This window comes from Ranitomeya imitator, chromosome 5 (assembly GCF_032444005.1).
Source record: "Ranitomeya imitator isolate aRanImi1 chromosome 5, aRanImi1.pri, whole genome shotgun sequence".
NCBI classification, from domain to species: Eukaryota; Metazoa; Chordata; class Amphibia; order Anura; family Dendrobatidae; genus Ranitomeya; species Ranitomeya imitator.
In genome coordinates this window covers 77,373,915-77,518,093 of record NC_091286.1, presented here as the reverse complement: position 1 = coordinate 77,518,093, position 144,179 = coordinate 77,373,915, and the positions used below count along the sequence as shown (strand labels likewise).

General features: G+C 41.9%; 3 protein-coding genes and 2 long non-coding RNA genes across 5 annotated transcripts; 2 read left to right on the top strand and 3 right to left on the bottom strand.

Annotated features, from left to right (window-relative positions):
• Nucleotides 1-31,421: 31,421 nt before the first annotated feature.
• Nucleotides 31,422-78,207, bottom strand: LOC138681369 (uncharacterized). The gene is made up of 3 exons (XR_011321913.1): nt 78,071-78,207; nt 76,262-76,419; nt 31,422-31,898 (listed from the first exon to the last, which is right to left on the bottom strand). It is a non-coding gene; the product is annotated as an uncharacterized lncRNA (long non-coding RNA).
• On the top strand, nt 78,094-96,420 carry BMP2 (bone morphogenetic protein 2). The gene is made up of 2 exons (XM_069768819.1): nt 78,094-78,445; nt 92,016-96,420. The coding sequence occupies exons 1-2, from the start codon at nt 78,094-78,096 to the stop codon at nt 92,858-92,860; spliced, it is 1,197 nt and encodes a 398-aa protein (XP_069624920.1). The 3' UTR covers nt 92,861-96,420.
• A 19,023-nt stretch (nt 96,421-115,443) lies between these two features.
• On the top strand, nt 115,444-120,255 carry LOC138681367 (uncharacterized). The gene is made up of 2 exons (XM_069768817.1): nt 115,444-115,929; nt 118,844-120,255. The coding sequence occupies exon 2, from the start codon at nt 118,850-118,852 to the stop codon at nt 120,107-120,109; it is 1,260 nt and encodes a 419-aa protein (XP_069624918.1). The 5' UTR covers nt 115,444-115,929; nt 118,844-118,849; the 3' UTR covers nt 120,110-120,255.
• Nucleotides 116,624-117,456, bottom strand: LOC138680540 (uncharacterized). The gene is made up of 3 exons (XR_011321644.1): nt 117,378-117,456; nt 117,227-117,301; nt 116,624-116,834 (listed from the first exon to the last, which is right to left on the bottom strand). It is a non-coding gene; the product is annotated as an uncharacterized lncRNA (long non-coding RNA).
• A 1,020-nt stretch (nt 120,256-121,275) lies between the features above and the next one.
• LOC138680539 (uncharacterized) lies at nt 121,276-122,940 on the bottom strand. Its single transcript, XM_069767902.1, has 2 exons — nt 122,355-122,940; nt 121,276-121,995 (listed from the first exon to the last, which is right to left on the bottom strand). Exons 1-2 carry the CDS (start codon nt 122,763-122,765, stop codon nt 121,465-121,467), a joined length of 942 nt encoding a protein of 313 aa, XP_069624003.1. The 5' UTR covers nt 122,766-122,940; the 3' UTR covers nt 121,276-121,464.
• Nucleotides 122,941-144,179: the final 21,239 nt, after the last annotated feature.

Below are 144,179 nucleotides of genomic sequence, written 5' to 3'. Positions count from 1 at the left end.
TAGCAGCCCCATTCCATCTAAACTTTTTGTTATCAATGTTATATCGTCAGCGTTTTTAAGATTGTTGATGATTCGTGCAGGAATTTTGATTCATTCTTCTTTTTTTCCAAATAGTCCAGCAAAGTCCTGAAAATAGCTTCTGCATATAAATTGAAGAGAAATATGTCAGGATGCAGCCTTGTCTGACTCCTAGCTCTACTGCGAACCATATCATGTTGCTGAGTTCCATTCAGATTGTTGCTTCTTGGTCGATGAAAAGGTTCGTAATGAGGCTGATCAATTGGTTCAGCACAACCATATCCTTCTGGATAGTTTATCCATTTATTTATAGTTTCCTAGGGTTGTACATACTGTATTACTGTTTCAATGCTTTTATCTAAGATGGGGTATGTATACCCACTCATGTAACAAGAGTATTGTGCTCTTATATCTGATTTTTTTGCAATTTGGTGTTAAGTACTTTGCGCTTTGCCTTTTTAAACCTACAAACATCATCAGGCATGTGACTTATTGGTGAACCTTATTGTACCCCATGGTGGTTTGCGATGCTATAGAACAGAGGCTTTTCCAAATTATTTTAAAAAAGAAGAAACACTGCATGTCAAAAATCAGCAATATCCAATGAACGGAAGGACGACCATGATACAGCTGAACGCGTTTCGAACACTAGGTGTTCTTAGTGCACTTGCTGTTTATTTGTCAATAGCTGTACTCCTTTTGCCTTCCGATGTTGTTGATTCATCTTGCGTGATCATTCATCCGAGTAGATTGAAGTTTTTTAGAACTACCAGTTTGTCGCTGTCCATCCACTTGCTGTGGACTAAGAACACCTAGTGTTCGAAACGCGTTCAGCTGTATCATGGTCGTCCTTCCGTTCATTGGCTATTGCTGATTTTTGACATGCAGTGATTCCTCTTTTTTGAAATAATTTGGAATAAAAACTTTTGATTTTATATATTTTCCTGAGCTGGATTCCTCTTTCATTCTTATGGTTTGTGATACCTGGTAAGAAGATTTCCTTTAGTGCCATCAGACATAACATCACTCCCCCCAGAGGAGAATGATATTACTTCAACGACCAGGACCCTGGGGCGCTGCATTAATATGATCACTTTGCCCCTAGATGTATTCAATGAGAAGTTTCGTTTGTAAAATGGAGTTACTTATGGTGGGATTCTGCTGTTCTGGCACCTCAGGGCCTCTCCCAATGGGTCATGGCACCCACAAACCATAGCAGTAAACTCTGCACTATAATATGGCGCTCCTTCCCTTCTGAGCTTGGAACTGTGCCTGAAAAGCAGTTCCTGATTAAATGTAGGGTATTGGCGCAATCAGGAGAAATTGCATACCAAACTGATAGGTCCATTTTTTCCTATTAGCTCTTATAAAATTAAACATTTGGGCTAAAACAACATTTTATAGAGTAAAAATTTAATTATTCTTTCTGTACCGCCCAATAGTATAAATTTCTGTGGGAAAGATGTGATTTTTTTTATTTTCATGACTCTACATTATATACTTCTGTGAAGCACCTCGGGGTTCAAGGTGCTCAGCACACATCTAGATACAGCCTCCCGAGGAAGCAAAAACTGCGAAACGTGTGTCGGGGCCATGGACTCAGCAGACACCATATCCACATGGGTAAGCACTATATGTAGTACCTCTTTAAGCACTGTGCACTTTATTGCAGCATTAACACCTTGTTTGCCTTTTAAATGAAGTAGGTATTTTGTATTGGGACTAGGGTTGAGCGAAACGGATCGGACAAATTCAAAAATCGCCGACTTGTGGGATCAGGGAAGATTAGACCCCGAAAATGCTTGTGCTGTAGCGATTTCCACTATCCAACACCACCATTTATTTGCAGGGACAGTGGAGCCTATATTTTTGTGCATCAGCTCTGTAGCTTATTAGGCTGCCTTATAAGGCTCCCTGATAGCTGCATTGCTGTTTGCACGCCGCTGTGCAAACCAACTGCTTTTTTAAAAGCAAAAATCCTGTTGCTCCTTTCTGCACAGTTATCTTGTTTATTTGTCCACACTTTTGTGTGCAGCAGTCCTTTTTATTGCTGCCATACTTTTCCTGAGATCATTGTAGGGAGATTGAAATTGTACTACAGTCCTTGTATTTTTTCATATATCCTCCAGCCACTTACATTGTGTTGTTTTATCCACTGGGGCTGAGTTTTGGTTCTGTCTCCCCCCAAAAAAGTGAGATTCAAATTCTCACAAAGTGGATATACTGCAGTCCTGTTAGTTTGTCGTATGTCAGCCAGCCACTTTCTGCCACTTACATTGTGTTGCATTACAGGAGCTCGCTTGCCCTGCTGCTAGTGAAATTCTACAGGATGTCAGTTTAGGGGACAATGGCCCCCGGATGAAATAATACAAATCTGCTCCACTGACCATCGCTAAACCCATGGATACGTTTGGGGTAGTCAGGATTTGGACCTACTGGTCCCCTGAGAACCATGGCTACATTTGTGAAAGCCAGGTTTGGGAACCACTGGTCACCTGGCACCATGGAGATGTTCGGAGAAGCCAAGTTGTTACCCTCTGATCACCTGCCTTCATACCTCAATGGACTGTCAGTTTCCTAAGATTGTCATTACCTACTCTCTGTGTGTGCCGTGAGTGGGGGTAATCATCCCTGGAAGCTCTGAAGTCACAGCTGCTCTTATACCAGTGAGTCAGCAGAAGGGTGAGACTATAATTTTGAACCATCTTGGGTATTTTGCTGGGACTGTTTGATGTGTTACTTGCCTGTTTGTAATTCAATAAAGTATTGCCACACTGTTTTATCCTTACCCTGTGTTGTCTGATTACTATCATGGTCATGGCAAAAGGAGCGTTTGGTGGGATGAGCCCTGGTCCATGCGGTTTTGGGCTAACTCCACCTAACTCCACCTTGCATATGCTGGAGTGACTGTGCAAACCACTGGAGAGACTGTGCGAGGAGATTTTTATAAGGTGCAATTGTGCACCTACATATTTGTTGAGTATTATCACCTGGCTCAGAGAAAGATTTGTACATATCAATCCACTGTACTTAAAAGAAGTAAAATGAGTATGAGTGCCATTGGGTTATTGCTATTCCCATTACACTTACATTGGAGGAATTAAAATGGTTACTGTCCAATCTCTGCAGGACTTGTACTGTAAGTTAGTCTTGCAGAGGGTGAATCAGATAAGTCATTAAACTATTTGATAAGAGAGGTAATCTATCTCCATAACTGCCCACTGTGTAAATGTAGTGGAGGTTGGGTCTGAGGCAGAAGGCGTTTTGGTGTCTGTCCTACCACCATTGAGGATTGCTGTGTTTTTGGCATATTTCTCTGTCCATGTTGCTCCTGCTCCTACTCCGCTTCCTCTAACACCTTCTCATTCTGTCAGTGTAATCCCTACAGCACCAACTTCAGTATAGCCAGGGGTAAACTACTGCAGGCTGTTCTGAAACTCATCTGTTTGTGGGGAAAATCCCACAATGCGCAGTGGATGGGGATCAAAGAACATACAGATGTGTGGTTGGTGCTGCTAAACTTCAAGCCCAGCTTGGTTGGGTGCAATAACCGGTGAAATCTCATAGCAGCTCTTGGCCTAGCCGGTTTGATGCACATCCATTGCCTGACGCATGTGCTGAATTTAGTGGTGTAGAGGTTCCTTAGAAATTACACAAATATGTCAGAGCTGCTGCTGAAAGAGTAGGCTAACTGTCTGCACTTTCCCACCCTGATGCTGCTCGCCTTTCTGTGCTGCAGCTCCACTTCTGCCTTCCTCCTCCCTGCCTCATATGTCACATACCCATAAGATGGAACTTCACCTTGCACATGCTGGAGAGACTGTGCAAGCAGCAGCAGTTGATACTGGAGTTTGAGCTGCAGCACACACGAGTGAGTCGCTCTGCGGAACAACACCACATTATGACCAACGAGTGGGCCTCCATGTTATAAGGGTGTGATGTTTTCCGCCGCTTCAAGTACTCCACAAACATGGCAAGTGTTGATGATGCCACCATCTGCATTACTATCCCACTTCTATATCTCAACTTCTGGCAATGATGGAGGAGGTTGTGGCACAGGAGGAAGAGGAGGAGGAACAGGGATCATTCACACCTTTATCAGGGAAGGTGTCTACACATCTTAGATGATGGGTTCCTGTGTAAGCAGCGGCCAGGTATAAAAATGTCCAGCCAGGGGGACTGTTTTGGAGACTAAGGAGGAGAAATAGGCAGAGGAGGATGAAGAATGGGGACACTCAAAGAAACCCATGAGCTGCATTGGAGCATGGCTGGTCCTTACAGATGATACAGAGGACCCAAACGATACACCTCCCACCGATGACATCTTGTTGTTGCTTCTGGGCAGCCAGAACATGAGGCAATATATGCTGCTGTGCTTACGCAACAACTGCCAAGTTGGCAGGATTATTACAAGTGCTTATTACTGTGTGGCCAATCTGCTGGATCCCCACTACAAGCACAATGTGCCATCTTTACTTCCTTCACTAGAGCATGATCGGAAAATGCAGCAATACAAGCAAATGCTGATACATGCACTACGGAAGGTGTCCTCATCTGACAGTGGAGGCTCAGTGGAAGCACAAGGCAGAGGAGAAGCAGGAAGTCGCCAACTCATCTGGGGCACCAGCACCACCAAGGAAGGGAGGGTAAGCATGGCAGAAATGTGTAAAACCTTACACAGCATGTTTCAACATCTAGCAATACCATCTAATACGGTCCGTATTGGCAGGAGGCAGCATTGACGTTATGTCTGGGTAGCAACTCACTCGGGATTAATAAGTTAAACACTAAAAAAACACAACTCAACCTGTCGGTTCCTGTACAAACTAGATATCCTAAAACTGCAATCCCTAGTGGTGCCTGTGGATACAGAGATAGTCCTAATCAAAGTACTATTAGATGGCAATATGGACTAGAACTCCCTAAATGGCGGGGCCATCAAGTTGCTTCACGCTCCTCCTAAAGAAAAGGAGGGCAGAGCAGAGTGTGAATTAACTACAAGAGAAGTGTGCTGAACAAATGAAAGATGCTACAGTGAGTAATGTACATAAAGAAATTCCAAACAAAGAATAAAGCAATTATAATTTTAACAAATATACAGCCTACTGTCACAAATGTGTCATGCCAGCCTTGGAGATCTGAGGGTAGAAGATCACTGCATATTGTTAATCGCGTTTAGCCTGGGTATTTGGATCCCATATTTAATAAATTTGGTTTCCTTTGGTGCTGAAGAGGTTAACGACCCTTTTTTTATGCTAGTCAGAAACACTCAGCTCAATTTCAGCTGCTTCTGATCTGGTCGTTAACTCTTCCTATAAAACCTGGCCAGACCCACTCTGCCTTGACAGTGAAAGCTCTGTTTCCTTGCTCATAGCAGACGCTGTGCTGAATAGGAGTTTCTTGTTGCTATTGGAGATCCATCTTCCTGTGCTGTGTACTTAAGTTACTTAGATTGTTTTGGAGAGAAGTTGCTGTAGAGGTGTTCTGTAGTACGTGTGTGTTTTTCATTTAGTTCATTCCTCCCTGTCCCTATCCTCCTTCCTATTGTTGGTTGGTGCTTTTGTATGTCAGAGGGTTTCTGTTATCCCAGTTTTGTCTTTTGTGTCTTGTTCACATTACATTTCTTTCCCACGCTCCATGAGGTGGGGGAGGGGACGGACCAGAGATTAAGAGGAGCATAGTGAGGTCGAAGACTCGTGCCTCTCTACAACCAAGAGTACCTTCAGGACAGGGATAGATAGGGTCTCAGTTCCAGAGACAGTTTGAGGGCCCCCGTACCTAAGACCAACACAGTGTGACACCTAGTTACTAAAGTTAAACAAACGAGAGGTACAAAGTATAGCAAAGAAACAACAAGGTGAAAATTGTTAGAGCAAAGCTCACAGACTGGCTCCAAACATCAATAGATTTGTCAGAACATCTAAATGACATAGGTGGACAAAGGAAAGCTAGAATGACTTCAGCCACAAAAATGAACCCAAATACTCAGAGAAAAGGTGTGTCTCTTGTGGCTCAGCAGAAAGAGAAGCTGGCCACGAAACACAGGCTCAAGGGATCAAATCTATGAGAATGACAGTTTCGACAACATGGTAGAAGAGTACATGTCCACACTTCTCCACATACTGATTTATGGGTCTCGTCAATTTAACTTCTGGGTCTCCCAACTGGGCAGATGGCCTGAGCTTGCCCTTTACGCCTTGGAGGTGCTAGCCAGCCCTTCAAAAGTGTACTGTCGGAATGTGTGTTTAGCATGGCATGATCACAGAGAGGCACATGCAGCTGTCTACAGCCAATGTTGGCAAGCTCACATTTATTAATATTAACAAGGTGTGGATCCCACAGGACTTATCCGTATGTTTGGCTGAATATGGAAGTATACCAGCCATTGTTAGACTTCACCGCAGTTTGTTTGTTTTACTCTCTTTTCACAATGTTTTGGGGGATTACCCAAATATTTTTTAAAAAGAGGGTGTTTTGCAGAGTACATCCACACAGGCTGTTTTGCAGAGTACCTCCTCAGAGGCTTTTTTCAGAGTACTCCCTCAAAGATGTGCAGAGTACACACTCAGGTTTTTTTGGCACAGTATTCCCACAGACATGTGTGCACAGTATAATTATTTGTTATGCCCACAAGTTGTAGATACACAGTGGTACAGTATAATTGTTTTTAGGTACACTACTCGCCCAGACACAGCTGTAGAGTACACAGGCTTTTTTGAGAGAGAGAGAGTGTTTGTTGGGCTCTCCATGCATGTGTTGTGACAGTGAAACAGCCGATACCCATGCAGCTGCGGCGCCAGACAGCTGATCAGCAGGAGCGATCTAGGAATCCGGGTTTCCCTCAGCAGCTAATTTGTTAAGTGTTATAGCTTGCTGAATAAGCAGGAAGAAAAAAAATTCGCTCATCTCTAGTGCAGTGTACACACAGCGAATTAAAGGACAGTACTCCCACAGACAATAGTGCAGAGAATACACAGCGGTTTAAAGTCCAGTACTCCCACAGGCGGGGGGTGCAGAGTACACACAGCAGATTAAAGGACAGTACTCCTACATGGGGGCCCGAACATCTGTCAGTTTTCACTCTGTCATCTATGTGACAGCACGTGAAACAACAACTAAGATCTACGGTAACCGTACACGTTTTCACCAATCACAGTTCTGCGGTTAACGCTGGTCAAGCATCAGCTGATGAGTACTACTTATCAGAATATGCCTGGTCTCACTGGTAGCAGTGAGGGCAGGCATATGCTGATAAGAGTATTCACCATCCCGTGCCTGTCCATAGTTATAAATATGTCAGTGAGATAATTAGTGCAGTTGGTGTGTATTTTACAGTACATGTATTTAGCTAATAAATAAAAGAAAAAAATGGCATGAGGGCCTGTTTATTTTTACTAAACAGCTGAGGGAAAACGCAAAGTTGGGGGCTTGTGTTATTATTCTGGGAAGTGGACAATAACCATAAAGGTTCCCAGCATATTGATATCAGCTCACAGCTGTCTGCGTAGCCTTTGCTGGTTATTAAAATAATTGGACCCCCCAAAAAATAGCATAAAGTCCCCCTATATTTAATAACCATAAAAGGCTAAACAGATACCTGAGGGCCTATATTAATATACTTTGAAGGGGCCATGGATATTGGCCCCAACCCAGTCTAAAAACATCAGCCCCCAGTCGCCACAGAAATTGTGCATCCATTAGATGCGCCCATTCTGGTTCTTAGCCTCAGCTCTTCCCACTTGCCCTGGTACATTGGCAAGTGAGATAATGGTGCTGGAGTTGATGTCAGCTTTGTAATATCAGCTGACATCAAGCCCAGGGGTTAGTAATGGATAAGACACCCCCATAATCAAAAGTAAGAAAGACACACACAGAAAAAAGTCCTTTTAATTGAACAAAACACACCCTGACAATTACCCTCTTGTACCCATTTCTTAAAGTGAAAATAAAAAAATTAAAATCAAAGTTATACTCACCTATCTGCCAATTATCCATAATGCTGATGTCTCACAACAATCCCCAACTCTGCTACGTCTAGTTGCATTGCTGAGCGGTGACATAAGGAATGTGACCGCTCAGCTCGGAACCAGCTCATACTAAATATTGGTGGACATTTATTTATTTAAATAATTAAAAAAAAAAGATGTGGGAATCATTCTATTTTTGATAACCAGCCAAGATAAAGCTGACAGATGAGGACAAGAATAGGGGAGACCCCACATATTTTTTTTGTCATTTATTTATTTTTTTACATGGTGTGCCAGCCAATCACAGCCATGACAAAAGATGACATGACTGTGATGGGGCCAGAAGTGCCCACACAGGAAAAGCTTGTTGATTGGCTGCACTGCAGCCTTTCAACAAGCTTTGTTTGGGCTGGTGAAACTGAACAGTAACATGAACTTCCAGAAAAGTCCATGTTCAGGGACTGTGCACAGACCCATAGGTGTGGGGGCAGGGAATATTCATTCTCTTTAGTAGCAGATACACATGATCACCCAGCAGCTGTAGGAAGCCGGTGACTGCAGCTAACAGTATGCCTGCTCTTAAAGAGAAATGAATATTCACTGCTCCCCACGCCCATAGTCCCTCCCACCTCTCCGTACAGGCTTCAGTGCATAGAGGTGGGAGGGATTATGGGTGTGGGGAGCAGTTAATATTAATTTATTTTTAACAGTGGGTACAGGGTTTAGCTGCAGCAGCTGGCTCCCCACCCAATTCACAGCCACAGCAGATACATCTGGACTATAAGATGCCCCCCCCAATTTTCTCCACATATTTGGAGAAAAATAGTGTGTCTTAGAATCCCAAAAATATGATAACTACAAGGATCAAGGATGGTCAATATGTGGTTATCTGAAAGTTCTCTCTTTGCTCCTTGGCCAGCAAGGAGGATACACAAAGTACCCATGTTTTTTGTGTGAATGGGACAGCCAGGATAAGACTCATCACTGGAGCCAAAAAAGTTGCCAACGAGAACATTTTTGGAATATAATAATAAGAATTTCATTTATATAGCGCCAACATATTCCGCAGCGCTTTACATTATAGAGGGGACTTGTACAGACAATAGACATTACAGCATAACAAATGTAGTTCAAAACAGATACCAAGAAGAATGAGGGCCCTTGTATCTCCTGTCTAGTTCTTCACTGTTCCTTTATGCCTCTAGTCTGAACTGGTCCCTACCTGTTCCCTTATTCTACATGTACCTGCCTATGTTCCCATCCTACCCGAACCAGTTCCAGTCCTGCTAGCCGTGCCTCCCTGCCTAGAGTGCCAGCCGTGCTTGGACTGATGAAGCAGTTTGTGAAAGCTCTACCAAAGGAAGGAGAGAGTTTTAAGTTCCTGTGCACCAAGTTTCACGGACTGTCTGAAGCAAAACCGAAGGGAGGCATTTTTGTTGGTCCAGATATTTCGAAACTCATGAAGGAAGAGGTGTTCAAAACTGAAATGAAAGCTGCTGAAAAATGGGCTTGGGATTTTTTTTAAAGTGAAGACATTTCTAGGTAACAACAAAGATCCAAAATGTAAGTTCATTGTGGAGAATATACGGAAATGTTTCAAAGCCCCTTGGTTGTCTGATGAATTTGAAGTTACATTTTTTACATTCATATTTGGACTATTTTTCTGAGAACGTTAGTGCTGTTCGTGAAGAGCAAGGAGAAATATTTGATCAGGATATCAAGTACATGGAACAATGATACAAAGGTAGGTGGAATGCAAACATGATGGAGGACTACTGCTGGGTGCTTCCCAGAGAAGATCTGCAGGCCTTCTGTAAGAGAAAAAAGTATCAGGAAAAGCTTTGAAGAGAAAAGGTAAAGGTGCAAGAATTAATTTCCAATAAGGTTGCAGAATGAATGTTATTATTATTATTTATTATTATAGCGCCATTTATTCCATGGCGCTTTACATGTGAGGAGGGGTATACATAATAAAAACAAGTACAATAATCTTGAACAATACAAGTCGCAACTAGTACAGGAGGAGAGAGGACCCTGCCCACGAGGGCTCACAATCTACAAATTAGGTACATTTATATAATATTGTGTACATTTTTGCCTATGATAAAGATTTTTCTTGTTCATCTCGTTTGTATGTAATTTCATGCACATTTTGTGCAAAACCCAAATGTAAGAATCAGTCATGGGGTTTGAAACAATTTTCATAAGCCCAAATTCTTATAAAACCACATGCGAGGAAAAGGTTTCGAACGGGGCAGGGGCTAGAAACAGTTATTCAAACTGGCAACAGCTTTCTTTATTCTTTTCACTTATTTCACACATTGTGAACATCCCCCCCCCCCCAATAAAAAGGTTATAAGATTTCCTTGCACTGCATTTCAACATTTAAATATTTTTCACCTATCTGATGTCCTTGGTTGCTGGGGCTGGCATATCTGTCCCTATCATACCTGCACTACGGAGTTGATTTACTGGGAACTAGAAACTCTTGCTCCCTCCAGACACTGGGTGAAAACAAGACTGCTAGGTCCAGTGGAGGAAGCAATGTTAGTGTTTCCTATGCTATGTACAATGTACATTAAGGGCAGTTTTGAAGTAGTTTAATACCCAATAAATTTACCTAGACACTCTATTGTTATAACCTAATTGTTATAATAAGTGATCTTGTTTAACATATTTGAGTAATCTGGCCAGCAAATTACCTCTTCAGAAGGAAGAGGACTTGAACTCTAGCGCCACCTATTGGATGTCACAATCCTAAAAGTCAATGGCAACCATTTAACAAGCCTTGACACATGTTTGGGGATGTTGCTCCTCCTCGGGTCTCCTCTCAAAGCAGGAGATCTGATTTTCTAGGTGAGAGACCTCTGACTGCTTGAACATTTTTCCAAACCAGGGTAAGGAGAGTTATAGGCAAGGCAATATTCCTCTGGGAATTTAAATATGCAAGTAGGCTCTTCAAAAGGAAGAGGATATTATCTCTGGTGCCACCTATTGGATGTTGTAATCCTAAAAGTCAATACTCTCCATTTAAGGCTTTGGGAAATCTGGCCTATAACTTTAACTATATTCTGGAGACCTCTACTCTATGCGGATCTCTTGCTTAGAGGTCATTTGTCAAATATTTGTATTAGTAGCCTGAGAATGTTACATGTATGAAAGTCCTTCTTTGTCTGTGCAGTGACTTTTAATGCTCTTTGCTCAGTCTAGGTTAATGAGGCACAGTCTGTTTATTCACTGCAGTCAATTGTGCGTGACAGAAAATAAAACACAGAAAATTGTAACCTACTTGTACGGGCAAACAGCAATGCTAAGTACTGCACCGCTAACCTACGACCATACATCGTTTTTCACAGCATCCATGGAGCAAGACTTGTGAAAGAATCAAAATCTACTAGAGTGTGTGAATGTATCCTTCTTCACCTTCCTGGCCTGAACAGAATACTTGTAACTAAATTAATCCTTATTTAACCTATTAACCTTCTTTACAACCACACATTGGTTTTCTGGGAATTGTAGTCTTTTGATTCATTAAGAATCTGAAACCACATAGAATGTAAACACCAGGTGGTATTTCAGATCGTAATTGTGCTCCTTGTCGTATGAAATCCCAGACATGGTTCCAGGGTTAGTAATGAATCTTTTAGAATACCTTCATTATTAGCATTATTGTCACAAACAGATGTGAAAGGTCTGAACCATCTACAATTTATAACCTTTTCCTCCAAAGTAGAAAGACAAACAGTAAAGTAATTGTCTTCATTAATGCTAGTAAACACCTATGTTAAACACCTAACGTAATTGGAAAAGGAACTTCATACATTGGTGTGCTGTGTTAAGTTGGGGAAGTTTCTTTTTCAAGATCTCATCTTTTACCAAGAGCAGAATACAACTACAAAAAAGTATCTCTTGGAGAACCAGCACATCCATAAATTGTAAGAATTAGGCCATGTTCACACGTTCCTGATTTCCCTGCTGTTTTTTCTGCACTAAAAACCGCAGCTCTTGGCAGAAAACGCAGGTGCGTTTTTGGTGCGTTTTTTAATGCGGTTTTTAGTGCGGTTTTTTATGCAGTTTTCTCTGCAGAGTCTGTGTGTTTTCTAGGAAGTTTTTTTAGGGTTAAAATGGCTGAAAATACCCTAACCCTACCCCTACCCCTACCCCTAACCCTAACCCTAACCCTACCCCTACCCCTAACCCTACCCCTAGTTCTAACTGTAGTGGGGGGAAAAAAAATTCTTTATTTTATTATTGTTACTACCTATGGGGGTGATAAAGGGGGGGGGGTCATTTACCTTTTTTTTATTTTGATCACTGTGAGGTTATCACAGTGATCAAAATGTGCCTGGAACGAATCTGCCGGCCGGCAGATTCGGCGGGCGCACTGCGCATGCGCCCGCTATTTTGGAAGATGGCGGCGCCCAGGGAGAAGACGGCTGGACGGACACCGGGAGGCCCGGTAAGTATAAGGGGGGGAGATGAGGGCACGGGGGGGTGTCGGAGCACGGGGGGTGGCATCGGAGCATGGGGGGCTGGGATTGGGGCACGAGGAGGCAGCCACACTCCGCCCACGCACTTCCTGCTGCAGCGGTTCTGCACCACAAACCGCAGAAAACCCGCAGATATTTTTTTCGTCTGCGGGTTTTACTGCGGGATTGACCCTCACAATGGAGGTCTATGGGTGCAGAACCGCTGCAGTTCCGCAAAAAGAAGTGACATGGTACTTCTTTTTTACCACAGCTATTCAGCGCGGCTTTTTTAGTTAATTTCCACATCATGTGCACAGTGGTTCCTGTTTTCCATAGGGTACATTGTACTGTACCCTGCATGGAAAATAGCTGCGGACCCGCAGCGGCAAAATCGCGGCGGTTCCGCAGTTAAAAACGCACTGTGTGAACATGGCCTAAGCCAACTGATTTGCAATGAGCAGAAATGTAAAGCTTTATTTTCTCTGTAGTGGGGCTGTAGAGGAATTAAAGCTGGCTCAGTAGTTGGCTTTATTGCCTTCACTACTGGGATGCATAGTTCAAAGTGAACCAACATCAGCAATCATCAGAGCAATGACAAACAGATTCCCAACTCACTGAAAACTGAAGGTGTCCACAATTTATACACTTCATGACATTTGGGAGATTTGTCATATACATCCTTTTTTTTTTTATCAAAAGACTCTTAGCACCATGGAGAGAGAAACATTTAAAAAAAAAATTTAGTGAATGTTTTTCTAAAAGATGTACCACATACTCTTCCTGAGCATGATGGGCAAGATAGCGTAGTCTGTGTAGGTTAATGTTTTATGAAACAGAGCAAATATAATTAAATAGCCTATTGGTTTCAATCTCTAATCTTTTTTCATAAATCTATCTATCTATCTATCTATCTATCTATCTATATATACATACATAAAATTGAGTGCATGTATGTGTGTGTGTATGTATCAAGCCCACTCCACATAGCAGGCACAGGCCACATCTAGCTCCGTTGTGTCCAGGTTGGAGTTGCTCCTGTGAGGCATGACGTCAAGGGAAAAGAGGAGCCTCCGGGATAGAAATGTGAGAGGGAAAATGAGAGATGTCAGGGGAAAATAAGAGAAGTGAGGTGAAAATGAGAGAAGTGAGGTGAAAATGAGAGGTGTGAGGTGCTACTAAAGTATGAGGATGTGTACAGTGAAAAGTGAGGCGCTGCAGGTGGAGGCTGTGTATAAGGCCACATTCAGACGTTCAGTATTTTGTCAGTATTTTACCTCAGTATTTATAAGCCAAATCCACAAGTGGGTGAAAAATACAGTGGTGACGTGTTTCTAATATACTTTTCCTCTGATTGTTTTACTCCAAGTTTTAGCTTGCAAACTTTAAGGTAAAAATACTGACCAAATAACGTGTGAACGAGGTCTAAAGGAGAAAAGTGTGGTGCTGCAGAAGAAGTAGGCGATGTATACAATACGCTTCAGGCTACTTTCACACTCGGTTTTCTGGGGTCCGTCGTGGTGCAGTAAAAAGACGTATCGATGGACGTCATAAAAATATGTAAAAACGTGTGCGACGGATCCAGTGTAATGACGGATCCGTCGTACAGAAATTCCGGGAATTGCATTGAAAAGTCAAATGGTGCTCCTTCCCTTCCGAGCTTTGCTATGCGCCCAGACAGTGGTTTACCCCCACATATCGGGTATCAGCGTACTCAGGACAAATTGCACAACAACTTTTATGGTCCAGTTTCTTCTTTTACCCTTAAGAAAATAAAAAATTGGAGCGAAAATTATTTTTACGGCTCTACATTATAAACGTCTGTGAAGCACTTGGTGGGTCAAAGTGATCACCACACATCTACATAAGTTCCTTAGGTGGTCTACTTTCCAAAATGGTGTCACTTGTGGGGGGTTTCAATGTATAGGCACATCAGAGGCTCTCCAAACGCGACATGGCGTCCCATCTCAATTCCAGTCAATTTTGCATTGAAAAGTCAAATGGCGCTCCGTCCCTTCCGAGCTCTGTCATGCGTCCAAACAGTGGTTTACCCCCACATATGGGGTCTCAGCGTATGCAGGACAAATTGGACAACAATTTTGGGGTCCAATTTCTCCTGTTACCCTTGGTAAAATAAAACAAATTGGAGCTAAAATATTTTTTTTGTGAAAAAAAAGTGAAATGTTCATTTTTTTAAACATTCCAAAAATTCCTGTGAAACACCTGAAGGGTTAATAAACTTCTTAAATGTGGTTTTGAGCACCTTGAGATGTGCAGTTTTTAGAATGGTGTCACACTTGGGTATTTTCTATCACATAGACCCTTCAAAGTGACTTAAAATGTGATGTGGTCCTAAAAAAAAAAGGTGTTGTAAAAATGAGAAATTGCTAGTCAAATTTTAACCCTTATAACTCCCTAAAAAAAAAATTGGTTCCAAAATTGTGCTGATGTAAAGTAGACATGTGGGAAATGTTATTTATTAAGTAGTTTGTGTGACATATCTCTGTGATTTAAGGGCATAAAAAATCAAAGTTGGAAAAGTGCAACATTTTCAAAATTTTAGCCAAATGTCTGCTTTTTTCACAAGTAAACGCAGGTAATATCAAAGCAATTTTGCCACTATCATGAAGTACAATTTGTCATGAGAAAACAATGTCAGAATCACCGGGATCCTTGAAGCGTTCCAGAGTTATAACCTCATAAAAGGACAGTGGCCAGAATTGTAAAAATTGGCCCGGTCATTAACGTGCAAACCACCCTTGGGGGGTAAAGGGGTTAATCAACCATCTGAAGATGGAGGTTTCTTCTTTTTCTAATGCAGCAAGGCTCGTTCAAGAGGCAATACTGTAGTTACCTCAAATAGGTGGACCTAGAAAGCTAGCGTTCTTATCTTGAGGAGGGGACAATTTGAGTACCTTTTTTTCAACTAGGTATCATTGCCTGGCTTATAATTTTACTTATACCAGTTTGGAACACAGTCTACTCTAGAGGTCTGTCAAAGGTTTCTCACTGACTCAAGCAGTACAATACTCTACTCTGTCAAAGGGCAAAAACACCAAAACATTTGCCTTACAATCGTTTCCTTTTGAGAAAACTTTTGTTTGGTAGCATATCCTAAGTCATGTCGCAAGGCTTATTAAAGAGTTGACATGAACTTATAGTTGGACTACTTTTAATAGGTGGACTTAGCAAACTTTTTTGTCTTGCAGTAGATATAACTTGCATTATCCCCTTTACCCCCAAGAGTGGTTTGCACGTTAATGATTGGGCCAATTTTTACAATTCTGACCATAGTCCATTTATGAGGTTATAAAGGTACCGTCACACTTAGCGACGCTGCAGCGATACCGACAACGATCCGGATCGCTGCAGCGTCGCTGTTTGGTCGCTGGAGAGCTGTCACACAGACAGCTCTCCAGCGACCAACGATGCCGGTAACCAGGGTAAACATCGGGTAACTAAGCGCAGGGCTGCGCTTAAAAACCCGATGTTTACCCTGGTTACCATCCTAAAAGTAAAAAAAACAAACACTACATACTTACCTACAGCCGTCTGTCCTCCAGCGCTGTGCTCTGCACTCCTCCTGTACTGTCTGTGTGAGCACAGCGGCCGGAAAGCAGAGCGGTGACGTCACCGCTCTGCTTTCCGGCTGACCGACGCTCACAGCCAGTGCAGGAGGAGAGCAGAGCACAGCGCTGGAGGACAGACGGCTGTAGGTAAGTATGTAGTGTTTGTTTTTTTTACTTTTAGGATGGTAACCAGGGTAAACATCGGGTTACTAAGCGCGGCCCTGCGCTTAGTTACCCGATGTTTACCCTGGTTACCAGTGAAGACATCGTTGGATCGGTGTCACACACGCCGATCCAGCGATGTCCACGGGAGATCCAGCGACGAAATAAAGTTCTGGACTTTCTTCCCCGACCAGCGACAGCACAGCAGGGGCCTGATCGCTGCTGCCTGTCACACTGGACGATATCGCTAGCGAGGACGCTGCAACGTCACGGATCGCTAGCGATATCGTCTAGTGTGACGGTACCTTAACTCTGGAACGCTTCAACAGATCCTGATAATTCTGGCATTGTTTTGTTGAGACATGTTGTAATTCATGATAGTGGTAAAATTTCTTTGATATTGCCTGCATTTATTTGTGAAAAAAAGCGTAAATTTAGCGAAAATTTTGAAAATTTCGCAATTTTCCAACTTTTAATTTTTATGCCCTTAAATCACAGAGATATGTCACACAAAATACTTAATAAGTAAAATTTGTCACATGTCTACTTTACATCAGCACAATTTTGGAACCAAAATTTTTTTCGTTAGGGAGTTAAAAGGGTTAAAGTTGACCAGCAATTTCTAATTTTTACAACACCATTTTTTTAGGGACCACATCACATTTGAAGTCACTTTGATGGGTCTATATGATAGAAAATACCCAAGTGTGACACCATTCTAAAAACTGCACATCGCAAGGTGCTTAAAACCACATTCAAGAAGTTTATTAACCCTTCAGGTGTTTCACAGGAATTTTTGGAATGTTTAAAAAAAATGAACATTTCACTTTTTTTCACAAAAAATTTAATTCAGCTCCAATTTTTTTTATTTTACCAAGGGTAACAGGAGAAATTGGACCCCAAAAATTGTTGTCCAATTTGTTCTGAGTATGCTGATGCCACATATGTGGGGGTAAACCACTGTTTGGGTGCATGGCAGAGCTTGGAAGGGACGGAGCACCGTTTGACTTTTCAATGCAAAATTGACTGGAATTGAGATAGAACGCCATGTCACGTTTGGAGAGCCCCTGATGTGCCTAAACATTGAAACCCCCCACAAGTGACGCCATTTTGGAAAGTAGACCCCCTAAGGAACTTATCTAGATGTGTGGTGAGCACTGTAACCTACCAAGTGCTTCACAGAAGTTTATAATGCAGAGCCGTAAAATAAAAAAATATTTTTTCACAAAAATGATATTTCGCCAATTTTTTAGTTTCCCAAGGGTAAGAGAAGAAATTGGACCCCAAAAGTTGTTGTACAATTTGTCCACCCCCCACAAGTGACCCCATATTAAAAACTAGACCCCCCAAGGATCTTATCTAGATGTGTTGTGAGAACTTTGAACCCCCAAGTGTTTCAGTACAGTTTATAACGCAGAGCCTTTGTAGAATCTGCTGAGTTTTGGGGTGCCAGTTAATACTAATTAATAAGAACTACTGGATCTTTAAAAGGGGGTTTATTACAAACAAGGTATTTACAATGACATACATAAGGGAAGTCTAACTAAGGGACAAGGGTAAATTAAAGGGAAGCGGTAATGGGAGAGGGCAGAAGAAACTGGGATGTGGGAAAGGAGGAGATACATAACTGATCCTTACATATATATATATATATATATATATATATATATATATTAAACCAATACACATCCACACCCTCATACAAGCCATGACTCCACCCTTGCTTCCGGTATCTTCTGTGGCAAATGTCCAATCGTCTTCTGGCAATGTGAACACTGTCATTGGCTGCAGTAATCATCACATTCCTTTGGATGGCGTCCTTTGATTTAAAATAAAGTTCTGGTATCAAAAGGCTTGAGGGCATTCCGTTTAGGCTGTTGACTAGATCCAACTGAAGAACAATGTCTTGTAATTCACATCCACATAGAATGTGTGTCAAAGATAAGGTGTTCAGTTCAGGAACAATAGCTTATACTCCCAAAACCACAGGGGTAATGTATCCTCCAAGAGGTTGGAGACACAATGTCTATCTACAATGCAGATTCTCTTTATTCTATTAAAAGAACAGAGAACTTCACACCCCAGGAACTTGTGTGATCACCTGTTACAGCTAATGGTCAATTCCTTTGATGTAGGTTTTAGCTGTTATGTAGAGTTAAGGGAATGTTCCTTGCTCTTATGATACATAAACTGTCCATGTTGGCTCCAACAGCCTTGAAAATAAAAAATCTTTTTTTTTTCACAGAAATTATTTTTTAGCCCCCGGTTTTGTATTTTCCCATGGGTAAGAGGAGAAATTGGGCCCCAAAAGTTGTTGTCCAATTTGTCCTGAGTACGCTGATACCCCACAGGTTGGGGTAAACCCCTTTTTAGGCGCGCGGGAGAGCTCGGAAGGGAAGGAGCACTATTTTACTTTTTCAACACAGAATTGGCTGGAATTGAGATCGGATGCCATGTCGCGTTTGGAGAGCCCCTGATGTGCCTAAACAGTGGAAACCCCCCAATTCTAACTGAAACCCTAACCCAAACACACCCCTAACCCTAATCCTAACCATAACCCTAACCCGAACATGCTCCTAACTTTAGCCCCAACCCTAACCCTAACTTTAGCCCTAGCGCTAACCCTAATGGGAGAATGGAAATTAATAAATTTTTTTATCTTATTATTTTTCCCTATCTAAGGTGGTGATGAAGGGGGGTTTAATTTACTATTTAAAGCGGTTTTTTTTAGCAGATTTTTATGATTGGCAGCCGTAACACACTAAAAGATGCTTTTTATTGCAAAAAATAATTTTTGCATCTCCACATTTTGAGATCTATAATTTTTCCATATTTTGGTCCACAGAGTCATGTGAGGTCTTGTTTTTTGCGGGACGAATTGACGTTTTTATTGGTACCACCGTTTATACCGTTCCACATTTGGTAATATTGATAAAGCAGTTTTATTCTTCGGGTCAGTACAATTTCAGCGATACCTCATTTATATCACTTTTTTTGTGTTTTAGCGCTTTTATACGATAAAAACTATTTTATATAAAAAATAATTATTTTTGCATCGCTTTATTCTGAGGACTATAACTTTTTTATTTTTTTGCTGATGATGCTGTATGGAGGCTCGTTTTTGCAGGACAAGATGATATTTTCAACGGTACCATGTTTATTTATAACCGTCTTCTTGATCGCGTGTTATTCCACTTTTTGGTTGGCGGTATGATAATAAAGCGTTGTTTTTTGCCTCTTTTTTTACGGTGTTCGCTGAAGGAGTTAACTGGTGGGACAGTTTTATAGGTCAGGTTGTTACGGACGCAGCAATACTATATATGTGTACTTTTATTGTTGTTTTAATTTAGATAAAGAAATGTATTTATTGGAACAATATTTTTTCTTTCTTTATTTAGGAATTTTTTTTTTTTACATATGTAAATATTTTTTATTTCACTTTATAATATTGTCCCAGTGTGGGACATCACAGTATAAGGTCAGATCGCTGATCTGACACTTTGCAATGCACTGTGTCAGATCAGCGATCACACAGGCAATGAAGGAGGCTTGCAGGTGCCTGCTCCATGCAGGACTGGGTAGGAGCCCTGCGGCCATTTTGGATCCGGGGCCCACAGGGATGAGAAGGTAGGAGACCCTCGGAGCAACGCGATCACATCGCGTTGATCCGAGGGTCTCAGGGAAGCACGCAGGGAGCCCCCTCCCTGCGTGATGCTTCCCTATACCGCCGGAATGCTGCGATCATATTTGATCACAGTGTTCCGGGGGTTAACCCCTTCATGACCCTGGGATTTTTCATTTTTCCGTGTTCATTTTTCACTCCCCTCCTTCCCAGAGCCATAACTTTTTTATTTTTCTGTGAATTTGGCAATGTGAGAGCTTATTTTTTGCGGGACGAGTTGTACTTTTGAACGACATCATTGGTTTTAGCATATCGTGTACTAGAAAACGGGAACAAAATTCCAAGTGCGGTGAAATTGCAAAAAAAGTGCAATCCCACACTTGTTTTTTGTTTGGCTTTTTTGCTAGGTTCACTAAATGCTAAAACTGACCTGCCATTATGATTCTCCAGGTCAGTACGAGTTCATAGACACCTAACATGACTAGGTTATTTTTTATCTAAGTGGTGAAAAAAAATTCCAAACTTTGCTAAAAAAAAAAAAAAAAATTGCGCCATTTTCCGATACTCGTAGCGTCTCCATTTTTCGTGATCTGGGGTCGGTTGAGGGCTTATTTTTTGCGTGCCGAGATGACGTTTTTAATGATAGCATTTTGGTGCAGATGCGTTCTTTTGATCGCCCGTTATTGCATTTTAATGCAATGTCGCGGCGACCTAAAAAACGTAATTCTGGCGTTTCGAATTTTTTTCTCGCTACGCCGTTTAGCAATCAGGTTAATGCTTTTTTTTAATTGATAGATCGGGCGATTCTGAGCGCGGCGATACCAAATATGTGTAGATTTGATTTTTTTTTTATTGATTTATTTTGATTGGGGCGAAAGGGGGGTGATTTAAACTTTTATATTTTTTTTATTTTTTTCACATTTTTTTTTACTTTTTTTTTTTACTTTTGCCATGCTTCAATAGCCTCCATGGGAGGCTAGAAGCAGGCACAACGCGATCGGCTCTGCTACATAGCAGCGATCTGCTGATCGCTGCTCTGTAGCAGAAATGGAGGTGTGCTGTGAGCGCCGACCACAGGGTGGCGCTCACAGCCACCGGTCATCAGTAACCATAGAGGTCTCAAGGACCTCTATGGTTACAATGGAGACGCATCGCCGACCCCCAATCATGTGACGGGGGTCGGCGATGACGTCATTTCCGGCCGCCCGGCCGGATGCGGTAGTTGAATGCCGCTGTCTGCGATTGACAGCGGCATTTAACTAGTTAATAGGTGCGGGCAGATCGCGATTCTGCCCACACCTATTGCGGGCACATGTCAGCTGTTTAAAACAGCTGACATGTCCCGACTTTGATGCGGGCTCACCGCGGAGCCCTGCATCAAAGCAGGGGATCTGACCTCGGACGTACTATCCCGTCCGAGGTCAGATAGGGGTTAATGTGCCTGGAGCAGTCCGTGACCACTCCTGGCACATAGTGCCAGATGTCAGCAGCGATAGTCAGCTGACACCCGGCCGTGAGCGCAGCTGATTGCGTTAGACATACTATCCTGTTTGTGGTCCTACGGGCCCATACCACCTCGACGGGATAGTACGTCTAATGTCAGAAAGGGGTTAAAGGCGTTTTCCAGGTTTATGATATTGGTTACCTATCTTTCAGAACAGGTAATCAATATCAGTTTGGTCGCTGGTTACACCTGAAATGGCAGCCGAAAGTAAACAGTGTATGGGGTTCGAATACCATAGCTCCATATACTGTGTAGTGTATGGAGTGAACAGAGCTGCTGTTCTGGCTTCATACATGCAATACATTTAGCCTTCTCAAAAGCATCAAAGATGTCATTGGTGGATGTGTGAATTGTAAAATCTCTACTATTCTGATCTTGGTGACCTTCAATGTAAACCAGGTCAAAGTGATTTATTAGGAATTCATTAACTATTTCATTTTCTGACATCAATGCCAAATCACAGAACTGATATGTAAGAAAACGATTTGTGTTTACCTTACTAGCAAAGCCAATATTTCTAACAAATTTGGAAAGATATTTCAGAAAAGTAGTGTAGATGCTTTGGGAAACAAAGATTAAATGTTTTGTTCACCAAGCCACTTGAGTAATTACTTCTGCCTTCTTAGATGATACTTAATCATGATGGAAAAAAGCATAAACTAAAATTGTTGAACAATATCAACAAACTCAAGGTTACAAGTCGATCTCCAGAGCTCTTGATGTTCTTTTGTCCACAGTGCGCAACATAATCAAGAAGCTTACAACCCAAGCCACTGAAGCTAATCTCCCTGAATGTGGATGGCACAGAAAAATTGATGAAAGGTTGCAATGCAGATGCGAATGGTGGATAAGCAGCACCTATCAAGTTCTAAATAGATTCAAGCTGTCCTACAGGCTCAGGGTGCATCAGTGTCAGGGCGAAAAATCCATCGGTATTTTTATGAAATTAAATGCCATGGTCATGGAAGGAGATGCAGGAGTACCCCACTGCTGACACAGAGACATAAAAAAGCTTGACTGCTGTTTGCCAAAATGTATTTTGGGAAAGAGTCTTGTGGACACATGAGACCAAGATAGAGCTGTTTGGTAAAGCACATTATTCTACTGTTTACTGAAAATGGAAAGAGGCCTGCAAAGAAAGGAACACAGTCAAATATGGTGGAGGGTCATAGATGTTTTGAAGCTGTTTTGCTGCCTCTGGCACTGGGTGCCTTGGTTGTGTGCAAGACATCATGAAATCTGAAGATGATCAAAGATTTTGGGTCGCAATGTAGTGCCAAGTGTCAGAAAGTTGGGGTTGCATCCTAGAGCATGGGTCTTCCTATTTTTCCTTTTTTTTCTTTTTTTTGTGCTGCTTCAATACATGCAAAGTAAATAAACATGTGAACAAAAAATGTGTAATTGCAATAATTTTCTGGGAGAAATACCTCATTTTCTGGAACAATTTCAAGGGTGCCAACACCTTTGGCCACGAATGTATAGCTAATACACGAGCAACAGGGGTCCTTCAATTTAAGAGCTGGAGTACTTTACAAGTGTACCCTTCCTTATCTTTACTTTTGACTTGGCATAACTCGGTATGCTACATTAACAGCCTTGAAAGGGAACATGTTTTTGCAATATTCTGTCAGGAGATGTTTATGCTACACATGCCTTGTGGTTGTGATGTGAATTGCTGGCATGTTGTAATAATGTATTGAATTTGTACTGTGAGGAATTTAACTCCTTAATCAGCTGCTAGGGCACCGGTTTCATATTTTTGCACCAGTTTTGGTAAATGTTCCAAAACATTTTCCCAAAAAAGCAGACATATATGAACTATTCCATTTATTAAAAATGCAGAGGTGAAGTGATTTATCATTGAGGGAATTTAATAAAAGCACATGTCTAATGGCCTCATTCTAATGAAATGATTCTAATGAAAGTATAATTCAAGTATGAGAATCTATGTTTATTCAGAAGGCACAGTGAAAACATCTATAGAATTGCAATGGGCGATGTTTTATGTCTCCCTAAGTGACTTCCCAGCTGTGTAAATAATTCGCATATAATATTAATAGCTACCATAAAGTTATAGTTACCCATTCAAACAAATACAGACAAGACATATGCTCTCCTAATGTAAATATATTTTCCTTTCATAATTTTCCAAATTCAGTAAATACATCGGGTACTTAAGCGAGGATGAGAAAGTCCGAGGTTTACAAATCATGACATTCCAACGGAGCTGAGGATTAACACTACATAATGGGAGATGACGTGTCCCACTTTAAGATGAGTTGTTGGAGTCGCTCTCATGTCTATTTTGATGTGTCTTCAAAATGTCTTGTTGGGTATGGCTCTGTTACAACTTTGAGGAAACAACGCATCACAGTTCATCCCTTCAATTACATCGACCAAAATAAACTTGGGATCTTCAACAAAGAAGAACAGGTGTTTTATGAGATGACGGTGGTTGTGGGCGTTCTATATTCTGGACTTATGTAAATAGGAACATTACATTTGCAGGCGAGAATTTAAATTTACAGTAAATTTAAAAATCACAAGGTCCTATTTACAAGAAAACATTATTTTGCAGATTGTGTCTGAAATTTTAAATTGTTATACATTTCATAAATCATCACATTGCCTCCTGAGTCCCCCTGTACACCTCAAAGATACCATTTGATTTGGCCCGCGCTGTATTTAAATAAGGCTGGTCCGGTCTGTTGGGCGTTCTCCTTGCGGAGTCTGTTCCTCCTCTCTGCTAGTAAAAGCTGTCCGTCAGCTCTGATCGATGTGGATGACGTGTCCTGCGTCATCCACAAAAGTGAATAATGTCTTGCGCCTGCGCAGTGCCAGCCGCACAGGCTTACTCTGCTCTGCCTTACTGTGGGCAGAGCAAAGGACATCAATGCGCATGCCCACAGTAGGGCAGAGCAAAGTGCACCTGCGCGGCCGGTGAAAATAATATACAGGTGCAAGACTTTGTTTAGTTACGTGGATGACGCAGGACACGTCATCCACATCAATCAGAGCTGGAGGATAGCTAATACTAGCAAAGAGGAAGAACAGACTCTGCAAGGAGGACACCCATGAGACAGGACCAGCCTAATTTAAATACAGTGCTGGCCAAATCAAATGGTATTTTTGAGATGTTCAGGGGAAGTCAAGAGGCAATGTAATCATTTGTGAAATGTAAAACAACAGCAGAAAAAGGTGATGGCCTTTGATGGGATACTAAAAATCTGGTAACAGGTTTCCTTTAATGTGATATTCCTTGCATTACTAGAATAGAACTTGCAAATACTTTCATGTGGTAGTTATACAAACTGGACTTGCTTCATCAGCCATGGAAATATAAACAGTTTTAAATGAAACTTTCAATATTTCCCGATAGGGAAATCTATTTTTTTCTACAATCTGTTCACTTTTCCTGATTGTAGTTTTTTATTCTATTTTCTGTACACAGGGTCAGACTGGCCTGGTGTGGTATCGGGGAAATCCCCGGTGGGCCCTTGGCTGTGGGAAGACGGAGAGGAGGAGACAAACAAGAAAAAAGAAGAAGAAAAAAAAAGCCTGCAGTTTTTAGGGGCACGGGACCTTTAAAAGAGCAGGGAGCGTTCATTACCTGAACCACCGCATCACACGTCCCGATCGATACTGTCAAGTGTGCACCTGTCGTCTCAAGCTTATGACATCAGTGTCATGCGCCGCATGCGGCACGCACACACATTCACCACCAGCCTCTGCTAGGTCGGCGACCATTTTACTATGTGCACACAGAACCTGCAGAGTAAGAGGACGCCGTCTGGCGCAGGGAGTGCAGAAAGGTAAGATGAATCTTTTTTTTTTTCTCTCTCACTGTATGCATGAAGCCAGAACAAGGGCCAGGATGGATATATGGGGTCAGGATGGATATATGGGGTCAGGATGGATATATGGGGGTCAGGACAAAGGACAACGATGGATACATATGGTGGGCCAGGATGGATACATATGGGGCCAGGATGAATACATATGGGGGTCAGGATGGAGACTTATGGGGGGACAGAATGGATACATATGGGGGGGCAGGATGGATGCATATGGGGGCCAGGATGGATACATATGAGGGGACAGGATGGATACATATGGAGAGGCCAGGATGGATATATGGGAGGCCAGGAAAGATATATGGGGGGGGGCAGGACAAAGGACCAGGATTGATACATTTGGGAGGGCCAGGATGGATACATATGGGGGGCCAGGATGGATACATATGGGGGCGGACAACGGACCAGGATGCATATATATGGGGGTCCAGGATGGATATATGGTGGAGAAAGAAGGAAGCAGAAATATGGGGGGCCAAGATGGATATATAGGGGGACAAAACAAGGAACCGGGATGCATATATATGGGGGGCAGGGATGCATAGAAATGGGGGGGCAGGATGCGTATATGTGGGGGACCCAGAATGGATATACAGTGGGGCAAAAAAGTATTTAGTCAGTCAGCAATAGTGTAAGTTCCACCACTTAAAAAGATGAGAGGCGTCTGTAATTTACATCATAGGTAGACCTCAACTATGGGAGACAAACTGAGAAAAAAAAATCCAGAAAATCACATTGTCTGTTTTTTTAACATTTTATTTGCATATTATGGTGGAAAATAAGTATTTGGTCAGAAACAAAATTTCATCTCAATACTTTGTAATATATCCTTTGTTGGCAATGACAAAGGTCAAACGTTTTCTGTTAGTCTTCACAAGGTTGCCACACACTGTTGTTGGTATGTTGGCCCATTCCTCCATGCAGATCTCCTCTAGAGCAGTCATGTTTTTGGCTTTTCGCTTGGCAACACGGACTTTCAACTCCCTCCAAAGGTTTTCTATAGGGTTGAGATCTGGAGACTGGCTAGGCCACTCCAGGACCTTGAAATGCTTCTTACGAAGCCACTCCTTCGTTGCCCTGGCGGTGTGCTTTGGATCATTGTCATGTTGAAAGACCCAGCCACGTTTCATCTTCAATGCCCTTGCTGATGGAAGGAGGTTTGCACTCAAAATCTCACGATACATGGCCCCATTCATTCTTTCATGTACCCGGATCAGTCGTCCTGGCCCCTTTGCAGAGAAACAGCCCCAAAGCATGATGTTTCCACCACCATGCTTTACAGTAGGTATGGTGTTTGATGGATGCAACTCAGTATTCTTTTTCCTCCAAACACGACAAGTTGTGTTTCTACCAAACAGTTCCAGTTTGGTTTCATCAGACCATAGGACATTCTCCCAAAACTCCTCTGGATCATCCAAATGCTCTCTAGCAAACTTCAGACGGGCCCAGACATGTACTGGCTTAAGCAGTGGGACACGTCTGGCACTGCAGGATCTGAGTCCATGGTGGCGTAGTGTGTTACTTATGGTAGGCCTTGTTACATTGGTCCCAGCTCTCTGCAGTTCATTCACTAGGTCCCCCCGCGTGGTTCTGGGATTTTTGCTCACCGTTCTTGTGATCATTCTGACCCCACGGGGTGGGATTTTGCGTGGAGCCCCAGATCGAGGGAGATTATCAGTGGTCTTGTATGTCTTCCATTTTCTAATTATTGCTCCCACTGTTGATTTCTTCACTCCAAGCTGGTTGGCTATTGCAGATTCAGTCTTCCCAGCCTGGTGCAGGGCTACAATTTTGTTTCTGGTGTCCTTTGACAGCTCTTTGGTCTTCACCATAGTGGAGTTTGGAGTCAGACTGTTTGAGGGTGTGCACAGGTGTCTTTTTATACTGATAACAAGTTTAAACAGGTGCCATTACTACAGGTAATGAGTGGAGGAAAGAGGAGACTCTTAAAGAAGAAGTTACAGGTCTGTGAGAGCCAGAAATCTTGATTGTTTGTTTCTGACCAAATACTTATTTTCCACCATAATATGCAAAAAAATGATAAAAAAACAGACAATGTGATTTTCTTGATTTTTTTTCTCAATTTGTCTCCCATAGTTGAGGTCTACCTATGATGTAAATTACAGACGCCTCTCATCTTTTTAAGTGGTGGAACTTGCACTATTGCTGACTGACTAAATACTTTTTTGCCCCACTGTATATGGGTGGCCAGAATGGATATATATGGGGGGGCCAGGATGGATATAGGGGGGACAGAGCAAGGGACCAGGATGCATATATATGGGGGATCTGGCATCTATATATGAGGGGCCAGGATGGATATATATGGGGGGAAGGACAAGGGACCAGGATGGATATATATGGGGAGCCAGGATGGATATATATGGAGGAGCCAGGATGGATATACATTGGGGGGCCAGGATGCATATATATGGGGGAGCCAGCATGCATATATACTTGGTGAGCCAGATTGGTTATATATGGGGGAGAACAAACAAAGACAAAGGCAAAGCCAGCTCACCGACAACCAACGCAAGTGCGTGGATCTTCATATTGATCAGATGTCAATGGAATGTAGGAAAAAAAAGTTTGATCCAGCTCCTTAAAATTCATTCTTGTCTTTATTAATCCATAATAAAACCAGAAAGGTGGTGGGAAGCTCCACATATGATGCCAACACGGAGGAAGAACTATGCTTTTCGATCTGTAACGATATTTAACAAAGCTATATTACTAAAGTAAATTAGCCATTATATAGATGTTATCCACCAGTGTAAAGCTCTCAAAAAGTCACATGACAAATCAAAGGTCCTCAAACATACAAAATACAGATCATAAAATAAAATCAAAATGACATAATAAAATTATCACACATATAAATATACATTTGATATTAATAATGAAACATTAATTTGTTACGTTTTTTAAGACCAGTAGGAAATCTAGTAGATCCAAAATGCTAAAAGGAGCAGGATCAAACTTTTTTTTCTATATATGTGGGGGAGGCAAGATGGATATATTTGAGGGAGCCAGGATGATATATATGGGGGAGCCAGGATGCATATACTGTATATGGGGGGCCAAGATAGATATATCGGGGGGCAGGACAAGGGACCAGGATGCATATATATGGGGGAGCCAGGTTGCATATATATATGGATCCAGGATGGCTATATGAGGGAGCCAGGATGGATTTATTGGCAGGGGGGCAGGACAAGAGACCATGATGGTTATATGGGGGTCCAGGAGAGATACATGGGGGCAGGACAAGGGACATATAGGGGCCAGTATGGATAGCTGGGGGGCAGGATGGATATCTGGGAGCCATCCTGGACAAGGACCATAGGGGGCCAGGCTGGGGCATATTATAAAATGAAGGGGGCCAGGTTTGGCAAGATTATTAAATAAAGAAGGCCAGGATGAGGGAATTAATTACTGTTTGGGGGCCAGAATGAGGGACATGCTATATTAGTTTGTGAAAAGTGGGGAGCATTATTTCTTTAGGGTTCAATTAGGGGCATTATTACTACTGTAATATAATTTACTTTTTAGGAAACGGTTTACCATGGAGGGAACAAAATGGGGGACCTGTTACTGTGCAGGGCAGCACTACGTCACTTTTTTTCTTCATCTGACATAGTGTAGAAGTCAGGGAAAAAGTGGGGACTGTGCTCTGAAAGCAATCAGCTATTGATGACTGTGTGTTATTTTCTGCAGAGAAGAGTCCTGGCAGGAAGAAGTGATGGCGGTCTGTGCTGAATGAAGAAAAAAAGCAAAGACGAAGGACTTCAACTACAGACATCACAGGTGAGTCAGTGTATTACATGTACATGCACACTATACACTGTACTCTATATACAAAGCTGTAAAACAATAACCCTGGCGCTCACCCAACCCCTTACAGTCCTCTGCTGCTGGAATCAATCAGGGTGGTGCCCCCCTGTATCAATATAAACCAGTACAAACAATAGATACCGCGCTAGAGGAAACTGTAAACAAATACCACCTGCGTGAAATCTCTGACGAACAGGGATCCACCAGGACCCTAACTGTATAGCTGATGGCAGAAGAATCACAAAAATGGCACTGCATGCACGCGTAGCCAATATGTCCACTACTGACCGGGCGGGTGGAGGTCTCCGCAGCACGGGTCCACACTCAGCAGCATCTCTCTAGTACAAGGTAAGCGGAGGGACACCGGCATTTTTACGCTACTTGTGTGAGTGTGGGGTAGTGGACACATTGGCTACGCGTGCATGCGGTGCCATTTTTGTGATTCTTCTGCCATCAGCTATACTATATACAAAGCTCCTGTGCATAATGTGTTATGATCAGGTGATCTTGGAGCAGCATGAATAACTTTCACTGGAGTAGGTGGTAACTATACTGACCGCAACCATGATCTTAACACCGCAACTAGAAGTAGCCGTGGGGTGTGCCTAACAAAACCTAGACACCTCGACACAGCCGGAGGACTAAATACCCCTATAGATGGAAATAGGAATTTCTACCTTGCCTCAGAGCAGAACCCCAAAGGATAGGCAGCCCCCCACAAATATTGACTGTGAGTAGTAGAGGAAAAGACACACGCAGGCAGGAAACAGGATTTAGCAAATGAGGCACACACTAGCTATATAGGAAAGGATAGGACAGGATACTAAGTGGTCAGTATTAAAAATCCTTCCAAAAATATCCACAGCAGAAAATACAAAAACTCCACCATCTAACTAAAGATGTGGAGCGTATATCTGCAACTCCAGAGAATCCAACAAGACTGAGAAAACACTGACACAGTCTAAGCTGGACAAGAGAAAAACAAATGAATAGCACAGAATATAAGCACACAGCATGTGTGGCACAGAAACAAAAACCAGACACTTATTTTTGCTGAATTGGCAGCGAAGCAGGAGAAGCCAGAAAGTGATCCAACACTTCACAAGAAACATTGACAACTGGCAAGGGCTAATGAATCCTGCACACTTAAATATCCCAGTCAGAACTGCAGTCAGCAGATACACCTGGCCAGGACTGCGACTTAGAGACAACTGCATTCCCACCTACAACCACTGGAGGGAACCCAAGAGCAGAATTCACAACAATAATGTCACTGGTGATCACTGTATTACTTGCACACTGACACTATATTCAGAGCTCCTGTGTATAATGTCACTGGTGATCCCTGCATTACCTGTACACTGACACTATATACAGATCTCCTGTGTATAATGTCACTGGTGATCACTGTATTACATGTACACTGGCACTATATACAGAGCTCCGGTGTATAATGTCACTGGTGATCACTGTATTACCTATACACTGGCACTATATACAGAGCTCTTGTGTATATTGTCACTGGTAAGCACTGTATTACCTGAACACTGACACTATATACAGAGCTCCTGTGTAGAATGTCACTGGTGATCCCTGTATTATATGTACACTGACACTATATACAGAGCTCTTGTGTATAATGTCACTGGTGGTAATAACTGTTGTTAGTATTGTGGTTTGTATTCATGATCAGTATTGTCGTATTATTTGGTCACTATGTGGTCTGTTCGTGGTGTGGTGGTATTTCTCCATGTATGTGGTATTATTTGGTCATGATATGCGGGTAACGTGGTATTATTCGGTAACTGTGTGGTCTGGTCTTGGTGTGGTGGTATTTCTTCCTGGATGTGGTGTTATTGGTCTTGGTATAGTGGATTGTGCTGTGCATGGTGGTCATTTGTTCTCTCTGATATTAATTAGGAGAAGATTCTTTATTTCCATTAGAGACTAGATATTTTGTACACAGTGGAGAGATGCACTTACAGGGGTTATACTGTGAAGAAAAGTAATCACCTCTCCACAGGATAAGTGATGACATATTGATTGGTGGGGGTCTGACTCCTTGGACCCAATTGGTCGAATGTGGAACTTTTATCCCCATTAGACTGGAGTGGCATGTCCGACTTGACCACTGATCCGTTCTTTCACTGTTTTTTCTGGAAGCCCCAAAGAGAATGAATGGAGCTGCGGTCAGACATCCCACCTGCTGCTGCATTGTAAAATGGGGATAAGTGTCCTATCAGGGATAAAACTTCCTCATTCTTCCGATCAGTACAGTTTCTAATGGTCGGACCTAAGTGATCCCCTATCCTGTTGAGCCCATGGATCGGTGATAAATTGTTTCAACCAAAGATCCCCTTTAAAGTAAACTACAGTAATTATACATCCCAGTTATGGTGGTGCACAGTAGACGTGCGGGAGCAGCCTGTGTTTTACAGTCGATGCTCCACTATAATTGGGATAACGGCTTACAGATATTCGCATATAGTTGTGTAACGAATGGAAACGGAGGCACAGATGTAGATGTTCACATTCGTATTTATTAAGGTTTGATGTGGAACCACTAGACCACAGTCTGGGGGGCTCTGAAGGGGGCATTACTGCGTGAGCCCCAGACACCTGCAGTAAGCCCCCTCGAACAGGGACAGAGTGGAATACCAGGAGACACGGGTGCTTCCTTCAGTTAGACCCCGTACTCGTGGCGGCTGTCCCAGTGGAACAGACGGGCCAGCAAGGTTAGCGGGTATTGCAGAGTTGACTGGAGGATACCGGGTGTAGAAGCAGGTGCCGGTGGTACTGGCGTGGTCCAGAAGTGAGGCTGGCGGACTGGCAGGACTAGATGGGTCCAGTTTAGATACTGTGGATGCAGTCCAGATTAGCCGGGTAACTGGTAGCAGAAGATCTGTGGAAACAGACAGAATAAGCGGAGTTCCTTGCAGATACTTCAGAAACAGAAGCGCAGAATAACAGGAACCGGAAGTTAGCAACAGTAGATACTTGTTGCTCTGGCACCCTCCCTATGGTGGAAGGGCTAGAAATAATAAACAAGCACACGCCATTGGTTAGAGGCAACATTTGGAAAATGCACACTGTCTCTTTAAGAGACCGGGAGCGAGCGCGCGTGTGACCTAAGAACCCTGCCAGGGAACCTGCTGGCCGCACGCCAGGAAGCAGGAGAGGAAGGAGGAGTGGGGGCTGCGTCCAGACAGCGTGAAGCCAGCACAGAGCGAGAGTCCTGACAGAGACCCCCTGGAGGTACAGTAAACAGACTGGCTGTAACAAGTTGTAGGGTTGGCCCCTAGTGTCTATTCCCCCTATGGACCCCAGACACCCCAGTCCAATCCTGTCTGTACATAATGATTGAGACAGTTGTTTTGTCTGAGATGCTGTTAACAGCATTTAGAGATTTGCTTTACAGTAGCTACATGGACCCTAGACAACAAAAGTCCATTGAGTTTTCTGAGATAACCCTACCTGTGCATGGCAGGGAACAAGTGAGCCGTGACCATCATCTATTGTGAATGATCAAATCCAGTGGTGTAACGTGAAGCTCATGGGACACAATGCAAAATCTCTAATGGGGCCACCAATTATTGCAAGTCTCGAAAAGTAATGGTCATGGTAATGGTCATATAGGCCTAAATGACTTTTTGGGCCTCTTAGGCTCCAGGGCCCAGGTGTGATTGCAACCCCTGCATATTTTGCAGTTATGCCCCTGTTTGATCCTATGTTACATATATATAAATAGACTTTATGTTACATTTTCATCCTGCCTAGTTACTCCTGAGTATTACAAATGGATAGGAGATGATACGCAATGCCCAGGAGTGGTTACTAAGCAGTGTGATGGAGATGTAACATCCTACTCTGTACATTTTTAATTATAGTTCAGAAAAAGATTTGCAGGACCCTGGTCCAGTGGCCATATCAGTAGTTTATATGTGCCAGACCAGAACACTGCGAACCTCCTACTGCCTGTGCATCCCCAGGGCCTTTTCTGATTAGTTGGCCTCCACGACGTCCTCCATGCACCATGGTGCAACAGTCGCTTAGTGGTTAGCACTGTAGCTTTGCAGCACTGGGGTCCAGGGTTTAAATTCCACCAAAGACAACATCTGCAAGGAGTTTGTAAATTATTCCCGTCTTCACGAGTTTCTTCTGAGTTCTCCAGTTTTCTCACACACTCCAAAGACATACTGAAAGGTAATTTAGATTGTGAGACCCAGTGAGGACAGTGATGATCATGTCTGTAAAGCTTTGTGGAATTGAATGGCGCTATATAAGTGCGTAAAATAAATAAATATAATATCTTGGCCTATTAATTAGAAGATGCGCTGGGGACATCACGCGGTTCAAATTCTGCAGTGCTCTGATCTGGAAGCCTCTAACTAGTGATTTAGTTGCTTGACCAGGGTCCTGCAAAACTATTAAATCTGGTTGATAGCAGCAGCAGGAAGATGGATGCTATGTGAATAATATTAATGCTTTTTTGGTACTGTAGTTATACTCCTTATATGTGACCCAAAATCACTATCCATAATATGCAATGCTATTCAATCCAGTAAAAAAACATAGAACTGAAGAACTAAAAAATCAAGAGTTCTTACTTTCTCATGGCCCATGTTTTCACAATCAATGGAAAAGAACCCTCTTTGCTTAACCCCTTCACCCCCGGAGCTTTTTCCGCTTTTTCATTTTCGTTTTTTGCTCCCCTCCTTCCCAGAGCCATAACTTTTTTATTTTTCCGTCAATATGGCCATGTGAAGGCTTATTTTTCGTGGGATGAGATGTACTTTTGAATGATACCATTGGTTTTACCATGCCATGTAACAGAAAATGGGAAAAAAAATCCAAGTGTGATGAAATTGCAAAAAAAGTGCAATCTCACACTTGTTTTTTGTTTGGCTTTTTTGCTAAGATCACCAAATGCTAAAGCTAACCTGCCAGTATGATTCTCCAGGTCATTACGAGTTCATAGACACCTAACATGTCTAGGTTATTTTTTATCTAAGTGGTGAAAAAAATTTCCAAAATTTGCTTAAAAAAAAAAAAAATTGTGCGATTTTCCGATACCCGTAGCGTCTCCAATTTTCATGATCTGGGGTCAGGTGAGGGCTTATTTTTTTCGTGCCGAGCTGGCATTTTTAATGATACCGTTTTTAATGATACCGCAATGTCGCAGCGACCAAAAAAACGTAATTTTGGCGTTTTGATTTTTTTTCTCGCTACGGCATTTAGCGGTCAGGTTAATCCTTTGTTTTTATTGATAGACCGGGCGATTCTGAACACGGCGATACCAAATATGTGGATGTTTGATTTTTTTTAATTGTTTTATTTTGATTGGGGCAAAAGGGAGGTGATTTGAACTTTTATATATTTTTTATTTTTTTTATATTTTTAATCACTTTTTTTTTAATTTTGGCATGCTTCAATAGCTTCCATAGGAGGCTAGAAGCATGCACTACACGATCGCCTCTGCTACATAGAGGTGATGCACAGATCACCTCTATGTAGCAGAAATGCAGGGTTGCTTTGAACGCCGACCACTGGGTGGCACTCAAAGCAATCGGCCATCAACAACCATAGAGGTCTCAAGGAGACCTCTGGTTGCTATGGCAATGCACTGCTGACCCCCGATCATGTGACGGGGGTCAGCAGTGCGAGTACTTCCGGCCGCGCGGTCGGGAGCGTTAGTTAAATGCCGCTGTCAGCGCTTGACGGCGGCATTTAACTAGTTAATGGGCGTGGGCGGATGGGGATTCCACTCGCGCTCATTGCGCGCACATGTCAGCTGTACAAAACAGCTGACATGTCGCGGCTTTGAGGTGGGCTCACCGCCGGAGCCCACCTCAAAGTAGGGGATCTGCCAGCTGACGTACTATTCCGTCAGCTGGCAGAAAGGGGTTAATAGTATAATAGTATAATAGTATATAAAGGAATATCTTTATCCAGTTTTGAATTTTGTTATTTCCCAAACTGTAATATTTACATTGTGCTAATATTACCATGTAGGACAAATGTTTTTTTTTAATTGCCATATTGTAAACGTGTGATGGGACACATTTTAGTGTATATAATATGGAAAAACTCAAAACCACTGTTGTTCTGTTGACCCGAACTTAAAGCACTATGGGGTCCTACTGTTACACCCGTAATGTGGCTGCATTGCGGCTCTGTGAAACCAGTCTTCATTAAAGAAAAAAATACAGATGTACAGTAAATTATTGCCAGGGATTTATTTCTAGTGTCTCCTGGAAAGATTTATATAACTTTTCCAGGATGAATATGAATTAGTCACCCTTTTATGTCTAAAATCCTAAGATTTCAAATTTTCTATGAAGAAAAAAAGAAGAGATAAAAAACAAAGTTCATTTGAAAAACTAAATTGTGAAAGAGTTTTGACCTGCTGTCTACCATTATTCTGTTTTTTATTAAATGACAAAAAAGGCAAATAAATCAGGAATATCTGTACTAATTGTACAATATTATTTTATACCTAAAAATATAAGCCAACCTAAAAACTCAAATCTGAACTATGTATTTTGTGTAATTGTGTGCTTTAAATTATATAGTGTTATCAATATTACCAAGTTTTGAAATAAAGCTTTATATTAAAAAATAGTTTTGAGAACTAATGGTATTTTTTTTTTATTTGGCCCCTAAGTCTAACAATAGATCACAAAGAAAGAAAAAACGGCTCTAGAGGTACAACTCTATTTATCACAGACCAGTGTAAAATATTGCTATATATTTATTAATAGATGTAGAAAAACTATCTACCTTATATTAGACTACGAATATAGTTATTAATAAGTTATTTTTCTTCTCTTACAGGTCAGATCTGGTGACAGGTTCCCTTTAACTTAGCAAAACAAAAATAAATAATACGTAATATATTCTCTTAGAGAAAAAAACAAAGGTCTACTTGGGCACTTTTAGGGGAAATTCATTACATTTAGGGACCATCCAAATGCAAGGTACAACTTGTCATGGCTGGATGGCTTTTTCTTTTCTTGAATAAATAATGTTAAAGGGTGTTATGAAACGGTGATTCAGAACCACAATGGACCTAGTGGTTAAGAGCACACTAAGTGACCTGATAGTTACTAACATAGGACGAGCTCTGAGACGTGGGAACTCTGCTGACCGCAATCCCTAATCCTATCATACCGCACTAGAGGTAGCCGTGGAGCGCTCCTGACCAGACCTAGGCGCCTCGGGCACAGCCTGAGAAACTAGCTAGCCCTGAAGATAGAAACAAAAGCCTACCTTGCCTCAGAGAAATTCCCCAAAGGAAAAGGCAGCCCCCCACATATAATGACTGTGAGTAAGATGAAAGTACAAACACAGAGATGAAATAGATTTTAGCAAAGTGAGGCCCGACTTACTGAATAGACCGAGGATAGGAAAGATAGCTTTGCGGTCAGCACAAAAACCTACAAACAACCACGCAGAGGGGGCAAAAAGACCCTCCGTACCGAACTAACGGCACGGAGGTACACCCTTTGCGTCCCAGAGCTTCCAGCAACAAATTAGACAAGCTGGACAGAAAAAATAGCAAACAAATAGCAAAGAAGAACTTAGCTATGCAGAGCAGCAGGCCACAGGAATGATCCAGGGAAAAGCAAGTCCAACACTGGAACATTGACAGGAAGCCAGGATCAAAGCATTAGGTGGAGTTAAGTAGAGAAGCACCTAACGACCTCACCAGATCACCTGAGGGAGGAAACTCAGAAGCCGCAGTACCACTTCCCTCCACCAACAGAAGCTCACAGAGAGAATCAGCCGAAGTACCACTTGTGACCACAGGAGGGAGCTCTGCCACAGAATTCACAACAGTACCCCCCCTTGAGGAGGGGTCACCGAACCCTCACCAGAGCCCCCAGGCCGACCAGGATGAGCCACATGAAAGGCACGAACAAGATCGGGAGCATGGACATCAGAGGCAAAAACCCAGGAATTATCTTCCTGAGCATAACCCTTCCATTTAACCAGATACTGGAGTTTCCGTCTAGAAACACGAGAATCCAAAATCTTCTCCACAATATACTCCAATTCCCCCTCCACCAAAACCGGGGCAGGAGGATCAACAGATGGAACCATAGGTGCCACGTATCTCCGTAACAATGACCTATGGAATACGTTATGTATGGAAAAAGAATCTGGAATGGTCAGTCGAAAAGACACAGGATTAAGCACCTCAGAAATCCTATACGGACCAATGAAACGAGGTTTAAACTTAGGAGAGGAAACCTTCATAGGAATATGACGAGAAGATAACCAAACCAGATCCCCAACACGAAGTCAGGGACCCACACGGCATCTGCGATTAGCGAAACGTTGAGCCTTCTCCTGGGACAAGGTCAAATTGTCCACTACATGAGTCCAAATCTGCTGCAACCTGTCCACCACAGTAGAAACACAGCCCATTCAGACGTCTGTGTTCTTGCCGTTCAACTCTGGTCAAAGTCCTATCGCACTGCATAGGCTCAGGTTTAAGCTCAGGTAATACCGCCAAATGGTGCACAGATTTACGCTCACGCAAGCGTCGACCGATCTGAATGGCCAAAGACATAGACTCATTCAAACCAGCAGGCATAGGAAATCCCACCATAACATCCTTAAGGGCTTCAGAGAGACCCTTTCTGAACATAGCTGCCAGCGCAGATTCATTCCATTGAGTGAGCACGGACCACTTTCTAAATTTCTGACAATATACCTCTATCTCATCCTGACCCTGACAAAGAGCCAGCAAATTTTTCTCTGCCTGATCCACTGAATTAGGTTCATCGTACAGCAATCCGAGCGCCAGGAAAAACGCATCGATATTACTCAATGCAGGATCTCCTGATGCAAGAGAAAATGCCCAGTCCTGAGGGTCGCCACGTAAATAAGAAATAATGATCTTAACTTTTTGAACTGGGTCACCAGAGGAGCGGGGTTTCAAAGCCAGAAACAGTTTACAATTATTCTTAAAACTCAGAAATTTAGCTCTATCTCCAGAAAACAAATCAGGAATAGGAATTCTTGGTTCTAACATAGAATTCTGAACCACAAAGTCTTGAATATTTTGTACTCTTGCAGTGAGATGATCCACACAAGAAGACAGAACTTTAATGTCCATCACTACACCTGTGTCCTGAACCACCCAAATGTCTAGGGGAAAAGAAAGACAAAACACAGTACAGAGAAAAAAAAATGGTCTCAGAACTTCTCTTTTCCCTCTATTGAGAAGCATTAGTACTTTGGGCCTCCAGTACTGTTATGAAACGGTGATTCAGAACCACAATGGACCTAGTGGTTAAGAGCACACTAAGTGACCTGATAGTTACTAACATAGGACGAGCTCTGAGACGTGGGAACTCTGCTGACCGCAATCCCTAATCCTATCATACCACACTAGAGGTAGCCGTGGAGCGCTCCTGACCAGACCTAGGCGCCTCGGGCACAGCCTGAGAAACTAGCTAGCCCTGAAGATAGAAACAAAAGCCTACCTTGCCTCAGAGAAATTCCCCAAAGGAAAAGGCAGCCCCCCACATATAATGACTGTGAGTAAGATGAAAGTACAAACACAGAGATGAAATAGATTTTAGCAAAGTGAGGCCCGACTTACTGAATAGACCGAGGATAGGAAAGATAGCTTTGCGGTCAGCACAAAAACCTACAAACAACCATGCAGAGGGGGCAAAAAGACCCTCCGTACCGAACTAACGGCACGGAGGTACACCCTTTGCGTCCCAGAGCTTCCAGCAACAAATTAGACAAGCTGGACAGAAAAAATAGCAAACAAATAGCAAAGAAGAACTTAGCTATGCAGAGCAGCAGGCCACAGGAATGATCCAGGGAAAAGCAAGTCCAACACTGGAACATTGACAGGAAGCCAGGATCAAAGCATTAGGTGGAGTTAAGTAGAGAAGCACCTAACGACCTCACCAGATCACCTGAGGGAGGAAACTCAGAAGCCGCAGTACCATTTCCCTCCACCAACAGAAGCTCACAGAGAGAATCAGCCGAAGTACCACTTGTGACCACAGGAGGGAGCTCTGCCACAGAATTCACAACAAAAGGGACTCTATCACAGGTTTTTGCTACCTCATCTAAGAGCAGCATTAATTAGGCAAATAGACCCTGATTCCAATGATGTATCAATAACTTTTAGTGGGTGCAGAGGTTGTGATACAATGGCAGTTTTTAGATGTAGCAGAGTACAGAAAGCTGATCCGACCCACACCACAGCTTTCTGTGTACATTGTCTATTGACAGTAAGTTGCGACACAGTGTGGAAGGCGGAGTTAGACCAGGATTCAAATAGGCACCAGTCAGTGATAATATGTGTTAGGACTGGTGGAACGCACCAAATAATATTTAGAGAGGATATGAGGTGCGTTCGCAGTCCGGCGTCCACCGAGCAGAAAGGACACCTGCTGCTCGGTAATGGCAGACTAGATGGCGGTATAATGTGAATACACATGGGTTAGCTTCACCTGGTATGAAGGAAGAAAACCCTGTTGCATCACAGGGCCGCAATACTGCACAGAGAGAGCAAGTAAAGAGTCACAGAACTCTGTCCCAAGACACGGGGAAAGAGTTCCTCTAGACCTCTTACGCTCAACACCGCTACTGTGGTGTCAGGATAGAACTGAACTAATAATTTATCGCACAAGAGTGTGTACAACGCCGCTCTGGCGGACGCCACTAACTACCCTAACCAGGGCCAGGAAAGCGCACTAAGCGCATGGCGCCACACAGAGAGACGCAGAATTGTGTGCTGTATGTGCAGAGTAGCACTGTCTGGCACTAGGTAGCTTCCACTATTCCCGAGCAGGCAACATCACTAGGGACGGGAATGATTCAAAGCTTTCATCCATCGACAGGCATACATCCACACACACACATTAGGAAGTTTACACCAGCGCATGGCCAAGCGGTCATGCGAACCTTTTATAGCAGTAGAGCTCCGGGACCTTCCTGATGGTCCAATAGGAGCTGCAACAGGACCTGAGCATGTGACCCCTGACCTCCAAAGGGAGGTCGTCCCGTGGGCATGCTCAGAATGGGAAAAGCAGGACTTAGTCCCAGAAAGGCCTGCTCACTGCCGATCAGTGCTGGGTACAAAGGCAGAGCCTGGAAAGGCAGCAGTAACCATTCACACAGTATCAGCTTGAGCCAGAAACTGGGACTGACATCTCCGCTGAGCAGGTTCCACCGCGGCTGGATAAGAATGGGAGACCGCAGCGGACATGGTTCGAGATTCCCCCTTTGCAGCTGCGGGAACTCGACACCCAACATTATGCTGCTGAAAAAACACTCATTGTATTGAAACCACAGCACACAGACTAATAAGCGAATTATCGCTGAATTCAGTGTCTCAGCCCCAACCTCATGTTACAGTTGGGAGGGACCTCAAGGGTCATCTTGTCCGATCACCTACTCAATCCAGCGCAGGCTTCACTAAACCATAGCAAAAACCTGCTGAAAAATTCCATTTAACTAAGTACATTTTTATATGTATAGCAACAGTGGAGTTGATGCTTTCATTAATCGCAGTGTACTGATACATATTGTGTAAATGTTTGTATATTGACCACAGCATTATGTACACTTGTATATTAATTTTATACTAAATTATTCGATGTGAATACTTTTCTGCCCAATAATGACAGAAGTATTCTAGGAGTAATACCTTTATTGGCTATCCCGAAAATAATATGTTTGCAAGCTTTCAGAGCACAGTGGCTTCTTCTTCAGGCTGGATTACAAATAGATTAATAAGAAAAAAGCACAACATTTAAAGAATACTACAGTAGGACCTTTGTTAGGGGTGGGAAGTGTGATGAGTCCATAGATAAGCCAAGGTAATCAAATTAGGCATTGTCTTACAAATAGAAAGGTAGTTGGAATAATGTTCTTAGTTATCTGGAGTCTGTCAGGTGGGAGGTGTGAATTGTATCCATATAGTGACTCATAAATCCAGGTGTTAAATTGAGTCTTAAGGCCCCGTCACACATAGCGACGCTTGAGTGATTCCGACAACGATACGACCTGTCAGGGATCGCTCAAGCGTCGCTATGTGGTCGCTGGTGAGATGTCACACAGTGCGATCTCCCCAACGACGCAGCAGCGATGCGGCGAACTGTAGCGACCTGTAGCGACCTGTAGAACGATGCTATTTCATGATGATTCAATGGGACGTCCTGTCAGCGAGGTCGTTGGTAAGGTGTCAAACACAGCGATGTGTGCTACCCAGCGGGACCTCAACGATCAAAAAATGGCCCAGGCCATTCCGACACGACCAGCGATCTCACAGCAGGGGCCTGATCGCTGGTACGTGTCACACATAGCGAGATCGCTACTGAGATCGCTGTTGCGTCACAAAACTTGTGACTCAGCAGCGATCTCGCTAGCGATCTCGCTGTGTGTGACGGGGGGTCTAGTGTCAACGAATTAAACATATTCATTAGTTTGTAATCTGGAACCTATTGTAAAAAAACTACAGCAAATTGTCTCACCACAAGTGAGTCTATGGGACCATTTGCAACTTATATTAGTCTGATTCCATAATGGTAAAATATGGAAAATCATGTTTTATTCATCTTTTGCTGCATTACAGATCTTTTCTACCAGAAGCATGGCTTCTAGAATAGTACACAATGTTAACTCACAGTTGTCAATGTTGTTGCCCCATCTCATCTGAACATTTTTATGTCTGAACATTTTCATACATTGGATTTTCCACATCTGAGACTGATTATTCTTATCCAACTATGATCACAGTATGATCAGAGTGACATCCGATTTATTCTTACGTGGAGAAACTAAAAAGGAAAAAAATCATCATCTTCTCCATTCTGACAGTCTGTGGAAATCGGACTGTACACGGATGTCGATTTTTTTTCCCTGACCCATTGACTTGCATTGTTGATTTTGATCCAAATCTTGGATGAAAATCAGATGTATGTCCATGATTCTACACTGACCTCTTGGTCCAAGGAAATAGTCAGACATGTCCAATAGACTATCACAGGTACGAGTGCTATCTGTGAAAATGGCGGGTAGCACTCGTATGCAGAAATCGGATGTCTGAATGAGCCTTTTTTTCCTTCTTCCTACACCATATGCTATACCAATTCCACAGATGTGATTTCGCTATGATTGTTTTATCACTTTTTTCAAGAAAAATGATCAAAATGGAAAATCACTCAGCTATTAACGTCTTCCATTGACCAGTGCTACAAAATAGTAACGTTTATGGTAGTGAAAGGGTAAAATGTGAAAGTTCTGCTATTTCGAATATAATAATCAGGGTTTTTTAGAGATTCTTTGAGCGCTGAATACTTTCCTATAAATTTCACTTGACCTGCTGCATGGTTTTCGAGTAGGTCAGAGTCTACCAACCTCCTTTGGGCAGAGGTGACATTATAACACCTGCTATGAATCACTGTTTCTGTGATGTATTCTAAAGTTGTTTTAAACTTGGATAAAATTTACTTGACATAAACTTGTACCTCGACCTCTTGTGAAGTCACCCATTACACATAATATATATCTGGAATAAGCATAGGAATAAGGGATGATTACACGGGGGTAAGGAAAGGAAATTCTGAAGTGCAGCATCTCATCCAATACATCTGCTTCCAAGGTAAATAGATATTTATATGTTTAATTACATCAACTTTAACTTTTAAAATGAAGAGGAACTGCTAAATAAAAAGGGATAAATTAATGTAAATTGAATTTTAAGAATAGATTAAATTCAGAATTTAATTTTGGAAGCAGTTCTTTTTCTTCAAATGTTTAACTAGTAGCAAGTTGCGACTGCAAAGTTTTCTTTTTGAGTTAGATGACATTTTTTTAATCCATTGGTAAATACATCATTTGAATTTTTAAATTTGTTAATAAAATTGTACTTTTTATTTTAAGTTTATATTTAATTCCTGGGTTCCTTAACCCCTTAATCCCATATGACGTACTATCCCGTCCAGGTGACCTGGGACTTAATTCCCATGGACGGGATAGTACGTCATATGCGATCGGCCGCGCTCACGGGGGGAGCGCGGCCGATCGCGGCCGGGTGTCAGCTGCCTATCGCAGCTGACATCCGGCACTATGTGCCAGGAGCGGTCACGGACCGCTCCCGGCACATTAACCCCCGGCACACCGCGATCAAAGATGATCGCAGTGTGCCGGCGGTGCAGGGAAGCATCGCGCAGGGAGAGGGCTCCCTGCGGGCTTCCCTGAGACGATCGGTACACGGTGATGTGCTCACCGTGTACCGAGCGTCTTCTCCCTGCAGTCCCCGGATCCAAAATGGCCGCCGGGCTGCATCCGGGTCCTGCAGGGAGCACTTCCGGGTCAGGATCAGGCTGCAGCTGCAGCTCTAATCCTGCCCGGCTGTATGTCAGATCACCGATCTAACAGAGTGCTGTGCACACTGTCAGATCGGTGATCTGTGATGTCCCCCCCTGGGACAAAGTGAAAAAGTAAAAAAAAAAATTTCCACACTTGTAAAAAAAAATAAAAAAAAAATTCCTAAATAAAGCAGAAAAAAAAAAATATTATTCCCATAAATACATTTCTTTACATAAAAAAAAAACAAAAAAAACAATAAAAGTACACATATTTAGTATCGCCGCGTCCGTAACGACCCGACCTATAAAACTGGCCCACTAGTTAACCCCTTCAGTGAACACCGTAAGAAAAAAAAAAAAAAACGAGCCAAAAAAACAACGCTTTATTATCATAACGCTGAACAAAAAGTGGAATAACACGCGATCAAAAAGACGGATATAAATAACCATGGTACCTCTGAAAACGTCATCTTGTCCCGCAAAAAACGAGCCGCCATATAGCATCATAACCAAAAAAATAAAAAAGTTATAGTCCTGAGAATAAAGCGATGCCAAAATAATTATTTTTTCTATAAAATAGCTTTTATCGTATAAAAGCGCCAAAACATAAAAAAAATGATATAAATGAGGTATCGCTGTAATCGTACTGACCCGAAGAATAAAACTGCTTCATCAATTTTACCAAACGCGGAACGGTATAAACGCCTCCCCCAAAAGAAATTCATGAATAGCTGGTTTTTGGTCATTCTGCCTCACAAAAAATCGGAATAAAAAGCGATCAAAAACTGTCACATGTCCGAAAATGTAACCGATAAAAACGTCAACTCGTCCCGCAAAAAACAAGACCTCACATGACTCTGTGGACCAAAATATGGAAAAATTATAGGTCTCAAAATGTGGAGACGCAAAAACTTTTTTGCTATAAAAAGCGTCTTTTAGTGTGTGACGGCTGCCAATCATAAAAATCTGATATAAAAAACTCGCTATAAAAGTAAATCAAACCCCCCTTCATCACCCCCTTAGTTAGGCTAGGTTCACATTGCGTTAATGGGTTAACGCTAACGGACAGCGTTGCACGGCGAAAATGTCACAATTAACGCCGTGCAACGGGTCCGTTAGCACAACCATTGACAGCAATGTGATTTTCGGGTGTAGCGCATCGCTAGAGCGTGCCATTTTCGGCTCGCGCTAGCAAGGTGCCGTTCTTTTGTGGCGCGCCTCAGACGCTGCTTGCAGCGTCCGCGGCGCGCCCGAGGTCCGATCCCCGATCTTCCAGAGCGGGGACGTTAACGCGACCACTAAACACGACACCTAAAAAGACATTGCGTTAGCGCAATCCGCTAGTGCTAAACGGATTTCCCTAATGCAATGTGAACCTAGCCTTAGGGAAAAATAATAAAATTAAAAAAAATGTATTTATTTCCATTTTCCCATTAGGGTTAGGGTTAGGGCTAGGGTTAGGGCTAGGGTTAGGGTTAGGGTTTGTATTACATTTACGGTTGGGATTAGGGTTGGGATTAGAATTAGGGGTGTGTCAGGGTTAGGTGTGTGGTTAGGGTTACAGTTGGGATTAGGGTTAGGGGTGCGTTTGGATTAGGGTTTCAGTTATAATTGGGGGTTTCCACTGTTTAGGCACATCAGGGGCTCTCCAAACGCGACATGGCGTCCGATCTCAATTCCAGCCAATTCTGCATTGAAAAAGTAAAACAGTGCTCCTTCACTTCCGAGCTCTCCCGTGCGCCCAAACAGGGGTTTACCCCAACATATGGGGTATCATCGTACTCGAGACAAATTGGACAACAACTTTTTGGGTCCAAGTTCTCTTGTTATCCTTGGGAAAATAAAAATTTGGGGGGCTAAAAATCATTTTTGTGGGAAAAAAAAGGATTTTTTATTTTCACGGCTCTGCGTTGTAAACTGTAGTGAAACACTTGGGGGTTCAAAGTTTTCACAACACATCTAGATAAGTTCCATGGGAGGTCTAGTTTCAATATGGGGTCACTTGTGGGTGGTTTCTACTGTTTGGGTACATCAGGGGCTCTGCAAATGCAACGTGACGCCTGCAGACCAATCCATCTAAGTCTGCATTCCAAATGGCGCTCCTTCCCTTCCGAGCTCTGCCATGCGCCCAAACAGTGGTTCCCCCCCACATACGGGGTATCAGCGTACTCAGGACAAATTGAACAACAACTTTTGGGGTCCAATTTATTCTGTTACCCTTGTAAAAATACAAAGCTGGGGGCTAAAAAATCATTTTTGTGAAAAAAAAAAAGAATTTTTATTTTCACGGCTCTGCGTTATAAACTGTAGTGAAACACTTAGGGGTTCAAAGTTCTCACAACACATCTAGATAAGTTCCTTGGGAGGTCTAGTTTCTAATATGGGGTCACTTGTGGGGGGTTTGTACTGTTTGGGTACATCAGGGGCTCTGCAAATGCAACGTGACTCCTGCAGACCAATCCATCTAAGTCTGCATTCCAAATGGCGCTCCTTCCCTTCCGAGCTCTGCCATGCGCCCAAACAGTGGTTCCCCCCCACATATGGGGTATCAGCGTACTCAGGACAAATTGGACAACAACTTTTGGGGTCCAATTTATTATGTTACCCTTGTGAAAATACAAAACTGGGGGCTAAAAAATAATTTTTGCGAAAAAAAAAAAAAATTATTTTAACGGCTCTGCGTTATAAACTGTAGTGAAACATTTGGGGGTTCAAAGCTCTCAAAACACATCTAGATAAGTTCCTTATGGGGTCTAGTTTCCAAAATGGTGTCACTTGTGGGGGGTTTTAATGTTTAGGCACATCAGGGGCTCTCCAAACCAACATGGCGTCCCAACTTAATTCCAGTCAATTTTGCATTGAAAAGTCAAATGGCGCTCCTTCCCTTCCGAGCTCTGCTATGCACCCAAAAAGTGGTTTACCCCCACATATGGGGTATCGTCGCACTCAGGACAAATTGCACAACAACTTTTGTGGTCTAATTTCTTCTCTTACCCTTGGGAAAATAAAAAATTGGGGGCGAAAAGATCATTTTTGTGAAAAAATAAGATTTTTTATTTTTACGGCTCTGCATTATAAACTTCTGTGAAGCACTTGTTGGGTCAAAGTGCTCACCACACATCTAGATAAGTTCCTTAAGGGGTCTACTTTTCAAAATGGTGTCACTTGTGAGGGGTTCCAATGTTTAGGCACATCAGGGGCTCTCCAAACGCAACATGGCGTCCCATCTCAATTCCAGTCAATTTTGCATTGAAAAGTCAAATGGCGCTCCTTCCCTTCCGAGCTCTGCCATACGCCCAAACAATGGTTTACACCCATATATGGGGTATCAGCGTACTCAGGACAAATTGGCCAACAATTTTTGAGGTCCAATTTCTTCTCTTACTCTTGGGAAAATAAAAAATTGGGGGCGAAAAGATCATTTTTGTGAAAAAATATGATTTTTTATTTTTACGGCTCTGCATTATAAACTTCTGTGAAGCAATTGGTGGGTCAAAGTGGTCACCACACATCTAGATAAGTTCCTTAGGGTGTCTACTTTCCAAAATGGTGTCACTTGTGGGGGGGTTTCAATGTTTAGGCACATCAGTGGCTCTCCAAACGCAACATGGTGTCCCATCTCAATTCCTGTCAATTTTGCATTTAAAAGTCAAATGGCGCTCCTTCCCTTCCGAGCTCTGCCATGCGCCCAAACAGTGGTTTACTCCCACATATGGGCTATCAGCGTACTCAGTACAGATTGTACAACAATGTTTGGCATCCATTTTATCCTGTTACCCTTGGTAAAATAAAACAAATTGGAGCTGAAATAAATTTTGTGTGAAAAAAAGTTAAATATTCATTCTTATTTAAACATTCCAAAAATTCCTGTGAAACCCCTGAAGGGTTAATAAACTTCTTGAATGTGGTTTTGAGCACCTTGAGGGGTGCAGTTTTTAGAATGGTCTCACACTTGGGTATTTTCTATCATATAGACCCCTCAAAATGACATCAAATGAGATGTGGTCCCTAAAAAAAAATGGTGTTGTAAAAATGAGAAATTGCTGGTCAACTTTTAACCCTTATAACTCCCTAACAAAAAAAAATTTTGGTTCCAAAATTGTGCTGATGTAAAGTAGACATGTGGGAAATGTTACTTATTAAGTATTTTGCGTGAGATATCTCTGTGATTTAAGGGCATAAAAATTTAAAGTTGGAAAATTGCGAAACTTTCTAAATTTTCGCCAAATTTCCGTTTTTTTCACAAATAAACACAAGTTATATCGAATAAATGTTACTACTAAAATGAAGTACAATATGTCACGAGAAAACAATGTCAGAATCGCCAAGATCCGTTGAAGCGTTCCAGAGTTATAACCTCATAAAGGGACAGTGGTCAGAATTGTAAAAATTGGCCCGGTCATTAACGTGCAAACCACCCTCGGGGCTTAAGGGGTTAATTATATTAATGGTGAAATAGTTAATGTTATCTAGAAAAGTCTGAATGCAATTAAATATTCATTTTACATTAAAAAGCAAATAAGAATTAAAGTAAATAATTTATATAATAATACAAATATAAAATTAACTCTATTTTTATAAATAGCTTGTGTGTATGTCTAGATGAGTAAATAGATGTAGTAAACTTTTACCTTTTTTAAACTATATTTTCAATATATCTTTTTCTGGATGTAACAATTTAAATGCTAGTAGAATTCAGAATTTCCATGTTATTAAAAAAAAAAAAGAGTTAAATAATGTGATATAAAATGTATCTAAGTATTTTGGTTTAAAATGTTATAGCATCTATAGAATTATACTGCAGACAGTAGCCAGATGCAGATACAAATGCCACAATCTAATAAAATTGAACTTTAATGTTTGGAAAGTTTAATTACAACTATATAATGAAATTTGGGAAAATAGCTGCTTCGAGGATACTTGGAATGAAAGTAGGTTTTTTTCCGCTTGTCATGCCAAGTGTGAATCCTAGCCTTGTCACATCCCAACTACTAGTAGGTTGAAGTCCTATTTTATAGAAAGCTAGCGGAAAAGACATGAGATTACAGATGGTTACGGATTATGTAGTGCTCACACATGAATTCTTCATTTAGACACTTTTAGTCCAGATTTTTAAAACTTTCAAAAGCTTTAGAGATGGCAAAAAGTATAATAGTCTTTATTTAATGTTTACTCATATGTGATAATGAATTTATTTAATTTGAGACACTGGATTTTATATTTTCCTCGAAGCAAAAAAATGACAACGAATGATTCGTATAAATAATTGTTTGTAGAAACAAATGTTGCAGAAGTACTGACTGTAAAGAAAATGCATGAACTAATGCTACTGGTTTCTGGGATTGTGCAGGATGCATTTATTTGTTGACCTATACTTGCATATGGCAAGGTGGCTAAAATAATTTTAAAAACAATGTAATCAATCTGCCAAGTGGCAAACAAATAGTTTAAATTAATCTTGGAATATTGCTATAAATAATATCATCATTTTCATTTTCAGTACAAAAAATGTATACAAGTGAGTCGGTGTTTTATAGCTGTATATGTAAATCACTACTGTTATGCATATGCCAAATTGTTTCAATCAGAAACATTTATGATGGCTTATTTAAAAACAATGAATCAACAAGCATTCCATGCAAAAATGAAAGTGAGTGTGATAATATATACACTTATTGTTAGGGTTGGCAGATGGCACCAAATAAATATATTGATAAATTGCAATCACAACCCGGGATCCACCATGCAGAGATGTTAAACTGCAGCTAATACGAGCAATGGCGGAACAAGCAGCAAGCGATTGCTTGCAATCACAGAGTGAAATGTCACTCAGAGAACTGCACAAGAAGCTGTGTTACTCACACACAGAAACTGAATAGATGCTCTGCACTAGAGCTGTGTTACTCGCACACAGTAACGAAATAGATGCTCTTCTATAGAGCTGTGTCACTCGCACACAGAAACAGAATAGAAATTACACTAGATATGATCCCTGTTAAGCCTGCTCATGGGGTAAGAAGCAAACAGTGGTCACACAGTCAGCAGAAACACTCAATTCCTCTCCGGAGGTGCCAGAATTCTAATGGCTAGACACCAGCCCTGAATCCATACAAACTCCTCTCCGGAGATGCCAGAGTTCTAACAGCTTTCCGCTGACCCTGAGCACATGCTGACAAAGACCACACTTTTGCAATGTCTCATTCACACATGGAAAGAGGTTGATACTAGTGCACCAGCGTGCGCCATTGAGAACCTTTTATACCTTAAGCTCAAGTCCAGTCAGACAGGACCTTGTCTGTGGACTAATCTGAAACTGCCACATCACCAGAGCAGCTGACGTCTGAGCACCAATGAGAAGGTGCCACATCACGGACTTGCTCAGTAGGGTGAAATCTGGACTTAGGCTCCAGAGCACAACGCTGCACGTGAATACCATTAGTCACCATAGGCTTAGCTATCTATTTTGGCATAAAAAAATTATGGCTTGCCAGTCTCATAATGTAGGAAGCACATTTTCTGTGACACGCAAGCCTTCTTTCCACAATTTTAAATTAGCAGGAAATTATCACTAAGGGGGTTAACATTGCCCTCCTTGTTTGCAATGTATGAAGAATAAAAAAGCCTGTTATTATGGTGCTGCAACTGCACTATATCTCAGATCGCTCATTTCGCAGTCACATTGAGTGACTATACAGGTACAGCGCTTCCCTATATCACTTCAATCTTTGAATTATTATTCACAGACTCAGACTACCACTTCAATTTTCAATGTGATTCGCACTTAATTAGTACACAACAATCAGATTAGGCACTCTCATGTGAACTCTCATTTCCTATACCTATGCTTGAAAAGCCTAAAATGGTGCTGCCTGGCTGACCCCCATCTTTTATTTTGGCTGTAAAAGTCCGCTCTGATTGGTTGGGCTAGACCATGTTATGCAAGGACTTATGTGGAAGCAAATATAGATGATTGAGTTCGGAATCAGGATAAAATGTTTAACTTATTTAAAGGCCATAAAAATCTATGGTGTACAAAGACAAAGAAATTGGGCTACGCATGGCTGCTTACATATTTCAATCTGATTGAAGCTGAGCGATGCCTAGCCCACTTCTTTTGTCTTTATGTACCTTGGATTTTAATGCACTTTAAGTAAACTGAATGTTTTTATCCCAACGTCGGACTTAATCATCTATATTTTCATGCTCACATGAACACTGGCTATGTCCTAAGACAGAGCAAAGATACATTACCACTAGAGATGGGCGAACCCATGGATGTTCAGGTCAATTAGGTTTGGCTGAACAATAAAAAAAGGTTAGGGTTCCAGAACAGTACCTGAACTCAAACCCGAACCTGAACCCCATTCAAAGTAATGGGAGGCCCGATCATCCAATGTTTCCCATGCTGCCATCTGTGTGAGAGCGTGAGAAACATCGACTCTGATCGGTGGTAAGTTCGTTACCGCCAGTCAGAGCACTGTGGTTCCCACGCAGCAGCTGTGACGGGTGGCAGGTCCAGTTTTACACAAAGTGTAGCCCTGGGTAAAAGTTTAAAGTGGGACCCCAAATGCTAACATATTGCACCATGACATAGAAACATGTTTGTTATATTTACATGCACTGAGTTCAGGCTGTTAAACGAGCATGATGAACAATATTGAAATCATTCGAAGCTTGTTTCCTGGACTCTTTTCACTGGCTGAGGAAGAATAATGGGCAAAGAACAATCACCAGTAGATAAATTTGTCCTGTATTGTATCATGTTATCATCTTGTATCTGCAGTTTTTACTGGATGATGTGCTGCTGAGAACAATGATTGACCTTTCTCACAGTCTGAGAATACCAGCCCCCAGCTGTCTGCTGAATATATGAAATATATATATATATATATATATATATATATATATATATATATATATACTGAAAAGTTTACTTACCCCGGCAGAATTTTTGCTTTCTTGGCCTTTTTTCAGAAAATATGAATGATAACACCAAAACTTTTTCTCCGTTCATAGTTAGTGGTTGGGTGAAGCCATTTATTGTCAAACTACAATACAGTCCCTGTAGGGGTGAGAGCAGTGACAAAATGCAAAAGTGACCAAAACAGCAGCCAAAAAGAATGAGAACAGAACCTCATTTATAGGGGTTGCCTTGCTAATTGCCTATCATTTCTACCTGTTGTCTATTCCATTTGCACAACAGCAGGAGAAATTGATTCACAATCAGTGTTGCTTCATAACTGGTGATTGACTTTGAGTTACACTGTGTTGTTTAAGTGTTACCTTTATTTTTTTGAGTAGCATATATACATATGCTATCTGGAGCGCCCCCAGACGCAGGGCCACGGGTTACTCGGTACCGTTCCTCTGTCTCAGTCCTAGGATTGTCACGGTGGCTGGACCCGGTCCGTGACCCTGCTAAGGGGTGCCCAATGAAAGGGTGGTGAAAGTTGTTAGGTGTTTGTGACGCCACCTGTGGTGTTCAGTCAGGGTGACTGACGCTGCTTGGGGTCCGCTGGGGTAATGTAATGGCAGCTAGATGGTATACCTTTCCACAGGTGAAGTAGATCCCCAGGGCTTCCCAGTGGTGTAGGTGGCGATGGTGTGAGGCACAGTTAATAACGAGGACACAGGGTTGCAGTCTCTTTACCTCTTTACTGGTGACTTCAGGATCCGCAATCCGGAGCACTGTTAACAGGGCTGGCTGAGACCGGCCGGTCCGAAGGCACATCCAGAGTTCCCTTTGCAGGTGGAAGTCAGTGCCTACCAACTAGCGCCTGTGTGTTGTAGTCCTTCCCTGCTGAGCATTCAGGATAGTCCTCACAACTGTCGTTTCTATTCTGATGTTCTGCTTCGTCCCCCAGTTTGTTATGGCTACGACGCACCCGTATGACGGGTAGGCTCGGAGCTATTCTGGGACCCTAGAGATGCCCCTCTCCATGCTTGCCCCCTATGTCTTCTTAGGCAATGTATGTTAGACAGCCAACCTATAATCAACTGTCCTGCCTCTGTTTGAAGTATTGCTTGGAGTCAGTTACTTCCTCTGCGTTCTGGCCACCGGCAACGCGCCTCAGTAGGATGTTGCCGATCTCGGGGCACGACTCCTACTGGCTCCCCTTTGTGCTTTGATCTCGTTTCTCACTTCTCCACAATATACTTTGCTTTGTGTCCTTTCTTTAGATGCCGCCGCAAGGTAGTGCAGGCACGGCTCTGTAACGATCTGTCCTTGTCGCTAAGTCACTGCCAGGTTCCCACGCCTGACAGGGACCCCTCTGAATCTTCTCCGCAACATCCCCTGCCACGGGATGTTGCCTGGACAAAACCCAGCCAGCTTCTGTCTAACTTTCTATCCAACCCCCAGTTTTACCAAAGTGTGAGGAGTGGCCTAGTAGATAGAACCTTTTGCTCCCCCTGGTGGCCGGAGTGTGAAATGTAGTGTGTGACTGTGATACCTGGTCAGGTGAACTCCTTTTGTGCCATCAGACGTACCATCACTCCCCTTAGTGGCAGTGCGACATTACTGCAACGACCAGGTCTCTGGGGCCCTGCACTATCTATCTATATAATTGTCTAAGGTCCACTTCTGGCTGTTTGTCTGTTTATCTGTTTTCCACTTCCGCCTGTTTGTCTGTAACGGAAATACCGTGTCGCTGATTGGTCGCGGCCGGCTGGGCGCGACCAATCAGCGACCGGCACTGTCTGGCCGCGAATTGGCCCCTCCCTACGCCCCTCCAGTCAGTGCCCCCTCCATACTCCCCTCCAGTCAGTTCCCCTATAGCATTTCAGAAGTCCGTTAAATGGACTGCGTTACACCGTGGCATAAAGCGGTGTAACGCAGTCCATTAACGATGCCATTAACCCTGTAAGTGTGACCAATGTTTTACTATTGATGCTGCCTATGCAGCATCAATAGTAAAAACATATGTTAAAAATAATTTAAAAAAAATCATTATATTCTCACCTTCCGTCGTCCATGCCAGCCTTTCCCGCTACTTGCGACGCTCCGGACCCAAGAATGCATTGCGGCAACGACCCCTGATGATGTAGTGGTCTCGCAAGACCGCTACATCATCACGGGTTATTGCCGCAAGGCATTACTGGGAACGGAGCATCATGACGAGCATCGCTAAAGGCCTGGGCTGGTTCTGGGGGCCACCGGAAGGTGAATATATAATTAATTTTTATTTTAATTCTTTTTTTAACAGGGATATGGTGCCCACATTGCTATATACTACGTGGGCTGTGTTATATAGTGCATGGGCTGTGTATATATACTACCTCACTGTGCTACATACTACGTGGGCTGTGCTATATCCTATGTGGCTGTGCAATATACTACGGGGCTGTGTTATATACTACATGGCTGTGTTATATACTATGTGGCCTGTGTTATATACTGCGTGGGCTGTGCTATATACTACGTGGGCTGTGGTATATACTATGTGGGCTGTGTTATATACTGCGTGGGCTGTGTTATATACTGCGCGGCCTGTTTTCTATACTACGTGGCTCTGCAATATACTACTTGGGCTGTGCTATATACTACGTGGCTGTGCTATATACTACGTGGCTGTGTTACATACTACGTGGCCTGTGTTATATACTATGTGGGCTGTGTAATATACTGTGTGGGCTGTGTTATATACTGCGTGGGCTGTGCTATATACTATGTGGGCTGTGCTATATACTACATGGCTGTGCTATATACTATGTAGTTGTGCTATATACTATGTGGCCAGTTGTGAACAATCAGCGCAGTCCGGCCACGAATTGCCGCGGGATTTGAACCGTGCTTCGCTAATTGGTCGTGCCCGGTAGGCCGAATCCTGTGTATTCAGTGCATTATTCTGAAATCTTCATAAATAAACCACATACATTTTCTAGAATACCTGATGCGTTAGAATCGGGCCACCATCTAGTATATATATATATATATATATATATATATATACTGTATATAGTATATATGTATATGGATTGCAACACGGTAGTAACCAACAGCCTGATTAATAACACAGTGTACTGACAGACTTTTCATGATTAAAAAGGTTCCATAAATTATCCCTCATTTTCATTTGCAATCTTTCAGATTATTCTCTGTTGAACAGTCACTCAAACCAACAGTGTTGCTTAGAGGTAACATTATCCTGCTGTGAAGTAGATGAGTAATGTGCCATATTCCCTAATGCCTCAAAAAATTTGACTAGCAAAACAGATGTGCAAATTATTTGCGGAATGCTTACTTTGGGAGGTAGACACTTGCAGATAATTGTCTGGACTTTAGGGAAATGTTTTTGCACAATTTTAAAAAGAAAAAAATATCCTCTCTTCTCAAAAGTTACTGCATAAGAAATGTAACAATTTAGTACAGTCACTTGAAACAAGCAAGTGTAGCACGGTATGCTAGCCGGGGGCGAGGCACTCATCTTCTTCGGTCATGCCCTGGCCCGCTACATGAAAGAGTTGGTCTTGGCTAGGTGTTGGCCTGGTGCTGTGAAAGCCTTGACCGTGCAGTCCAAAACCATAGGTTTCAAAGTTCAATAAAGACTCCCGTTCTAAAACACAGTCCTTACTGAATGGTAACTTGGTAAGGATTATATACATAGGGTAGTGGGTACAAAGTCTTATGGACATTTCCATTACAGTTTCCTTCCACTGTAGTCTACTCCAGGGTCGGTGAAGCACACTGCCGGGTCGATGTTGGCCTTGCTCTACCAAGGTCCTCAAACCATCTACAAAGCTTCATTCCGGTAGGGACATTGGGTCATCGAACCCTCATCCTCCAAAATATTGGTCCCTGAGTCAAGGACATCATCCATGAGGATCACAACCCTTTAAATATTTCCTCCCTCATCTGCTTGAATTCAGTCCTCGGCTGAGGGTGGAGGACCCTCCAGTGGCTGCGGCGACTCTGCAATTCAGCTGTGGAATGTGCAATGAGCACAGCACAAACTGGGACGAGGAAAAACTCAACTTTCTGGCTGTCCACGGCCATCACTACAGAGGAGCCTCGAATACGCAGGCTCTAATGGACATCCAACTGCTCCTGATGCTAGGTGCAATGGGCACCACACAACCTTTTCTGGCTCCATCTTATCAGACCCAAGTCTTTCTTCTGGGTCCTGAGTCCTGTACATATATGGCTGAGTGCACATCCTGAGCTAAATACACTGTGCAGGGTTAGTGATCACCTCTGTTGGTCCCATCGATATCTCACTTTTGAACCTCGGTTCTTCAGGGAGCTGCAGGAGTTTGGGACTGCTGACCAGTTAATGCATTTTTTTTCTATCTCGGTCCGATTCATACTACCTTCTGACTGCACCCTAACCTTCTCTCTCCCTCTCAGAATTTCTTAGAAAGGCAATTATTCACCAGTAATTCCAGAGCTATAACAAAGCAACCGTTTTCCCTACTCCTTCCTACCCAAAATAAAAAAAAGTGAAAAAAAAATTAGTACCATGAAGGTTTTCATTGTATATTCCACAGCACTGTAGGACAATTCTTATCTATGTTGCTATGAGTTAAACAACTATCTCTCTACCCACAGCATCTTTAGATAACTTCTAATCTATCTGAATGGCAAAATGTTTTATTCTTTGTTTCTGCCATGATGACCATAAAATAAAGTATAAATGTATTGATACCAGCTTTGTGAAGTAAAATAAGAAAAACATGTAATTTGTACCAATTGCACCGAGGTTGGCAACAAAATAAACAAAATGAGGACAATTCATAATTGCAGTTAAATATATGTATATCAATTGGGCCTGTATGAGACTTTTTTGGCAAATACACGTGTTCATGAAAAGTAGGTTTTCAAATGAGACTACTTTATTAACAGGTTATCACACCACCCTTGTTTTACCTATCATTACACCGTGCAACAAGAGACGCAGGTCACATCTACTACAGCACTACCTCCATGATTCTCTCATAGCTACTCCAGCAATCTACACCATTCTGGTGAAAGTCCGGGTTCAGGGCCAAAACATTAAGTATTTTGGATTAATTTTCTGAATATAATGGATTGCATGAAAAAATATTTTCTTTGATTCACTTTATCCTTTTGAGTTCCGAGATTTCATCCACCTTTTATTACAGATTGGAACCATACTCGGGCTTCACCTCAATGATATGCAGTGATGAATATCATCAACTATTATTTATTTCATAGGTCACTATTATAAAAATTTGGGGATTTTAACACCTGGCAAACCCACAAACCAGCTGTTATTTGCACCAGTGGCAGTTAGAAGTAAACAATTTATGGAGATGGGTTGTCCAGTCTTGTGGTTCAAGTCTGCAGTCATTTTGTGTGACTGCAGTATTGTAGAATCTCGATAGCATGCACTGTCAGAATTTTCCGATGCTGGCGCAAGAAGTAAGTTGGTGCATGAATGCCAGTATGTAATTTACATATATGTGGTCACATTCCGTCTAGTTGGAATGGCACCGGAACAGTGTCAGCACTCACAGTGCACACTATGATGATTTACAAGTCTGTAATCCCATAGAGTGACTGCAGACTAACTCAAAACATGGACAACCCCATTATTCCCAGACAACCCTGAAATTACTGTTCACTGCTTTTGTTGTCTTGTTTCACTATATTTAAATCAAATAATAAAGGATTATCCACATAAGAATAAAAAGGAACAAGTATTGCTTCCAAAAAATTTGACTCTGAAGTATCATTCTTTTGAGGGCAAATATAATGTTATGAATGCTTTAATAGCAATTTTTGGGGGAGGTGCAAAGACTGAAAAAGGCAATTCGGTTTGGATTTTTTTTATGTTTAATTTTTATATCAGGAAAATATACAATTGAGGGAGGGTGATTATTTTTTTAACTCTGCACTTTATCTTTTTATCACCTTTGGACACTTGAATTTGTGACAACTTGTGCAATAAACTGCAATAATTCAATATAAATAAAGTAAAAGTTACAGCTTCCTAGCAAGCCCAGTCTGTGGCTGGTCTTTGCAGAAATATCTTTAGTAAGCCCACAGCCACCAAAACAACCCATCGGCACAGAACATAATCATGTCGCAGGGGAAAGGGGGTGGAGGCGAAATGTGCACCAAAAAAGGGTGTCCCAAAAGAGTTGCCCCACTAAAATGCCACTGTCAGAGATTGATAGCAGTTTTAAGCTCTAATTTTTGCTGAGTCAATTATTTAGTAACATAGTAACATAGTTAGTAAGGCCGAAAAAAGACATTTGTCCATCCAGTTCAGCCTATATTCCATCATAATAAATACCCAGATCTACGTCCTTCTACAGAACCTAATAATTGTATGATACAATATTGTTCTGCTCCAGGAAGACATCCAGGCCTCTCTTGAACCCCTCGACTGAGTTCGCCATCACCACCTCCTCAGGCAAGCAATTCCAGATTCTCACTGCCCTAACAGTAAAGAATCCTCTTCTATGTTGGTGGAAAAACCTTCTCTCCTCCAGACGCAAAGAATGCCCCCTTGTGCCCGTCACCTTCCTTGGTATAAACAGATCCTCAGCGAGATATTTGTATTGTCCCCTTATATACTTATACATGGTTATTAGATCGCCCCTCAGTCGTCTTTTTTCTAGACTAAATAATCCTAATTTCGCTAATCTATCTGGGTATTGTAGTTCTCCCATCCCCTTTATTAATTTTGTTGCCCTCCTTTGTACTCTCTCTAGTTCCATTATTATTTGCTATATAAAACAGCTGGCATCTGCCCTATGTGGAGCGAGCTCAGCGTCCTCTCCATGACAGATAAAAACATCACGAAGGGTGAAGGTTTTAACTGGCAGATAGTTCCTGCACTGAGTCTCTTCCATTTTTTCAATAAGTGCATAACTCAAAATGTAGCAAACTGATATCTATAGGTCATCAGTTAAAAGCGGATGCTATGAACATTAGATTGGAAACAATTACGTATTATATTCCATGTGGCTAATCACATATCAGGTTTTTTTTAAAGGCTTTTGATTTGCTTAAAAAAATGGAAACATTCTACTCTGGTCTGTTTTGTGGACACTGATTGGCAGCTAGGAGAGGCTTGGGAAACCACCAACCGTTTTCTTTGCACACTGGCAACCTAGATGGCACATAAATGGTAAAAATATACATGGGAACCAAAGGACTTTTTTTTGACAGACATAATAATGGGGCTTAAGTAGCTGGCCTCTGGAGGAAGTAGAAGCGTTTGTGGTTTGCTGATACCTGAACCTTAGGTCTTGCTAACCCGAAGCGGGCTGATCACTGCTAATACAAGAACTGTGCCTAGTGCTACCATTTTGTTTTGATTTGTGGTTTTGCCCAGAGGACAGTGTTTACTTTGTGATTCACTTTGGTTTAAGCAGCATTTAATAAACCAAGGACATTCCAAAAGCTACAGTTCTCCCGTGTCTACCTCCGTGAACAGCACAGTAAGACGATCTACCACAGGATATAGATCAGTGACATGTTAATAGAGCCTTAAAATTAGAATCAATTAAGTTTGGAGCAAGAAGGAGCAATCAGAAGTTAAAGCTGGCAAGGATGTAATCTGCGTTCACATTTCTGGTTGGAGCTGGAGCAATTTTGACAAGAATAGTATAATAATGGATGTCAGGTAGAGATGAGTGAATCAAAGATGAGTGAATCAATTAGAGGCAAATCAAATCTGCATTGAATTTTGCAAAAAAAAATTCAGATTCACCAGAATCAGAAGTTTTTGCTATTTTGCTTGATGCAAATGAAGCAAAAGAGTGCCTGACCATCCACCCTTTGGTTCAATTATAGAAGTTTGGAAAAGGTATAAAAAATTCTTATATTCACCTCTCCTCAGCCCACTTTGTACCTGTACAACTGCGTTGGCCCTCTGATGGGCTGTTCTATTGTCCTCCTGGCCAATTCTTTCATTCTCTAAACCCTAGGGTACCGTCACACTAAAACGATGCTGCAGCGATACGACAACGATGTCGATCACTGCAGCGTCGCTGTGTGGTCGCTGGAGATCTGTCACACAGACAGCTCTCCAGCGATCAACGATCCCGAAGTCCCCTGGTAACCAGGGTAAACATGCAGGGCCGCGCTTAGTAACCCGATGTTTACCCTGGTTACCAGCGTAAACGTAAAAAAAACAAACACTACATACTTACATTCCTGTCGCGTTCCTCGGCGCTGTGCTTCTCTGCACTGACAGTGAGCGCCGGACAGCCGGAAAGCACAGCGGTGACGTCACCGCTGTACTTTATGGCCGGCGCTCACCAGCCAGTGCGGGAAGCTGAAGGCGAGGAACATGACCAGACACCGGGAATGTAAGTATGTAGTGTTTTTTTTTTTTACATTTACACTGGTAACCAGGGTAAATATCGGGTTACTAAGCGCGGCCCTGCGCTTAGTAACCCGATGTTTACCCTGGTTACCAGTGAAGACATCGCTGAATCGGCGTCACACATGCCGATTCAGCGATGTCAGCGGGAGATCCAGCGACGAAATAAAGTTTCAAACGATCTGCTACGACATACGATTCTCAGCGGGGTCCCTGATCGCAGTAGCGTGTCAGACACAGCGAGATCGTAAGGATATCTCTGGAATGTCACGGATCGTGCCGTCCTAGCGATCAAAGTGCCACTGTGTGACGGTACCCATATGTCATCATGCAGGATGTAACACATCTTAATGATGTGCGTCATGTCCTAAGTGACTGCAAGTGGCGTTATATCATAGTGCCTAGTGAGTGGCAGACCAGGAAAGAAGGAAGATAGAATATAAAAGATAGGAGATAGACGACAGAAGATATAACAGCTGATCGAAGAATCAGTAGCAGCAGGATGGCTAAGTAGAGGAGAGGATAAGATTATTTTAGTAATTCCAGGCCAATTAACCCTTTTGCACCCAAGCCTGTTTTTGCCTTCATGACCGGGCCAATTTTTACAATTCTGACCACTGTCAATTTATGAGGTGATAACGCTTCAATGGATCCTGATGATTCTGAGATTGTTTTCTCGGGACATACTGTACTTTATAATAGCGGTAAAATTTATTCGATATGACTTGCATTTATTTGTGAAAAAATAGAAATTTGGCAAAAATTTCGCAATTTTCAAAATTTTTATTTTTATGCCCTTAAATCAGAGAGTCATATCGCACAAAATAGTTAATAAATAACAGTTCCCATATGTCTACTTTACACCACCACAATTTTGGAACCAACATTTTTTTTTGTTAAGAAGTTATAAGGGTTAAAAGTTTACCAGCAATTTTTCATTTTTTCAACAAATTTTACAAAACCTTTTTTTTAGGGACCACCTCACACTTGAAGTCACTTTGAGAGGTCTATATGAAAGAAAATACCCCAAAGTGACACCATTCTAAAAACTGCACGCCTTAAGGTACGCAAAACCAAATTCAATAAGTTTATTTACCCTTCAGGTGCTTCACAAGAATTAATGGAATGTGGAAGGAAAAAATTTAAATTTCACTTTTTACCACAAAAATGTTTATTTATCGCCATATTTTCCATTTTCACAAGAAGAAAATGCACCATAAAACTTGTTGTGAGATTTCTCCTGAGTACGCCTGTGATGGTGTGATATGCTATGTGGGTATTATTTTGTGTATATTTATATTTTACTGATTATCACGGTGTTCTCTTGTAGGATGAGTTATTTGCCAATTGATGAATTGCTGTTATTTGCCATCTGGTATCAGCCCCCACATTCCTACTGTTATCTCGCCACAGGGTCAGTGAATAAACCTGTTTGCTAATATGCTAATGATATATTGAACTAGCTTGTTGAAACAATGACCCCCTGTAGGGGGTAATACCCACATAACATATCACACCATCACAATGCCAATACCACATATGTAGAGGGAAACTATTATTTGAGCGCACGCCAGGGCTTGGAAGGGAAGGAGCGCAGTTTGACTTTTGGAACACAAAATTGGCTTGAATCAATAGCTGATGCAATGTAGCGTGTGAAGAGCCCCTAAGGTGCCCAAACAGTAGAAACCCCCCACAAATCACCACATTTTGGAAACTAGACCCCTCAAGGACTTTATCTAGATGTGTGTTGAGCACCTTGAAACCTCAGGGGCTTCACAAAATTTTATAATGTTGAGCAGTGAAAATTAAAAAACACATTTTTTCAACAAAAATGTTATTTTAGCCTCAATTTTTTTATTTTCACAAGGGTAGCAAGAAAAAAATGGTCCCCAAAATTTGTTGTGCAGTTTCTCCTGAGTACGCTGATACCACATATGTGGAGGAAAACTATTGTTTGAGCACACACCAGGGCTTGGAAGAGGAGCGCCATTTGACTTTTGGCTTGAATCAATAGCTGACGCCATGTCGCGTTTGGAGAGCCCCTGAGGTGCCTAAACAGTAGAAACCACACACAAATGATCCCACCTTGAAACCTCAGGGGCTTCACAGAATTTTATAATGTTGAGCCGTAAAAAAACTAAAAAAACACATTTTCTCCACAAAAATGTTATTTTAGCCTCAATTGTTTTAGTTTCACAAGGTCAGAAAGAAAAAAAATAGTCCCCTAAATTTGTTGTGCAATTTCTCTTGATTACATCAATACCCCATAAGTGGTCGAAAACTACTTTTGACGCACAGGGAAAGAACACCATATTACAGTGCAGGTTTTGCTGCATTGGTTTGAGTGGGCCATATCACATTGGCAGAGCCCCTGCTGTGCCAGAACCGCAGAAACCCACATAAGTGACCCCATTTTACAAATTACACCTCTCATTGAGTTCATCTAGGGGAGCAGTGATCACATTGACGCTACAAGTGTGTCCCAGAATTTGATACCATTGGGCAGTGAAGAAAAAATGATTACATTCTAAAAGCAAAAAAATTGTTTTAACCCCAGATTTTTCATTTTCACACTGGGAAATGGGTAACAGTGGTACCAAAATGTGCTACTCAATTTCTTGGCAATACTCCATATGTGGCTGTACAGTACTGCTTAGCCACACAGCAATATCGTATCGATGTATAATCACTGCACTCGTACTCCGAAGTTTGCTTTGATGCAAGTGAAAACAGTTTATTGAAACAATTGTAGCAAAGAGGTAAAGTGGTGTAATGATAGGCATAAACGACGCTTCGGCCAGCTCGTGGCCTTGATCACGTTATCGCTGGAACAAATAATAGAAAAAGACAATAAATAACTATATACAATACAATGGATGACTATCTACAAGATTATATACATATATGGATGACTATCTACAAGATTATATACATATATATATGTATATAATTTTGTAGATAGTCATCCATTGTATTGTATATAGTTATTTATTGTCTTTTTCTTTTATTTGTTCCAGCGATAACGTGATCAAGGCCACGAGCTGGCCGAAACGTCGTTTATGCCTATCGTTACACCACTTTACCTCTTTGCTACAATTGTTTCAATAAACTGTTTTCACTTGCATCAAAACAAACTTCGGAGTACGAGTGCAGTGATTATACATCGATACGTTCATTGGGACTACTGGTTCCGTTCACTAGCACCGTCACATTCATACTAGTCGAGTGCTAGCCTTCGAATTCTCCGCATAGCCACACAGCAAGACTCTGTAGAGACGGAGCGCTATTTGATTCTTGGAGAACAAATTATTATAGAATAGTTTCCAGATTCTATATAAAGAGCCCCTAAATGCCAGAAAAGCAGAATCCCCCTTAAGTGACTCCAGATTGGAAATTATACCCCTTTGGGAATTTGTCTACAGGTATAGTGATGATTTTGACTCCATAAGTGATTTACAGAAACAGGCAGCAGTGGATGTTGCTGAGTGAAAATTGCAAACTGCCACTGTAGTGACCAGAATGCTGTAGTGACCAGTAGGGTTGAGCGAAACGGGTCGAAATTGTTCAAAAGTCGCCGACTTTTGGCAAGGTCGGGTTTCATGAAACCCGACCCGACCCCAGTGGGGGGTCGGCCATGAAGTCGGCGATCTTTTGAATCTGGAATCGGAATTCCGATCCCGATTCCCGATATGTTTAAGATATCGGGAATTGGTATCGGAATTCAGATTAAAGTGTAAAATATAGAATTAAAATAAAAAATATTGCAATACTTACCCTCTGACGCGCCCTGGTACTAACCGGCAGCCTTCCTCCTTCGAATCCGCGCTTCTAGGACCTTGCCGTGACGTCGCGGTGACGTCGCGGCTTGTGATTGGCCGCGCGGCCGCCCATGTGACCGCTCGCGCGGCCAATCACAAGCCGCGACGTCACCCGCGACGTCACCGAAGGTCCTGGAAGGGCTGATTCTTAGGAAGGAAGGCTGTCGGAAGGAAGCAGGGCGCTTCCGAGGGTGAGTATATACCTAATAGGAATATAGGAATAGGAATAGGCTGATTCTAAGGAAGGAAGGTTCCCGGTTAGTACCAGGGCGCATCAGAGGGTAAGTATAAGGATATTTTTTATTTTAATTCTATATTTTACACTTAAATATGGATCCCAGGGCCTGAAGGAGAGTTTCCGCTGCTTCAGACCCTGGGAACCATGGAAACCCAATGCACTGCATTGGGTTTCGAGTTTCGGCCGACCCCGACCCCGACTTTTTTATAGGATCGGCCGATTTCACTCGACCCGACTTTTCCAAAAGTCGGGTTTCGTGAAACCCGACCCGATCCTATAAAAGTGAAGGTCGCTCAACCCTAGTGACCAGTACATTGCAGTCACCAGTAAGTTATGTGAGAAAAAAAAGGAAAAAGTATTCAGCTCACCCAACAGGAGTCCAAATGCAATGGAAAAATCCGAGCAGAGATAAAACGTCCACCCAGCAACGTCATCGATACGAGAAAAACTAGAAAATCCAGCTCCAGGAAAGAGAAATAGTCTGTATATAAAATCCAAAATAGCTTTATTGAAAAGTATAATGTTACAGGGTATATACACTAGATTCCTTGATAGGGCGTTGATCCAGGGAACTAGTCTGACTGCCGTATGTGGAGTCGGGAAGGAATTTTTTTCCCCAATGTGGAGCTTACTCTTTGCCACATGGGTTTTTTTTGCCTTCCTCTAGATCAACATGTTAGGGCATGTTAGGATAGGCTATGGGTTGAACTAGATGGACTTATAGTCTTCCTTCAACCTTAATAACTATATAACTATATATTTATTGAAGTAACAAGATTAAAATTTTAATTTAAATTTTCAGAAAGATCTAAAAGCCAAATTATTTACTTTGGAGGAATCAATAACTCTGGTTAAAAAATGAAAATTTAACAGAGACATTTTTGATTATAAAAATAATCAGGTCTATGAGTGGGGCAGATGGGAGAGATATCCACACACCCCGAAATCAATCTTAAAAAGACGGGAGCGTACCTCCTTTGCCCCACATAGAAACCAAGTAACCTTCTCTTCCTCTGATCCAGAGTCTTCGGATGCTTCCCACAGCTCTGCTAATCAAGATCTTTTTGTTAATCAAGCACCATCTTGTTCCAAATCACAAATGCGTTATTTTTGCAAAAATAAACGCAATAATTATGGCTTTTCAAAAAACGCTCCAAAAAACACACCAGGCAGAGGGGTCGAAGACACCATAAACACACCAATTATTTTTCAGAATCGCCTGAGGAGTCAAAACAAAATACCGCATTAGATGTAGTCAATCTTTCTTCCACAGCTTTTTCGGACATGGACATACAACTTCTTTCCAGAGGACTGAATTTTTCTCCTACCAACGCAGGATTGGATCTATTCTCAACATCAAAAGACATTAATAAATTTATCATAGATCTAACTGTTAAAAAACTTTTTTTTTAAGCCAATAGAGACAATACTCCTGACAAAACAGTGTATGTTGTAAATTAATTTGTGGGGAAAAACTTCATGGAACAAAATGGACTTATGACGTTGATGGATTTGGACACTGAATCGCATTCTTTGACATTAACAGACACCGGACCTATCTTCAAAACCAAGAATCCTTTTTTTTATCCTGTCCAAGCCCGGACTGATACTATGGATCGCTTCCAAGAAATGATAAAAAAAGAAATACATCAGCTCACTTTACAATCAAGTCACCATCAGTGTAATTTCAATTTAGCCAAATCGGAACGTGAATCCATTGAGAACATCAAAAATAACCAAGACATAGTCATCAGAATGTCAGATAAGGGGGGTTCAGTAGTTATCCTGAATAAATCTGATTATTTCAATATCATTAATGAGATGCTTAACAATAATGAAAGTTATATGTTTTTGCAATCCAATCCTACTGCAGAATTTTCTTCCCTGTTGAAAGATATTGTTAATGAAGGTATGTCTTTAGGCATTTTCTCCCAGCAACAAATGGATTATATTTGTGTTGTCTCTCCCAAAATTCCGATATTACATGCTTTACCTAAAACACATAAGGAGATTTCCCCCCCCCCCCCCCCATGCGGCTTATTATTTCTGGTCTGGGTTCTTATTCTGAACATTTGGGAGAATGGGTGGACTCCATGTTACAACCCTTGGTTCAACGGGTACCGGGGTACATTAATGATTCACGGGATATTCTCAGCACTTTTCATGATGTAATCTGGGATTCCAACTGGTCATGGCTGACATGTGATGTTATTGCTTTATATTCATCAATTCCACATAAAGTAGCCTTGCATGCTGTACAATTTCATCTTTTTAAGTACAGCAATTATTCCAGTGATCTTCAGATGTATATAGTTTCAGTTTTGGCCTTTCTAATTTCCCACAATTATTTTTTATTTGCCCAAAAATGTTTTAAACAACTAGGTGGAGTCTCGATGGGTGCAAAATTTTCCCCTTCAGTGGCAAATGTAGTCATGTCATGGTGGGAAGAAAACTATATATTCAATGTAGATAATCCATTTTTCAAACAAATTCAATGGTATTCTAGATTTATTGATGATCTATTTTTAGTTTGGAGGGGAGATATGTCTTCGGTTATTACTTTTATCACCTATATCAACAATAACCCATTTAATTTAAAATTTACATATCATTGGCATTCTCAATATATTAATTTTCTCAATTTAACTCTTTCAGGTATACCACAACAGGTAATTAAAACACAGACTTTTCGCAAATCCACTGCAGGTAACACCATATTACATGCAAAAAGTTTTCATCCTTTTCATACTATCAAATCTGTCCCCGTGGGAGAAGCTATAAGAGCCAGGCGAAACTGCAGTGATGAGATCTCTTTGCAAAAAGAAACAAATGACATCCGACAAAGACTTAGTAAGCGTAAATATCCTGTCTGGGCCATTGATAGAGCTTTTAATTTGGCTAATAAAAAAACCAGCTCAGAACTTGTAGGTTCCCCGGCTTTGAAAACTAATATCTCCGAAAACAACAAACAATCAACCGAAAAAAACACTTATCAGACACAGCCAGTATTAATACTCACCTATAGCGCACATTTTAATTCAATTTCCAACATTGTGCGCCGCAATTTAAACATCCTTCGAGATGATCCCACGATAGATCTTATTTTACAGGAAGACATAAAAATAGTTTCAAGGAAAGCCTCCACCCTAGGCACTTTGCTTGCCCCCAGCTTTATCCAGTCGGAAGTTTCTAAAAATAAAGCCAGTTGGCTATTCACCAAAGGTTTTTTTTAAATGCGGCTCTTTTCCGTGTAAAACGTGTTCATACACAAAAAAAAACGCAACTTTCGTGGGTGCAAATGAACATAAAATATAAAACATAAAGGATTTTATGAATTGTAACTCAGACCATGTAATTTATGTTATAGAATGTGTATCTTGCAATTTGCGTTATGTTGGATCCACCATACGCAGTCTAAAAAATAGATTCCGTGAACATTTATATGATGTTGTGCACCCCACTATAAGACATGTTTCTAGTGCCTCTAACCATTTTATTCAATTTCATGACAGAAATACTTCATTTATCAAAGTTTATGCAATTGAACGCATTCACAGGAACATACGAGGTGGCAACAGAGAAAGAGTCTTACGTGATAGAGAAGCTTACTGGATTTTATACCTTAATACTCGAGCACCTTGCGGTTTGAACCTCAGGAAGGAGATGATGTTGCATTATTAATTTTTATTATCTATTGCATTATATTGGAAATATTATTGTTCTTTATTTCATTGTCTTTCTACATCGTTTTCTTTTTTTTTTGTGTATTTTTTTTCTGTGTATTTTTCATACAGTTCATTGTATTTATGGTATCCTGCTGTATTTTCTCATTTGGTTTGCCTTTTTGGTGTGATCCTCTTTTTTTATTTTTATTTTTCTTATATGTTAATTATTCACCCACCTGTTTTATTCCCTTTATAAAGACTTGTTGAACCTCGCTCTGCATACTGATGACTAAAGGCCCCTTCACATTAAGCGACGCTGCAGCGATACCGACAACGATCCGGATCGCTGCAGCGTCGCTGTTTGGTCGCTGGAGAGCTGTCACACAGACCGCTCTCCAGCGACCAACGATCCCGAGGTCCCCGGTAACCAGGGTAAACATCGGGTAACTAAGCGCAGGGCCGCGCTTGGTAACCCGATGTTTACCCTGGTTACCATGCTAAAAGTAAAAAAAAACAAACACTACATACTTACCTACAGCCGTCTGTCCTCCAGCGCTGTGCTCTGCTTCTCTGCTCTCCTCCTGTACTGTCTGGGAGCCGGAAAGCAGAGCGGTGACGTCACCGCTCTGCTTTCCGGCTCACAGACAGTACAGGAGGAGAGCAGAGCACAGCGCTGGAGGACAGACGGCTGTAGGTAAGTATGTAGTGTTTGTTTTTTTTTACTTTTAGCATGGTAACCAGGGTAAACATCGGGTTACTAAGCGCGGCCCTGCGCTTAGTTACCCGATGTTTACCCTGGTTACCAGTGAAGACATCACTGGATCGGTGTCACACACGCCGATGCAGCGATGTCAGCAGGAGATCCAGCGACGAAATAAAGTTCTGGACTTAATTCAGCGACCAACGATCTCCCAGCAGGGGCCTGATCGTTGGTCGCTGTCACACATAACGATTTCATTAACGATATCGTTGCTACGTCACAAATAGCAACGATATCGTTAACGATATCGTTATGTGTGAAGGTACCTTAAGAACACAGTTGTGTTCGAAATGCGTTCAGTGCGGTGAGAGCTGATATGCGATTCCATTATCAGCCACTTGTTATCGGAGTCCACATTTTTAATCTTGTTACTTCAATAAAGCTATTTTGGATTTTATATACGGACTATTTCTCTGTCCTGGAGCTGGATTTTCTAGTTTTTCCAGTAAGTTATGCCCAGCCCGTGCTTCTGGAGGCATGCACCCATAAATTAGGAGGGCTCTCATCACTACAGAAATGCCAAACATGTGGATGATATGTGGTTTAGGAACACTGTGGGGCTCAGAAGGGAGGGGGGCATTTGAATTTGGGAGCGCAGAATTTCTTTTAGGTGGGGTGAGTAGCCATAATGCTTTTCTAGCGCCTTTGTACTGGCATTAACGTGGAAGTCCCCTATATTTCTGTTAACAGATGACGGACCTGAGTGAGGACTAGCTTTTTTTGTGGAATGAGTTGAAGCTTTTATTTTATATAATGTTTGGGATCACATTTATCTGGAGCTCTACACTGCACACTCACTTTGGGGTTTCTGTTATGATACGGTGGTCTAGGAGCAACATGGAACGAGCTCTGAAAGAAGTGGTAGCTGTACTGACCGCAGTCCCTAAGCTCAACACAACACTAGAAGTAGCCGTGGGATGCTCCTAACTCTCCCTAGGCACCTCGAACACAGCCTAAGAGCTAACTACCCCTAAAGATAGAAGCAGGAAAGCTATCTTGCCTCAGAGAAAATCCCCAAAGGATAGATTAGCCCCCCACAAATAATGACTGTGAGTGGAGAGGGAAAAGACATACACAGAATGAAGCCAGGATGAGCACAGGAGGCCAGTCTAGCTAAATAGATAGGACAGGATGGAATACTGTGCGGTCAGTATAAAACACTACAAAAAATCCACGCAGAGTTTACAAAAAATCTCCACACCTGACTAAAGGTGTGGAGGGTAAATCTGCTTCCCAGAGCTTCCAGCAAGACAGAATTAATTCATACTGATAAGCTGGACAAACATAGAAAGCACAGAACAATTAAGTCCACAATCTGTGGACAGAAAAGAGCAAGCAAAAACTTAGCTTTGCTGAACTGGTCAGGATAACAGGGAAATCCAAAGAGATGTGAATCCAACCAGGAACCATTTACAAGTGGCACTGGCTGAAGAAAGAGCCAGGCATAAATAGCCGAGCAGAAAAGACAATGAGTGGAAGCAGCTGAAGACAGCTAAATCCAAGGAGCAGCCATACCACTAGAAACCACAAGAAGGAGCCCAAGAGCAGAACTCACAAAAGTGCCACTTACAACCACCGGAGGGAGCCCAAGAGCGGAATTCACAACAGGTTACCATCTAAATCTCTGAGTGACGTGACAGATGAAACCCCCAATCCATTCACAATAATGAGGCAGCAGAGTTACGCTGGACTCCGTCTGGCCTCTGCTCAGCGGTGTCCTTCTATTCAGAGATGCACAAAACTGGCTAACTGCGCTTTTTTGTATGACTAAAAAGACGGACACTGCAAGACTATCATGAACAAGTGTTCCAGTATAAATGCACCTTAACATATGAGCCTGTGCATCCCCAAACCACTCTACGGTCACGTGCACACTTTGAGTATTTGGTGAGTTTTTAACCTCAGATTTTGTAAGCCAAAACAAGGAGTAGGTGAAAAAAATTAGAAAGAATGTAGAAGTGGCGCACGTGTTTCTATACTTTTCCTTTGATTGCAATCTAAAACAAGGAGTGGAACAAATACTAATGTAAAATACTCGCAACATACTTAATGTATGCACGTGACTTTAAGTGAGTCTTCACGCAGAATTTGTATCTTCCTTCTGAAGTTTTTGATTTTTTTGGGGGAAAAAACACTGTAGCCAGATGTTAGCTACAAATCAATAGACATACATTAGTGATGAGCGCAAGTGCTCATTACTCGAGTTTACTCGTGTTCTCGAGTAGGCAAAGAGTACCGCGGGAGCTCGAGTGATATGTTTGAGTCCCTGTGGCCACATCTTTTGCAGCTGTTAAAAAGACACAAAACATGAGCAGATTGCCTTACAAACATGGGCAATCCCCGCATGTTTTCTGGTTGTCTAACAGCTGCAAAACATGCGGCAGTGTGGACTCGAATATGTCCCTCGAGCACCAGTGATACTCGATGCATACTCAAGCACAGGGCTGCCACCAGGAAATTCATGGTCCCATACTGGCAAAATTTTCTGGCCCCCTTGAGACTCCACCCAGGCTATACCTCAGCTCCGCCTCTACTCCAGCTCCTCCTCCACCCTTCGAACCTTCCACAGCCCCACTGTCCACTCTTGGAAAAACTCCACTTCTGCCTCACAGCCTCATCAATCATATATTCAGTAGGAATTCGCAGGGTAGCTCCGCGCTGCCGTGGGGATAAATTCCAAGAAATTGTCAAGGATTCAAAGCGGTTTATTCAATGCATTTCGGGGTTCTCATGTCCCCTTCGTCAGGAAATACCACATACAGTACAAACCAAAAGTTTGGATACACCTTCTCATTTAAAGATTTTTCTGTATTTTCATGACTATGAATATTGTACATTCACACTGAAGGCATCAAAACTATGAATTAACACATTTGGAATTATATACTTAACAAAAAAGTGTGCAACAACTGAAATTATGTCTTATAGTCTAGGGTCTTCAAAGTAGCCACCTTTTGCTTTGATGACTGCTTTGCACACTCTTGGCATTCTCTTGATGAGCTTCAAGAGGTAGTCACCGGGAATGGTTTTCACTTCACAGGTGTGCCCTGTCAGGTTTAATAAGTGGGATTTCTTGCCTTATAAATGGGGTTGGGACCATCAGTTGTGTTGAACAGAAGTCTGGTGGATACACAGCTGATAGTCCTATTGAATAGACTGTTAGAAATTGCATTATGGCAAGAAAAAAGCAGCTAAGTAAAGAAAAACGAGTGGCCATCATTACTTTAAGAAATGAAGGTCAGTCAGTCCGAAAAATGGGGAAAACTTTGAAAGTGTCCCCAAGTGCAGTGGCAAAAACCATCAGGCGCTACAAAGAAACTGGCTCACATGAGGGCCGCCCCAGGAAAAGACCAAGAGTCACCTCTGCTTCTGAGGATAAGTTAGTCTGAGTCACCAGCCTCAGAAATTGCAGGTTAACAGCAGCTCAGTTTAGAGACCAGGTCAATGCCACACAGAGTTCTAGCAGCAGACACATCCCTACAACAACTGTTAAGGGGAGACTTTGTGCAGCAGGTCTTCATGGTAAAATAGCTGCTAGGAAAACACTGCTAAGGACAGGCAACAAGCAGAAGAGACTTGTTTGGCCAAAAGAACACAAGCAATGGACATTAGACCAGTGTAAGTCTGTGCTTTGGTCTGATGAGTCCAAATTTGAGATCTTTGGTTCCAACCACCGTGTCTTTGTGCGATGTAGAAAAGGTGAACGGATGGACTCTACATGCTTGGTTCCCACCGTAAAGCATGGAGGAGGAGGTGTGATGGTGTGGGGGTGCTTTGCTGGAGACACTGTTGGGGATTTATTCAAAATTGAAGGCATACTGAACCAGTATGGCTACCACAGCATCTTGCAGCGGCATGCTATTCTATCCATTTTGCGTTTGGTTAGACCATCATTTATTTTTCAACAGGACAATGACCCCAAATGCACCTCCAGGCTGTGTAAGGGCTATTTGACAAAGAAGGAGAGTGATGGGGTGCTACGCCAGATGACCTGGCCTCCACAGTCACAAGACCTGAACCCAATCAAGATGGTTTGGGGTGAGCTGGACCGCAGAGTGAAGGCAAAAGGGCCAACAAATGCTAAGCATCTCTGGGAACTCAAGATTGTTGGAAGACCATTCCCGGTGACTAACTCTTGAAGCTTATCAAGAGAATGCCAAGAGTGTGCAAAGCAGTCATCAAAGGAAAAGGTAGCTATTTTGAACCTACAATATAAGACATAATTTTAGTTGTTTCACACTTTTTTGTTAAGTACATAATTCCACATGTGTTAATTCATAGTTTTGATGCCTTGAGTGTGAATATACAATTTTCATAGTCATGAAAATACAGAAAAATCTTTAAATGAGAAGGTGTGTCCAAACTTTTGGTCTGTATTGTATATGTATATAATTTCACAGATGTTTTATATCTAGTTTCCATAATGGGGTCACTTGTGGATGTTTTCATTGTCTAGGTACACCAGGGGCTCTTCAAACATGACATGGTGTCCTCTAATTTTTACAGTATATTGTTACAGCAAATTTTAAATTCAAGTGGCACTTCTTACCTTGCAAGCCCTGCCTTCCACCTAAACAGTGGTTTTCCCTCACACATGGGGTATCTCCATGATCAGGAGAAATTTCACAACAAATTTTGTGGTCCATTTTTTCCTGTTATCTTTGTTAAAATATAAAAAAAGGGTCTAAAGTAAAAATGTTTTTGAAAAAAAAGTTTTTGACCTCCACATTTCATTACTTTTTGTGAAGCACCTAACGGGTTAATAAACTTCTTGAATTAGCTGCCGTGATCATAGGAAATGAAGAATGCTGGTCCTTGAAGCTCATCAAGAGAATGCCAAGAGTGTGCAAAGCAGTCATCAAAGCAAAAGGTGGCTACTTTGAAGAACCTAGAATATAAGACATAATTTCAGTTGTTTCACACTTATTTGTTAAGTATATAATTCCACATGTGTTAATTCATAGTTTTGATGCCTTCAGTGTGAATGTACAATTTTCATAGTCATGAAAAATCTTTAAATGAGAAGGTGTGTCCAAACTTTTGGTCTGTGCTGTATCATATACAGTTGGAGAAGTTTCACATGGTTTAAATACATGCTGCATTTAAAAAAAACAAGCGCCAATAGATCAGATGACATGATGTCAAAGTTCATTGCTGTCACAGGGTTAATACAGATGACCACCAATCACCAAATCACAGATGACCAAACCAACCACCAGATCCTCACCAATCACACATTAAGGGTATGTTTCCATGGTTAGTAAACGCTGCGGATTGGATGCTGCATAAAGCCGCAGCGACCAATCCGCAGTGGCCAGTTGTTGCAGCATAGTGGATGGGATTTTATGAAATCCCATCTCCACTATGCGTGCAGGGATGCCTCCAGCTTCCCGTCATATATGCACATGCGGCGCGTCTTTCTAGACTCCAACATGTCAGTTTATCTAGCAGAGACACTCTGTCTCCGCAAGATAAATATCACAGTCCAATGTATAAGATGCCGTGATTCTGCATGGTTCAATGAACACATGCGGAATCACCGCGCGTACAAAAGCCAGCAGCGCTTTGGATGGAGAGAACATGTGCTGCATCCAAAGTGTTGCCAATACTGAACATGGAAACATACCCTAACAAATCTCATTGAAAACTATATCACATACATAGCCATCAACTTTTGTTTTGGCAAAAAGATTTTTTTTAAGACTGCCACCACGACAGGGTAGATTCTGTTTGCTGGCTCCTATTCTACTCTAACCTAATAAACACTTCTTAAAATATCCAATACTCTTTTTATGTATATTTTTATCATGACCAGACCAGATACTACCACCACATAGTGACTGAATAATACCACATACAAGAAACAAATACCGCCACACGATGGCAGGACCACATTTTACCACCACATAGTGATCGAATACTACATACAAGGAACAAAAACCTACACACCATGACTTATTACCACACAGCGACCAAATAATACCACATACAAGGAACAAATACCACCAAAACATAGCCGTACCACATATTACCACCACATAATGACTGAATAATACCACATACAAGGAACTATTACCGCCACACCATGACCAGACCAAATATTACCACCCCATAGTGATCGAATAATACCACATGAATTGAACAAATGCCACCACACTGTGACCAGACCACATATTAACACCACATACTGCCCGAATACAATACAATAAAAACCACAATGCTAATATTACCATAAGTGCCATTATACACAGTAGCTAGTGTATAGTGTATAGTGTATAGTGTCAGTGTACAGGAAACACACTCACTCACTGGTGACATCTCTAGTTGAAGTCCTTCATCTTCGCTTTTCTTCTTCATCCAGCACAAACTGCCATCACATCTTCCAGCCAGGATTTGTCTTTGCAGAAAATAATCTTATCTAGAGCACTGCTTCCAGAGCAAATTCCCCATTTTTTCCCCCAACTTCTACACTACACCAGATGAAAAAATAAAGAGACAGTGTCACCCTGCAGAGTAACAGGACCTCCCCGCTCACTGAAAACAGTATCCTCAAAAATAAAATTCATGTCTCTTTCCTGACCCCTTGTGTTCTCCCATTCGTGGCATCTTATGCTCTCCCATTTTTCCGCCATGTGTCTCCATTCTGCCTAATATGTTATCTCCATTCTGCGCCATGTGTCATCTCCATTCTGCCACCATCTGTCTACATTCTGCACCCATGTCTCTGCCCTATATGATCTCCTATCTTACCCCCATAGTGCGGTTTACAAAAAGTAAAAAAAAAAAGTTTCTCCTTACCTGGCTATGGTCCAGCAGTGTCCTATCCCTAATCCATCTGAGGTGTGGATGAAGTCACTGCCATGCGCCGGCGACGTGTGAGCCGACATCAGCTGCCGGCATGGAATTGGCTGGCGGCTGTTAACTATTACCATGTGGGAAACTGTCTGAGGACACACGTTCAGTTACTGAACTGACAGAATCCTGCAGTTGGGGCCCGGTGAGCAGAAGCAGAAGAAGACAGACATTAAATCTTTGTGGGATATTACCTTTGGGTGCATATTTAATTCATTATATTTTTTGGTCAACATGCTGCAGGCTCTATGGTAGCTTTTTTTGCAGGAGTATCTTTCTATATAAGGCTGCATTCCCACGATGAGATTTTGGTGATTTTTTGATGCTGCGCCTATTTTTAAATTTGGCTACTTGCTTTTTTTATTGTGTTTTCCTTACATGCGTTTTTTGTCTCTTCTTGATATGTCATGCTTTAAACAAGGCTTCTTTGTTATGATATTTCCTGGTATTTGGCTTTGACAAACCATTTTTTGATACAGTCATGTGTGGATTAGATGCGTTTCCACAAATGCATTAAAAATGCATGTGTGTTTTTTACCTGTGGATTTTCCGCATCTAATGCAAGTCTATGGAGACAATCCACACAGAAAACTACACCACAGGTCAGTTTACACTAAGTAAAAAAGAAGCTTGGTGGGCAAGAGATTTCTTTAAATCCCATCTCTCTGCGAAAATACACAACGTCAAAAACTCACCAAAAGCTCATTGTGGGCACGCACCCTTAGACACCGCATTTCTGATACAGCAAAAATTCACAGGGTCAAAAACTCACCAAAACTTATCGTGGGCACACAGCCTAAAGAGACAAGAAACAACACTGAAAAATGACCCCAAAAAAGCTTGTAAAAATGCCTAGAATGAATGGATTTTTATACAAGACAAAATCCACCAAAAAGTGTATTAATGGAAGACAAAATGGAATGTTTCCAATAATACTATACAGGGAATTGTACTTAAAATATTATAAGTTTGCTAAGAGCTGAAATTGCACTGAATCATTTATTATCATTCTATTTAGCTGTCATTAGAGGGCCAGTTCACAAAGTCGTCCACTAGGTGGCGCATATCATCTATAAAGATGTAGAGCCCAGCTAAAAACTTAGGAAGAGGAAGGAGGGGTGCCTGGAGTGCAGGGACACTGAGTGCTGCTCTCTTCGCACTGATTTCACCTTCAGCTCTCTGGTGATTGGCAGAGCTCCTGTGACATCAGAGGAGAAACCAAAAAAAAAAAAAAAAAAACCTAAAAGACAAATGCAAGTTGCCAGTGGAGAAAGGAACAAGCTCACCGGTGAGGGATACATGGAGAGTGGCTTCTGCTGCACATGGAACAGAGGAGATACTGGAGGGCATCAGACAGCAGCCCCTGGATATGCTGAGATGACTTTACACCTTCATTGCACCAGTCACATCCACAGCTGCATACAGTCTCTGCTCACATTGTAGCCTGCAAGGAAAAGTGCAAGAATTCGTTGAATTCCCAGAGAAGGAGGAAATCAATTGCATTTATAAAGTATGTTCAAAAAGAGGAGGACTGCGCTCAGGATAAGCCTAGACTTCTGCCCAGCAGCCCCAGGAAGGACACAGTGCAACAGCAAGTGATGTGGACACTCTCCTCCAGATCCAAACTCTGCTGCACACAGGTATTCAGCACAGCTGTGCAGCCAGGAGCCTCCTCTGCCCTGCCATCCTCTGCCCTGCCATCCTCTGCCCTGCCATCCTCTGCCCTGCCATCCTCTGCCTGACACTGAGTGCACTGTATCCCTATCTCTCTGCTGCTTCCAAAACAGGAATAGATTTCCTTCTCACTGTACAGACAGAGATGATCAGAAACTTCTTCCTACTGTTGTTTCATATTTTCTTCCTCCTCCTACTTTGATTATATATATATATATATATATATATATATATATATATATATATATATATATATATATATATATATCGCTTCCTGCTCCCAGTATAGGATCCTCCTGTTGTACTGGAATCCTAACACCTGTAGAGTATCATACTGTCCATCCATGTGATCTATACTGGGGTTTGCAGACACAACACTTTCAGGCTATGTTCACACTTTGCGGATTCCACTGCGGATTTTTCCGCAGCAGAATTCCAAAATCCGCAGTGAAAACCCGTTGCGGTTTTTACTGCGGAATTATCGGGGTTTTTACTGCGGTTTCGTCTGCGGATTTTCATCTGCAGATTCCTATTGGAGCAGGTGAAAATCAGCAGAAAAGAAGTGACATGCTGCGGAATGTAATCCGCAGCGTTTCCGCGCGGTTTTCTCCGCAGCATGTGCACAGCGTTTTTTGTTTCCCATAGGTTTACATTGTACTGTAAACTCATGGGGAAACTGCTGCGGATCCGCAGCAAAATCCGCAAAGTGTGAACATAGCCTCAGAGGAAGGTAAACAGGTTGTGAAGATTGCTCCATCAGTCTATCCACTCTGATCTCATGGAGCGTAGCATAAATGGTTAACCCTGTAATGAATGGAGAACAGTGCTGTTTTCTGGATTATTATTATTATTATTAGGACCCAGTGGTAGGTCAATGTGTTTTGTATTAACCTTCTCCCTGCTGGCCCTAAGTAATCACACCTTAACTGAGTGAACTGTGACATTTTGCATTTGATTGGAATGTGTGGTCAGTTAGGTGTTAAGCTTGGGTAATCAAGGGTTTAGGTTGTGCTGTCCTTTTTAATGTCACTACCCTACAAGGTGTGTGACATACTAAAAGGTTAAACCTGGGTTAATTTGGTATGTATACAAACTAGGAATAACCTGAAGACTGAGGTTTTTTTTTCCAATTCTGACACCATCTTATCTATACTGAGATCAATGAATCCTTACAAGTCCACATTCAGTATTTGTAAGCCAAATCTAGGAGTGTGTGATAAATCCAGAAGTGGAGCACTTGTTTTTGGCTTCGAAATGCTGATGTAAAATGCTGACCATGTGAATATGACCTAATATAATATCACTGTGGTATAAAATATTACTGCCGCATTCTCGGTGTTATGTTACACATGTAAAACTGTCCTTCAATGTCCACTACCTCCATCTCCTCTGGTAGGTTACTTATATTTCTGTCTCTCTACCTCTGGTCTCCTTCAGGTCGACAATGGTAGCTGGGATTCGGTCTCTGCTCCTTCTGCTGCTTTATCAGGTGTTGTTGAGTGGTTGCACCGGCCTTATCCCAGAGGTTGGCAGAAGAAAGTACGCGGAGTCTGGCCGCACATCTCCCGAAGAGTCGCAGGGCATCCTCAACCAGTTTGAACTTCGGTTACTTAATATGTTCGGTTTGAAGAGACGTCCAACCCCTGGCAAAAATGTGGTAATCCCTCACTACATGCTGGAATTGTACCATCTGCACTCGGCCCAGCTGGCTGACAACCAAGACAAGCCCCCCATGGATTATCAGAAGGAACGTGCAGCCAGTCGAGCAAATACAGTAAGGAGCTTCCATCACGAAGGTAAAAAAAAAACAAAAACCGACTTATTGTAATGTAACACTTCCCTTCAGTGAATTGCATTTTTCTGTGGCAATGTATTTTAGATTACTCAGAACTAGTGACATTATCCTGTTAAGGCCGCGTTCACATGTTCAGTATTTGGTCAGTATTTTACCTCAGTATTTGTAAGCCAAAACCAGGAGTGGGTGACGTGTTTATATTATACTTTTCCTCTTCTGGTTTTGGCAAATACTGATGTAAAATACTGAATGTGTGAACGTGGCCTATAACAGGGAAATGTAGCTACACCGTATGGCTGTAAGATGTGACACGATTCTGTAAACGTATTCATAGGAGCCAAAAATATAGACAAAGCATGACCCAAGTCATAACTTGGCAACACCAACAGTTTACACTATTGATGCATCAGTATGAAGCCTTCTTTTGTGAGAGATCTTGTGTTATTAAAGAGATTGTTCCGGTTTAGAAAACCATGCCTGCCTTTATTTGGACACAGCGCCACCTGCGGCCATGGATTTTGTCTGGTACTGCAGCTCGGCCCCACTGAAATTAATAGAACTGATCTGAAATACCAAGCACAACGTATGATCGGTGGTTCTGTTTCTGAAAGATGGCAGCCATGTTTTTTCTAATCCTGGACAACCCCTTTAATGAGATGTTGACAGATTAATACATCAGAATGGTGATTTTGGCATTTCTGGGACAGCCTCAGAAATGTCTGCCGTAAGTCTCATTTTTGTGGCTGTTTGAAATGTGAATAACGCCATGGCTTTAAAGGGAACCTGCAGTGTGCAAAAATGCTATTTATCTGCAGATATGGGGTCAACATTACAGTAAATACTGTTAAAATGCTGCCTTACTAAAAGTAGGGCTCCCGGGAGGAACTGCACTTGTGTAATGCCAGGATCTGCTGGGTTTCAGTTCTCCGAGTGGTGCATTGAGCGTTTTTTTTTTTTTTTTTGTGGTTCTTCACTATATTAAGAGCTGTGACTGTAATCCCTCCCCGGCACATTGATTGACCGCCTACTTTGCAGAGATGCACTGAAAAATGAGCTGTCAATCAAAGTCAGTTTATTTTAATAGGTTTCAGCAAATCTTACACATTGCAGAAAACTAACCTGCTTGGAAATTGAACATTGGGGCAAACATTATGTATGTAGCATGTCAATGTCTGGAGTCAAATTTGGGGCAGATATGTGCATGCAGATTTTGTAAATGTTATTTGCAGCCAAATCCACTGGTGGGTTCATGGCAGAAAAATCTGCCTCATAACTAAACATACCCTTAGGTTGTGTTCACACTAAGATGTTTTTGGAGCAGAAACTGAGCGGAAACTCCAAACGCTCAGGGTATGTGCACATGCTGCGGATTTTGCTGTGGATCCACAGCAGCAGCAGTTTCCCATGCATTTACAGTACCATGTAAAGCAATGGGAAATGAAATCCGCAGTGCACATGCTGCGGAAAAAAACGCGTGGAAACGCAGCGGTTTGTTTTCCGCAGCATGTCAATTCTTTCTGCGGATTCCCCTGCGGGTTTGCCTCTGCTCCAAGAGAAATCTGCAGGTGAAAACCCGCAGAGGAAACCGCGGTAAATCTGCAGTAAAAACCGCAGAGTTTTTTCACTGCGGATTTAGCAAATCTGCTGCGGAAAATTCCCCAATGGAATCCGCAGCGTGTGCACTTAGCCTCAGCAGAAAGACTGTGTACCCTTAGCCTTAGGGTATGTTCACACATTGCTTTTTTTTTCTGCATCAGAAACCTGAGTGGTGTCAGGAAATAGGCTGCATACAATAGGTGCATTTTTATATATGTTTTCACATACCTTTTATTTGCATTTTTCACCCAGACCTTTTAAATGGATGAAAAAAACGCTACAAAAAAAAAAACTCTGAAAGCAATGACTTGTTTCATGTTTGGCAAAAAAGCGACCGGGTTGAAAATACGCTGGCGGGGGGGGGGGGGGGGGGAGGGGGGGGAGGGAAAGGAAATGTCGTTGTTTATGCTGGTTCTTTTAAATGCTGCATACTTTACGCACCAAATATGTTGTGTAAAATATGCAGAAAAACACTGCAAAAAAAAACATGTGAACATAACTTTACGGTGGCTTTGCACATGTAATTTATTTATCTATTTTAAAAAACACTTTTTTTTTATTTTTTTAACGCCAAAGCCAATGGCGGTTTCAGCAAGGAGTAAAAAAATAGGTGTAAAAAAAACTTTTCCAAAAACTATAGTGGGTATTTTCTACCATTAATTACCTTTTTTAATTTATGTTTTCATTGCTCAGTTAACTTTACCCTAAAGTTTGGTTACTATGTGTAGGAACGAGCACTACGAGGAGAACTTGGTACTTGATAATCGTTAATGCGGAACATGTGGCTTTCATGCCCTCTTGACAGCTCGGCCATTTAGAAAACTTGCGCTGAGGTCCTTCTATATTTACCCTAAGGGCCCTGACAGAGCCACGGTGCTGCTTGTCAGTATAGGCTCCTTATAAAGCTGATCCTTAATTGTTTCTAAACAAATTCTACATGTGTTGAGCCTGTGCACCTTTCAAGACTGATTAGTGTAACCCCAGATTCATTGCTGATTTATGTCTTGTGAAGTTTCTCCACTCCCTCTCCCCTTGTGAGTTCCTCCGACTGTGTCCAAACGAAGAATTCCCACAGATAGATTTCATTTTAAATGCTCCATACGACCCAAATCCCCTAACTTACAGTTGATCTGAGGTTGTTTGTAAAATTTTCTAATCCTTATCTAATCCTCGTGAGATATCTGGAGAACTTGTAATTGTGTTGTTTTTACAATGCCTTTTTGTCTCCTGGTAAATCTTGGATAGTCTGGCTGTGGATATAAGACGAATCCCCCCAAACAGGCTGATAATAGACTCCCAGCAGCTGGCTTCTTGGCTCTTGTGCATCCCTGAAAACAGATGAAATGATTACTGCACATAGATGCAGGAGAATCTTTCATTTTATTAGGTGTAAATCCTCTTTTGTAATCTTGCGGCCCATGGGTGATCGCCGGGACGCGAACGTTCCTATGATTTCTCTGCAAAGTTTCGGGACTTTGTTTAATTTTTATCCTTTTTTTTTTATGGTTTATTATTTTAAAAGGGGACATTTACTTCCTTGGTGTAAAAGGTAAATATGTGAAATCCCTTCTGAAGGCCCCACGTGAACAGAGGGTTATTGATGAACATATGCGAGGTCTGTAATCAGCAGACGCAACAATATCAACGGATATACTGTGTAAATCTTGACAGAGCTCCAAAATTGTATATTTATTTTCCTGCTTAAAGGTCTTGTGCAGAGTATGGCAATCATTGGCTTAAGTCATGATCCTCGGTGAGCTGCTGGCTGTAGATCAGATGTTTATACTACACATAGTGTATGCAAGGTACTCGATGGGAGCGTTCAGCTCTACACAATCTCTAGAAGCTTTTAACTAATTCTTAAATGATATAATAACATAAAATTCTTTTGGTTTTTTTTCTTCTATTTTTAATCTGTAATATTCCGGTATGTAAAAATAACCGTTACATTTACTTACTCCTACGCCACTCCAGCTCTTGTTTGCCGTTGCCCCAGGTCTTTACATGGCTGCAGCAGTGATGTCATATCGACATCATGTGACTGTTTCAGCCAGTCACTGGGATATTGGTCTGGCACCATCTACATTGGCACCACGGCTGAGCCCGGTGATTTGATGAAGTGGGCACATGATGCCGATGTGACGTCACCAACTGCAGCCATACTAACAAAGACCTGGAGCGGCAGCAACAGAGAGCCGGCTGTGATGTTGAAAGAAGGAAATACGTTTCTTTTATATGTTAGCATTCATTTCATTTTTTTTTTTTTTTTTTTTGGAAAAATAGCAAAATCAGATGACGCTTTTTAAATGTTGTATTTGCTGAGTTAACTCTATATGAAGCTATGGTTAAACTTGTGAGTATGTGAACCACAGCATTATCGCATGAGATACAGTAACCACCAATGTGCCCCTCCGACCTACCATAAACCGTGTGTCAAGTATCACATACTAAACACACAGAATTCTTAGGGTTTTTGGGGGTTAAAAAAAAAAATGAATGCAGTGACCTTCTCAGGGCAGTGGCAAGGAATAAGGGCTCTCGGTGTCTTCTCTCTTCTATTATTTCATCTTCCAGAAACTGATCTTATTAGATCACAATATTAGGGGATTGATTTGAAAGCCCTTTTCCTCATTCAGTATTGTAGGGCCATGAAGGGGGAATCAACACTTTTTAAATTAAAGCATTACCAGGAGCCAGTACAGTTGTCTTGTCTTACATCCCAAAATGTTTGATCTATGGAACAAAACGTCATAGCGTCCATTGAGCTACGCTTGTTTGCATGACATGCTTTGACTTCCCTTCTAAATTCTGTAATTTAGGATCTTGTCTGATGTATGGACTAAGGATTACATTTTTGGGTTTTGTATGGTCTTACATGTGGTCTACTGTTACATAATTTTATCATGTCATCTAGAGTATGGTCTGAAGCTACGGTGGGATTTGTGAGGTTTCAATTTGTGAGGGCTAGAATAGTTATGGAGACTGATTTGGACTACATGGGTTACCAATATGAAAAATGGAACAAGAAATTATGTCTGACATTCCCTCCATCTTTACTGTCCTTATAGTAGCGTCTTATAGTGAAGACAAGAAGCCCCCAAAAAGCCCACCTTGTAAAAAGGCACACCTCAAAACCACATTCAGTCTAAGCTGATGTGTCGCTAGAAGATGTTAAATATGTTGTACATGAGCTAGGCTTTACACCCAAACTGTCCAAAAATATATTTGTTTGTTTGTTGTCCTATGTTAATGCGGACTTTGACTAGTAAATGGGGCATTAGTTGCCCCACACTAGTCAGTTCTCTTTCCATGTTATCATGAACTTGTGGGCGTAATAACATAATTTGAACGAACCAGCCATGATAACATGTAAAGAGACTGACAGGCCTGGGACAACTAACACCCCATCCACTAGTCAAAGCCCTCATTAGCATAGGAAATGCGGACATTCTAGAAGCTTTTATTTATCTGAAGTGCGTTAGACAGGGCTGGTTAGACAGGGCGTTTAATCATACATAGGTGAATGTTGGAGGGCATGGGGGACCTGACAGATTCCCTTTTTTTAAATGATTTGCTTGTGATTAAAAGCAGTACCCTGTTACTCTAATCCATGGACTGACTGGTTAACTGAAAGATTACACATTACACAATGCCCACAGACTAGGAAGACCCCAGCCCTATTGTCCAACCTAATACAGTCCCTTTAACTGCTATTTTGCACTCTCCCCTTCTTAAAGTTATTTTATTTATTTATTTATTTATTTATTTATTTATTTAACAAACTGCAGCCAGGTGAGAGATTTTTGCAGTTTTGGGAATTGGCAAGGGTTAAGTATTACCAATAGTTATTCTTATGCCAAAAATGTTAGTATAGTCTCTGACTAGAGTAGAATTTGGGGTTAGGTGTATGTCACTGAGAAGATGGGCCGAATTCATTAAAGGGACACTGTCACCTGAATTTGGAGGGAACAATCTTCAGCCATGGAGGCGGGGTTTTTGGATTTTTGATTCACCCTTTCCTTACCCGCCGGCTGCATGCTGGCTGCAATATTGGATTGAAGTTCATTCTCTGTCCTCCATAGTACACGCCTGGGCAAGACAAGATTGCCTTGTGCAGGCGTGTACTACGGAAGACAGAGAATGAACTTCAATCCAATATTGCAGCCAGCATGCAGCCAGCGGGTAAGGAAAGGGTGAATCAAAAATCCAAAAATCCAAAAACCCCGCCTCCATGGCTGAAGATTGTTCCCTCCAAATTCAGGTGACAGTGTCCCTTTAATGAATGTCTTCCTTATCTTCAAGGGAATGTGAAAAATCTCTCTAGCACTTTTGATTTTTTCTCATTGAACAGACTGAAGTATGGCAGCAACACCCAGACGACATGTGATCGTATGGTAGAGACAAGTTGAGGCTATACAGTAATATATATTTTTTTATGTAGGACAGAATGATGGCACAAAACTCGGGATTAAATGTCTAATCTATTTCGATAAACCTTTTTACACACTTTACCCATTGTGCCTGTTTTTCCACCTACTAAAACCTACATCTTGCTGCCTCCAACCCTCATAAAGTAAGCCTTCTGGACTACATATAAAGGCAAAGATGTCCACTGATTCTCATGCTTTGTAACTTGCCATCCTCTGAGTGGGCAGTTCCTCTTCATCAGCATTTTGCCAGCACTATAGAGACTGGAATTTGCTTTCCTTGATTTCCTAGCATACACTGCCCTTGCTATTGCCTTTTAGTTTGTCTTCCCATCGTTCTGTTACACCTGCAATCTCTCTATTTGTCATCTGTTTTGTTGCCTCGGCAGCGAGAAACTGATTATACTTTACAGCAGGTTGTGAACCGCAAGGTAGACAGAAGGGAGACACCTAGTGGACGCTTCTTTGGAGTAGTTTTTCAGATGGAATCTAACTTCATGAGAAATCTAGCTTAGAAAGAATTTGCAAATCAGGCGTGCCAATGCACCGCTTCTTTCCTGTGATGCCTCCAGGGCACTTGCGTGCTGATTGGCATATGTCTTTCACACCATTTCTAGTGATTGGCACATTGGATTTCTTTAAAAAGAACATTAAACAAGCGACCTTTCCATAAATATACATGGGGTAATTCTCCCTTCAGGGCAATGTAATAATGTAAAGCAGAGGAATCTCTATTTACAATAAAATTTAACTTGTAAAATAAAAAAAGAACCTGAGTTCAAGACATACTGCACATAATCACGCAAACCATAGCAATAAAGTCCCGACATGTTTCTTGGGGCTCTCATCAGGGGAGTGCATCGCCAGAAGGGAAAAGGGGATTCCTCGAAATTACCTACAAAGATATAAGGGTAGAGCGTGCTCTGAATGCCCCAATAGATATTTCCTTTAATCTGTGAAGGAGTTCAGCACTCTCCACTTTTCCTACATTTTTGTGATGTGACTGTACTAGTAAAGCAGGTCCGGCTTTACACCGATGTTTTTGAGGGTGATTTTGAGGAAGTATATTTCAGGTTTTTTTTTTTTTATATACTTTTAACTTTTAACTTCAGAATTGCATTTAAAGAGTAATAAGTATTAGTCTAAGGCTACGTTCACATTGGCGTTCCGCCAATGTGCGTCGCTGTTGCGCCGGCGACGCGCCGGCGACGCAGCGGCGACGCGCCCCTATGTTTAACATAGGGGACGCGTGCGTCGTTTTGGTGGCGTTTTTCGCCACGTGCGTCGTTTCCGACGCTAGCGTCGGACGCAAGAAAACGCTACATTGTAGCATTTTCTGTGCGTCCGATTTTCGTCAAAAACGACGCACGCGTCGCAAAACGCGCGCGTTTTTGCGCGCGTTTGCGCGCGTTTTTACGTGCGTCGCGCGTTGCGTCGCCGACGCAGGGCGGCGCAACGCTAGTGTGAACCTAGCCTAAAAGGGGATGTTCTCCAGCTTCCTGGATAGACGGTTTGGGTGAGGTGCACGGAGTACTCGCTGGTCTGGCTTCCAGGTCCAATTGCTCTTAGTGGACCAAAAGGAGATGTTCTTCAGCACCAAAGGAAAATAGTTAAAACTTAACCTCTAGTCATATATGATAAGAAAAATTTAACAGAATTCGCACATTTAAAAAAAAAAAAATCCATAATGCTTACGCATTTCGGGTAGAAAAACCCTTAATCATCAGCTAAGATTAAGGGTTTTTCTACCCAAAACGCATAAGCATTGCTCTTTTTTTTTTAAATAAGTGCACATTATTCCTTTTTATTTATTTTTTTTAATCCTTTTATCATTAAAGCCTAAGTACTAACTATTTTCCTTTGGACCACTGAGAGCTATTTGACCTGGAAGCCAGACCAGTGTGTACTCCGTGCACCTCACCTGACCACAGATGGTCTATCCAGCAGGTCTCCTGGGTTACTTATCTCTAACAAAGGAGTGGGGAGCTGAATTGACACTTTTTTTTTTTTACTACTGTATAAAGAGTAGCATTCTCTAGAAATGAGTCATTTATAATTTCAAAATCATTACTAAATAAAAAAAAGTTTTCAACTTCTGAATAAATCACGTGTCACAGTATTGCTCAATAAATCTGACTTTACAATCAAATAAAAATGTTAAAGGTGTATTGCCATCTTGTAAAGTGATGGATATGATATCACTTTATAATTTGTGGGGTGTAACCTCCTATCTATAGAATAAAGGGGTTGCAGTGTTGGGTTAGCTCTGTGTCCTCCTGGATCATTTTCCTTGTGCAGCCATTCCCTGATCAATCATTGCAGTGCTACTGTAAAGTGCAAGCTGATACAAGGATGCAGCATTAAACTAGCAGTGTGGGGGACCTGAAGGCCAACCACCACCTCCGCACGCTAATCATAAATTAATGTTATGTCCTAGCGCTATACTGTCACTATATAGTATGGAAGTTACCCTGTGAAGAATCGGTCAGCGTGTTTTTGCTCTGTAGTCTAAGGGCAGCATAAGGTAGGAGTTGAGACACTGATTTCAGTGATATGTCCCTTACTAGGCTGTGTGCTTCTTGTCTCAATACAATGAGTGTTTTATCAGCAAGAGATTATCACTGCCTGGACTGTTGATCTATTTCAAAAACCTGACCGGCACATCCAAACATAGACTCAGTGTGAACAGGTGCTGAACCTAGAGTCGCCAACTCGTATATAGTTAAGTAAATAAGGCAGCACACTGCAGCGCTAAAACATGCAAACTTGAAAACACGAAATTTGAACTGTATTACTGCACTAGAAATATGAAAAATGAGAGCTTTTAGCGCATAAAAATGGCCAATTTTATGTGTACCTGGTAGCCCCGTTACGGCATCTCTCTTATACCAGGTCCTAAACTTGCCTTACCTCGCTGAGAATAAACGTCTCCATCTGAATGGGTACATGTGAAACCTCTTCCTAGACTAAAATTCTCTCTCTATGTGGAGGGGTATTGGACCTGCTGTAATTAAAACACCTGAAGCTAGGAGGCGGAGTGCACGATCAGAAGGCTAAAGAATTATTTTTTGAAATGTATTCTTTAGCCTTCTGATCGTGCACTCCGCCTAGTAAGAGGTTTTCACATGTACCCATTCAGATGGAGACGTTTATTCTCAGCGAGGTAAGGCAAGTTTAGGATCTGGTATAAGAGAGATGCCGTAACGGGGCTACCAGGTACACATAAAATTGGCCATTTTTATGCGCTAAAAGCTCTCATTTTTCATATTTCTAGTGCAGTAATGCAGTTCAAATTTCATTTTTCAAGTTTGTATGTTCTAGCGCTGCAGTGTGCTGCCTTATTTACTGGACTGTTGATCTAGTCCTGCCACGCCCCCAACATTGATTAGTAGCTCACTGTCAACATACATTGTACATAGAGAATTGTAATGTAGGCGGGGCTAGCTTTCTGAGCTCTGCTACATCTCATAACTGCACCGAGTAGACTAAGTGATATATCGCTGGAATCCGGGTCTCTTTTCCTACATTATGCTGCTCTGCTAGTAAACTCCTGGTGACAGATTCCCTTTAAACCTTTTCAGCACATTTCGAGGAGAGTTCATGTATTCTAAAAGAATGAGTATTGGGAATTCCTCATTGCTGAACTCTTCATTATAATATTGTTTGGAACTGAGAGCATTACTCATACTCTTATGTATTTCGACCCATGAAAGTGGTCATCCAGTGAGTCTGGAGAACGCATATAAATGAATGAATGGATGAGCAGAAGTAGGAATACTGCTGCAGGTTTTTCTTACGTAAACCACAGGATGTCTTTTAAAGTCTGTTACCACATGTACCACTAATTCCTCAGCTTCCTAAGGGTGTTTGGATTGCTGTTTCTCTTCACGTTGAGGAAATCTGCAGCTCCCTTCCCTGCTTGTTGGCTGGCGGCTTTGTAACACTGCATATATTTTCATTTTGGCAATAAAAGGTTTTATTTTGTGCTTTTTTTTGTGGGTTTTTTTTTATTCTTAGTTTGTTTTTCTAAACTGTAAACCCAAAGATTAGCATTTCTCTAGAAAATCCTTGATCTTGTCCTTTTTATTAATATTTATTCTTGTAAGAAATGTTAAGATTGATTTGTTTATGCTTCTTTTTTTATGGGTTTTTAGTAAGAACCGATCCTAAAATTTAAATAATATATTTCAGATCTAATAAAGAAGTTTTGTAAACACTGGACTGGAGTTTATAATCTTCTTGTCATTGTACTTGGCTCTTAACTTGCTTTGTCCCAAGGAAGTAATTGTTCCGGTAAATGGGTTAGTCCTAATTCAGGGTGAGATTATTGATAAAAGTCGGGCTCTCATGTGGTTTGTGCATTTCTAGGTATGAAAGTCTCTTTTGGTGTGTGATTCTTTCCAGCTCGATCTGCTTTGGAGGTTTTAGGTTTACAGAGAACGGACTTAAAAGTTTGTGCTTAATCGTCTTTTTACCTAGAGCCAAGATATACATTTATAGGCTAATAATCTTTGCTTTGATAAAGCATTCTGGGAGATTTTTGAATGCGTATATAAACGAACATGTATTTTATGAGGGTTTTTTTTTTATTAGTTAAAATGAATTATGAACTCAGTGTTTTATTTGTGTTGTAAGTAAAGTATATCTGGTTAGTATGCATGTTATGTTTTTTTGTGTGTAATCATGGCTGGACATATCACCGAAGCCAAGTAGCCAGTGTGCTTAGAAATTTGCTTCTGGCGCCTGTATTCTCGAGTTACTTTCATAAATACCAATAGAAAACATCTCTTGCCTGACCACAGCCGAGGTCAAGTTGGCTATTAAAGTGGCTTAGGTGATTCCTAAAACGTGAAATTATTCACAATGGATGTGTTTCCTCACTGCGTGTCTACTACTTAAAAATAGTTTTAGATTGGACTTGATACTTTATTCAATATTGTATTTATTATTCACCTGTCACCAGGGCCAAAGTGGTCATTTTTACTCCTCCTAATTCATTCCTGCATCTCCCCTGAGTATCCGTCTTTTTTTTTTTTTTTTTTTTTATCGGCTACATGGTACCAGAGAGGGAGATCTTTTTTGTCTATTATTAATATTTTATGGTCTTTTCCAAGGAGGCGTGGCTCAGACGGTTCTTTGGGGGCATGTCATTAGCCTGCTCTGTATTATTACCTTTCAGCCACTCCTCCTTGGTAGAGACAATAAAAAATTTGCACAAAATAAAAAGGCCCATATCTCTGGGAGACAGTATGGTGCATTAAAAAAAAAAACACCAAATTCCCTCTAGCTCGAATTTTTCAAATATGACACAATGACCGACCCGCCTCCACGTTTGCACCAATTTTTTGCACATTCCAGCCACTTTTTCTGCCGTCCATTCCTCCTCCTCAATAACAACTTTACTCGCGATATTATAGTCCTTCCTGTCACACCTCCTAGCCTTACAAATTTCTTTTTATAGCTCATATTGATATCTAGGGCTGGTTTCTATGGTCCTGAAGTCTTGTTTTATGTTTTGTATGCTCAACTGTTATTATTATCTAACGAGTATATATTGATGATGTAGTCTCTCTTGATTATCTTATGACTTGTTGTAAAGTAACAAAACATCTGAATTTTTTGGACACGAGAGCTTATGTTTATTACAACATGTTTTTTCTTATGTTTATTGAAAATTTAAATAAAGAATTAAAAAAAAAAACAAAAAAAAACACGAGGGAGCAGCATGATTAAAATAAGAGCAAAAACGATTTAAGACACGTGTAAGAGCTAACTGTGACCGTCAAAGATCCTTTTTGAAACTTTTACAATTTAGTCATGTATTGCCCATAAACTATATATTTCTTCTTTACGAAACTTTGCATACAACATTCTCTTAGTTAGTGTTGTTCATTACAAATGTTTAGGTTTATACCCTTAGAGCAATTTTTAAAGCACCACTCCACTGTTTTTTGTTGTTTTTTTTTCCTGTTGCACCACATCTGCATATGTACATGGAGAGTAAATAATTCAATAAGGAGTGGGGCTGCACAATTAATTTGTGAAAAACATTTCCTCCCCCCCCCCCCCCCCCCATGAATATAGTGGACTCCTCATTGTATCAATTGCCATTAAAAAGTTTTGTTCCAAGTGCGTTTTTTGGTGGATCATATAGCTAAGAATTGATTCATGGTTTTTATGTTTTGGGTTTGAACAGAAATGAGCAAGGTGCAATTATATGTTAGAAAAATGCTGTATAAGTCAACAGTAAGAATATCTACATATTATCTTCCAGCCATAGATTATTATCTCAAGTTTGGAAGGAAGATGTCTTGTGTGTAACCTTATCGGGGACTGTATTTAAGACGTGTCATTGTTATTAACATTCTCTGCTCAAGATTACTTTCGTTTTTGCCCAAAAATTGAATGAAAAAATTTAGTTATTCATGATGTATCACTTTTTTTTTAATTCTTTTGTATATAAAGTTATCACTCCAATCTGCACAATGCCACTTTCAGACAAACACTGTGAAGGAACTACAGCAAAATTCCACTAACATGACTAGATCTATGTTGCAGTTCTGTGAACAATGAGTTTTCGGGCGCCACTTTAGAGGGCGAAACTGTGAAGGGGATGAAGCTCTAAACCAGTGCTTGCAGCTTCTTATCAGTAGTGCTGGAGGTCCTTGCAGTTGATCTTCCACTGGTCACGAAGTGATGGCCTGTACTAGTGATATGCCTTCTTTTTGAGATGCTAAAAAGTTTTTGAAACTTAAATGTGGGAAAAGGGAAGGTTAAGCCCACATAACTTAATTAACTTTAGTTTAGAGTAACTATATAATTCTTTCATTTTTTACTTTTATAGATCCTAAGTTACATCCTATAATATACTCCAGAGCTGCATATAAAATGTTGCCGAAATCTCTATAGAGCTCGGGCTTTACAGCGTCTTTGGCTGTAACATCTGTCGCGCGCCCAAGGTTTGCTTGGTGCCGCTGCTACATCACAGTGACATACAAGTGGATGTGGTCATATTGGGACCAAGATTCACAAGTAATTTTTCCTAACAAGTATGTCACAAAAGAATCTGACAAGGGTTGACTTCTTGCGACTTGCTCGTCACAGTTTCAGTACCCTCAGGGTCACAATGTGACCCCATTAGCTTGTATTGCACTGCAATGTAATAACGGTAATTAGTGAACCTTGGAAGCGCAACGGGTGTTGTGGCCAAAGTCTCTGTGTAGCCCTAATCTAGTTAACAGCTTACTCGTGAATTGTATTCTAGGTAGTGCCATCGTGACCCTACAATCTACATATCGGATAAAGGAAAAAAATCAGAACACCTTTCATGTCACATGTCGGACAACAATTTTGTGGACTATTTTCAATGGCACCAGAAAAATTGTGAATGCAGCTCTGGACTATATCACAGGCTGGAATTTTATTTCACTGCAAATATTTAATCTGTGACGAAATACCAATTCAATTTAATGTGCAAAGTTCTTGTCCTTTCAACTTGGTTATAGAGTAATTTTTTTTCTTTTTTTCTTTTCTTTTTATCCATCTTAGATTCTCTAGAAGATCTTCCAGAAGCTAACGAAAAAACCGTTCAGCGTTTCTTCTTTAATTTGACTTCAGTTCCCAACGAAGAGCTAATTACATCTGCTGAACTTCGGATTTTTCGAGAAGAAGTTCAAGAGTCCTTTGAAAATGAAGGCAGTAAAGCCCTTCGTATTAATATTTATGATATTATCAAACCAGCCGCTGCTGCCTCTAGGGGACCTGTTACAAGACTGTTGGACACTAGACTGATGCATCATAATGTGAGCAGGTGGGAAAGCTTTGATGTCACACCAGCTATTATAAGGTGGATTGCACACAGACAGCCTAACCATGGGTTTGTTATTGAAGTGACTCAGTTAGACTACGAGAAAAATGTCACTAAGAGGCACGTGAGGATAAGCAGATCATTATTGCCAGACAAGAAACATTGGTCCCAGATAAGGCCACTTTTAGTAACTTATGGCCATGATGGCAAAGGACACCCTTTACATAAGAGAGAAAAACGTCAAGCGAGGCACAGGCAGAGGAAACGGCTCAAATCAAGTTGTAGAAGACATCCATTATACGTGGACTTCAGTGATGTTGGCTGGAACGATTGGATCGTTGCGCCACCTGGGTACCATGCCTTCTATTGTCACGGGGAATGCCCATTTCCCTTGGCAGATCATTTTAACTCTACAAATCATGCTATCGTTCAAACATTGGTGAACTCTGTTAATTCGAACATCCCAAAAGCTTGTTGCGTCCCGACAGAACTCAGTGCCATCTCTATGCTCTACCTTGATGAAAATGAAAAAGTAGTTTTGAAAAATTATCAAGACATGGTTGTGGAAGGGTGTGGGTGCCGTTAAGAAACGAGTATAACTTGCAAGATAAAAACACAAACACATAAAAAGTTGACACTTTAAAAATTTCCCAATAGAGACTTTATTTATGTCAAGAGATGCTAAAAACTGTTTTTTTTTTTAAATATATTTATGTGTACAAGAACATTGGGAAGCAAATATTTTAGTCAGAGAATTCTTTTTTTTTTTAAGTTGTACATTTTATACGGGTTTTCTACCCTGCACATGAAGTATAATGGTCAGATTCTTATTTTGTATTTATTTTTCTTTATAACCACTTTTTAGAAAACAAAAATAGCTGTTTTTTTTGTATTTATATGTAATCAAAAGAATTATAGGGTTTGTACATACGTTTAAAGAAGAAAAAAAAACTGATTTGTTGTATTTAAGTTGAAAGGTATACATGGGAGCGAAAGAATAAGAAAAGATATTTTACTTATATGCTACTGTTAAGTCATTAGCTTAAACCCACAAGAAAGAGGTTAATCTGAAGAATTACCAGGACGGATAATAGTATTGTGCAATTCTCAGGCATTCTGCAGTGTTGGTTTTCAAAACTCAATCTTTAGAAAAAAAAATATCTTAAAATGGCTATTCTCACCTCATTTTCATTCAGCAGGACGGACTTGAACAATAAAAGTATTATAAAGTAAAATGCAAATAAGTTTGTGGTCCATCTAATTGCTTAACACGTACTATAGAATGCAACCTATTAGTACAGGATATTCTCTATTAGGATGAATATTTTTCCAAATTAAGACTCTAAATTATTTTGTTTTTTATTTTATTCCCTTTATGTCCTTCCTAAGTAAAATAATTATCCGTTCCCAAGTTCTGGTTCTTTTTGTTAAGAGCTGCTATGCAAAATCTTTATATGGTTTCTATGTGAAATTGCATTTATAGTTCACTATTCAATTTAAAGAAGCACTCCCATGAAATACTTTCTTCTCTAAACTTGTCTAGATGTGTTTTTTTGTTTGTTTGTTTTTTTGTTTTGTAAGTGTGTTTAACTAGTGCTGAGCGAGTATACTCATTACTCGAGATTTCCCGAGCACGCTCGGGTGTCCTCCGAGTATTTTTTAGTGCTCAGAGATTTCGTTTTCATCGCCGCAGCTGAATGATTTACATCTGATAGCCAGCTTGATTACATGTGGGGATTCCCTAGCAACAAGGCAACCCCCACATGTACTTATGCTGGCTATCAGCTGTAAATCATTTAGCTGCATCAACAAAAACTAAATCTCCGAGCACTTGCAAATACTCGGAGACCGCCCAGCTCCCCCCCCCCCCGAGCGTGCTTGGGAAATCTCAATCAAGAGTATACTCACTTATCACTAGTGCCGCATGACAAAAATACCTATCATGAAGCGTGTTGGGGACTTTGGAGCAGGCTGAGAACTAAGCATAGCCCACTACACATAAGGCAGATGCTAGCTATATTGTATAGCTAGCATGGGCTCCAGCAGCAGCAATTGGCGATGTTAACCTTTTAAATGTTGCTGTCAATTGCTGAAAGTGGCAATTAAGTGCTGCAATCTGACCAGGATTGCAGCTCGGGTGGCAATCTCCTTACATGCTATGCGGTCTCAGTGAACCAATGGATTGCTTTGACAGCTGGTTGCTGAAAGAACGCCCCATGTCTGTCATGTGATCTCCTCTGTGACACCCTCCACCCCCAGCCTGGCCATAATAGAAAACGGTGATTTTTACTATATACAGAAATACTGTGGTTTCGCTGTGTATAGTAGAAGAGATTAAATCCGGTTCAAGTTGCCTAAGGAGACTAATAAATAAGGCTACTTTCACACTTCCGTTTTCTGGGGTCCGTCGTGGTGCAGTAAAATGACGTATCGACGGACGTCATGAAAATAGGTAAAAACATGTGCGACGGATCCAGTGTAATGACTAATCCGTTGTACAGAAATTACGGGAATTAAATGGTCTGAGGACGAGAGAGAGAGAGACACTTTTCCTGGACTTGAAAATCCTCACGGGCATGCTCAGAAGGGAAAAACTGGATCCGTCGCTGGATTCCTGTGTGTGATGGTCAGCGACGGATCCTGCGTCCATAGGCTTCCATTGTAGCAGACGACGGGCAGCGCAGCATGCGTCGCTGACCGATTTTCCGACCTGCACAAAAAACATTACAATGAACGTTTTCTCTGCACGACGGACCGCTATTTTACGACAGATCCAGTGCACGACGGATGAAACGGATGGCCATCCGTCACAATCCGTCGGTAATACAAGTCTATGAGAAAATGCAGGATCCTGCATTCTCAAAAATCGACGGATTGTGACGGAGCTGAAAAGACGGAAGTGTGAAAGTAGCCTAACAAATGTAAAAAATAAAGAAAAAAACTTTGTATCACCCCCCTCTCTCCTTCCTTAGTTTTCAAGAATGAAGTGGGGTAAAAAATACATGTATTTGGCATAATAAGGTAAAAAACAAAAAATACAATAGGTGATGAGGCGTCATTTATATTCCATATATTCCAAAATAGTATCAATAGAAACATCAAGTCATAATCGAAAAAACAAGCTTACACACCAGCTCAATCGACCCAAAAATAAGTGTTAGAGGTTTTCAAAATTGGCAACTCGGGCAATTTTTTTTTTTTTTAACCACTTTAAATATAAACAAATATTCTCATGTTTTGGTATCATTGTAATCGTACAGATTTAGGGTCATTTGCATTGTGGAATGAACACTGAAAAAAAAAAAAACTAAATACAAAGAAAAATTGTGGAACTGAATTATTTTTATTTTTTTTTGCAACTTAACTTAGATTTTTTTTTCCATTTTCTAATAAGTAATTTGATAAAATTGATGGTGTCATTCAAAAGCACAATTATGCCAGAAAAACAGCAAGCCCTCGTAGAAGAAGATGAAGGAAAAATGAAGGCAGAAAACAAAAAATTGCCTGGTCCTTAGTTAAAATACTTACCCCATCTTCTTTTGTTTCGAATGCCTCTCTGGTCCTCTACTCTCTCAGGTGACTAAAATTCCTGTCCTAGGAAGATGGCGATGTGGAAACCTATTCACACACACTTCATTACATTTACTTTCAGACAAATTTAGAGCAGAAAAAAATTTAGCGGCAGTGCTTCTTCTTTGAAAAGAAAAATAAAGTTTATATTTAGTGATACCACTTTGAAGGCAAACTCCTTTTGAAAAACTTCTGACTCTCAAGAAAAACAAAATAGCACGTTTTGATAAAGTTCATTTAATGGTTGGTGTACTTTTGAATGGCTTCCATGGTAAACCACTTAACGTGCTTAGAAATTGTACTATGAGATTTCTTTCTCAATAATTTTTTTTTTTTTTTTTTAAGGTAACCTGTCACCCCGTTTTTTCAGTACGAGATAAAAATAGTGTTAAATAGGGCCTGAGCTGTGCGTTACTATAGTGTATTTTGTGTACCCTGATTCCCCACCTATGCTGCCGAAATAACTTACCAAAGTCGCCGTTTTCGTCTGTCAATCAGGCTGGTCAGGTCATATGGGCGTGGTGACATCGCTGTTTCTTCCCCCAGATCTTGCATATATTTCCGTTGGTGGCGTAGTGGTTTGCGCATGCCCATCTTCTGAATCCACTGGGCAGAAGAAAAAACGCGCGATCGGCGCTATTTCCCCGGTGATCTGTGGGGGCGGCCATCTTCCTGAGGCTATGGAGTCCTCTGCTGCCCGGGGCTTCAGGAAAATGGCTGCGGGATGCCGCGCGGGCGCAGATGGAGACCGCGGTGGCCATTTTCCTGATGCTGAGTTCGCATCTCTGCTTCAGGAAAATGGCCGCCGCGATCTCCATCTGCGCACGCACGGCATCCCGCGGCCATTTTCCTGAAGCCCCGGACAGCAGAGGACTCCATATGCGCATGCGCGGCCTCAGGAAGATGGCCGCCCCCACAGATCACCAGGGAAATAGCGCCGATCGCGCGTTTTTTCTTCTCCTGCCCAGTGGATTCAGAAGATGGGCATGCGCAAAACACTACGCCACCAACGGAAATATATGCAAGATCTGGGGGAAGAAACAGCGATGTCGCCACGCCCATATGACCTGACCAGCCTGATTGACAGGCGAAAACGGCGACTTTGGTAAGGTAATTCGGCAGCATAGGTGGGGAATCAGGGTACACAAAATACACTATAGTAACGCACAGCTCAGGCCCTATTTAACAGTATTTTTATCTCGTACTGAAAAAACGGGGTGACAGGTTCCCTTTAAATTCTCATCAGTTTCTATTATTCCAAAATATCTCAAATTCATACTTCATCATTCTCAAATTCAATGATTTCATTGTTCCGAGATATTTATTAATGACCTCTGACCCCAGTTAAAAAAAAAAAAATCTATATTCCCTCAGGAGTTAGCCATGTAGAATTCGGACAGTCTCTTCAAGTTATATCAAGATGTTGTTTTGTTTTCTTTGCCCACCCAGCAGGTATTTGTGAACAGGACACTCTACTTTCCTTGTTTTCTCTATCATCTCGATGTACATTTATAATTGAGAATTCTACAATTTCCATATCCCTGTGCTGTTTCACTGTCTGTTCGATGCACCATAGTATTTTTGGAAACTGAACACAAAGTACTGATGAAATAAACTGTACAGAAAATATCACTCTCCAAAAACTGAACAAAAATAGTAAAAACGTTTTAATTATTGGGAGCCGATGGTGGTACTGTTAGTCAGGCATTTTCTTGACTGTTGTGTGTTATAGGTTCACTTATAGTTTATTAACGTTAAGTCAAGTTTGGTATATAAAGAAAATCATTAAGAATCAGTTCAAACCTGAAAGCCTGTTAATTTACACAATTTTTACATTCCAAGGCCAATTAAGCTATATAGTTAAGCTATATAGTAGACTTAATTTTACTACATAAAGGTCCTTGAATCTAGATTTCTCACTAAGTTCCAGACACCAGTCATGTTATTGGTATATTGTTCATTTTTTTGCCAGTTTAAATCCTGGAATTGTCTCTCAAAAAAGTTCTTGCAGTGTCAATGAAATTTGATAAATAAATGATGGAGTTCTGACTTCAGTTCTTAAGTAAACTAAGTCTTTATTTGTTTCCTTTCACTATGGATCACTTGTGTGCCTGTCATTTCAGGCAGCTTCAGAATAAGCAGTCCAATTTGTCTTATGAATTGTATCCTGAATTTTTCACCCTTTATCTCTCTGCAGGCTCTCGTATCAGTTGTCTCTGAGCTACTGGGTGGAGACTTATGTCTCCACACACAGCACACAAACACAATTAGAATTTGTGTTCTCTTGTTTTTATGAAGCACATTTTGAAAAGTAACAGCATGAAGAATATCATCCACTATTACTAAGTAGTGTAACTGTGAAGGCATCTCTGAAGTGAGTTATAACACTGGTTAGAAAGCAGCACAGTTAGTCTGGTTATGTCATTCTTTCACTCTGCATCTCTTTACTCCTCACCTCAATCCTCTCCATAGACCTTTACAAGCTGCTGGTCTAATCATTTGACCAAGACGGATTTCAGCTGTGTTTTAGGGCAAAGTCAGATGGCTATATTAATCAAAGTGGGATCGGAACACTGAGCATAGTTTGGCTAGCGGCTTTCCCTAAGCATGACCGCTGCATGTAGCTCTAAACACCTGTCACACTTTGGTCGGGAGAGCCGCCGGTCGGTCTGTCCACTGTATTCCAATTGAACTCACATTTCATACAGCTATCTGATTGTCCTAGAGTGAATCATGCATTTAGGATCATAAAGTAGAAGTATCTCATAAGTGGAGAAAGAAGCTACTTTTTCTAACATAATAATAATAATAATTTTTATTTATATCGCGCCAACCTATTCCGCAGCACTTTACAATTAAGCGGGGACATGTACAGATAATAAATTCAGTACAAGTTAAGACAATTTAAACAGTGACATTAGGGGTGAGGTCCCTGCTCGCAAGCTTACAATCTACAAGGAAATGGGGGGACACAATAGGTGAAAAGTGCTTGTTATTACAGGTCTGGCAATTATAATAAATAGGGATTTTCATATAAAGCTGCATGATCCGGTCATCAGCCCGTGTGTTTAAGTGCAATAGTCAAGTATCAAGTGCAGTTATCATGTGTATGGAGGGTGTTACCCGATGTTTACCCTGGTTACCAGTGAAGACATCGCTGGATCGGTGTCACACACGCCGATCCAGCGATGTCCACGGGAGATCCAGTGACGACATAAAGTTCTGGACTTTGTTCAGCGACCAACGATGGCACAGCAGGGGCCTGATCGTTGGTCGCTGTCACACATAGCGATTTCCTTAACGATATCGTTGCAACGTCACCAAAAGCAACGATATTGTTAACGATATCGTTATGTGTGAAGGTACCTTTAGGCTTGTTTGAAGAGATGGGTTTTTAAAGCGCGCTTGAATAGGTCGGGGCTAGGTATCAGTCTGATCGTCTGGGGAGGTGCATTCCAGAGACCTGGCGCAGCACGAGAGAAGTCTTAGAGACGGAGGTGCGAGGTTCGGATTACAGGGGATGTTAGTCTTAGGTCATTTGTAGAACGGAGGGCACGTTTAGGGATAACCAGAGATGAGCGAGTAGATATAAGGCGGTGCAGAACTGTGGAGAGCTTTGTGGGTGAGAGAGATGAGTTTATACTGGACCCTGTAGCTAATGGGTAGCCAGTGTAAATACTGGCACAAGATGGAGGCATCGGTGAAGCGGCTGGACAGAAATATGACCCTGGCTGCCGCATTCAAGATGGATTGGAGAGGAGATAGTTTGGTAAGAGGGAGACCGATCAGAAGAGAGTTGCAGTAGTCCAGACGAGAATGAATAAGAGCGACAGTAAGTCTTAGCAGTTTCAAATATGATAGTTTTCTAATATGATATTTTATTAAATTATATTTGCTTGTAATGTTTGTAGAAACGATAGCGGTCATTGTAAAGGAAACCGGTCATGTCCTCCAAATGCTAGTAACCTGCAGGTAGATGGCATTACAATGCTGCCCCACCACCTGACTGAAAGGACTGCTGCATGGCGAAAATGAAGTTAAAGCTGTCAGCTTTCAGTCATAGAAACATGCACATAAAAGGCTACAGGCATCTCACAGCATTGCGAATGGCTGTCAATCAAAGTGCTGGGGTGTGCTTAAAGCCGCTATTTACTAATCGGTAACTACAGTCGATCCGCCACATCTCTGGTTGAAAGCGGAGGACTCGAAGGAGAAATAAAACTAATTTTATCTCAATGGCCATGCTTTCTGTAAGGTTCTTTTCAATTTTCTTACATATTTATTTATTTTTTATTTTTTTTCACTGTAGGTAATTAATCTGCAATTATATTCCAGAGAACAGTGAAGATAGTTATACTTTTATTCATTGGAAGATATGAAACTGCTGAATGAGCATGCTCCACTTTTTCCCACTGCTTTTAACGAAGCATGAACTCTCCTACTCCACTACTTCTCTACCAAGCAGCTGAGGCCTCAACCAATTTTAATTATACATCATATTAAACCATTTTCATTTCATTTACACACAAACACTCCTTAGGTTAAAAATGTACAGTGTTTCCAAAAGTCCCCCTTAAAACATTGCTTTAATTTCACAATCAAGTAGTAGCATCTGTGCTCTGGAGGAAATGATAAAATAAATGATTTATAGCCATAATAATGATTTAAAGCGAGATACTGTCTTCGATCTTAAAACCGTAACACAAAAAGGTTACGTTCAATGCTGACTATCAGTATTTCTAATTTTGCAAATAGCCATTTCAGAGAAGAGGTAGCACAGTGGGGGAAATAAGTATTTGATCCCTTACTGATTTTGTAAGTTTGCGCACTGACAAAGACATGAAAAGTCTATAATTTTAACCCCTTCAGGACCTTGGGATTTTCCGTTTTTCCGTGTTCGTTTTCTCCTTCCCAGAGCCATAACTTTTTTATTTTTCCTTCAATATGGCCATGTGAGAGCTTATTTTTTGCGGGACGAGTTGTCCTTTTGAACAAAATCATTGGTTTTAGCATGACATGTACTAGAAGATGGGGAAAAAATTCCAAGTGCGGTGAAATTGCAAAAAAAGTGCAATCCCATGCGTGCTATGTTTGGCTTTTTTGCTAGGTTCACTAAATGCTAAAACTGACCTTCCATTAAGATTCTCCAGGTCATTACGAGTTCATAGGCACCAAATGTGTCTAGGTAATTTTTTATTTATTTATTTTATTTTTTAAGTGGTGAAAAATAATTCCAAACTTTGCTAAAAAAAAAAAAAATTGTGCCATTTTCCGTTACCCGTAGCGTCTCCATTTTTTGTGATCTGGGGTCAGGTGAGGTGAGCCGAGCTGACGTTTTTAGTGATACCATTTTGGTGCAGATACTTTCTTTTGTTTGCCCGTTATTGCATTTTAATGCAATGTCGCGCCGACCAAAAAAACGTAATTTTGGCGTTTCTAATTTTTCTCTCGCTACGCCGTTAAGCGATCAGGTTAATCCTTTTTTTATTGATAGATCGGGTGATTCTGAACGTGGTGATACCAAATATGTGTATATTTGATTTTATTTTTGTTTTATTTTAAAGGGGACAAAAGGGGGGTGATTTAAACTTTTATTTATTTTTTTTAATTTATTTCATTTTTTTTTTTTTTTAAACTTTTTTTTTTTTTACTTTTGCCATGCTTCAAAAGCCTCCTACTGTATGTAGCTTAATTACAGGCTTGCTATGAGCGCTGACCACAGGGTGGCGCTCACAGCAAGCCGGCATCAGCAACCATAGAGGTCTCAAGGAGACCTCTGGTTGCTATGCCGATGCATCGCTGACCCCCGATCATGTGACGGAGGTCGGCGATGAGCGCATTTCGGGCCGCGCGGCCGGAAGTGGTAGTTAAATGCCACTGTCAGCGGCATTTAACTAGTTAATAGCGGCGGGTGGATCGCGATTCCACTCGCCGCTATTGCGCGCACATGTCAGCTGTTCAAAACGGCTGACATATCGCAGCTTTGATGTGGGCTCTTTGCTGGAGCCTATATCAAAGCAGGGGATCTGACCTCGGACGTACTATCCCGTCCGAGGTCAGAAAGGGGTTAATGGTAGGTTCATTTTAACATTGAGAGATAGAATATCAAAAATAAAATCCAGAAAATCACATTGTATAAATTTTATATAAATTTATTTGTATTTTGTAGTGAGAAATAAGTATTTGATCCCTCTGGCAAACAAGACTTAATACTTGGTGGCAAATCCCTTATTGGCAAGCACAGCAGTCAGACGTTTTTTGCAGTTGATGATGAAGTTTGCGCACATGTCAGGGGGGGAATTTTGGTCCACTCCTCTTTGCAGATCATCTCTAAATCATTAACATTTTGAGGCTGTTGCTTGGCAACTCGGAGCTTCAACTCCCTCCATAAATTTTCTATGGGATTAAGGTCTGGAGACTGGCTAGGCCACTCCATGACCTTAACGTGCTTCTTTTTGCTCCTTTGTTGCCTTGGCTGTATGTTTTGGGTTATTGTGTTGCTGGAAGACCCAGCTACAACCCATTTTTAATGTCCTGGTGGAGGAAAGGAGGTTGTCACTCAGGATTTACGGTACATGTCTCCATCCATTCTCCCATTGATGCAATGAAGTAGTCCTGTGTTCTTAGCAGTGAAACACCCCCAAAACATTCTTTCCACCTCATGCTTGACAGTGGGGATGGTGTTCTTTGGGTCATAGGCAGCATTTCTCTTCCTACAAACATGGTGAGTTGAGTTAATGCCAAAGAGCTAAATTTTTATCTCATCTGACCACAGCACCTTCTCCCAATCATTGACAAAATCATCCAGGTGTTCATTGGCAAACTTCAGATGGGCCTGCACATCTGCCTTCTTGAGCAAGCGGATCTTGTGGACACTGCAGAATTTTATACCTTTACGGCATAAATGTTAACAATTGTTTTCTTGGTGACTGTGGTCCCAGCTGCCTTGAGATCATTATAAGTTCCCCACGTGTAGTTTTAGGTGGATCTCTCACCTTCCACATGATCAAGGATACCCAACGAGATGAGATTTGCATTGCATTGTGCCCCAGACTGATAGACATTTTGTTACATTTTCTTACTATTTCACCTCCTCCTCACCCAGCATCTTACTTATGGTTTTGTAGCCCATTCCACCTTTGTGCAGGTCTATTATCTTGTCTCTGACATAGCTTTATAAATATTTGTTCTTGCCCATGTTGTAGAGGTTAGAGTCTGACTGAACCTGTGGACAGGAGGCTTTTATAAAGGTGACTGTGTAACACACGAGTCTTTCATGCAGGTAATGAGTTGATTAGCAGTGTGTAACTGGTCTGTAAGGAGCCAGAACTCTGAATGGTTGGTAGGGGATCAAATACTTATTTCTCACTGCAAAATGCAAATACATTTATATAATTTATACAATGTGATTGTTCTGGATTTTATTTTTGATATTCTGTCTCTCAATGTTAAAATTAACCTACCCTTAAAATTATAGACTGTTCCTGTCATTGTCAGTGGGCAAACTTACAAAATCAGCAAAGGATCAAATACTTATTCCCCCGACTGTATCTGAAGTGCTGTCCTTTAGATATAGCAATCCAAATATTCAATATCATCTCTTTAAATCACCTTTCCACATAAGATTAGTGATTTTTGTTTTTGCCCAAATTAATTTTAAATGCACTATTTAAACTTGACAACAAAAAAGAGTGGAAATGAAACTGAAGTCAGAGGTTTGCAGCATTAGCCCCTCTCTGACCTTAGACGTACTATCCCGTCGAGGTGCCCTGGGCCTATCTGACCCTCAATGGGATAGTACGTCATAGCGATCGGCCGCGCTCTCGGGGGGAGCGCGGCTGATCGTGGCCGGGTGTCAGCTGCCTATCGCAGCTGACATCCGGCACAATGTGCCAGGAGCGGTCACGGACCGCCCCCGGCACATTAACCCCCGGCACACCGCGATCAAACATGATCACGATGTGCCGGCGGTGCAGAGAAGCGTCGTGCAGGGAGGGGGCTCCCTGCGGGCTTCCCTGAGACCCCCGCAGCAACGCGATATGATCGCGTTGCTGTGAGGGTCTCCTACCTCCCTCCTCACTGCAGTCCCCGGATCCAAGATGGCCGTGGCATCCGGGTCCTGCAGGGAGGGAGGTGGCTTCACAGAGCCTGCTCAGAGCAGGCACTGTGAAGCCTGCAGTGCAAACTGTCAGATCACTGATCTGTGATTCCCCCCCTGGGACAAAGTAAAAAAGTTTAAAAAAAATTTCCAAATGTGTAAAAAAAAAAAAATTCCTAAATAATAAAAAAATAAAATAAAATATTATTCACATAAGTACATTTCTTTATCTAAAAAATAAAAAAAACAATAAAAGTACACATTTCGTATCGCCATGTCCGTAACGACCCAATCTATAAAACTGGCCCACTAGTTAACCCCTTCAGTAAACACTGTAAGAAAAAAAAAAGAGGCAAAAAACAACGCTTTATTATCATACCGCTGAACAAAAAGTGGAATAACACGCGATCAAAAACACAGATATAAATAACCATGGTACCGCTGAAAGCGTCATCCTGTCCCGCAAAAAACGAGCTGCCATACAGCATGATTACCAAAAAAATAAAAAAGTTATAGTCCTCAGAATAAAGCGATGCCAAAATAATTATTTTTTCTATAAAATAGTTTTTATCGTATAAAAGCGCCAAAACATAAAAAAATGATATAAATGAGGTATCACTATAATCGTACTGACCCGAAGAATAAAACTGCTTCATCCACTTTACCAAACGCAGAACGGTATAAACGCATCCCCCAAAAGAAATTCATGAATAGCTGGTTTTCGGTCATTCTGCCTCACAAATATCGGAATGAAAAGCGATCAAAAAATGTCATGTGCCCGAAAATGTTACCAATAAAAACGTCAACTCATCCTGCAAAAAACAAGACCTCACATGACTCTGTGGACTCAAATATGGAAAAATTATAGCTCTCAAAATGTGGTAACGCAAAAAATATTTTTTGCAATGAAAAGCGTCTTTCAGTGTGTGACGGCTGCCAATCATAAAAATCCGCTAAAAACCTGCTATAAAAGTCAAACCCCCCTTCATCACCCCCTTAGTTAGGGAAAAATTAAAAAAATGTATTTATTTACATTTTCCCATTAGGGTTAGGGCTAGGGTTAGGGTTAGGACTAGGGCTAGGGTTAGGGTTAAGGCTACAGTTAGGGTTGGGGCTAAAGTTAGGGTTTGGATTACATTTACGGTTGGGAAAAGGGTTGGGATTAGGGTTAGGGGTGTGTCAGGGTTAGGGGTGTGGTTAGGGTTACTGTTGGGATTAGGGTTAGGGGTGTGTTTGGATTAGCGTTTGTTATAATTGGGGGCTTTCCACTGTTTAGGCACATCAGGGGCTCTCCAAATGCGATATGGCGTCCGATCTCAATTCCAGCCAATTCTGCGTTGAAAAAGTAAAACAGTGCTCCTTCCCTTCCGAGCTCTCCTGTGTGCCCAAACAGGGGTTTACCCCAACATATCAGGTATCAGCGTACTCAGGACAAATTGGACAACAAATTTTGGGGTCCAATTTCTCCTGTTACCCTTGGGAAAATACAAAACTGGGGGCTAAAATATAATTTTTGTGGGAAAAAAAGGATTTTTTATTTTCACGGCTCTGCGTTATAAACTGTAGTGAAACACTTGGGGGTTCAAAGTTCTCACAACACATCTAGATAAGTTCCTTGAGGGGTCTAGTTTCCAATATGGGGTCACTTGTGGGGGGGTTCTACTGTTTAGGTACATTAGGGGCTCTGCAAACGCAATGTGACGCCTGCAGACCAATCCATCTAAGTCTGCATTCCAAATGATGCTCCTTCCCTTCCAAGCCCTCCCATGCACCCAAACGGTGGTTCCCCCCCACATATCCGGTATCAGCGTACTCAGGACAAATTGGACAACAACATTTTGGGTCCAATTTCTCCTGTTACCCTTGGAAAAATACAAAACTGGAGGCTAAAGTATAATTTTTGTGGAAAAATTTTTTTTTTTATTTGCACGGCTCTGCGTTATACACTGTAGTGAAATACTTGGGGGTTCAAAGCTCTCACAACACATCTAGATGAGTTCCTTAGGGGGTCTACTTTCCAAAATGGTGTCACTTGTGGGGGGTTTCTACTGTTTAGGTACATTAGCAGCTCTGCAAACGCAATGTGACGCCTGCAGACCATTCCATCTAAGTCTGCATTCCAAATGGCGCTCCTTCCCTTCTGAGCCCTCCCATGCGCACAAACGGTGGTTCCCCGCCACACATGGGGTATCAGCGTACTCAGGACAAATTAGACAACAACTTTTGGGGTCCAATTTCTCCTGTTACCCTAGGGAAAATACAAAACTGGGGGCTAAAAAATAATTTTTGTGGGAAAAAAATTTTGTTTTATTTTTATGGGTCTGCATTATAAACTTCTGTGAAGCCCTTGGTGGGTCAAAGTGCTCACCACACCTCTAGATAAGTTCCTTAGGGGGTCTACTTTCCAAAATGGTGTCACTTGTGGGGGGTTTCAATGTTTAGGCACATCAGTGTCTCTCCAAATGCAACATGGCGTCCCATCTCAATTCCTGTCAATTTTGCATTGAAAAGTCAAACGGCGCTCCTTCCCTTCCGAGCTCTACCATGTGCCCAAACAGTGGTTTACCCCCACATATGGGGTATCAGCGTACTCAGGACAAATTGTACAACAACTTTTGGGGTCCAATTTCTTCTTTTACCCTTGGGAAAATAAAAAATTGGGGGCAAAAATATAATTTTTGTGAAAAAATATGATTTTTTATTTTTACGGTTCTGCATTATAAACTTCTGTGAAGCACTTGATGGGTCAAAGTGCTCACCACACCTCTAGATAAGTTCCTTAGGGGGTCTACTTTCCAAAATGGTGTCACTTGTGGGGGGTTTCAATGTTTAGGCACATCAGTGGCTCTCCAAACGCAACATGGCGTCCCATCTCAATTACTGTCAATTTTGCATTGAAAAGTCAAACGGCGCTCCTTCCCTTCCGAGCTCTCCCATGCGCCCAAACAGTGGTTTACCGCCACATATGGGGTATCAGCGTACTCAGGACAAATTATTCAACAACTTTTGGGGTCCATTTTCTTTTGTTACCCTTGGTAAAATAAAACAAATTGGAGCTGAAGTAAATTTTTTGTGAAAAAAAAGTTAAATGTTCATTTTTATTTAAACATTCCAAAAATTCCTGTGAAACACCTGAAGGATTAATAAACTTCTTGAATGTGGTTTTGAGCACCTTGAGCGGTGCAGTTTTTAGAATGGTGTCACACTTGGGTATTTTCTATCATATAGACCCCTCAAAATGACTTCAAATGAGATGTGGTCCCTAAAAAAAAATGGTGTTGTAAAAATGAGAAATTGCTGGTCAACTTTTAACCCTTATAACTCCCTAATAAAAAAAAAAATTTTGGTTCAAAAATTGTGCTCATGTAAAGTAGACATATGGGATATGCTCTTATTAAGTATTTTGTGTGACATATCTCTGTGATTTAATTGCATAAAAATTCAAAGTTGGAAAATTGCAATATTTTCAAAATTTTCGCCAAATTTCCGTTTTTTTCACAAATAAACGCAGGTAATATTAAATAAATTTTACCACTATCATGAAGTACAATATGTTACGAGAAAACAATGTCAGAATCACCAGGATCTATTGAAGCGTTCCAGAGTTATAACCTCATAAAGGGACAGTGGTCAGAATTGTAAAAATTGGCCTGGTCATTGACGTGCAAACCACCCTTGGGGGTAAAGGGGTTAAAGGTCATAAATATCTACCTTCAGCTGCCAATCGAGAAAAGTTGTGGAAAATTTTTCAACTTCTTGAGGAGCATGGTAAACTGGATACTTCCGTTAATAAACAGACATGTATTGCTCCAAGAAGACATCTAAGGCCGGAGTCACACTACAGTGAGATACGGACGAGTCTCAGCAGGTTAAAAACAAGCTCTGGCATCGGCACTCCGGAGCAGAGCATGCAGCTCTATGTATTGCTGTGCGGCCGCACGCTCTGCTCTGGAGTGCCTGTGCCAGAGCTTGGTTTTAACCTGTGAGACTCGGCCGTATCTGTGTGTGTGATCCCGGCCTTATAAGTACTAGGATGTAATTTGATTAGGATAAAATGATTTTCACATACTGGGTTCGGTCCCATTGACACATCCATTAAAAAGTGATACTAATGTCATCAATGTTTTGGTTTAGTGTGTCATCTGTCTAGGGTCCGTGTGTCCATTTTTACAATCAATGTTTTTGATGGATGATTAAAGGGAATCTGACATTGATTTTGATACCGTATCTGAGAGCAGCATGATGTAGGCAAAGTGATCCCAAGGGTGTATCACATAGTTTACTGGGTGCAGTGGTTGCCATACAATCAGAGTTCTTAGATGTAGCATGTGGCAGAGCTCATAATGCTAATCCCACCCACACGAGGCTTTTCATGTACAATGTCTATTGACAGTGAACTGCTAATCAAACGAGAGGGCGTGACTGGTCTAGCAGGAGTGTGAGACCTAGTCCAGACACTGATAATCTCCAAGTGATAAAAAATACAATGTAAGTAAACTGCGCATGGCTCAATAAGTGACACATTACTTAATTCAGTGTTTTAACCCCTCCATCATGCTGCCCTAAGATTACATAACAAAAACCTGCTGACAGATTCCCTTTTAAAGAGACAAATTGCAAAGTTTCTATCCTTTGTAATGTTAAATAAGGACAGCACACAGATTACATATACCATCCTGTACATTTTTCATAGATTTATATTAACATTTTTCATCTGTGATCCCAGACAAAAACAGACATGTCTTCCTGAGTTTTGCACAGACACAATATCCTCAGAACTAATAATACAGATAATAAATGGGAAATGTTTAAGAACATCCTAAATAGGCAGTGTAAGCGGTTTATACCTTGTGGGAATAAAAGGACTAGAAATAGGAAAAACCCAATGTGGCTAAACAAAGAAGTAAGACAGGCAATTAACAGTAAAAAGAAAGCATTTGCACTACTAAAGCAGGATGGCACCATTGAAGCTCTAAAAAACTATAGGGAGAAAAATACTTTATCTAAAAAACTAATTAAAGCTGCCAAAAAGGAAACAGAGAAGCACATTGCTAAGGAGAGTAAAACTAATCCCAAACTGTTCTTCAACTATATCAATAGTAAAAGAATAAAAACTGAAAATGTAGGCCCCTTAAAAAATAGTGAGGAAAGAATGGTTGTAGATGACGAGGAAAAAGCTAACATATTAAACACCTTCTTCTCCACGGTATTCACGGTGGAAAATGAAATGCTAGGTGAAATCCCAAGAAACAATGAAAACCCTATATTAAGGGTCACCAATCTAACCCAAGAAGAGGTGCGAAACCGGCTAAATAAGATTAAAATAGATAAATCTCCGGGTCCGGATGGCATACACCCACGAGTACTAAGAGAACTAAGTAATGTAATAGATAAACCATTATTTCTTATTTTTAGGGACTCTATAGCGACAGGGTCTGTTCCGCAGGATTGGCGCATAGCAAATGTGGTGCCAATATTCAAAAAGGGCTCTAAAAGTGAACCTGGAAATTATAGGCCAGTAAGTCTAACCTCTATTGTTGGTAAAATATTTGAAGGGTTTCTGAGGGATGTTATTCTGGATTATCTCAATGAGAATAACTGTTTAACTCCATATCAGCATGGGTTTATGAGAAATCGCTCCTGTCAAACCAATCTAATCAGTTTTTATGAAGAGGTAAGCTATAGGCTGGACCACGGTGAGTCATTGGACGTGGTATATCTCGATTTTTCCAAAGCGTTTGATACCGTGCCGCACAAGAGGTTGGTACACAAAATGAGAATGCTTGGTCTGGGGGAAATTGTGTGTAAATGGGTTAGTAACTGGCTTAGTGATAGAAAGCAGAGGGTGGTTATAAATGGTATAGTCTCTAACTGGGTCGCTGTGACCAGTGGGGTACCGCAGGGGTCAGTATTGGGACCTGTTCTCTTCAACATATTCATTAATGATCTGGTAGAAGGTTTACACAGTAAAATATCGATATTTGCAGATGATACAAAACTATGTAAAGCAGTTAATACAAGAGAAGATAGTATTCTGCTACAGATGGATCTGGATAAGTTGGAAACTTGGGCTGAAAGGTGGCAGATGAGGTTTAACAATGATAAATGTAAGGTTATACACATGGGAAGAAGGAATCAATGTCACCATTACACACTGAATGGGAAACCACTGGGTAAATCTGACAGGGAGAAGGACTTGGGGATCCTAGTTAATGATAAACTTACCTGGAGCAGCCAGAGCCAGGCAGCAGCTGCCAAGGCAAACAGGATCATGGGGGGCATTAAAAGAGGTCTGGATACACATGATGAGAGCATTATACTGCCTCTGTACAAATCCCTAGTTAGACCGCACATGGAGTACTGTGTCCAGTTTTGGGCACCGGTGCTCAGGAAGGATATAATGGAACTAGAGAGAGTACAAAGGAGGGCAACAAAATTAATAAAGGGGATGGGAGAACTACAATACCCAGATAGATTAGCGAAATTAGGATTATTTAGTCTAGAAAAAAGACGACTGAGGGGCGATCTAATAACCATGTATAAGTATATAAGGGGACAATACAAATATCTCGCTGAGGATCTGTTTATACCAAGGAAGGTGACGGGCACAAGGGGGCATTCTTTGCGTCTGGAGGAGAGAAGGTTTTTCCACCAACATAGAAGAGGATTCTTTACTGTTAGGGCAGTGAGAATCTGGAATTGCTTGCCTGAGGAGGTGGTGATGACGAACTCAGTCGAGGGGTTCAAGAGAGGCCTGGATGTCTTCCTGGAGCAGAACAATATTGTATCATACAATTAGGTTCTGTAGAAGGACGTAGATCTGGGGATTTATTATGATGGAATATAGGCTGAACTGGATGGACAAATGTCTTTTTTTCGGCCTTACTAACTATGTTACTATGTTACTATGTTACATGGTCCTTGTAAAAACATGGACATTTCAATTGCACGATTAATTATCAAGGGTATGTGTTCTATCCATGAAAAATATGGATAGATAACTTACATGAAGCTTGTAGAGTGTAAGCAGCTCCTGTCTCGAGGATCCAGACTGTATAAATGTGCCCACCCTTACCTGTGCTTTAGGCGGGTCACGCTCTATAACACTGGTCTACAAAAAAAATAAAAATTCTGGCATGGACTTTAAGAACAGTTTTAGACTAATTTGAGGGTGCTGAATTCAAATCAGATCTTATAATTTCTCTATCACATCATGTTTTTGCGCTATAGGTATATAGCCCATTTTCATGAATTCCATGATAAATATAAGTAGTCTATGAAATGTGCCGGTTCATACGGTTCACTAAGGTAAATTTGGTTTTCATTTAGTCTCCCAATAAATGTGAGAATGTCTTTGTTTTCTTTGAACATGTATAATTCCATTTGTTATGATAACACCCTTGTTTTCTGTGCTACTGGGACAGTAGAGCTACAGCAGAGCATTGGGTGAAAACTGAATGGCCTCAGCGACAGTTTGGCATCTGGCAATAAGAATGTCATCCATGATCCTCTAGTGGATAGGAAGGACATTGTCTTTCCTCCCTTACACATAAAACTTGGATTGATGAAGCAGTTCGTCAAAGCTCTCAATCACAGTGGAGAATGCTTTAACTATATATGTTCAACTTTTCCTGGTCTTAGTGAAGAGAAGAAAAAGGCTGGAATATTTGATGGACGTCAAATGAGAACACTTATGAGAGACCCAACTTTTATCACATCAATGAATGAGACAGAAGAAAGAGCTTGGAATGCATTTTGTAATGTGGTGCAGAATTTTCTAGGGAATAAGAAAGCAGACAACTATGAAGAGATTGTGGAAGAGCTACTAATGAGTCTGCGAAATCTTGGATGTAGAATGAGTATCAAGATTCACTATTTACACAGCCATTTGGACTTTTTTCCAGAGAACCTTGGGGATGTGAGCGAGGAACAAGGGGGGCGTTTTCATCAGGACATTAAAACAATGGAAGAACGGTATCAAGGCCGGTGGGACTCACATATGATGGCTGACTATTGCTGGAGCTTGATGAGAGACAACCCAGAATGTTGTGAATTCCGCTCTTGGGCTCCCTCCGGTGGTTGTTAGTGGCATTTTTGTGAGTTCTGCTTTTTGGCTCCCTCCTTTGGTTTTTAGTGGTATGGCTGCTTCTTGGATTTAGCTTCTGCAGCTGTTTTCACTGATCGTCTTTCTGGCTCAGCTATATTAGTTTGGCCTTATCCCTCATTCAATGCCAGTTGTCAATTGTTCCTGCCTGGTGTCATTGCTCTTAGGACTTTCCTGACACTCTCTGACCAGTTCATCAAATCTAAGTCCTTGCTTGTGCTTTTGCGGTTCTCTTGTTGTGGACTTGTTGTTCAGCACTTTCTTGTTTTTGTTCATTTGTCCAGCTTTTCAGTATGGATCTATTCAGCTAAGCTGGAAGCTCTGGGCTGCAGAGTTTGCCCTCCACACCTTTAGTCAGGTGTGGAGATTTTTGCATTTCTCTGCGGTTGACTTTTTCTAGTTTTTATTACTGACCGCACAGCGTTCTGTCCTGTACTATTTTCTATCTAGCTAGAAGTGGCCTCCTGTGCTACATCTTGTTTCATACTACGTATGTCATTTCCTTCTCCTCTCACAGTCATTATTTGTGGGGGGCTAATCTATCCTTTGGGGATTTTCTCTGAGGCAAGATAGTTTTCCTGCTTCTATCTTTAGGGGTAGTTAGCTCTTAGGCTGTGACGAGATGCCTAGGTAGAGTTAGGAGCATTCCACGGCTGCTTCTAGTGTTGTGTTGAGCTTAGGGACTGCGGTCAGTATAGTTGCCACCTGCTCAGAGCTAGACGCATGTCGCTCTTTAATCACCAGATCATAACACCAGAAGCTGTACATCACAGATCAGCCAAGAAAAGAAAGTTCAAATAACTGCCATTTGTCATTCATCTGTGTGCCATATATATGTGTGTTTTTATATTTTGTAGTTTAATTCTGTAAGTATATTTGATTTGCTGTACATAGACTTTGTAATCTTTGTTATTCCTTGATTAAAAATATACAAAAATGTAATACCGAAAATCATGTGCTTTTATCATAAAACATTAGGAGTAATTTTCATCAAAAATTGAAAATATCTCGAAATCCTGATGTGATAGCCAAAAACGGAGTTCATATTCGTAATCAGCAGCCAAAATTGACTTAAAATATATTTAGTAAAACCTTTTGCCAGAAAAATTGCGTTGACCAGTGTAATTTATCGCAAAACAAGTTCAATACACTATCACGACTTACTAGGAAAACTGTCACATCACAAATACAAATAGACACATATAGCATAGGCCTGATGGGACAGAGTATTGCAAAATCATTGGATTATTTTATCATTTTGTGACACTCAGGATATATCTAGCCAAGAGGAAAAGTAAGAAGAGACACATATGTGCTCACATTATATAGACAGTACATTAATTTAAATAGAAACTGTGTAAGGGCACTGTCGTAGAAACATGTCAGAAGTTTGGATTTGGTCCAGTCGCTGAAGTCTGGTGCTCGCCTCCCACACTGACGATGATGGGCTCAATACAAAGTCTGTGAACCTGTCTTCAGTCTTGGAGAAGGCTAGCACTGGGCTTGATGATTCTGACCCTCCGTTTTACTGATTGACGGGATCTCCACAGCCAGAAGGTTTTATGAAACTAGTCATACTTTAATTTCCCCTTTCGTAGCTCTGCGGCAAAATTAAACTTGTTTATGGGTTTCCCCATGGGTTATGCCTGAGCCGGGGCCGACACATCATTGGTGAAACCTGTGCAGCTGCCGAGGGGCCCAAGAGATAATGGGGCTCAATTATACCTCTAAAGCAGGTGGAATTCTGCATTATTATGAGTGATTAGACTTCGGAGGGCCCATATACTGTCCTCGCACATGGCCTCTCTTCTGTCTGTGTCTACCATTGACCTAACTGCTGAATGTTCCAGGAAGGCGGCATAATGTGATCAGCTTATCAGTGAAGTGAGACCTTTATTACAAAAACAAAAAATAGTTGACCGTTCCATAAAGGCAATTCGTCATCACAAAATGACTGTACAAACCAAGCAGAGGTGGTCGGGATATCAATTGTATGATCAATTCGGTGCATTTTTCCACCTTCTTGTTTTCCACCTTTCTCTGATATTCTCTGCTTTAATTTGCAGCTATGGTTTTCCAGGAGCCAGAGATGGGTGAAAAAAATAAGCAAGTGGGGAATAAGCACTGATCTGCTCATCCATGTCAAGGGTGCACTTCGGGTGTGTGCTTGGTTTGAACAGTCATTTAGTGCTGAAAGAACACTTTTGGTCATATTGGCGGAGTTGTGACCTGCATGGGTTATATTGTGTGCTGATCAATGTAGTGCCATGAAAACCAATAATTCTAATTAGAGCATTAAAGATTAAGGGTACCGTCACACTATACCATTTCGATCGCTACGACGGTACGATTCGTGATGTTCCAGCGATATCGTTACGATATCGCTGTGTCTGACACGCAGCAGCGATCAGGGATCCTGCTGAGAATCGTACGTCGTAGCAGATCGTATGGAACTTTCTTTCATCGCTGGATCTCCCGCTGTCATCGCTAGATCGGTGTGTGTGACACCGATCTAGCGATCTAGCGATGCGATCCAGCGATGCGTTCGCTTGTAACCAGGGTAAACATCGGGTAACTAAGCGCAGGACCGCGCTTAGTTACCCGATGTTTACCCTGGTTACAAGCGTTAAACTAAAAAAAAACAAACAGCACATACTTACATTCTGGTGTCCGTCAGGTCCCTTGCCGTCTCTGCTTCCCGCACTGTGACTGCCGGCCGTAAAGTGAAAGCAGAGCACAGCGGCTGTGCTTTCACTTTCACTTTACGGCCGGCAGTCACTGAGTGCGGGAAGCAGACTGCAAGGGACCTGACGGACACCAGAATGTAAGTATGTACTGTTTTTTTTTTTTTAGTTTAACGCTTGTAACCAGGGTAAACATCGGGTACCTAAGCGCGGTCCTGCGCTTAGTTACCCGATGTTTACCCTGGTTACCCAGGGACCTCGGCATCGTTGGTCGCTGGAGAGCTGTCTGTGTGACAGCTCCCCAGCGACCACACTACGATTTACCTACGATCACGGCCAGGTCATATCGCTGGTCGTGATCGTAGGTAAATCGTATAGTGTGACGGTACCCTAAGATGGTTTCTAAACCTAGCAAGTCGACGTTTAAGTACCTCTACCAGGATCTTGATAATATCCTACATTTCTATACATCCTATCAGCACCATTAGTTCTCACAAAGTTCTTCAGACCATGTGAGTTGTTTTACAATACAACATTTTATCACTTCCCCTGAGATAGTGAATCCTATTGTTATCTATGCAACTGTGCCCTGTCGTAACCCCATCTTAATCCTGCTGATTGCTTGGTTGCACAATTCCTTCTTCCCACAACTTCCCTTTGAGAAGACTGGTATTTTCACTGATTAAGCTATTCACTTGACCTAAAGGTACCTTCACACTGAGCGACGCTGCAGCGATATAGACAACGATACGACCAAAAGGCGATCGCTGGAGCGTCGCTGTTTAGATCGCTGTAGAGACGTCAAACACACCAACGTTCGAACGATGCCGGAGCGATACAGTGACGTAACAGCGACTCACGGATCGTTGTCGCTGGTTGCTTGCTTCACGTCAAACAGCAGTGGTTAACGATCCGATGAATTGGCAGCGTAGTCAGATAGGTGTCACCCAGGTGGGTGACACCCAGATAGGTGTCACCCAGGATGTGACGTCCCGGCGTCTCAGAATATAAACCGCGACTCTACAGCGATTGATTCACATTGTTCGAGAGCTGCGTATGCCTGTTTTTCCCTGCATTTCTAGCGTCCTGTCCGGAACGATCCTTCTCCAGCTACGATCCTCTTCTACCGTGAACGTTCTGTTCGGAACGCCGTACTCCACTGCCGGCGTCTTCATCGGTTCTTTTATTGCTCATAAACGGTATGTTCAATTTTTTTTTTTTTGTATAGTAATGGCTGTGTAGTAATGTTAGACGCAATGCTTATCTAAAGTATATGGTATAGTAATGTATAAAACATATCTGGCAGCTATCTTGTGCATCTGGTAAGCGGACACACAAGATGGAGGCACTTTCGGATGCAGTTTGCAAAGTATTTGGCGCTGTGTAGCATTTTTTGCGCAAACTATATGGTAAGGCCAACCAACTCTTTTGTGTCTACCTTGGCTTAGCTGTCCCTGGCCTGCTCCGCAAGTAAATAAAAACAGCTCACAACTGGTAAACTAAATTTTTTTTTTTCACAAACTGACCTTATTTTTTTTTTATCAAGAGACAATCACTGTCACGCTATCTATATTCATCAAGTACGGTGTCAGAAAAATGAATTCATGATAAACATATACAGGCTCCTGAATTCACTATTTCTGACACCTGGCAGGTGAGCATAGATATGTACCGTGTGACAACCATTGTCCCCTCAATTTGTGTGATTATGGAGATGCATGTAATATTTTTGGCCCACCTCATATCTGTATACTACAGACACACCAAGCTGCAGTCTTTTCATTTTTAACTACTGGAGATATTATGTGGGCCAAAAAGTGTGTGTGGCGACGTTTCTTGGCGCACGGTGTGTTGCCGGTGGCTATAGAGACAATAAACCAAACATAATTGTGTCAAATCAAACTTTTTTTATGTTGTTAACTGAAAAATAACAAGGAACAGAACAATATCCCAAACAATGAAAGAAAAAAAAAAAATCAGAACCTCCCACGCCTCAAGAGGTGTCGCAGCGTGCGGCCATGTTGCTGTACTTGTTGCAGCATGAGCGCTGCTGTCCGCTCCAGGCGGTCTTGCTTGGCCAGCAGCTCTCTCACGGTGTCCGGTTCTGTGATAGAAGAGGTTGGAGAATGGACAGTGATAAAGCTGCAACGGTGGCATGTGTTTACATAACCAGCAATTTTACCGTACCGTCAAAAATAACGATTTTTGTAACGATATCTTTGATTTCTGTGAAGTTGCAACGATATTGTTAACGCAATCGTTCTGTGTGACAGCGACCCAGCGACCACACAGTGACTTACCAACGATCACGACCAGGTCGTATAGCTGGTAATGATCGTTAGTAATTCGTTTATTGTAAAATGGTACTTGTAACTACACACTCAATTTTCTACTGCCCCAGAGGGCTTTTTTTAGGTTCAATGTTTTAGGGTCCGTTTAGTCGTTGTCAAATGTGACATCCCACCGATAACCCCCTCCCACTTTCTCAATACTTACGGAAAAGGGACGCCTGTTGCTCATCCGCAGAGCTGCTGACCACCCATCCCCTGGCTCGGGCCACAGCTCCTGCTGCTGAAAGGAAGCAAATACATATCTGGTTAACAATTGAACTGACTGTGGTGAAGCGCTCGCTGGTTTTGTCACTTACGAATGCTTGTCGCTGGAGAGAATGACGCAGACCCGGGGGAGGAAGATGGGTGGCGAAAGGGCGGGGTTGTGGCCTGCGGTGGGGTTACTGCACCTGTAATGTACACAATATTTAACCTCCCTACTAATGGCCCGTATGGCGTCATTAAATTCTAAAAAACGGTGGTTAACTTACGTGACGACACTGGGTGTGGGCTTCCGCTGCTAGCCGCTGTACTGCTGGCTGCAGTGGGTGCTGTCCTCTGCCGGCGGCGTCTCTCTACACCCCAAAAAAAGACACGCAAGGTTTAGACACCAGAAGTACAGAGCTGTCGACTTAAATAAAAAATTAAGTAGGCGCCATCGCAATTGCCAGACATGAGGGGTAACTTACGTGACGGCCCTGGCTGTGGGCGTACGCTGCTGGCCGCTGTAGTCCTCTGCTGGCGTTGTCTCTCTATACACAAAAAATAAAGAAACACAATGTTTACACACCAAAGTACAGAGCTTCCGACACCCCCACAAATAACAAACCTAGGCCAGTGGCATAAAGGAATAAAATTTAAATTTAACTCCCCAAATCGAGGTACATATATAGAAGGTGGGAAGCGCCACACGGCAGTGCGAGTGTCCCTATTCCCCCCTCCCGATACTGTGTGTCTCCCAATTACACTATACTGTTACTTGCCTTGCCTGGTCTCTGCCCGCAACGTTGCCAGATAAAGTGGCTGTTTGTACCGGAGGTCGGCCCACTTTTTGCGTAGCTGCAGCGCACTGCGCCGGATGCCGAACCTCCGCTCCATCTTCTGGGCAATGTGGCGCAACACCTCATTCTTATGTAGATTTGGGTGTGCTGGGCGACTCTCCCGGCCCTCATAGTCCATGGCATCCATTTTTTTTACAAAAAAACGGACCTCTGTCTGCCCCAAAGGAGGACATCGCTGTCTCGCCGCCATTTTAGCAAGAGAGACGCTGTATGGCACCACCCAGCCACGCCCAGAGGAGGTCCTTGATTCTACCGTTCTGGCGCGCAATTCGCAACGCTATAGCGTCTCCATTTATGCACACCGTCGCGGGTGTGACGTCGGCTCCAGAAGTCACTATTTGGCGTTCCCGTTATAAATCAGCAGCGCTCATCGTCCTGTTTGTTTCAGTGGATGGTACATTTAATGGAGGGTATCTATGGGGTATGGCTGTTGTGTTATATGCTGTTGTGTTAACGTTGCTTACAATTAGCCATGTATATCTCTGTGTATGTATATATGTATGTGTGTGTATGTATGTGTATATATATATATATATATACATATATATATATATATATATATATATATTTATATATATATAGTACCTTACATCCTATGTTAACATTTTTGTCAAATGGTGCAGCATCGGTGACGCAACGGAGAATGCATTACAGTATTGGATGTCTTGTTAGTTTTGAAAATTATATGTAGTAATTTTTTTTTTTCTTTTTTCCTTTCTCAGGTTGCCATGTCTCATTCGGATGTACCTGTGATTGTTGCGGCCGCGTTATTGGTAGAAGCTCACAACCAGCTGGAGGTTCAAGCGCGAAACAATCGTGTAAAGCGTCAGCGCCGCATGTGGACCAAACAGTGGCTGCAGAAGAGGAATCAATTGTCCCATATGGGCCTTATAAGGGAACTGCAGGATAACAACCCGCATGATTTTCGTAACTACCTGAGAATGTCGGAGGACTCATTTAATGTCCTACTTGCAGCCGTAGAACCTTATATCAGGCGGCAAAATACACAGATGAGAGCAGCTGTCCCAGTGGATGAGAGGCTGGCTGTCACGCTGCGTTTCCTGGCGACTGGCAGGTCTATGCAAGACTTGCATTACAGCGCAGCTATATCCCGATCCCTACTCAGCGTCATCATCCCAGAGACATGCAAAGCTATTGTCTCAGTTTTACACCGCAGTTACATGCCTTTCCCACAGACCCCGGATGACTGGAAAGAGATTTCTAGGGGATTTGAGGAGCAATGGCAGTTCCCGAATTGCGGTGGGGCCTTGGATGGCAAACATGTACGCATCACCCAACCACCACACTCTGGCTCCTTTTATTATAACTATAAGGGATATTTCAGCATAATTCTCATGGCCCTCGTAAATGCTAACTATGATTTCATAAGTGTGTCTGTTGGGATTAACGGGAGAGTATCCGATGGAGGAGTTTTGGAGCACACAGATTTTGGGGAACGCTTGAAAAATAATAAACTTGCCTTGCCGCCCAACAGTGACACAACAGAAAACATGAACTTTGTCTTTGTCGGAGATGAGGCTTTCCCACTGCATCCGAACCTTTTGAAGCCCTTCTCCCAGAAGACTCTGACACCGGAACGACGAATCTTTAATTACAGACTTTCAAGAGCTAGACGCGTTGTTGAAAATGCATTCGGAATTATGGCAAACCGATTTCGGGTTTTCCACACAGCACTAAACATGAAACTAACGTCTATTGACTCTGTGGTGCTTGCTTGTTGTGTCCTCCACAACTTTCTACGTCGCCGTGATGCCACTGCATACAGCCCTACACAGTATGTAGACTCTGTGGACCAGGGTAACGGAGATGTAACCCAGGGCGAATGGCGTCTAGACGCGCACAGGGTTTGTGGTTTGGAAAGTCTGGGTTCTGGAAGGTACTGTGATGATGCAACTAATAGCAGGGACAAATACTCTGACTTTTTCAATGGGCCAGGGGCTGTCCCATGGCAGTATCAACAGCTGTAACGTAACTGTTGGCATAACTTATACCATGTATTATGGATGATATTGTTGGGGGGTTCAAGTGCTCTAGTGTAAAAGTGCTCATTTTTAACAATTTTTGGATGACCCATGATACTCCTTTTTCTGTAATAAATGTGAACATAACGATATATCTATTTGTTATTTCTTATTATTTTACATACATACCAATACATACCAATAAACATATATATCTATGAACATACTCTACTTCTGTATCAATCATATGAAACCTGTGAGTCTTCAGCATCCTATGCACTAGTGATTTCCTGATGTGTGTGTGTATATATATATTAGTAGATGTTCACCATATTCTAAAGGTACCTTCACACTCATCGACTCTGCAGCGATACCGACAATGATGTCGATCGCTGTTTGGTCGCTGGAGAGCTGTCACACAGACAGCTCTCCAGCGAGCACCGATCCAGAAGTCCACGGGTAACCAGGGTAAACATCGGGTTACTAAGTGCAGGGCCGCGATTATTAACCCGATGTTTACCCTGGTTACCGTTGTAAATGTTAAAAAAAAAATTACAATACATACTTACATTCACGCTGTATAGTCATGTCCCTCGCCTTCAGCTTCCAGCACTGACTCAGCGCCGGGCGTAAAGTACAACGGTGATGTCAACGCTGTGCTTTACTACCGGACGGCGCTCACCAGTCAGTGCGGGAAGCCGAAGGCGAGGGACTTGACCATACAGCGGGAATGTATGTACTGTTTGTTTTTTAAACATTGACAACGGTAACCATGGTAAACATCACGTTACTAAGAGTGGCCCTGCACTTATTAACCCAATGTTTCCCTTGTTTCTTGTGACGACATCGCTGAATCGGCGTTACACATGCTGTGTTTAACGCCGATTCAGCGATGTCAGCGGGAGATTCAGCAACCACAAAAAGTGCTGTACTTTCCCCAGCGACCAATGATCTCCCAGCATACATTACCGTCACACAACAATTTAGTTAACGATATCGTTGCTACGTCACAAAAAGCAACGATATCGTTAACAATATAGTTATGTGTGACGGTAATGTATTGGGTATTCTAGCATTTGCATGTCCCCGTCGCATATTGCCCAGCAACGTAGTATATTGACCAGCGGCGTCATTTATTGCCAAGCCAAAGAGACACGTAGTACATACACAAATTTAAGAAACCAAAAATTTTATTATTTGTATTAAAAATTTTATTATTTGTTATTTCAATACTTTTTTAATGTTGATGAGGCATAGGGGATTAATGACCGGGTGCCAGGAGGATGCCTGCAGGGGAGAAGGCATAGGGGATTACTTGTGGAGCATCTAAAACACAAGTCTCATTTATTTAAACTACAACACTACAAATTTTGGTAGTAAGTGTCCATCTCACTGTAGTGGTGCGTGGCTATAGGAGGTCCTTGTGATAAGTCACCAAAAGAAGGGGGTGCAGGTGGTGTCCGGAACTGAGAATTATGTGGCCCAGGTCTGCGGACAGGAGTGCTGTGCATGGGCTCCTGTTGGTGTCCCCAATAAAAATGGGCACTGGGCTGACGGACGTCAATGCTCAATGTTGATGTGTCGCATAGTTTTCCTGCGGCTGCCGCGTTCATAACGTCAAACATTATTCTCTCCGCGTGAGATCTTTGGGTATCATCCAGTCTGTTTAAACGTTCCTCAACCAAGGATGCGAATGGGGAGAGTTTGGTTGTGACGTGCTTCGACAAGATGCTGTTGGCCACTGCCAGGAGATCCACAGGTGTGGCTGCTGTTGATTTTCTTTTTCTAGATGGGCGCAGTGGACATGTCTGCTCCTCGACAGACGGGCTACTGGAGGACTGAGGGGACTGGACATTGTTCGCTTCCGTTGTTTCCCGCTGTTGCAGAGGCACCTGCAATTACATGAAAAACAAAAATTTAAAATAAATAACATACAAACGACTCTGCCACACATCCCTAGAGAGCCCACACCTCCCCAAACACCTCTATGCCCATTGGAACCTATGAGGAACAGTTACCTGGGTTAAAAAACAAAGGGGTTAAAGAGCTGTGCTGAACTACATTGGCCGGCAATACTGTACGAATGTGCGGAAGACACAATATGTTAATTACGGACACAGGAAGTGGCAGCTGTTATCATCAGGGGGATTAAACATGAACAACGTGACTCACTATTACTGGAAGCCATGCAGTCTCATAAACATACAAGACACACGGCATGCTACAAGAAGGGAAGCTTGGGGCTACTTACATGGTCGTCAGGAGACTCAGGCAGGATATCTTCGGGCGATGGCTCACAAAGGCTAGTCACAGTCTGGCACGGGCGAGGGATTTCTTGGTCTCTAGTGAATGCCATCAGGTCGTAATACCACAGCCTGGGCACATAGACTTCCTCAGTTCCGGCCCCAGACTTCTTAGAATTTTCCACTTTGTTGACCTCTTTTTTGAAAACTGTGCGGAGAGCCTGGATCTTTTTCCTCACAATGTTTTCATCCACGGTCTCTGTGGGATGATACTCCCTGTAGACGGCCACCAGCTTCTCATACGCTTCTCTCTTCATGTAACGGTTGCTATAATCCTTAGATTTTATCTTCCACAAACAGGGCAGGGAGCGGTACATCTCTATGAGTGCCCGAACAAAGTCCTGCTCATTTGTAGACATCTTTAAAAAATAAAAAAATAAAAGTTAAGAAACAGCAAAAAATAAAAGTTTGATGAGCTGTATGCCGTTCCTATTGTTATCAGTCATTTTTTGTATGGGATGGTCCGTGGGACTATTTCCACCATTTAGGGGATGGGATGGGGGCCGTTTGTGTGTTTCCTCATAGCCACCATTTGGGGATGGGATGAGGGCTATTTTTATCCATTCTGAGAGTTGAAAAATTTGTACATTCTATTGGTTGCTATTTTGTCAATGGCCAATTTCATGTTGGTGAAACACACCATACTACAAAATCGTTTGCATTACCACTTAAAAGGGAAATACTACGACGCTAAAGCGTCTTTGGTTATAAACATGAAAGCTCTAAAAAAATCACTGCTGAGATGTAGTATACATCTATTTCTATACACATAAATTAGTATTGCTGCATGGCAAATGAATACAGCACAAGGATATACTCACCGTAGATGTACTAATTGAGAACGCTGCAGAGTTGAAGATCTACAAACAGGTCGCTCAAAAGTTACAGCCAAGACGCCCACGAGTTGATGGAGAAGGAACACGATGGATTTCGAACCAAGACGCACACGAGATGCTCGTGGATGGCAGAGTACGCACAAGTGATTGAAAAGTTGTAAAGTCGCGGTTTATATTTAGGAACGCAGGTACACATGACCCCGATGTGACCTATCAGCGTTCTCAGTGAGACGTAACAACAAAGCCATTTGAAATATATAACGTTATGGCGTCACCTTTTGTAATGTAATAATGTGATTTAAAGGGGTCTTCTTTTGTAATAGTGATGCATTGTAAATACGCCCTTACGTAAAGTTCACACCTACCTCCTAGGCTGTCGTCACAGTTGGCGTCACCTTTTGTAATGTAATGTAAAGGGGTGCCTTTTTCAATGTAATAATGTGATGTAGGCATCACCTTTTGTCTTTGGAATGCATTTGGGAGTATGGTGATAATTACATTACTATAATAATGTTCACACCATCTCCCAGGCCATTATGACAGATGGCGTCTCCTTTTGTAATTAGTAATATATTGGGATCTTCGAAATAATTGCGTATCTATCTACGAGCGACATTGCTAAATTTAAAGGCGTCTACTTTTGTAATGCATAACGCCTACCTGGCCACAACAAGACGCTGCGACGGCCCCTTTCATCGTTGCTGACGTCGTTGCTTTTCATGTCAAACACAACGATTCAGGCTGATCTAACGACCAAATAAAGTTCTGAACTTTCGGCAACGACTAGCGATGTCACAGCGGGATCCGGATCGCTGCTGCGTGTCAAACACAACGATATCGTTATCCAGGACGCTGCAACGTCATAGATCGTTGTCGTTCTCGTTGCAATATTGCTCAGTGTGAAGGCACCTTAATTCTAAAGCTCAAGATATTATCTTTTATTTTAAAGAAATGACTATCCAAAATATTTTAAAATACCCTTTTCTTCACATCTATTACTGCAAAACCTGAAATAGGAAAACAATTTCCATAGTTCACCTTCCTTAAAGGATTTGTTTAGTGGTGTTTTGCCTTTTGAGCACATGAATCTCTAAGAATGTTTTGACACACTACTGGGAAGGAATAATTATTGGATTGTTTTTACTGTTCAGCTTTTCTAAATTGTTGTATTTTTATTGATTTCAAGGAGCAGCTAATTGCCATGTGGCAGCTTGATGTTAATGTTTATTGAAGATCAGGAAACAAAGTTTATGAAAAGCTTTTGTATAGTAACTGCAAAGTTTCAAGAACTGTTTTATACTTCCTGACAGTGCATAGCTAGCTTAATGATTTGTTTTTATTACTTAAGAGTGCAAACCTCTCAGCAGTATGGCAATTATACCACTTTTCCCATTACATGCACTGCCTATTTTTTCATACACTACTTTTTTTTATGTACAAACAGAAATGCGTCTGATTAACAATCTGGTACGACGTTTCGTTCAGTCCATATGAAAAGGTTTAACCCCTTTATGTTCAGACATAAATGTACATTATTCACTCCAGTTGTTTTGCTTTTCACTAACATCTTTTAACTTGTTATTGACGGAAACCTTGTTTTATGTGGGATAATTTTTTTTTTTCATTTTTCTCAGCTTTTTTAGTAACATGGATCTAGAAAATGGCATTTTCTTTATTTCACAATAAACAAACTGTTAATTTCCGGTTGTGAATGGATACCTACCTAGTAAAGAAGCACATGCATACATTTATTTATTTATTAACCCCTTCCCGACAAGTGACCTACATGTACTGCATTGCGTTCCCACAAACCGCAGTACATGTGCAGCGCCGCGATCGTGGGTGCTCACTCTGAGCGCCGCTGCGATCGGGTGCGGGTGTCAGCTAAATGTGAGAGCTGACACCCTGCAGCAACACCCATTATCGGTGCTAGCAATAGTGACAGCGACATCGCGGGGCATCGCATAGGGAGTGGGCTCCCTGTGTGCTTGCACCAGCGCAACGTGAGGAGATTGCATTGTGCTGATGGTCTCCATGGTGACCCCTGGCCACAAGATAGCTGTGGGGTCCCTCAGGGGATGGTGGCTTGTCAGTGCTTGCTAAGAGCAGGAGCTGACACTCCCCGTTCCCTGCATGTCAGATGCTGCTCTGATGCTTCTGCAGTGCAGAGTATCAGATCAGCAATCTGTCAGTATAAGGGTGGTGTCCCATTCTAGGACCAATGTAAAATGTGTAAAAATTGTTTTTTTTAAAAATCCCAAAATAAAGAGCAACAAAAAAAAATAATCGAATAAATACATGTATGTATGTATGTATGTATGTTGCCTTCCTCTGGATCAACGTGTTAGGGCATGTTAGGTTAGGCTGTGGGTTAAACTAGATGGACTCATAGTCTTCCTTCAACCTTAATAACTATGTTACTATGTAACTATGTATGTAAAAAAACTAAGCAAAAAAAGTATACATATTTGGTATTGCGTCTGGAATGACCTGCTCTATAAAACTGTCCCACTAGTTAACCCTTCAGTGAACACCATAAAAAAAGGCAAAAAACAATGCTTTATCATCATACCACCGAACAAAAAGTGCAGTAAAACGCAATCAAAAAGACAAATGATAATATAAATAGTACCACTGAAAATGCCATCTTGTCTTGCAAAAAACACCCCACCATACAGCTCAATCAAAATGAAAAAGATATAGCTCTCAGAATAAAATGATGCCTTATCAATTTTACCACAAGCGGAACAGTATATAAAAACAGTATATAAAAAAAAAACAGTTCCTGAATTGCTGGTTTTGGTTCATTTTGCCTCTCAAAAATAGGAATAGAAAGCAATAAAAAAATATCATGTGCCTGAGATTGGTATCAATAAAAAAACATCATCTCATCTCGCAAAAAACAAACTCTCACATGACTCTGTCAAAATATGGAAAAATTATAGCCGTCTAAATATGGGGATGCAACAGCTAGTTTTTGCAATAAAAAGCATCTTTTATTGTGTGACAGCAGCAAAACACTAAAACCCGATATAAATCTGGTATTGTTGTAATCGCACCGACCCGAAGAATAAAGTCGCCATATCACTTATACCGCACAAAGAACAGCATAAAAAATAAATATAACCAATTCTTCACATGCTGTTGATTTTTTTAATTCTGCCTCCCAAAGATCTCTCTGCGCTGAGCACTTACACTGGGGTTTCCGCGTATATCTCTGATATATGTGATTCAGACGAAACCACCGGCATTGTGGGCGCCATAGGGCCTGTGATCCTGTGGTGTCTGTCTTTTTAGGCGTGCCTAAAAGTACGGTCAACCACAGTTTTGTGCACTTTTGAAATGAAGGACAGCGATGAACAGAGGCCAGACAGTGCCCAGAATAACTCTACTGCCGCATCATAGTGAATGGATACCTTGGGAGTTTTATCTGTCACATCACTAAGAGATTTAGATGTAAACCCCTGTGTAAGTGCTCAGTGTAGAGCGCCAGATAAATGTGATCCTAAATGTTATGTAAAATGTTCTTAGCAAAAGCTTCAACTCAATCCACAAAAAAGTCCCCACTCGGGTCCGTTATCTGTTAAATGAAATCAAGAGGTCTGCCACGTTACTGGTAGTACAAAGGTTCTGGAAAAGCGAAGTGGCACCTCGCCCATCAAAACAAATTCAGCAAATTCTGCACTCCCAAATCCAAATGCCCCTCTCCCTTCTGAGCCCCAGTGTGTATAAACCACAATTAAGGCCCACATGCTTGGCATTTCAGTAGTGGTGAAAGCCAGTCTAATTTATAGGTGCTTGTCTGCAGAAGCATGAGCTGGGCATAACGCACTGGTCACTGCAACATACTGGTCACTATAGCGTACTGGTCACTACAACTGCAGTTTGCAGTTTTCACTTCGCAACATCAACTACTGCTTGTTTCTGGAAAACATCCATGGAGTCAAAATCATCACTACACCTGTAGATAAATTCCCAAAGGGGTATAATTTCTAAAATGGGGTCACTTGAGGGAGGATTCTGCTTTTCTATCACTTAGGGGTTCCGTATATGGAGTTTTCAAAATATTCCCGCAAAATCTGCACTTCAGGAGATAAATAGCACTACATCCCTCAAGAGTATTGCCGTGTGGTTAAGCAGTATTGTACAGGCACAAATGGGGTATTGTCACGTTCAACAGAAATTGTGGGACAAGTTGTGGTGCCATTTTTACCCACATATTATGTGAAAATGCAAAACTTGGGAATAAATAAAATTTTGGTGGTAAAAATGTAATTATACTTTCTTCACTCCACAATGGTATACAATTCTGTGACATACCTGTGGTGTCAATATGATCACTGTACCCCTAGATGAATTTGCTGAGAGGTGTAGTTTGTAAAATGGGGTCATTTATGGGGGCTTCTGCTGTTCTGGCACCTCAAGGGCTCTGCCAATATGACATGGCACCAGCAAACCCATGCAGCAAAATCTGCATTGAAATATAGCGCTCCTTCCCTTCTGAGCTTTGCATTGTGCCTCAAAAGTAGTTTTTGACCACATATGGGATATCAGTGAACTCAAGAGAAATTGAACAACAAATTTTGAGGTCCATTTTCCCATGTTACCCTTGTAAAAATACAAAATTTGGGGCTAAAAACATTTTTGTGGGAAAATGTGATTTTTTTTATCTTCATGGCTCAACGTTATAAACTTCTGTGAAGCACTTAGTAGTTCACAGCACTCAATACAAATATAGATAAGCTCCCTTAGGCGTCTAGTTTTCAAAATGGTTTCATTTGTGGGTGGTTGCCACTGTTTAGGCACATCAGGGACTCTCCAAATGCAACATGGCATCTGCTAATTATTCCAGCAAATTTTACATTCAAAAAGTCAAATGTCACTTCTTCCCTTCCGAGCTCTGCCATGTGCCAAAACAGTGGTTTTCCTTCACATATGGGGTATTGGCTTGCTCAGAAGAAATTTGATGGTGTAATTTCACTTGTTACCCTTATGAAAATGCAAAGTTTGAAGCTAAAAAACATTTTTGTGGGAAAAACTAGATTTTTTTATTTTCACGGCTCAACGTTATAAACTTCTGTGAAGCACCTGGGGGGGCAAGCTGCTCAATACATATCTAAAGTTCCCTGAGGGATCTAGTTTCCAAAATAGTATCACTTATGGTGGATTTCCACTGTTTAGGCACATCAGAGACTCTCCAAACGCGACATGTCCACTAAGTATGCCAGCAAATTTTACATTCAATTAGTGAAATGGCGCTCTTTTCCTTCCAAGCCCTGTCATGCACCCAAACAGTAGGTTTCCTTCACATATTGGCATATCGGCATACTCAGGAGAAATTGCGTAACAAATTTTATGGTGCAATTTCTCCTGTTACCCTTATAAATATGCAACATTTGGAGCTAAAAAACATTTTTTGCTTGAAAAATGTGATTTTTTCATTTTCATGGCTCAAAGTTATAAACTTTTGTGAAGCACCTGGGATTTCAAAGTGCTCAATGCACATCTAGATAAGTTCTCTGAGGGGTCTAATTTTCAAAATGGTGTCACTTTTGGGGGGTTCCCCCTGTTTAGGCACATCAGGGGCTCTCCAAACGTGACATGGCGTTCACTAATTATGCCAGAAAATGTTACATTCAAAAAGTGAAATGATGCTCCTTCCCTTTCGAGCACTGCCATGTGCCCAAACAGTGGTTTTACCCCACATATTGGGTATTGGGTATCGACATGCTTAGGCGATCTATTTTCTCCTGTCATCCTTGTAAAAAAATGGGTCTAAAGGAAAATTTTACTGACAAAAAGTTAAATGTTTATTTTTTTCCTTCCACATTCCATTAATTCCTGTGAAGCACCTGAAGGGTTAATAAACTTCTTGAATGTGGTTTTGAGCACCTTGAGGGGCTCAATTTTTAGAATGGTGTCACTTTTGGGTATTTTCTGTCTTATTTTCTGTCATATTGGCCCCTCAAAGTCACTTAAAATGTGATGTGTTCCCTAAAAAAATGGTTTTGTAAATTTTGTTGTAAACATGAGAAATCTCTGGTCAACTTTTAACCCTTATAACTTCTTAACAAAAATATTAAGTTTTAAAAAATGTGCTGATGTAAAGTAGGCATGTGGGAAATGTTAATTATATATTTTGTGTCACATGACTCTCTAATTTAAGAACATAAAAATTCAAAGTTTGAAAACTACAACATTTTCTAAATTTTTTCAATTTTTTTTACAAATCAATGTAAGTCATATCAAAGAAATGTTACCACGCTCATGAAGTACAATAAGTCACAAAAAACTGTCGCCGAAAAAGTGGGATTCATTGAAGCTTTTCAGAGTTGTGACAGTGGTCAGAATTGAAAAAATTGACCTGGTCAGGAAGGTCAAAGCAGGCTTTGGGGTGAAAGGGTTAAAGAGGTTGTACGGATTTTAACGTTGATGGCCTTTGCGTAGAATAGGTAATCAATGTCTGATTGATGGGGGTGCGACACCCGGAATCGTCACCAATCAGCACAGCTCAGCTGACTATATAATGGCCATGGTGTGGTACTGCACAATGGCTCCCTATTCAAATCAACCGTGGCCACTTTTGACATAATGGAGCTGTACTGTGCAACTCCATAACTAAGTTGTTCCAGCACACTGTGACAGTGAGAAAAGCTGATCAGTGGGAGTTCTGGGTGTTGTACCCCCACTGATCAGAAATTCATGACTTATTTTAAGTCCCTGACAACCTCCTTTAATCAGTGCATATGTGCATGTAGTAGTGTAGTGTGAAGTGTTTTAATATGCTCACTTACCACCACTTTCTCCAGGATCCAGCACCAGCCTGCTCCTCTTCTCAGTAACATTTCTGCTCTTTAGACCATTCATTATATGTGTGAGCAAGAAGTCTCCTTTGAAATGAAAGTCTAAGCAGCTGCGTTCTAACGTTCTATAGACTTACACTGTAAAACTCACTTTAGGGTAATGCAGAGCGCATTGTTAGTCCACAGAGCAGCTGCTCCAGCCTCTGCCCCCTCCTTGAAACGAAGCGTCATCCGTGACACTTGTTTCAGAGGCTCTGCTAGTCCCTGCGTAATGTGCACAAAGATAGCGCGCTTTTTCTCTGGCTCAGCTCATCAGTACAAGCTGGAACCAAAGTGCACTATCAGTGTGCACAGTGTGCAGAAACCAGCACAACCCCCTCAAGTGATGTCACTTAACCCCTTAAGCCCCAAGGGTGGTTTGCCCGTTAATGATCGGGCCAATTTTTACAATTCTGACCACTGTCTTTTTATGAGGTTATAACTCTGGAACGCTTCAACGGATGTTGGCGATTCTGACACTGTTTTTTCGTGACATATTGTACTTCATGATAATTGTAAAATTTCTTCAATATAACTTGTGTTTATTTGTGAAAAAAATGAAAATTTGGCGAAAATTTTGAAAATTTTGCAATTTTCCAACTTTGAATTTTTATGCCCTTAAATCACAGAGATATGTCACACAAAATAATTAATAAGTAACACTTCCCACATGTCTAATTTACATCAGGACAATTTTGGAACCAACATTTTTTTTTGTTAGGGAGTTATAAGGGTTAAAATTTGACCAGCAATGTCTCATTTTTACAACATCAATAATTTTTAGGGACTACATCACATTTGAAGTCATTTTGAGGGGTCTATATGATTGAAAATAACCAAGTGTGACACCATTCTAAAAACTGCACCCCTCAAGGTGCTCAAAACCATATTCAAGAAGTTTATTAACCCTTTAGGTGTTTTACAGATATTTTTGGAATGTTTAAAAAAAAATTAACATTTAACTTTTTTCACAAAAAAATTTCTTCAGCCCCAATTTGTTTTATTTTACTAAGGGTAACAGGAGAAAATGGACCCCAAAAGTTGTTGTACATCTTGTTCTGAGTATGCTGATACCACATATGTGGGGGTAAACCACTGTTTGGGCGCATGGCAGAGCTCGGAAGGGAAGGAGCGCCGTTTGACTTTTCAATGCAAAATTGACTGGAATTGAGATAGTACGCCATGTCGCGTTTGGAGAGCCCCTGATGTGCCTAAACATTGAAAACCGCACAAGTGACACCATTTTGGCAAGTAGACCCCCTAAGGAACTTATCTAGATGTGTGGTGTGCATGTTAACCCACCAAGTGATTCACAGAAGTTTATAATGCAGAGCCGTAAAAATAAAAAATCATATTTTTTCACAAATATGATCTTTTTGCCCCCAATTTTTTATTTTCCCAATCGTAAAAGAAGAAATTGGACTCCAAAAGTTGTGCCATTTGTTCTGAGTACGCCGATACCCAACATGTGGGGGTAAACCACTGTTTGGGCGCATGGCAGAGCTCGGAAGGGAAAGAGCGCCGTTTGACTTTTCAGTGCAAAATTGACTGGAATTGAGATAGTACGCCATGTTGTGTTTGGAGAGCCCCTGATGTGCCTAAACATTGAAAACCGCACAAGTGACACCATTTTGGCAAGTAGACCCCCTAAGGAACTTATCTAGATGTGTGGTGTGCATGTTAACCCACCAAGTGATTCACAGAAGTTTATAATGCAGAGCCGTAAAAATAAAAAATCATATTTTTTCACAAATATGATCTTTTTGCCCCCAATTTTTTATTTTCCCAATCGTAAAAGAAGAAATTGGACTCCAAAAGTTGTGCCATTTGTTCTGAGTACGCCGATACCCAACATGTGGGGGTAAACCACTGTTTGGGCGCATGGCAGAGCTCGGAAGGGAAAGAGCGCCGTTTGACTTTTCAGTGCAAAATTGACTGGAATTGAGATAGTACGCCATGTTGTGTTTGGAGAGCCCCTGATGTGCCTAAACATTGAAAACCGCACAAGTGACACCATTTTGGCAAGTAGACCCCCTAAGGAACTTATCTAGATGTGTGGTGTGCATGTTAACCCACCAAGTGATTCACAGAAGTTTATAATGCAGAGCCGTAAAAATAAAAAATCATATTTTTTCACAAATATGATCTTTTTGCCCCCAATTTTTTATTTTCCCAAGCGTAAAAGAAGAAATTGGACTCCAAAAGTTGTGCCATTTGTTCTGAGTATGCCGATACCCAACATGTGGGGGTAAACCACTGTTTGGGCGCATGGCAGAGCTCGGAAGGGAAGAAGCGCCGTTTGACTTTTCAATGCAAAATTGACTGGAATTGAGATGGGACGCCATGTTGCGTTTGGAGAGCCCCTGTGCCTAAACATTGAAACCCCCCACAAGTGACACCATTTTGGAAAGTATACCCCCCAGGGAACTTATCTAGCTGTGTCTTGATAGCTTTGAACCCCCAAGTGTTTCACTACAGTTTATAATGCAGGGCCGTGAAAATAAAAACACCGGATTACGTACCGGTAATGCTCTTTTATAGAGCCACGACAGCACCCACTGAGAGAGGGGATCCGCCCCTAGGAACAGGAAACCCTACGGAGAGATAAAAGGGGCGGTCCCCCTCGCTCCCACAGTTTGGGTTACAGAGATTGCGAGGAACCGCCCACCAGTTTTAGTAGACAATTCTTTATCATCATTTATTATAATTTAACTACGTATAACTACAAGAATCCACCACCCTTAACAGTGCTCATATGTACACTAATATATATAAATGGGAGGGAAGTGAAGGGGTGCTGTCGTGGCTCTATAAAAGAGCATTACCGGTACGTAATCCGGTGTTTTCTCTTCGCCACGACAGCACCCACTGAGAGACTTTCAGAGATAGTTATTTGGGGGGGATTATCGTATTAAGGACTGATCTACCGAAACACAAGTCAGTGGAGGCAGATAGATCTAATCTATAGTGACTATAGAAGGTAGAAGGAGAAGACCAGGTTGCGGCCTTACATATGAGTTCTATAGGAACCTCTGCTCGCTCAGCCCAGGATGATGCTATCGCCCGGGTGGAATGTGCCTTCACAGTCTCAGGTGGATTCTCCCCTTTAGATGAATAGGCCAGGTGTATCGCCTCCCGAATCCATCGGGATAGTGTGCCTTTTGTAACACCAGATCCTTTCCTTTGACCCTGGAAGGAAACAAAGAGAGCCCTGCTCTTCCTCCAGGCGCTAGTCCTATCCAGATAAGTTATTATAGCCCTTCTCACATCTAAAGTATGGTACTTCTCTTCTTCATGGTTTGTAGGATTATTATAGAAAGAAGGAAGAAGGATCTCTTGAGATCTATGGTTTTTTGTACACATTTTAGGTAGGTAGGAAGGGTCTGTTTTCAGGACAATTCTATCAGGAAATATTGACATAAAGGAAGGATCTACTGATAACGCCTGTATGTCACCTACTCTTCTTGCCGATACTAACGCGACAAGAAGAACGGTTTTAAGTGAAATATATTTAATGTGAGCTGAGTCTAGAGGCTCAAATGGATGACCTGTTAAAGCTTCCAGGACCAAATTAATATCCCAAGGAGGCATCTGGGAATCTGAACTGGCTCTGATCTCTGGCAAGCTGAAATAAATCTAGCTATCCATCTATTACCCGCAACATTGTGACTATACAAGGCCCCTAGAGCAGAAACTTGTACCTTCAGAGTATTAACTGAAAGGCCTAGGCAGAGGCGTAGCTAGAGCTTTTGCCGCCTGGGGCTGTTCCCGAGTTTGGCGCCCCCCCCCCCCCAGCTCAATACACACGAAGGTTACCAAAAATGGTTTTCCTGTTTTGTAGAACTTAAACTGGGCCTAATGGTGTCACCCCCACATGCCAAACCTGTGACTTAATACCACCACACCGTGACCAGACCACATAGTGACCGAATAATACTACATACAAGGGACAAATACCACCGCACCATTTCCAGACCACATATTACCACCACATAGTGACTGAATACTACAATACTGATCAGTAATAAAAAAAAAAGCACAATACTATCACCATAAGTGCCAGTATTCACAGGAGATCTGTACTTAGTATGCAGTGTCTGTGTAGAGGTAATACAGTGATCACCGGTGACATTGTACACAGGACCGCTGTATATAGTATACAGTGTATAGTGTCAGTGTATAGGTAACACTGACTCACCAGTGACGTCTCTAGGTGAAGTCCTTCATCTTTCATCCAGCACAGACAGCCATCATTCCTTCCAGCCAGGACTCGTTTCTGCAGGAAATAACACAGTTATCTCGAGCTCCGCTTGCAGAACACATTACTTAATTTTTCACAACTTCTACATTACACCACATGAAGACAAAAAGGCGATATAGTGTCACTCTGCACAGTAACAGGACCGCCCCCCCATTTAAAACAGTATACTCAAAAAATAAAATAAATACATCACTGCAGTAATAATATCCCTTAATTAGCCCCTATGGTAACACTATTCCCCACCCTGGCCCCGTTTATCTCATTCCTGGCTCCAGCCATATGTTCTCGTATCCTGCCCTCATGACTATCCATTCTACACCATATGATCTCCCCATCCTGCCCCATATGATCTCCCCATCCTGCCCCATATGATCTCCCCATCCTGCCCCATATGATCTCCCCATCCTGCCCCATATGATCTCCCCATCCTGCCCCATATGATCTCCCCATCCTGCCCCACCAGCCTCCATCGTATCCGTCCTGCCCCATGATCCAATCCTGCCCCGTGTCTCCAATCATGCCCCATGTCTCCAATCATGCCCCATGTCTCCAATCATGCCCCAAGTCCTGCCCCCAGTGTGTCCAGCAATCTGCCCCAGTGTGTCCAGTATATTACCCCCATGTTGTCCAGCAATCTACCCCAGTGTGTCCAGCATATTACCCCCATTGTGTCCAGCATATTACCCCCAGTGTGTCCAGCAATCTGCCCCAGTGTGTCCAGCATTCTGCCCCATGGTCTCCAGTATTGCCCCAGTGTGTCCAGCAATCTGCCCCATGGTCTCCAGTATTGCCCCAGTGTGTCCAGCAATCTGCCCCATGGTCTCCAGTATTGCCCCAGTGTGTCCAGCAATCTACCCCATGGTCTCCAGTATTGCCCCGGTGTGTCCAGCAATCTGCCCCATGGTCTCCAGTATTGCCCCAGTGTGTCCAGCAATCTGCCCCATGGTCTCCAGTATTGCCCCAGTGTGTCCAGCAATCTACCCCATGGTCTCCAGTATTGCCCCGGTGTGTCCAGCAATCTGCCCAATGGTCTCCAGCATTGCCCCCAGAGTCAGACATAAATAAAAAAAAAAAAAAGTAAAATCCTCACCTCTCCCGTTCCTAGCGCAGGTCCGGTGCAGTCAGCGTCTCTCCGGCTCTGCGACGCTCAGGACAGAGAGGCTGAGCGGCGTGCACAGTAGTGACGTCATCGCGCCCTCTGCTCTGAGACGTCGCAGAGTCAGAGGGCGCTGTAGCTGCCGGCGCCGCAGGAACCAGGAGAGGTGAGTATTAGAGCGGGGGGCGGGGGCGGGGGCCCGGGGGTGGGGGGAGCCTGGTCGCGGCGGCGGACGGCGCCGCCCGAAGATTTAAAGGGGCGTCTTTTTTTCCTTTCTCCTGCAGCGCCGGCCGCCCCCAGCATTGTGCCGCCCGGGGCGGACCGCCCCCCCCGCACCCACCTTCCTACGCCACTGGGCCTAGGTCACGTCCTTTTTGAAGAAATTCTAGAATAGTGGAGACGGGAATTTCACTAGACAATGCTGATGGATAGAGATCTAGAAATTTCCTCCACACTCTCACATATATGTCAGTAGTGGATCTTTTCCTACTTCTCAACAAGGTATTAATTACACTATCAGAGAAGCCTCTTAATTTTAACAGCTGCCTCTCAAATTCCAGGCTGTCAACCTTAGTCTCTTCACATGAGGGTGGTTGAAGGGCCCCTGGGAAAGAAGATCCTGATCCTCCGGGAGGATCCACGGATCCGAGATGGACATGGCTCTGAGCAGGGAAAACCATGGTCTTTTTGGCCAAAACGGGGCAATCAGGATTATATTTGCCCGGTCCTCTCTTATCTTCCTGATTACCGTTGGTAGAAGAATCAGAGGAGGAAAAGCGTATGCTTTCTGAAATGTCCAAGGAGTCTGAAGGGCATCGAGAATATCGGGATTGTCGGCCCGGAACATTGAAGCGAATCTTTTTAGTTGTCGGTTTTGTCTTGTGGCGAAGAGATCTATCTCGGGTATACCCCATTTCATAGTTATCATTTTGAAAATGTGATGATTTAGGACCCATTCTCCTTGGTGGAGGGTATGACGACTGAGGAAGTCTGCTCTTGAGTTGTCCACTCCTCTGACATGCAGCGCTGACAGGGACAGAAAATGTTCTTCGGCTATGGTTATAATGTCTTCGGTTATAGACATAAGTGTTCCTGATTTTGTTCCTTCTTGATGATTGATATAGGCGACTGTTGTCATGTTGTCGGACAGAATTCTGGTATGTGTCCCGTGTAGCTGCGGAAGGAATTCACATAGAGCATGATAGATAGCTTTTAGCTCTCTTATATTAGAAGAGTCGTCTGACTCCGTGACTGACCATAATCCTTGGACTAAATGATCTTTTAAATGTGCGCCCCAGCCAGTAGGACTGGCATCAGTATATATTATATTTGAGGGTTTAACTACCCAGGGGACTCCACTGACCAGGTTTCTTGGTTCTAGCTGCTTTAGTTAAAATCTCATCCAATTTGGTACCAAACAGGTACTCACCCTGACATGGGAGGCTGCATAACTTAGACTTGGTCTGAGGGTCACCCTTCCAGCCCTTAAGCCATAGGGCCCTACGTGCTGCATTGGTTAATCCTGCCGACTTGGCTGCCAGGCGGGTAGAGTCGGCAGATGAGTCCGCTAGAAAGGCTGTGGCACCTCTAATTAGGGGTATGGAGGACAATAATTTTTCTCGAGAGAGACCTCCTTTCAGCCCTTCTTCCAAGTCACTCAGCCAAACAAGCATGGATCTTGCGGTGCATGTGGCTGAGATTGCCAGTTTAAAAGCCCCTGCAGAAGTCTCCCATGCTCTTTTAAGAAGTGAATCGGCTTTGCGATCTAGAGGATCTTGCAACGAGCCTGAATCCTGTACAGGCAGTAAGGATCTCTTTGATGTAGACGCCACAGCTGCGTCTACTTTTGGGGCTTTTGACCATGTTGCTAATTCTTCATCATTAAAGGGGTAGCGTCTTTTTGAGGATGGTGGTAACCCCCTCTGCCCCTGGCTTTCCCACTCTTTTTTGATCAAACTCTTTACTGCTGTTATTACCGGAAAAGAGGGTCTCTTCTTTTCGAATAGGCCGGCAAACATAATGTCTTGCTGTGTTTTAGGGACTTTAAGATCTTCTATGCCCATGGTATTGCAAACTGATCTCACCAGATTGTCAATGCTGTCTGTGGGGAAGCACGTATCCTGATCCACATCTGAGGATACCTCCTGCTGCGATCTATCTGAGTTTGATTCCTCTAACTCAGAGGCCTGATCGGATACAGGTGAAACGTATCCTTTTTTCTCCTTAATACGTGGCTCTCTGCCAACGCTTTGTAGGGCTCGTAATTCTTCCCTGATCATGGCCCTTATATCCTCTGATTTGACTGAGGCTTCCTCACGTAACGTTGATTTTATACATGAATCACATAGTCTTTTAGTGTAACTATCCGGAAGGGGCTGGATACATAACGCACACTGCTTGTGTTTCGCTTTTTCCTTCCTTTTTGCCTATTATAAAGGGAGAGGGACAATAATCAGACTAGTGGGGTAGATGCACACTCACCCAGAAGCTGACCGATCAGGTACCGGCTGAGGAGGAGACACAGATGCAGGTGGCTTCCTTTTGGACGATCCACTCTATCTAGAGCGGCTGCTGCTGCTGGCATGGCTGCGAGGGGTATTGGCGGTAACTTCTAGAGAAGGTACCGCAGGCTCCCTTGTAGAATCCATTCTGGATGCCGGGATGCAGCGCCGGCGTCCTTTTCACATGGGGGCCACCATGTTCTTCCTGTTGAACCCGGAAGTGCTAACCACTTCCGGGTCGCGGCCATATTGTGTACTCCGGCGCTGTTACCCGGCTTCAGTGCCGGCGTCGTCTCACTCCTCCGCACCCCGGAAGCTTACCGGCACTTCCGGGGGCATACACTGGGCTCCACACCGCACAAGCGTCCGCCGAGGACGGCGCAACGCTACCACCTGGTGCTTGCCCCGCAGACCGCCGGACATCTGCCGCGAACCGACCCCAACGACCCGGTCTCGCGACGTCTGCCAGCAGAGGGGGGAAAACTGAATCAGCACCCCCGACGCTGCATCCAGTCCTGGAGCCCTTGCCGTCCTCACAGGTAAACTGCGCAAGCGGCGTCCAGGCTGGGAATCCTCTTCTCCGTGGATCTTCCCGTAGGAACAGGAAACAAAACTGTGGAAGCGAGGGGGACCGCCCCTTTTATCTCTCCGTAGGGTTTCCTGTTCCTAGGGGCGGATCCCCTCTCTCAGTGGGTGCTGTCGTGGCGAAGAGAAAATCCTTTTTTTTCACAAAAATTATTTTTTAGCCCCCATTTTTGTATTTCTCCAAGGTAACCGGAGAAATTCGACCCCAAAAGTTGTTATGCAATTTGTCCTGAGTACGCTGATACCCCATATGTGGGGGTAAACCACCATTTGGGCGCATGACAGAGCTTGGAAGGGAAAGAGCACCATTTGGAATGCAGACTTAGATGGATTGGTCTGCAGGCATAACGTTGCATTTGCAGAGCCCCTGAAGCACCTAAACAGTAGAAACCCCCCAGAAGTGACACCATTTTGGAAACTAGACCCCCCAAGGAACTTATCTAGATGTGTTGTGAGAACTGTGAACCCCCAAGTGTTTCACTACAGTCTATAACACAGAGCCATGAAAATAAAAAATCATTTTTTTTCCACAAAAAATATTTTTTAGCTCCCAGTTTTGTATTTTTCCAAGGGGAACAGGAGAAATTGGACCCCAAAAGTTGTTGTCCAATTTGTCCTGAGTACGCTGGTACCTTATATGTGGGGGGGGGGAACCACCGTTTGGGTGCATGGCAGAGCTTGGAAGGGAAGGAGCGCCATTTGGAATGCAGACTTAGATGGATTATTCTGCAGAGCCCCTGATGCACCTAAATAGTAGAAACCCCCCAGAAGTGACACCATTTTGAAAACTAGACCCCCCAAGGAACTTATCTAGATGTGTTGTGAGAACTTTGAACCCCCAAGTGTTTCACTACAGTTTATAATGCAGAAATTTCACCCGACCTGCAGGAACAGGAGGAGTTGTACTTGAGCCCAGGGGGGTGGCTTTGCCCCTAGTGGCTACAATTGCTCTGATTGGCTGTTGAAAGTGACTGTTTCACTTTCACTTTCAATCAGAGCAATCATAATATTTCACCAATTAAACTTGGTGAAATATTACAATCCAGCCAGGGCAGATGCTGCAATATCATCGTCCGTGGCTGGAGACCCTGATCTGGCCCCGCCATCGACTGACGATAGCGATCTGCTGCCGCTGCCAGTCTTTCCTCCCCTTCGTTCTGTCCTCCGCTGCCCTCCTCTCTTCATCCTCCCCTCTGCTCCCCCCATGGTCCGATCTCATCCCCCTGTACCTACCGAGTCCCGGTGTCCCTCCCAGTCTGTCAGTCTTCTCCATGGGCGCCGCCATCTTCCAAAATGGCAAGCGCATGTGCAGTGTACCCGATGAATCTGCTGGCCGGCAGATTCATGCCAGGTACATTTTGATCACTGTGATAGAATCTATCACAGTGATCAAAAATAAAAAAAAGTAAATAACCCCTCCTTTATCACCAACATAGGTAGGGAAATTAATGAAATAAAGAAAAAATATTTTTTTTTTCCACTAGGGTTAGGGTTAGAATTAGGATTAGGGTTGCAATTAGGGTTAGGATTGCAATTAGGGTTAGGGTTAGAATTAGGGTTAAGGTCATTATTAGGGTTAAGGTCATTATTAGGGTTAGGGTTAGAATTAGGGTTAGGGTTGCAATTAGGGTTAGCGTTAGGGTTGCAATTAGGGTTAGGGTTAGAATTAGGGTTAGGGTTGCAATTAGGGTTAGGGTTGCAATTAGGGTTAGGGTTAGAATTAGGGTTAGAATTAGGCTATGTGCACATGGTGTGGATTTGGCTGAGGATCCGCAGTGGATTGTCCGCTGCGGATTCGTGGCAGTTTTCCATCACGTTTACAGTACCATGTAAACCTATGGAAAACCAAATCCCCTGTGCCCATGGTGTGGAAAATACAGCGTTGTATATTCCGCAGCATGTCAATTCTTTGTGCAGATTCCGAAGGCGTTTTACACCTGTTCCTCAATAGGAATCCGCAGATGAAATCCGCACAAAAAACACTGGAAATCCGCAGTGAATCCACAGGTAAAATGCAGTGCATTTTACCTGCGGATTTTTAAAAAATGGTGCAGAAAAATCTGCTCACGAATCCGCAAAGTGGGCACATAACCATAGGGTTAGGGTTGGAATTAGGGTTAGGGTTTGAATTAGGGTTAAGATTAGGGTTAGGGGTGTGATGGAGTTAGGGTTAGGCTTGTGGTTAGGGTTATGGTTAGGTTTGGGATTAGGGTTAGGGGTGTGTTGGGGTTTGGCTTGTGGTTAGGGTTACGGTTGGGATTAGGGTTAGGGGTGTGTTGGAGTTAGAGTTGTGGGTAGGGGGTGTGTTGGGGTTATTGTTGTGATTAGGGTTATGGCTAGAGTTGGGATTAGGGTTAGGGGTGTGTTGGAGTTAGTGTTGGAGTTAGAATTGAGGGGTTTCCACTGTTTAGGCACTTCAAACGCGACATGACGCCACCATTGATTCCAGCCAATCTTGCGTTTAAAAAGTCAAATGGTGCTCCCTCCGAGCCCTGACGTGCGCACAAACAGTGGTTTAGCCAAACATATGGAGCATAAGCGTACTCAGGAAAAATTGCACAACAACTTTGGGGGTCTAATTTCTCCTGTTACCCTTGGGAAAATAAAAAATGGGGGCTAAAAAATTATTTTTGTGGGAAAAAAATGATTTTTTATTTTCACGTCTCTGCATTATAAAATTCTGTAAAGCACTTGGGGTTCAAAGTACTCACCACACATCTAGATAAGTTCCTTGGGGGTCTAGTTTCTAAAACGGGGTCACTTGTGGGGAATTTCTACTGTTTAGGCACATCAGGGGTCTGCAAACACCACGTGACGCCCGCAGACCATTCCATCAAAGTCTGCATTTCAAATGGTCACTACTTCCCTTCCGAACCCCAACGTGTGCCCAAACAGTGGTTTATCCCCACATATCAGGTATCAGAGTGCTCAGGACAAACTGGACAACAACTATTTAGGTCCAATTTCTCCTGTTACCCTTGTAAAAATTGCGGGCTAAAAAATAATTTTTGAGGAAAAAAATGATTTTTTATAGCTCTGCGATATAAACGTCAGTGAAGCACTTAGGGGGTTCAGAGTGCTCAATACACATCTAGATAAGTTCATTGGGGAGTATAGTTTCCAAAATGGGGTCACTTGGGGGGGTTTCTAATGTTTAGGCACATCAGGAACTCTCCAAACGTAACATGATGCCCGCAGACCATTCCATCAAAGTCTGCATTTCAAAACGTCACTATTTCCCTTCCACATATGGGGTATCAACATACTTAGGACAAACTGGACAACAACTTTTGGGGTCCAATTTCTCCTGTTACCTTTGTGAAAATAAAAAATTGCTTGCTAAAACATATTTTTTGAGGAAAGAAAAATGATTTTTTATTTTCACGGCTCTGCGTTATAAACTTCTGTGAAGCACTTGGGGGCTCAAAGTGCTCACCGCACATCTAGATTAGTTCCTTGGGAGGTCTAGTTTCCAAAATGAGGTCAGTTGTGTGGGCGCTCCAATGTTTAGGCACACAGGGGCTCTCCAAACGCGATATGGTGTTCGCTAACGATTGGAGCTAATTTTTCATTCAAAAAGTCAAATGGCACTCCTTCCCTTCTGAGCCTTGCCGTGTGCCCAAACAGTGGTTTACCCCCTCATGTGAGGTATTGGTGTATTCAGGTGAAATTGCCCAACAAATGTTAGGATCCATTTTATCCTGTTGCCCATGTGAAAATGAAAAAATTGAGGGTAAAAGAATTTTTTTGTGAAAAAAAAGTACTTTTTCATTTTAATGGATCAATTTGTGAAGCACCTGGGTGTTCAAAGTAAATTTTTTGTGAAAAAAGTACTTTTTCATTTTACGGATCAATTTGTGAAGCACCTGGGGGATAAAAGTGCTCACTATGTATCTAGATAAGTTCCTTGGGGGGTCTAGTTTCCAAAATGGGGTCACATGTGGGGGAGCTCCAATGTTTAGGCACACAGGGGCTCTCCAAACGCAAAATGGTGTCCGCTAACGATTGGAGCTAATTTTTCATTCAAAAAGTCAAATGGCGCTTCTTCCCTTCCGAGCCTTGCCGTGTGTCCAAGCAGTGGTTCCCCCCACATATGGGATAACGGTGTTCTCAGGACAAATTGTAAAATAACTTTCAGGGTCCAGTTTCTCCTTTTACCCTTGGGAAACTAAAAAAATTGTTGCTAACAGATCAATTTTGTGACTAAAAAGTCAAATGTTAATTTTTTCCTTCCATGTTGCTTCTGCTGCTGTGAAACACCTGAAAGATTAACCCCTTCATGACCTTGGGATTTTTCGTTTTTCCGTGTTCGTTTTTCACTCCCCTCCTTCCCAGAGCCATAACTTTTTTATTTTTCCGTCAATTTGGCCATGTGAGGGCTTATTTTTTGCGGGACGAGTTGTACTTTTGAACGCCATCATTGGTTTTAGCATGTCATGTACTAAAAAACAGGAAAAAAATTCCAAGTGCGGTGAAATTGCAAAAAAAGTGCAGTCCCACACTTGTTTTTTGTTTGGCTTTTTTGCTAGGTTCACTAAATGCTAAAACTGACTTGACATTATGATTCTCCAGGTCAGTACGAGTTCGTAGACACCTAACATGACTAGGTTATTTTTTATCTAAGTGGTGAAAAAAAATTCCAAACTTTGCTAAAAAAAAAAAAAAAATTGCGCCATATTCCGATACTCGTAGCGTCTCCATTTTTCGTGATCTGGGGTCGGTTGAGGGCTTATTTTTTGCGTGCCGAGATGACGTTTTTAATGATAGCATTTCGGTGCAGATACGTTCTTTTGATCGCCCGTTATTGCATTTTAATGCAATGTTGCGGCGACCAAAAAAACGTAATTCTGGTGTTTCGAATTTTTTTCCCACTACGCTGTTTAGCGATCAGGTTGATGCTTTTTTTTAGTTGATAGATCGGGCGATTCTGAGCGCGGCGATACCAAATATTTGTAGATTTGATATTTTTTTTATTGATTTATTTTGATTGGGGCGAAAGGGGGGGTGATTTAAACTTTTATTTTTTTTTTATTTTTTTAACATTTTTTTCAACTTTTTTTTTTTACTTTTGCCATGCTTCAATAGCCTCCATGGGAGGCTAGAAGCAGGCACAACTTGATCGCCTCTGCTACATAGCAGCGATCTGCTGATCGCTGCTATGTAGCAGAAATGGAGGTGTGCTGTGAGCGCCGACCACAGGGTGGCGCTCACAGCCACCGGCGATCAGTAACCATAGAGGTCTCAAGGACCTCTATGGTTACAATGGAGACGCATCGCCGACCCCCGATCATGTGACGGGGGTCGGCGATGACGTCATTTCCGGCCGCCCGGCCGGAAGCGGTAGTTAAATGCTGCTGTCTGCGTTTGACAGCGGCATTTAACTAGTTAATAGGTGCGGGCAGATCGCGATTCTGCCCGCGCCTATTACGGGCACATGTCAGCTGTTCAAAACAGCTGACATGTCCCGGCTTTGATGCGGGCTCACCGCGGAGCCCTGCATCAAAGCAGGGGATCTGACCTTGGACGTACTATCCCGTCCAAGGTCAGATAGGGGTTAATAAACTTCTTGAATGTGGTTTTGAGCACCTTGAGGGGTGCAGTTTTTAGAACGGTGTCACTTTTGGGTATTTTCAGCCATTTAGACCCCTCAAA

Excerpts from the sequence above, each read along its gene's own strand:
- BMP2 (XM_069768819.1), top strand. The coding sequence starts at position 78,094 with ATGGTAGCTGGGATTCGGTCTCTGCTCCTTCTGCTGCTTTATCAGGTG. Across the intron at positions 78,446-92,015 it reads AAGGAGCTTCCATCACGAAG|ATTCTCTAGAAGATCTTCCA; the intron begins GTAAAAAAAAAA and ends TATCCATCTTAG.
- LOC138681367 (XM_069768817.1), top strand. The coding sequence starts at position 118,850 with ATGTCTCATTCGGATGTACCTGTGATTGTTGCGGCCGCGTTATTGGTA.
- LOC138680539 (XM_069767902.1), bottom strand. The coding sequence starts at position 122,765 with ATGTCTACAAATGAGCAGGACTTTGTTCGGGCACTCATAGAGATGTAC. Across the intron at positions 121,996-122,354 it reads CTGAGTCTCCTGACGACCAT|GTGCCTCTGCAACAGCGGGA; the intron begins GTAAGTAGCCCC and ends ATGTAATTGCAG.